The sequence below is a fragment of the Dendropsophus ebraccatus genome, chromosome 10, assembly GCF_027789765.1.
Source record: "Dendropsophus ebraccatus isolate aDenEbr1 chromosome 10, aDenEbr1.pat, whole genome shotgun sequence".
In the NCBI taxonomy this organism is placed as follows: domain Eukaryota; kingdom Metazoa; phylum Chordata; class Amphibia; order Anura; family Hylidae; genus Dendropsophus; species Dendropsophus ebraccatus.
The window spans coordinates 12,501,135-12,635,814 of NC_091463.1; the positions used below are offsets into that span (position 1 = coordinate 12,501,135).

A 134,680-nucleotide genomic window follows, 5' to 3' on the forward strand; every position below is an offset into this window, starting at 1 on the left:
GTAAAATACAGATTTCACACCAGTTGATTAGAAAGAAAAAAAAATGCCAGAGTATCCCTTTAAAGTGAATGGGTGCACTATGGTATACGGCGCCATAACTTTTTGCTGATATCCAAACATAGTCATGCTGGTAAAATGTGGTGTAAACACGGCCCACAACCCATTGTTTCCAGTGTATTTAGACTGTTTACCATAAAGCAATTTCCATAGCGACTTTATTGTCTCACTTACCCAAAACAATCATCAAAATAAACACGAGAATGGGCAGAAACAGGAAAGCAAAGCAAAAAAACTCAGCGAAGAGCAAAAACACCAAAGCAACAAAGTACATGCAGCGACAGCGATGGCGCAGCCTGACCATCCTCTCCAATAACCTCTGTGGATTGCGGATACAGGGAGGGAAAAGGCGGCCGGTGTGGAAGCGTTTGTAGAATCGGTACTCCAGAGATCCGCACAGTCCGTGTCTCCTGACCAGCGGTGGTAGTGCTGGCACACGCTCCTCCTGAACACAGACGCCTCCACTTTCCATCATCTGCTCCTGCATCCTGCGGACCTCCCATTCCAACATGGGGGTTGTCTGCCGGCACATGGGGCACGTTAGCCGGCACACGTTGACCCGATTGGCCGTGTTGATCATGGTTTTGATACAATTGTCACAAAAGATATGGTTGCAGTTGAGTAAGGACTGCTTGTGCCTGGTGGTATCATAGGGCTCAGTGCATATAGGACACTCCTGCTCAGGGTTGTCCTCCTTTAGGAGAGGTTGGGAGGATTCCGCCACCTCCTTACACTCATTTACTTCCATTTTATTCTCATGATCTTCATCCTCTTCAACCTGAGATCCAACAGCCTTGGGTACACCATGAACCAAGTCCACCCCATGATTGTCTATCGTCTGAGAACTTCCATGGTCCACCACAGTTGTATCCTCTTCTATTTCTGTGATGATGACACATGAGTCCACGACATGGTAGGAGATACAAGGGTCAACACTTAGCGTTTCTATATCTACTTTACAAGGGTCGGTTACCAGTTCTTCCAGTGGTCCATCAATAGACGTTATAGTATGGAGCTTTCCCCCCTTAGGAGGGTCTTCTACAAGCTCGGAGCCTTGGTCTTTCACTTTCTTGCCCAGTTTGGCAGCACGGACATCACCGCAGGTCACGATTGGTTTAGTCATGTTAGTAAAGTCCTGAGGAGAAGCTGTAAGTTCCTCTGTTGTTATAGCCTCTTCACATGTAGCTTGTGGCTCATCCATTACTTAGAACAATGAAGCTCCTTCAAGGAACCTTGTCTGGTTCTTCATGATTAGGAACCTACATACATAACAGTGATTAGATAAGACATAGGGGGCATCCAATATGGCTGACCTCAAAGGTGTTATTCAGGATTAGAAAAAGCGCAGCTGTCTAATTGCAACAACAGTGCCACCTCTGTGCTCAGGTTGTGTGTGGTATTACAATTTATCTCCATTCACTTCAATTGTACTGAGCTTCAAAACTATACCCAAAGGACAGGGGTGGTGCTGTTTCTGGAAGAAAGTGAACCACTTTAGGTTGGTCCTCCACATAAGGGCTATGTTCACACTACGTAAAACAATGGCCGTAGTCCTCGCCGCAAAACTACGGCCGTTGTTTTGAAGTTCCCGATTATGAATGCAATGTAACTACGGCCGTTGAATGCACACTACGTATCAGATACTGGCCGTTGTATATACGTCCCCATGAAAAATGAATATGTCAATTATTTCCGGCCGGTAATACTGCAACAACAGCCGCGGATTTCAATGTGGCCGCGAACGTAAAACTTATATCTACCGAATTAAACTTGATTTTGATGTAAAAAATTGGAGTGGTTTCTCGGGCTGGGCGCAGTATTTAAAGTAAATGACCAGTTTCAGCCCGCTTAAAAACATGCTAGGAAGCAAAATTCACGACGAGCCCGTACGCTCGTAATTACACGGCCGTAGTCTCGGTCGCAAAAGTCCGGCCCGTGAAAACAACGGCCGTTATTCTATGTAGTGTGAAAATAGCCTAGATTTGTGTTGGCCAAATCTGTGAACCATCTAATGTTTGGGGCCTCCAGGTTAAGGTATCAGAGGAAAGTATCTGGCCAGTTTTGTTGATTTCATGGAGATAAGCCGATGCCAAAAGGAGTTTGGCAGCAGCTTTCTCGCCTTCACACATGACCCATGGGTATGTTGGGATCGGGAGAAACCGCTGATGTCCAAAAGAGCATTCGGCTGAGAGTATGGCCTGCCTCACAATTATGCAATGATAGGTTCCAGATGGGTGACAACCCCTAGCCATGTTGGCTATTACCTGAAGCTTTGTGACATCTGTTTCAGGATCTAGATTGCCAATCACATTGGTTGCCGCTTGGCTTCCCCAGAAATAGATATCACTATGAAACACACTGAACCTATCCCCCTTCCCCATAGGTGATGCAGGGGATCTGTCTTGTCCTTCCCATAGTTTACCCCAGAATATAAAAAAGCAGGCCGCTTACCCCCCCTATCTGCTCTCACCTCGTATATCCCTGAACTCTCACGTCTCCCCTTGGTCTGTGACTCCAGATCCATGCAGCACCTGTAAGCCCCTCTTCATAGAGAGTAGCTGAGTGCAGACCCAGCTCTGTCCCAGTATTTACAGCAGACTGGAGGAACTGGTCCGTCTGGATTGATCACGTGGGTGCAGCCAATAGCGGCAAGGAACAAAAGCTGAGATAAGAGCCTGATACAGCCAGGGCAGGAAGTAGGGACATGTTCAGACAGTGTAGGATGACCCCGACTGTCAATCACCCCGGAGGGCACAGAAGGCGACGTCTACTGCTGTTCTAGGGTTCATGTGCACCCCCATATAGTCACAATATTCAATTTTTATTGTCTTTATTACTTCCATTAAAAATAATAACAAAAAAAATCCAGTCTTCCAATATTTATCAGCTGCTGTATGTCCTGTAGGAAGTGATGTATTATTTCCAGTGTGACACAGTGTTCTCTGCTGCCACCTCTTTTATTAGAAGTAAATTACAAATTTCTTGCACTTTTAACACCAGTTTATGTGAAAGATTTTTTTTTCTGCTAGAGTACCCCTTTAATGGGGTTCTAAATTTTGGGCAATCCTTACCTGTTAGAAGGGTCTAAGAGCCCATCACAAAGCAATCAGCTGTGGGGAAACTTGGTAAGTGTTTGGTTTTTCTGCAGCGCCACCACAGGAGAAAGGAAGCATTACACAGTGCTCATTCACATCAGTGGGAGGTCTGGGTAACAGAGTAGAGATGGGGAACCTTCGGGCCTCCAGCTGTTGCAAAACTACAACTCCCATCATGCCTGGACAGCTAAAGGTTCCCCATCCCTGTAATAGAGGACAGGGCAGGTCCTCCAGAGAGGGAGATGCTCTTTATAACTCTGACCAAAAGATGAGGATCCTGAAGAGGTTTTCTATCCTAAATTTCTCCCCCAATAGTCGAGGACTAATACTAACCTTCTCTAATCAAGGCCCAGGGGGGCTTTATGTGTCCTGGGTGCCCCCCCTTACATCTCTGAAATGTCCTAGAACCAAAGAATAGGATGCACAGGGGGCTTAATGACTGATCACCCCCATAGGGAGGTAGTGGGGAAACATGTGAGATCTGTCCATTACAATACACACCACCAGAAACTGTGCAGCATTGTAATTCAGCAGGAAATAAAGGTGGGAGCTTCATTACCATATAAAGCCCTATAGATAACTATATGTATCCCACAGTGCGGGGCCGGGACGGTGTTGTCTCCATTGTAATTATTCATCTCTGCACCCTTGTAAATAGGAGGATAGGGGAATGGGAGACTGCCGCGCCCTGCACTCCGGTATCATCATGCACCAACCTGCACATCCACATGTGACTCTGCAAAACCACAACCCTCAGCAAGCCCTGACATTAGCCGACCCTAAGAGCATGCTGGGAGTTGTCGTTTTACAAAAGCTGGATAGGTAAAGGCAATCAGGGCATGCTGGGAGTTGTAGTTTTACAACACGTGCATAGGTAAAGGTTCTCACGGCATGATGGGAGTTGTAGTTTTACAATAGCTGGATAGGCAAAGGCTATCAGGGCATGCTGGGAGTTGTAGTTTTACAATAGCTGAATAGGCAAAGGCTATTAGGGCATGCTGGGAGTTGTAGTTTTACAATAGCTGAATAGGCAAAGGCAATCAGGGCATGCTGGGGGTTGTAGTTTTACAACATGTGCATAGGTAAAGGTTCTCACGGCATGCTGGGAGTTGTAGTTTTTAACCAGCTGGAGAGCCACAGATTGTTAGGGTATGCTGGGAGTTGTAGTTCTCCAACAGATGGAGGGCTACATTATAAAACTGATATCAGTAACTTCAGAAATAAAATGTAAAAGGGAGGGGGGGTAATAACAGGCATGGGCTGCAGGCTCAGTGACCTGGTGGAAACAAGTTTTACCTGCAGTGAGACTGAGCCAGGAGAGTTAGGCCAGAGCCGGTTATCACTTGTAACAAGGGGCGGATTCACCCAGACAAACAGCTGAAATATTTACTGTGGTTGGGGGCGACACAGTCATCAGAACACATGATGATGGGGGAGGAGGGGTGCAGATTGGTTTCCTACTAGACCTCAGCTAAACCTGTGCAGCCAATAAGGTGTTACAAAAAAGAATAAGCACTAGTGTAAGGACCCCGCAAACAGTACCCCATATCTCAGCTTCTAGTTCAATTATGAGCGAATGAGTAGCTGATGAGCAGATGTCAGAACCTTAACTCTGCAGACACAAACTGGCTTTGGTATAATAAAGTAGTTTAATATTGTATAAATAAATAAATATATATATATATATATATATATATATATATATATATATATATATATATATATATATTCACTTGGAGCTTGATGCAATAACAAATACAACCCATGTACAGGTGTGGCACTGTTTTTGGAAGTCATGTTTTTCTAATCCCCTTTAAAGTGAATGTACCCCAGTGCAGGATCAATTGGTTGCAGTCAACCTATTATAGTTGTAGCAGAGATGAAGTATGATGTACAAGGCTCAGAGTCATCAACCTCAGGGGCCACTCCCCGGGGGTCAGTAGTCTATGACCAGGTCTCACTCTGGAAGCGTCCACACTTCTCCAGCACAGCCAGGTACTGCTCGGCCTCTGCAACGGACATCTGACCCTCAGACTGGAAGACGGATTTCAAGGTATCGGTTACCTGGTTTGGCATCGATTTTGCATTTCTATAGATGGGAAACAGGAAAAAGAGATGTCATAACCAATGGAAATGAAGATGACATGTGAATGAACAAAGGATCCATTGTCCTAGCAGTTAGTGGGACCCCCAAATCCAAGCTGCATAGGGAGCTCTACGTCGAGCTCTAGTGTTATGGAGGACTTGCTGGGCCGCAGTATGCAGCCCTCTCCTCCAGCCCCGAGCCCAGTAAGTCATCAGACAAGGAAGGAAGGGGTGGGGGAGGTTGGAGGCATGTATGCACGTCCTCCATGACATCTGAGCTCTGAGCATGACATAGAGCTGACAGATCCCCTTTAAGTAACAGAATGCAATACCCGGCTATGTAGAAGTAAGCTTGTTTATTACACAGCAGCTGCCATAGATACGCCCCGTTCTCCTTTATCCGATGCTGAACGTAAATTTTATCCTCCTGTAAAATAAGAAAAGGCCCATTACTGAGACATCTAATACCAAATGAGGGAGAAGCATCCCCAGGGTGCTACTATCTCCCCCTACTGAGGCATGTATAACCCTATCCTATCATAGTACTGCTCGCTGAGGTATATATATATAACCCCATCCTATCATAGTACTGATCACTGAGGTATATATATATATATATATATATATATATATATATATATATCCCCATCCTATCATAGTACTGATCACTGAGGCATATATATAACCCCATCCTATCATAGTACTGATCACTGAGGCATATATATAACCCCATCCTATCATAGCACTGATCACTGAGGCATATATATAACTCCATCCTATCATAGTACTGCTCACTAAGGTATTATATATATATATATATATATATATATATAAACGCCATCCTATCATAGTACTGCTCACATAGTACTACCACCAATCAAATTATATCATCATCCATGTAACGTGGGGTAGACAGTGTCAACAGCAGCCCAATACTCCATCTCCTGCACTGATAACTGAGGTTGGTAGCAGCAAAAACATGGAGGAGAGCGCCCTCTATTGGGAAATTACAGGTAACTACCTGCATTTTGGTGAAAGAAGAGCAAAGCCCAGGAAACTGCAAGGTATACAGTGCCAGGGATTTTATTGTGGGCATTGTAGGTAGAGAATTAAAAGGGGGTAGCTGGCTAATACTGAGGGGAGTAAGAGCTGGAATTTAAAGGTTGACATCGTAGCTGAAGCTTCTAGGGGAGTGATATGGAAAGAGGCTGCCATGGCAGTACAATGGTTTGGCTGATTTAGATCAAACATGTTTGGACACCTTTAAGTGGAATATCTTAATGGGACAAGCCCTTTATATATATATATATATATATATATATATATATATATATATATATATATATATACACACACACACACACCCCTCAGCACGTGGCTGCACCTTAGGTCCCCCGGACTATTAGATTAGTGCATTACATCTATATCTGAGCCCAATAATACAGGACACATACCTGATCTCTGCTGAACGCGGTGAACACCCTGAGCAGCCCCCTCTTCTCCAGATCCTTCCACTCCTCCTCATAATAGAAATCTTTGCTTTTTCCTCTGCAGCCAAAAAACAAACTGTTCCCTAAAAACAACAAAAGACAAAATGTCATATCAGCTTTCTCCAGAGGGGGCCGCCACTGTGTGATCATATGACATACCAGGTATACCAAGTGCCGCTCTCTCCTCTATGGCTGAATGGAAGGGGGCCACTCCGGTTCCCGGTCCCACCATCACCAGTAGGGTGTCTGGGTCACTGGGGAACTTTAGACTTCCCTTCTTCACCCATATTGGAACCCGCTTACCTGTAGGAGGGAACAATACAATGGATTACAGGGTTATTCTACTTGCAGAGTAAAGGTTAGTAAGATGGCATGAGAATAGTTACCCTCCTCCGAACTGATGGACGCCAGCCATGTGGAGCACAGACCCCGGCGGGGCTCGTGCAGCCTTGTCTTGTACTGCACCACGGCCATCAGGATCTGCAGTCTGTTGGGGTGCGCCTTAAGGCAAAGATGGGGGACAGTGAAACGCAGGTGAACTCCTCACAATACTCACTCACAAGCTGATATGCAAGTGTCTGCAATGATATTACATGTCTGTCACGTTTCTGGGGCTCCTACCTGCATGGCGGAGGCAATAGAGAACGCCCGGGGACGGATACGAGGGATAAGCTCCAGGAGATAATCTGCCGGGACGTTCGAGGTCGTATGAGGAAAATCAATGAGGACCTGGAGACAAAAAAACACCCCAATACTGATGGATACTGAACATCACAGAGGTGCAATATCAATACTGTACAACCTATGGCACACTATGGGGCGCTCTGACTGCACTGTACAACCTATGGCACACTATGGGGCGCTCTGACTGCACTGTACAACCTATGGTACACTAGGGGGCGCTCTGACTGCACTGTACAACCTATGGTACACTAGGGGGCGCTCTGGCTGCACTGTACAACCTATGGCACACTATGGGGCGCTCTGGCTGCACTGTACAACCTATGGCACACTAGGGGGCGCTCTGACTGCACTGTACAACCTATGGTACACTATGGGGCGCTCTGGCTGCACTGTACAACCTATGGTACACTAGAGGGCGCTCTGGCTGCACTGTACAACCTATGGTACACTAGGGGGCGCTCTGTCTGCACTGTACAACCTATGGCAAACTAGGGGGCGCTCTGACTGCACTGTATAACCTATGGTACATTTGAGGGCACTGTACAACCTATGGTACACTAGGGGGTGCTCTGACTGCACTGTACAACCTATGGTACACTAGGGGGCGCTCTGGCTGCACTGTATAACCTATGGAACATTAGAGGGCACTGTACAACCTATGACACTAGGGGGCGCTCTGGCTGCACTGTACAACCTATGGTACACTAGGGGGCGCTCTGGCTGCACTGTACAACCTATGGTACACTAGGGGGCGTCTGACTGCACTGTACAACCTATGACACACTAGGGGGCACTCTGGCTGCACTGTACAACCTATGGCACACTAGGGGGCGCTCTGACTGCACTGTACAACCTATGGCACACTAGGGGGTGCTCTGGCTGCACAGTATAACCTATGGTACACTAGAGGGCACTGTACAACCTATGGCACACTAGGGGGCATTCTGATTGCACTGTACAACCTATGGTACACTAGGGGGCGCTCTGGCTGCACTGTATAACCTATGGAACATTAGAGGGCACTGTACAACCTATGACACTAGGGGGCGCTCTGGCTGCACTGTAAAACCTATGGTACACTAGGGGGCGCTCTGGCTGCACTGTACAACCTATGGTACACTAGGGGGCGCACTGACTGCACTGTACAACCTATGGTACATTAGGGGGCGCCCTGACTGCACATGTGTCTATATTTAAAATGTGGTGCAGGAAGGGGTTAAGTATCACCTCCAGGGTGGTTCGCCGGGGCCGGTTGCAGTATGTATACAGCTCCTCCTGACCAGCGGCTGAGCTGAACTCCTGCAGCTTCTCTCTCTCCTGTTCATCTGGAGAGAAGTAAGAAAGAAGCTGAAAGAAGGAGCGACGAGGAACGGAGCGGATGTCCAGGTATCTCTCCACCAGATGCTGCACCGAGCACGGCTGAGGAAGGTTCGGGGGGATCGGGGTGTCTGGAATAAACGTGACAGGAGACGCATCAGACCCAGAACACGTCACAGCATAAAAAATCCATTTTTGTGCAAATAATATGGCGGCTACAAAATAAGATGTCACCCAACTTTCTAAGACTCCAGAATAGCAGATCTCCAAAACATCCAGCTGGTGAAACTAGTGACAACCTCTTACAGCCATAAATACAGCCATGGAGGTGCCTGAAAAAAGGAAAATCACAGAAAATATCCATAGAAACATCTGCTCACCCGGATCATGGGGCTCCAAGATGAAGACACTGAGGGGGTCAAGGCGGAGAAGAGAACAGAACTGCTGAACGTCCTTAGGGGAATTCTGAGGCTGGATCATCACTACATCACCGGGAGAATATCTGTGATAGATAGATAGATATAGACAGACAGAAGATTAGCTGCTGGTTATAGGACACACATGGCTTCCCTACATCCTCTCTATATAAACTCACTGAATGCCGGACCCGGTGATGTCAAACTCTATAAGCCGCACATCCTGGTAATGCTGCGGTGCGGTCACACGTTGGTTGGTCACCAGTGGAGCGCGGTGCGGCTGCAGTTCGGTCGGGGCGCCTCCGCTGTCTGGTCTCTCCGTGGTGTCACATATAGCCGTCTGTTTATCCAGGAAGCGGAGGGAAAACTTTGGGGGTAACCTGGAAATATGAGGTAACATGGGTTTCCTCATGTACAGCAGCAGGAGATACTGGAGCTGCTCAATCCCTTCTCAGATACATATATCTCTTCTAGGTAACCAGCGGCATGAATTATAACTGGAAAAGTCAGAGCTGTCTCAAAACTTCAACTCCCATCATTCTATGACAGATCTTCAGGGCACAATGGAAGTCGTAGTTCTGCTACAGGTTGGGGAACATCAGTATACAGATCACTAGAAGCCGCATATGAGAACATACAGCAATGATAGAAACACATAAGAACAATGATACTGACATGATGAGGTCACTGATGATGCCGAGACCCGTCGGGAGAGGATATAAGGAGAGGATCTTATCCCACAGGTCTATCAACCATGGATCCACAGCAGCATCAGGGCTACAAGACAAAGAGGACGTTACTGACGTTACAGCACTGGTCTATGACCCCAGGAGATCACTAGTGTATAGTGATGGTGCCTGCTAGTCACCTCCAGGACACCAGAGGGCACCATGAAGCCACCAGACTCACCCCAGATCGTGCTGGTCGTCCCCCAGGGCCGGTGACTGGATCGGATTGGCTCCGAGCTGCAGCAGGCGCTTGTGCAGCTTTTTTGCAATAAAGTTGAACCTGATGCAAGAGAGAAAATAGGATATTGGCTAATGACATCGAATGACAAGCAACCACTCCCAACATGCACCCGACTATGTCACCATGTGTAGCACGTCTGCAGAATTCTGAATGCAGCTCTGGATGTGAGTGGAGTATAGGACAAGATGTAATTCCCCATCCAGTTATCACTTCTATACTATTCATGCATCCATTGTGGGCTGCACCATGTCAGGACAGGAAGGGGAGGGGTTATAGTACACGTCCGTCACTACCTCTGCTGTCTGACATCTTACTTTGGATAAGAAGAATCTCCCAGACCTAGAACGGCGTAATCCATCTGACACAGGGAATTATGGGGCAGGTTCCTGCGGAAGACGAATCTCCAGAAGTTCTGGAAAGAGATGAGAACGAGGTCAGGATTCTATTCTGTACAATATGTCTATCTGACTGTTTGTATCTCTCTCCTGAGAACCCCACCGCATCCAGAGGCTGAGAACCCCACCCCACCTAACACTTCTCACAGCTGAGGGTTTGCTACATCTGGATTTAGTGTAGAATCCTCTTAGGACTCCAGGCTGTTACATTACACCTGCACTGATACATTGTAACAAACGGGACAGAAGAGAACTTTGTGCTGTTGATGGATTTAGCTCACAGAGGACTGTCTAGATATTATCCAATAGTAACAAACCCTCAGCTGTGTACAGTATATGGAAGGCCTCCGCTGTGTACAGTATATGGAAGGCCTCCGCAGTGTACAGTATATGGAAGGCCTCCGCAGTGTACAGTATATGGAAGGCCTCCGCAGTGTACAGTATATGGATGGTCTCCGCAGTGTACAGTATATGGAAGGCCTCCGCAGTGTACAGTATATGGATGGTCTCCGCAGTGTACAGTATATGGAAGGCCTCCGCAGTGTACAGTATATGGAAGGCCTCCGCAGTGTACAGTATATGGAAGGCCTCCGCAGTGTACAGTATATGGAAGGCCTCCGCAGTGTACAGTATATGGAAGGCCTCCGCAGTGTACAGTATATGGAAGGCCTCCGCAGTGTACACTATATGGAAGGCCTCCGCAGTGTACACTATATGGAAGGCCTCCGCAGTGTACACTATATGGAAGGCCTCCGCAGTGTACACTATATGGAAGGCCTCCGCAGTGTACAGTATATGTAAGGTCTCCGCTGTGTACAGTACACGGAAGGTCTCCGCTGTGTACAGTACACGGAAGGTCTCCGCAGTGTATAGTATATGGAAGGTCTGTGCAGTGTACAGTATATGGAAGGTCTCCGCTGTGTACAGTATATGGAAGGCCTCCGCTGTGTACAGTATATGGAAGGCCTCCGCTGTGTACAGTATATGGAAGGCCTCCGCTGTGTACAGTATATGGAAGGCCTCCGCTGTGTACAGTAAATGTAAGGTCTCCGCTGTGTACAGTATATGTAAGGTCTCCGCAGTGTACAGTATATGGAAGGGCTCCGCTGTGTACAGTAAATGTAAGGTCTCCGCTGTGTACAGTATATGTAAGGTCTCCACTATGTACAGTATATGGAAAGTCTCCGCAGTGTATAGTATATGGAACGTCTCAGCTACGTACAGTATATGGAAGGTCTCCACAGTGTACAGTAAATGTAAGGTCTCCGCTGCGTACAGTATATGGAAGGTCTCCGCTGCGTACAGTATATGGAAGGTCTCCGCTGCGTACAGTATATGGAAGGTCTCCGCTGCATACAGTATATGGAAGGTCTCCGCTGTATACAGTATATGAAAGGTCTCCTCTGCGTACAGTATATGGAAGGTCTCCGCTGTATACAGTATATGGAAGGTCTCCGCTGCGTACAGTATATGGAAGGTCTCCGCTGCGTACAGTATATGGAAGGTCACCGCTATATACAGTATATGGAAAGTCTCCGCAGGTGTATAGCTTTTGGATACAGAAGAATAGAACGGAAATATTCCTATTCACAAAGCAATGCCCTCACTAGGGGGCGCCGTTAAACCATCAGATTTACCTTCATGTTGTCCGGGGGGTCACCTTGTCCGGTTGTAGCGCAGACAAATATCACCAGCTGCTCGTGGACAAGATTCGCCTATAGAAGAGGAATAGAAGAACACGTCCTTAAAGCGACTGCTCAGAGGTTTCATTGTCCTCAGTGACGTCTTATAATACAGCTATAATGTAATATAATATATAACTATAATGTAATAGATGTCTGGGGTGGGCTGATATCCCCTTCTCGGGCTGCTCTGTCCCCCATGCTCTACACTACAGCTCTGCTTCATGGGATACTCAGAATCCATCTACAGTCATGTCCTATCAGTGAAGTCGCCCCCAGGAGGCAGCGGAGGCTCACAATGCTGTAGGCGTCTATAGACTCCACCCGGCAGGTGAAGTGTCTGCGTCGGGCCTCCCTGCCCAGCCGCTCCGCCATGTCCTCCGCCGTCCCCGTCTGGCTGCCATACAGGATCAGGATCTTTCTGTCCGCCAACTTTGATTTCTAGAAGAAAACGAGAAAAAAATAAATCATCCAAAAGTATATATCCTGAAACTTCTGTATCCAGGGACCCCCCTTATCCTATAACACCCCAGAGGGCTATGTACCCTCTGACCCCGGAGTGTAACATACCCGCTGACCCCGGAGTGTAACGTACCCGCTGACCCCGGAGTGTAACGTACCCCCTGACCCCGGAGTGTAACGTACCCCCTGACCCCGGAGTGTAACGTACCCCCTGACCCCGGAGTGTAACATACCCGCTGACCCCGGAGTGTAACATACCCGCTGACCCCGGAGTGTAACATACCCGCTGACCCCGGATTGTAACATACCCGCTGACCCCGGAGTGTAACGTACCCGCTGACCCCGGAGTGTAACGTACCCGCTGACCCCGGAGTGTAACGTACCCGCTGACCCCGGAGTGTAACGTACCCGCTGACCCCGGAGTGTAACGTACCCGCTGACCCCGGAGTGTAACGTACCCGCTGACCCCGGAGTGTAACGTACCCGCTGACCCCGGAGTGTAACGTACCCGCTGACCCCGGAGTGTAACGTACCCGCTGACCCCGGAGTGTAACGTACCCGCTGACCCCGGAGTGTAACGTACCCGCTGACCCCGGAGTGTAACGTACCCGCTGACCCCGGAGTGTAACGTACCAGCTGACCCCGGAGTGTAACGTACCCGCTGACCCCGGAGTGTAACGTACCCGCTGACCCCGGAGTGTAACGTACCCGCTGACCCCGGAGTGTAACGTACCCGCTGACCCCAGAGTGTAACGTACCCCCTGACCCCTGAGTGTAACGTACCCCCTGACCCCAGAGTGTAACGTACCCGCTGACCCCAGAGTGTAACATACCCGCTGACCCCGGAGTGTAACATACCCCCTGACCCAAGAGTGTAACATACCCGCTGACCCCAGAGTGTAACATACCCGCTGACCCCAGAGTGTAACATACCCGCTGACCCCAGAGTGTAACATACCCGCTGACCCCAGAGTGTAACATACCCCCTGACCCCAGAGTGTAACATACCCGCTGACCCCAGAGTGTAACATACCCGCTGACCCCGGAGTGTAACATACCCGCTGACCCCGGAGTGTAACATACCCGCTGACCCCGGAGTGTAACATACCCGCTGACCCCGGAGTGTAACGTACCCGCTGACCCCGGAGTGTAACGTACCCCCTGACCCCGGAGTGTAACGTACCCCCTGACCCCAGAGTGTAACATACCCGCTGACCCCAGAGTGTAACGTACCCGCTGACCCCAGAGTGTAACGTACCCGCTGACCCCAGAGTGTAACGTACCCGCTGACCCCGGAGTGTAACATACCCGCTGACCCCGGAGTGTAACATACCCGCTGACCCCGGAGTGTAACATACCCCCTGACCCCAGAGTGTAACATACCCGCTGACCCCAGAGTGTAACATACCCGCTGACCCCAGAGTGTAACGTACCCGCTGACCCCAGAGTGTAACGTACCCGCTGACCCCGGAGTGTAACGTACCCCCTGACCCCGGAGTGTAACGTACCCCCTGACCCCAGAGTGTAACGTACCCCCTGACCCCAGAGTGTAACGTACCCGCTGACCCCGGAGTGTAACGTACCCGCTGACCCCAGAGTGTAACATACCCGCTGACCCCAGAGTGTAACGTACCCGCTGACCCCAGAGTGTAACATACCCGCTGACCCCAGAGTGTAACATACCCGCTGACCCCAGAGTGTAACATACCCCCTGACCCCAGAGTGTAACATACCCGCTGACCCCGGAGTGTAATGTACCCCCTGACCCCAGAGTGTAACGTACCCGCTGACCCCGGAGTGTAACGTACCCCCTGACCCCAGAGTGTAATGTACCCCCTGAGGCTCATTTATACTCTATGGCACCCCTACACTATTATCCAGTGACTCCCCTAATCTAAGGTCCTCCAGATTTTGCACAACTACAATTCCCAGCATGTCCTGGGAACCCAGACCATGCTCTGACAGCCTGGCCTCTCTGCCAGTTGCCCTGACAGCCATGCTGGGGGTTGTAGTTCTGTCACAGGTCTACACTGTATGAAACCCTCAGCTGCAATGTATTCGGTCAGGACACCCCATAACGTGTACTCCACTTTATTCTATGACACCCCAATAACACTGCTCCCTCCTATAAGGCCCATATAATCTACAGAACCTTCTATCCCAGTGATTCTCCATGACGACCCCAGTTACACTCCGTCCCATTCATTCTCTATGGCAGCACATACTATAGAACCTGTAGCGCCCCCTCAGGTGAGGAGCACAGACCACCCCCTTCCCCGCAGTCATTCTCTGTCCCCCCGGTCACCTGCTCGTCCCTCTCCATTCCCAGAACTATTTGCCGGCTATCAGGCCCCGCCCCTTCACCACTGACGTCATCTCAGCGCCGCGCCGACTATTGACGTCACTGGGCAGTGATGGCGGAAGTAAGAGCGGAGGAGGCGGCAGGACCGGAGCCCGGTAAGAACCACAGCGGTAACGTAACAGTAGCGGGCCCGGTACTGCTCCCAGTGGACTACAAGTCCCAGCATTCACGGAGCTCTATGGACAATCAGAGCATCCCGGGACGGGTCATAGTGTAGAGTTAAGCGCAGCCAATCAGATGGCTCATATATATAGACTAATGGCGCCTCCATAGGCCGGTGGGTTGTTATAAGTGACTGCACATTGTGAGATTGGGAACTAGATAGGATGAGACCAAACCCTGAAGTGTCCCCTGGTGACATCTAATATAACACTGCCATAATACCACTATACCGCCATACAGTGCCTGTATAATGCCTCTATATTCCACCATACAGTGCCTGTATAATGCCTCTATATATATACCGCCATACAGTGCCTGTATAATGCCTCTATATACCACCATACAGTGCCTGTATAATGCCTCTATATATACCGCCATACAGCGCCTGTATAATACCTCTATATACCACCATACAGTGCCTGTATAATGCCTCTATATACCACCATACAGGGCCTGTATAATACCTCTATATACCACTGTATAATGCCTTTATATACCGCCATACAGTGCCTGTATAATGCCTCTATATATACCGCCATACAGCGCCTGTATAATACCTCTATATACCACCATACAGTGCCTGTATAATGCCTTTATATATACCACCATACAGTGCCTGTATAATGCCTCTATATATACCACCATACAGTGCCTGTATAATGCCTCTATATTCCACCATACAGTGCCTGTATAATGCCTCTATATATACCGCCATACAGTGCCTGTATAATGCCTCTATATACCACCATACAGTGCCTGTATAATGCCTCTATATACCACCATACAGGGCCTGTATAATACCTCTATATACCACTGTATAATGCCTTTATATACCGCCATACAGTGCCTGTATAATGCCTCTATATATACCGCCATACAGCGCCTGTATAATACCTCTATATACCACCATACAGTGCCTGTATAATGCCTTTATATATACCACCATACAGTGCCTGTATAATGCCTCTATATATACCACCATACAGTGCCTGTATAATGCCTCTATATACCACCATACAGTGCCTGTATAATGCCTCTATATACCGCCATACAGTGCCTGTATAATGCCTCTATATACCACCATACAGTGCCTGTATACTACCTCTATATACCACCATACAGTGCCTGTATAATGCCTCTATATACCACCATACAGTGCCTGTATAATACCTCTATATATACCGCCATACAGCGCCTGTATAATACCTCTATATAAACCGCCATACAGTGCCTGTATAATACCTCTATATACCACCATACACTGCCTGTATAATGCCTCTATATATACCACCATACAGTGCCTGTATAATGCCTCTATATACCACCATACAGTGCCTGTATAATGCCTCTATATACCACCATACAGTGCCTGTATAATACCCCTCTATATACCGCCATACAGTGCCTGTATAATACCTCTATATATACCGCCATACAGCGCCTGTATAATACCTCTATATACCACCATACAGTGCCTGTATAATGCCTCTATATATACCACCATACAGTGCCTGTATAATGCCTCTATATACCACCATACAGTGCCTGTATAATGCCTCTATATACCGCCATACAGTGCCTGTATAATACCTCTATATACCACCATACAGTGCCTGTATAATGCCTCTATATACCACCATACAGCGCCTGTATAATACCTCTATACACCACCATACACTGCCTGTATAATGCCTCTATATACCACCATACAGTGCCTGTATAATACCCCTCTATATACCACCATACAGTGCCTGTATAATACCTCTATACACCACCATACACTGCCTGTATAATACCTCTATACACCACCATACACTGCCTGTATAATACCTCTATATACCACCATACAGTGCCTGTATAATACCTCTATATACCGCCATACAGCGCCTGTATAATACCTCTATACACCACCATACACTGCCTGTATAATGCCTCTATATACCACCATACAGTGCCTGTATAATGCCTCTATATACCACCATACAGTGCCTGTATAATACCCCTCTATATACCGCCATACAGTGCCTGTATAATGCCTCTATATATACCGCCATACAGTGCCTGTATAATGCCTCTATATATACCGCCATACAGCGCCTGTATAATACCCCTATATACCGCCATACACTGGCTGTATAATACCTCTATATACCAACATACAGTGCCTGTATAATACCTCTATATACCACCATACACTGCCTGTATAATGCCTCTATATACCACCATACACTGCCTGTATAATGCCTCTATATACCACCATACAGTGCCTGTATAATGCCTCTATATACCACCATACAGTGCCTGTATAATACCTCTATATACCACCATACAGTGCCTGTATAATGCCTCTATATACCACCATACAGTGCCTGTATAATACCTCTATATATACCGCCATACAGCGCCTGTATAATACCTCTATATAAACCGCCATACACTGCCTGTATAATACCTCTATATACCACCATACACTGCCTGTATAATGCCTCTATATATACCACCATACAGTGCCTGTATAATGCCTCTATATACCACCATACAGTGCCTGTATAATGCCTCTATATACCACCATACAGTGCCTGTATAATACCCCTCTATATACCGCCATACAGTGCCTGTATAATACCTCTATATATACCGCCATACAGCGCCTGTATAATTCCTCTATATACCACCATACAGTGCCTGTATAATGCCTCTATATATACCACCATACAGTGCCTGTATAATGCCTCTATATACCACCATACAGTGCCTGTATAATGCCTCTATATACCGCCATACAGTGCCTGTATAATACCTCTATATACCACCATACAGTGCCTGTATAATGCCTCTATATACCACCATACAGCGCCTGTATAATACCTCTATACACCACCATACACTGCCTGTATAATGCCTCTATATACCACCATACAGTGCCTGTATAATACCCCTCTATATACCACCATACAGTGCCTGTATAATACCTCTATACACCACCATACACTGCCTGTATAATACCTCTATACACCACCATACACTGCCTGTATAATACCTCTATATACCACCATACAGTGCCTGTATAATACCTCTATATACCGCCATACAGCGCCTGTATAATACCTCTATACACCACCATACACTGCCTGTATAATGCCTCTATATACCACCATACAGTGCCTGTATAATGCCTCTATATACCACCATACAGTGCCTGTATAATACCCCTCTATATACCACCATACAGTGCCTGTATAATGCCTCTATATATACCGCCATACAGTGCCTGTATAATGCCTCTATATATACCGCCATACAGTGCCTGTATAATGCCTCTATATATACCGCCATACAGCGCCTGTATAATACCCCTATATACCGCCATACACTGGCTGTATAATACCTCTATATACCAACATACAGTGCCTGTATAATACCTCTATATACCACCATACACTGCCTGTATAATGCCTCTATATACCACCATACAGTGCCTGTATAATGCCTCTATATACCACCATACAGTGCCTGTATAATACCCCTCTATATACCACCATACAGTGCCTGTAAAATGCCTCTATATATACCGCCATACAGTGCCTGTATAATGCCTCTATATATACCGCCATACAGCGCCTGTATAATGACTCTATATACCACCATACAGTGCCTGTATAATGCCTCTATATACCACCATACAGTGCCTGTATAATGCCTCTATATACCACCATACAGTGCCTGTATAATACCTCTATATACCACCATACAGTGCCTGTATAATGCTTCTATATACCACCATACACTGCCTGTATAATGCCTCTATATACCACCATACAGTGCCTGTATAATACCCCTTTATATACCGCCATACAGCGCCTGTATAATACCTCTATATACCACCATACAGTGCCTGTATAATGCCTCTATATACCACCATACAGTGCCTGTATAATACCCCTCTATATACCGCCATACAGTGCCTGTATAATGCCTCTATATACCGCCATACAGTGCCTGTATAATGCCTCTATATACCACCATACAGTGCCTGTATAATACCCCTCTATATACCGCCATACAGCGCCTGTATAATACCTCTATATACCACCATACAGTGCCTGTATATTACCCCTATATACCACCATACAGTGCCTGTATAATACCCCTCTATATACCGCCATACAGCGCCTGTATAATACCTCTATATATACACCGCCATACAGTGCCTGTATAATGCCTTTATATACTGCCATACAGTGCCTGTATAATGCCTCTATATATACCGCCATACAGCGCCTGTATAATACCCCTATATACCGCCATACAGTGCCTGTATAATACCTCTATATAAACCGCCATACAGTGCCTGTATAATACCTCTATATACCACCATACAGTGCCTGTATAATGCCTCTATATACCCCTATATACCGCCATACAGTGCCTGTATAATACCCCTATAGACTGCCATACAATGCCTGTATAATACCTCTATATATACCGCCATACAGCGCCTGTATAATACCCCTATATACCGCCATACAGTGCCTGTATAATACCTCTATATATACCGCCATACAGCGCCTGTATAATACCCCCATATACCACCATACAGTGCCTGTATAATACCCCTATATACTGCCATACAGTGCCTGTATAATACCCCTATATACTGCCATAACTACCTGTATAATACCTCTATACCGTCATACAGTGCCTGTTTAATACCTCTATATACCACCATACAGTGCCTGTATAATACCCCTATATACCAGCATACAGTGCCTGTATAATACCCCTATATACTGCCATACAGTGCCTGTATAATACCCCTATATACCGCCATACAGTGCCTGTATAATACATCCAATACCTCTATATATACCGCTATACAGCGCCTGTATAATACCCCTATATACCGCCATACACTGGCTGTATAATACCTCTATATATACCGCCATACACTGCCTGTATAATACCTCTATATATACCGCCATACAGTGCCTGTATAATACCCCTATATACCACCATACACTGCCTGTATAATACCTCTATATATACCGCCATACAGCGCCTGTATAATACCCCTATATACCACCATACACTGCCTGTATAATACCTCTATATATACCGCCATACAGTGCCTGTATAATACCCCTATATACCACCATACAGTGCCTGTATAATACCCCTATATACCACCATACAGTGCCTGTATAATACCCCTATATACCACCATACAGTGCCTGTATAATACCTCTATATAAACCGCCATACAGTGCCTGTATAATACCCCTATATACTGCCATACAGTGCCTGTATAATACCCCTATATACTGCCATGCACTGCCTGTATAATACCTTTATACACCGCCATACAGTGCCTGTAAAATACCCCCATACAGTGCCTGTATAATACCCCTATATACCGCCATACACTGCCTGTATAATACCCCTATATACCGCCATACACTGCCTGTATAATACCCCTATATACCGCCATACACTGACTGTATAATACCTCTATACCGCCATACAGTGCCTGTATAATACCCCTATATACCGCCATACACTGCCTGTATAATACCTCTATACTGCCATACAGTGCCTGTATAATACCCCTATATACCGCCATACAGCTCCTGTATATTACCTCTATATACTGCTGTACTACACCTGTATAATACATCTATATACTGTTTATATGCAATAACACAGTGGCCGTATAATACCTCCATATACTGTTTGCATAATACTACCACTATATACCGTATACCACTATACTTATTATACTGTAATACAGTGCCCACACTGCCATAGTATAGTCTACCTTCTTATTGTGCTTACCATATAATACCGTCATACACTTATACTACCATACCGTACCATATATTATACATACCATACTGCACCTGCATTATTCTTGTTTCCTGTCTCTGCAGTTACTGATCTCCGTTGCTTCCTGTCTCTGCAGTTACTGATCTCTGTTGCTTCCTGTCTCTGCAGTTACTGATCTCCGTTACTTCCTCTCTGCAGTTACTGATCTCCGTTGCTTCCTGTCTCTGCAGTTACTGATCTCCGTTGCTTCCTGTCTCTGCAGTTACTGATCTCTGTTGCTTCCTGTCTCTGCAGTTACTGATCTCTGTTGCTTCCTGTCTCTGCAGTTACTGATCTCCGTTGCTTCCTGTCTCTGCAGTTACTGATCTCCGTTGCTTCCTGTCTCTGCAGTTACTGATCTCCGTTGCTTCCTGTCTCTGCAGTTACTGATCTCTGTTGCTTCCTGTCTCTGCAGTTACTGATCTCCGTTGCTTCCTGTCTCTGCAGTTACTGATCTCCGTTGCTTCCTGTCTCTGCAGTTACTGATCTCCGTTGCTTTCTGTCTCTGCAGTTACAGATCTCTGTTGCTTCCTGTCTCTGCAGTTACCGATCTCCGTTTCTTCCTGTCTCTGCAGTTACTGATCTCCGTTTCTTCTTGTCTCTGCAGTTACTGATCTCTGTTGCTTCCTGTCTCTGCAGTTACTGATCTCCGTTGCTTCCTGTCTCTGCAGTTACTGATCTCCGTTGCTTCCTGTCTCTGCAGTTACTGATCTCCGTTGCTTCCTGTCTCTGCAGTTACTGATCTCCGTTGCTTCCTGTCTCTGCAGTTACTGATCTCTGTTGCTTCCTGTCTCTGCAGTTACTGATCTCTGTTTCTTCCTGTCTCTGCAGTGTGTCTCCTGATGTGAATCCCACCCCCACCTGATGCTGACCCTGGTGCCCTGACCCCCCGGACCCGCCGCCATGCTGTTCTCCCTGCGGGAGCTGGTGCAGTGGTTGGGCTTCGCCCAGTTTGAGATCTTCATCCACATCTCGGCCCTGCTGGTCTTCACCGTCCTCCTGGCCATCAAGGTGGACGGGCTGGTGCAGGGCCTGGGCTGGTGGAACGTCTTCATCCCGTTCTTTGCGGCAGACGGACTCAGCACCTACTTCACGGCCATTGTGACGGTGCGTCTGTTCCAGGACGGGGAGAAGCGCCAGGCGGTGCTGCGTCTCTTCTGGATCCTCACCATCCTCAGCCTGAAGTTTGTCTTTGAGATGCTGCTGTGCCAGAAGCTGGTGGAGCAGACCAAGGGGCTGTGGTTCGGACTCATCATGTCCCCGCTCTTCATCCTGCTGCAGCTGCTGATGATCAGGGCCTGCCGGGTGAACTAGGCGGCCGCCATGACGGACACTTCTCACCGCACCTGCATGTCTATTTATTAAAGATTTATGTAGAAGGACAATTGTGTCTGTCTGTGTCCGGGAAAGCTGGGTAATAGCCAATATGGCTGCCATCAAAGGAGAACGGGCAGTGGAAACCTGAGGCACTTGTTGTTTTACTCATCTCTTATATGAGCTGCAGCCACAGTTCTGCTGATTGGAAACTGTCAGTAAGTATGTCTCCACACCGATCCCTCATAACTCATTACTGTGCTGGAGCAGCTAGTTCTATATCAGATGATTGTACAGTGTAATCAGGACATGCAGCAGAATAGTGAGTGCAGCTCTGGGGTATAATACAGGATGTAACTCAGGATCAGTAATGTAATGTATGTACACAGTGACCCCACAAGCAGAATAGTGAGTGCAGCTCTGGGGTATAATACAGGATGTAACTCAGGATCAGTAATGTAATGTATGTACACAGTGACCCCACAAGCAGAATAGTGAGTGCAGCTCTGGGGTATAATACAGGATGTAACTCAGGATCAGTAATGTAATGTCTATACACAGTGACCCCACCAGCAGAATAGTGAGTGCAGCTCTGGAGTATAATACAGGATGTAACTCAGGTTCAGTAATGTAATGTATGTACAGAGTGACCCCACCAGCAGAATAGTGAGTACAGCTCTGGGGTATAATAAAGGATGTAACTCAGGATCAGTAATGTATGTACACAGTGACCCCACCAGCAGAATAGTGAGTGCAGCTCTGCAGTATACAGGATGTAACTCAGGATCAGTAATGTAATGTATGTACACAGTGACTCCACCAGTAGAATAGTGAGTGCAGCTCTGGAGTATAATACAGGATGTAACTCAGGATCAGTAATGTAATGTATGTACACAGTGACCCCACCAGTAGAATAGTGAGTGCAGCTCTGGAGAATAATACACGATATAACTCAGGATCAGTAATGTATGTACACAGTGACCTCACCAGCAGAATAGTGAGTGCAGCTCTGCGGTATAATCCAGGATGTAACTCAGGATCAGTAATGTAATGTATGTACACAGTGACCCCACCAGCAGAATAGTGAGTGCAGCTCTGGAGTATAATGCAGGATGTAACTCAGGATCAGTACAGGATCAGTAATGTAATGTATGTACACAGTGACCCCACCAGCAGAATAGTGAGTGCAGCTCTGGGGTATATAATACAGGATGTAACTCAGGATCAGTAATGTAATACTTTATACTTCTGGATGTCTACACTCACCGGCCACTTTATTAGGTACACCATGCTAGTAACGGGTTGGACCCCCTTTTGCCTTCAGAACTGCCTCAATTCTTGGTGGCATAGATTCAACAAAGTGCTGGAAGCTTCCTCAGAGATTTTGGTCCATATTGACATGATGGCATCACACAGTTGCCGCAGATTTGTCGGCCGCACATCCATGATGCCAATCTCCCGTTCCACCACATCCCAAAGATTCTCTATTGGATTGAGATCTGGTGACTGTGGAGGCCATTGGAGTACAGTGATCTCATTGTCATGTTCAAGAAACCAGAGATGATTCTAGCTTTATGACATGGCGCATTATCCTGCTGAAAGTAGCCATCAGATGTTGGGTACATTGTGGTCATAAAGGGATGGACATGGTCAGCAACAATACTCAGGTAGGCTGTGGCGTTGCAACGATGCTCAATTGGTACCAAGGGGCCCAAAGAGTGCCAAGAAAATATTCCCCACACCATGACACCACCACCACCAGCCTGAACCGTTGATACAAGGCAGGATGGATCCATGCTTTCATGTTGTTGATGCCAAATTCTGACCCTACCATCCGAATGTCGCAGCAGAAATCGAGACTCATCAGACCAGGCAACGTTTTTCCAATCTTCTACTGTCCAATTTCGATGAGCTTGTGCAAATTGTAGCCTCAGTTTCCTGTTCTTAGCTGAGCGGAGTGGCACCCGGTGTGGTCTTCTGCTGCTGTAGCCCATCTGCCTCAAAGTTGGCCGTACTGTGCGTTCAGAGATGCTCTTCTGCCTACCTTGGTTGTAACGGTTGGCTATTTGAGTCACTGTTGCCTTTCTATCAGCTCGAACCAGTCTGCCCATTCTCCTCTGACCTCTGGCATCAACAAGGCATTTCCGCCCACAGAACTGCCGCTCACTGGATGGTTTTTCTTTTTCGGACCATTCTCTGTAAACCCTAGAGATGGTTGTGCGTGAAAATCCCAGTAGATCAGCAGTTTCTGAAATACTCAGACCAGCCCTTCTGGCACCAACAACCATGCCACGTTCAAAGGCCTCAAATCACCTTTCTTCCCCATACTGATGCTCGGTTTGAACTGCAGGAGATTGTCTTGACCATGTCTACATGCCTAAATGCACTGAAGTTGCCGCCATGTGATTGGCTGATTAGAAATTAAGTGGTAACGTGCAGTTGGACAGGTGTACCTAATAAAGTGGCCGGTGAGTGTATATATCCAGAGTTTCTCTGAATTTCTGTCCTGCAATGCCTGTGAGTATACAGCAGGGGGTGCTCTGTCCACGCTTCATTGCATCAGGAAATAATAGGAAACAGAATTGTGGGAATTTCCTTCTCTCCTGACTGTATCGTATTCCGGAGGTGACACCTGAGCAGGATGGCGGTGAGGTTTACAGGTCGTAGGTGAATGAATTTATTAGGCCATTACAGTAAAGCGGTTCCCCAGCACAGATGGTTAGGGCATGCTGCTAAATTAAAGGGCTTCTCCGCTTAGAACTGTCCCGGTGTGTTATAAGGGTCTCCAGGTGATAAACTGATCACAAGATGTCCTGGTGTTTAAACCCCCAGTGATCAGCTGTAATCTGAGGGAAAAGTGACAGTAAGTGCTAAGTTTTGCTACAGCGCCACCACAGGGCAAAGTAGGAATTACACCATCTCCTTGTCATTTACTAATCGGTCGGGGCCTCCAGAGACTTCCAAATCTACAATCTTTGCCCTCCAGCTGTTGCAAAACTACAATTCCCATGATGGCTGTCCAGGCATGATGGGAATTGTAGTGTTGCAACAGCCCCATCCCTGCACTATAGGATTTGAGGTGTGTTATCCTGTATGGCCTGTAGGTGTCACTGTTGTCCCCTTGCTGTATACACCGGTGGGATCAGGTTGTGCCGGATTAGGCAGGCGTGACTCAGGCCATGCTTTGTTTATTGCCAGTCAGGGAATTTGGAGCCGCTTTGTGACATCATTGCGGCCCATTGTATGCGGCAAACACTAGCCCAAGGCTAAATATATCCACATATGTGACATTGTATTGTAGGTGGTGTGACAGGGTGGGACATAGGAGCCATTACTCATGAGCAGCATGCATGGCGTGGACTTTTGTACTGAGAGAATTATACTCCACTCACATCCAAAGCTGTTACCGGGTAAGGATACCACCTTCCCCAACCGGTTTCTCTCCAGCCAAAGGCTATTCAGGCATGCTGGGAGTTGTAGTTTTCCAACAGCTGGAGAGCCACAGGTTTAAATGAATCCCAGCAGGATTCTGAGTGCAGCTGTGGATGTGACTGTAGTATAACCACCAGCAGACGTGTATCTACAGCTGCTTATAAACATTTTGGCTCGTTGCCCCCATTATACCAGTATCTCAAGGGTTAAATTCTTGCCATTTGTTTCTCGCACACAAACTATCTTTTCGTACAGGAAATGCTAAAGTTTATTAATGTGGCCACAGGGAAAGTACAGAGAACAGGGAAGTGGCGTCTATAATACCGTGGTGGAGCCCGGCCCTTATAATGTGTTATCACAGGATCAGGGCTGAAGCTCAGGAATAATATATTATATATATGGGGGGGGGGGGGGGGTTGACTGCACTGTGTATAGCGGTATGTGACACCCACAGGTACTTCTCATCCCACATGAAAACCTGAAAATAATCCCCATTATATCATCCCTGCTGCCACCAGTCTATGTAATGGGGAAGATAGGACAAGCCTGACCTCACAGATAAGTAACACCGCCTAGATACAAGAAGATATAAACCCCTATACTGAGGACAACGGAAACAGCAGGGGAGAGGCCACTTCATGAGAATGAGGAACAGAAAGCGTCAACTCCCATCTATATATACAAATGTGCACCCCGAACAAATGTGACAACCACCCACATCATTGTATACATCCAGGAACATACTATATATGCCTGACACAGGGGCAGTATTATAGTAGTTATATTCCTGTATATAGGAGCAGTATTATAGTCGTTATATTCTTGTATATAGGGTCAGTATTATAGTAGTTATATTCCTGTATATAGGAGCAGTATTATAGTAGTTATATTCTTGTATATAGGAGCAGTATTACAGTAGTTCTATTCCTGTATATAGGAGGCAGTATTATAGTAGTTATATTCTTGTATATAGGAGCAGTATTATAGTAGTTATATTCTTGTATATGGGAGCAGTATTATAGTAGTTATATTCCTGTATATAGGAGCAGTATTATAGTAGTTATATTCCTGTATATAGGGGCAGTGTTATAGTAGTTATATCCCTGTACATATGAGACAGTATTATAGCATATTTTAATAAGAGATAGAGTCTTAGTTCCATTTTCCTGCAGTGAAATATTTATTCAATCAGCTCTTCCTGGATCTTGTTACATCAGGTAACGTCCTGCGATGAATCTACAATCATTACAATAAGTAATAACATTATTCATAGTCAGGAATTAAATCCAACTTTACACAAGAAAACTGGACATGGAGACTTTGGCCACGGTGAGCACTTCTGGCTACGACAGGAACATCTGAAGATTATTATATATTAAATTCTATTCATTACATCTTATAAACATTACGAAAATCAAGTGCAAAGACTTTATACATATAATCTCTTATAGACAACACGACGGACTCACACAACAACAAAATGAAGGAGTGGACTGGATACTGGAGTGTCAATGTGCCACAGAACATAGAAAATGGGATAGAGTGAACGACTGTGGTTGAACTACAAGGCTCAGAACACCCTACCACTGGCTCAGCATGCTGGGGCTTGTAGTTTCACCACACCACCACTGGAGGCAGGCTGAGGTTGCGTAGGAAGTCACTAGTGGGGCGTGTGCTGCTTACTGGTTGCTGGATTTGCATAGGGTCACGGACCGAACAAAAACATAATAGGGGGAAATACCTCATGCAAATCGCGCGGGCACTCGGAAGAAAAAGCGTGCACGAATAAAGACAGTATTCTTGCTTCAGTTCAGAGGCCAAAGCCAAAAGGTGTGAAAAAAAAAACCTGCCACCTGCACATAACATAACGCCCCACAGTTTACAAAACATGGAGTGGATAGTTCAAGGAATGTATTTCAAGGGCATGTCCATTTACTCAGGGCAAACAATGGGGCAATAAACTATACCGCCAACCTGCTGGTGAAGAACTGCAACTCTTCTCAGGGAATGCTGGGAGTTGTAGTTTTGCAATAGCTGGAGAGTGCAGGTTGCTGAAGGTTGTCAGTGCATGAGGAGTTACAAGGGTTATCCAAAACTTGGAAAAACATGGCAGCCTTCTTCCAGAAACAGCACTCCTCTTGTCACCAGTTTGTATGTGGTATTGCTGCTCAGTTCCATTGAAGTGAACCTGAGGACAAGGGGTGCCGCTGTTTTTGCAAGATAGTAGCTGTGCTTTTTCTAATCCTGGAGAACTCCTTTAAATGTTCCACCTATAGAAATCAACTAATAGAATGTCCCACACACCTGTAGACCTCGGTTATATCCCTACTTCTTAGAGGAGACAATCGCTTTAAGACTAAATTTTCCAGGTTAGACACCTGGCAAATAGACACAAGGGAGCGGGGTGTAAGTTATTGGAAGGACTGTATAGGAAGCACCTGACCCCGCCCCCTGTGACATCACATTATGCAAATATACATATGATTAGACTATTGCTCAGATAGACAGGTGCTACATGTACACACAAAACAGTCACACCTGTCAGCTCCCCCAGTGGAATGTGACAACTTAATAAATATGATTAACAAGGGGGCGGAGCTTGCCAACTACCGGACTAAATCATGCAACCCTCTAACCAATGAGACAGCTGCGTGTGATGTGAAGCAGAACAAATCACCTGTACATTTCTTAGTTCTATCTGTTTCTGGGAAAGCTGGGTGACAATCGATAGCTCCCATTAAGCTTTGCCAGACCACCCGAATAGCAGAACTCATAGGCAGCGTACGGAGTATCTAACTACGTATCTAAGCAGACTTACCGTTTCATGATTCTGGGTGATAATGAAGCTTTCCCAGGAACAGATAACCAGTAATAGCTCCAGCCCCAAGTGGCGGCCATATTAGCTATCACCCAGCTTTTCCAGAAACAGATATAACTAAGAAATAGCAAGGAGTTTTCTTCCCTTAAAGGGGAAACACATTTTATACCCGATGGATGACGTTTTCGTTAACCTCATGTGAGCCCCAAAAAGAGGACCAGTCATACCCTTATACAATCAAACACGGCCTCAAGTCATAAACTGACCAGCGGATGCAAAACTACAACCCCCAGCATGCCCAGACAGCCGAAGGCTGTCAGGGCATGTTGGGAGTTGTAGTTTTGCAACCAGAGGACAGCCGCCAGTTGGAGGCCACTGCCTTAGAGTGTTTGTCCAGCTTAGAGAAACATGACTGCTTTCTTCCAGAAACAGCGCCTCTCCTGTCGGTATGGGTTTTGCAACTCTGTTCCATTGAAGTGAATGGAGCTTTATTGTAATACCACGCACAATCTGAGGACAGGGAGGGGGCGCTGTTTTTGCAAGAAAGCAGCTGTGTTTTTCTAATCCTTAACCCCCTTTAAGACCAATGTCATGTACACACATAGATAATCAAGACGTCTTGAGGACACAACCCACAATCATCACCCCCCACCACAAGGTGGCAGAACATACCACTAATCTCTCAGAAGGCATATTGATTAATATAATCAACAGTGCCCCCTGCAGGCAGCAAACAAGCTGCTACACTTACTATGGCGTATTTCATATATCAGCCAAATATATGGCCAACATATGGCCACCCGCCCCCAGAGAGACTGAAGTCTTTTCCCAGCTTGCTTTGCAGCACAGGTGTCGGCTATAAGGACGGACGTTAGGGCAGTGACCACAGTCCAGAGATGTTTGACCGTCCTCCCTCCACAGCGCTTAGAAGTAGAGGGCCGGCTCGCTTCGGAAGCCCATATGAGAGTTGCCGTCGGCTGGCGTCAGCTGAAAGAGAGAGAGAGAGATGCAATTGTTACGGATCTACTGCAGTTGCCTGTTAAAAGGGGTAAGCGACCAATTTATTTATTTATTTATTTATTTTTTGTTTCAATCAACTGATGCCAGAGATTTCTAATTTACTTCTATTAAAAAAATCTCCAGTCTTCCAGTACTTAGCAGCTGCTGCATGTCCTGCAGGAAGTGGTGTATTCTTTTCAGTGTGACACGGTGCTCTCTGCTGCCACCTCTGTTCATGTCAGGAACTGTCCAGAGCAGCAGCAAATCCCCATAAAGAAACCTCTCCTGCTCTGGACAGAGGTGGCAGCAGAGAGCACTGTCACACTAGAGAGAATACACCACTTCCTGCAGGTCATACAGCAGCTGATAAGTACTGAAAGACTGGAGATTTTTTAAAAAAAAGTTAATTAGAAATCTCTGGCACTAGCTGGAACTTATTAGGCCCTATGACACCAAGCGATTATAATTCGTACTGCTTTCTTCTAGAAACACCACCACACTACTGGTTGTGCGTGGTACTGCAGGTGTGAACCCCGCCTTATGGGAGATCCTTTCCACAATCAAAAAGGTGAAGCCCATTTTTTATCATCTTACTCCTAGGCCAAGTTATGATCTTTTAAACGTGACAGGCTGAGGCTGCACTACTGACGACATGACGTCCAAATTTGGTTTCTGCCAACTGCTGCATTGTCATGGTAACCTTGTGTGTATCCAAAAGACCGAGTCTCCATGACAACACCGATAAACGGAAAAAAAGAACTCGTTAGAATGTCTCAGTAGTGCAGCCTCAGGCTTTGAACCTGTAACTTCAAACCGTGAAATCTCAGCTTAGAAGCCAGATATTAGAATATGGTTTTCACATTTATGTATATAAAGATTCCTCCTGTGCGTCTGCATGATGATAAGTCTGTACATGGCACTTCCATCCCCCCCGCCGGGCGGCATGGGCTCACCATGTCCTCACTGGGAGAGTTGAGGTCCAGAGTTGTTGATCCTCCGAGAGACGCCTCATCCTGCCATTTGCTGTACTCCATGGAGTGCTTAGGAGTGTAGTTGGAGAGACCTGGAGAGAAGAGACCACAGACAATCAAAAGAAAACCTCTATTAAACAGACCAGAAAGTCTGGAGCAAGATGAGTGCGGGAGGAGACGCCACATATCTGCATAGGATTATATGTACACATGACCCCTGATGCCTGGAGATAAGTGGAATAATAACTCATCCTCCTCGTCACCATCCACCTGCGTCACTAACCTGGACTTTCCACTCATATTAACCTATATATAACTGAGGAGCAATCTATATACAAAGTCTACAGAGATAGCAACACGGGTTACATATACAGCAGTAATGTATGTACACAGCGACCTCACCAGCAGAGTAGTGAGTGCAGCTCTGGAGTATAATACAGGATGTAACTCAGGATCAGTAATGAATGTACAAAGTGACCTCCCCAGCAGAATAGTGAGTGCAGCTCTGGAGTATAATACAGGATCAGTAATGTATGTACAAAGCGACCTCACTAGCAGAGTAGTGAGTGCAGCTCTGGAGTATAATACAGGATGTAACTCAGGATCAGTAATGTATGTACACAGTGACCTCACCAGCAGAATAGTGAGTACAGCTCTGGAGTATAATAAAGAATGTAACTCAGGATCAGTAATGTAATGTATGTACACAGTGACCCCACCAGCAGAATAGTGAGTACAGCTCTGGAGTATAATACAGGATGTAACTCAGGATCAGTAATGTAATGTATGTACACAGTGACCCCACCTGCAGAATAGTGAGTACAGCTCTGGAGTATAAGAGGTGCACAGGAGAGACAACAATACCCATGGTGGGACATCGTATGTACATGTAATGTAATGTATGTACACAGTGACCCCACCAGCAGAATAGTGAGTGCAGCTCTGGAGTATAATACATTATATTACTGATCCTGTGTTACATCTTGTATTATACTCCAGAGCTGCACTCACTATTCTACTGGCGGGGTCCCTGTGGACATACAAGACGTAACACAGGATCAGTAATATAATTTATGTCCACAGGGACCCCACCAGCAGAATATTGAGTGCAGCTCTGGAGTATAATACATGATGTAACTCAGGATCAGGACAGGATATGTACACAGTGACTCCACCAGCAGAATAGTGAGTGTAGCTCTGGAGTATAATACAAGATGTAACACAGGATCAGTAATGTAATTTATGTCCACAGGGACCCCACAAGTAGAATAGTGAGTACAGCTCAGTATGGCGTAGCTGATAACAGGCAGCAATAGATTTAACTTAACTGCAGGGCACATTCATGGAAAATGACTTTGTATTTACTGTCCCTTTAAAAAGTGATTGGTGATGATGACAGGGCCTGATAATCCAGTCCCCGCCACTCCGCTATGAGTCACTGCATTGACAATAATAAATACAATGAGGGATTAAAGGTTTACGAAACACTCATATGAACGTGACCTGTCCACAGTGCTATGGTGGAGAAATGCGACCAAACGTGTCAGAACGTCATAACCAGTTACATAATGTTTCACTTGATAACAACCATAGTGATGCGAGCGCCAACACCCGACACGGAGTGTACTGATCCAGCCAATCCCAGAACTCTGCAGGGGAGGCAGCAGGGCTGGGGACGGTTCCAGAGAACTAAGCTCTAACCTGCAGGTGCATGCTGGGAGTTGTAGTTTTGCCTCCATTTCCAGCCCTGTCTCCTCCTCCACATCGTTACCGGTTATAACCCAGCTTTCCCAGACACAGATAATAAACTAATTATTTACCAAGATCTTTAGACAAATAAGAAAACAAAAAGGTCAGAGGTCACAGTCCCAGCAGCTACCTGAGTTTGCAGAATTTGCCCGTAGGCTATTGCTGGTTGCACTGCCGCTCATAAACGTCGGCCGAGGGAGAAACAGGCCGGAGGGTCTATCATCCTCCTCAGATTCTGAGCCGGAAACCTCCTTCACCTCCTCTTCTGCCATGTCCTCAGCCAGGGAGTTCTCAGACGGGTACTCAAACATGGTGTGGATCCTCTGTTCATTGAAGGAAATCTTCATCTGCAAGAGAAGGAATCCAAAGAGTCAACTACAGTATTATACACAGGAGCAGTAGTATAGAAGTTATATTCTTGTATATAGGAGCAATATTATAGCAGTTATATTCTTGTATATAGGAGCAATATAGTAGTTATATTCCTGTATATAGGGGCAGTATTATAGTAGTAATATTCCTGTATATAGGAGCAGTATTATAGTAGTTATATTCTTGTATATAGGAGCAGTATTATAGTAGTTATATTCCTGTATATAGGGGGCAGTATTATAGTAGATATATTCCTGTATATAGGAAGCAGTATTATAGTAGTTATATCCCTGTATATAGCAGCAGTATTATAGTAGTTATATTCTTGTATATAGGGGCAGTATTATAGTAGTTATATCCCTGTATATAGGAGCAGTATTATAGTAGTTATATTCTTGTATATAGGAGCAGTATTATAGTAGTTATATTCCTGTATATAGGAGCAGTATTATAGTAGTTATATTCTTGTATATAGGGGGCAGTATTATAGTAGTTATATTCCTGTATATAGGGAGCAGTATTATAGTAGTTATATTCCTGTATATAGGAGCAGTATTATAGTATATTCCTGTATATAGGAGCAGTATTATAGTAGTTATATTCATGTATATAGGAGAAGTATTATAGTAGTTATATTCTTGTATATAGGGGCAGTATTATAGTAGTTATATCCCTGTATATAGGGAGCAGTATTATAGTAGTTATATTCCTGTATATAGGAACAGTATTATAGTAGTTATATTCCTGTATATAGGGGCAATATTATAGTAGTTATATCCCTGTATATAGGGAGCAGTATTATAGTAGTTATATTCCTGTATATAGGAACAGTATTATAGTAGTTATATTCCTGTATATAGGGGCAATATTATAGTAGTTATATTCCTGTATATAGGAGCAGTATTATAGTAGTTATATTCTTGTATATAGGGAGCAGTATTATAGTAGTTATATTCTTGTATATAGGTGTCATATATAGATGTGTATTATGGGAAAGATAAAAAGGTATAGGTGTATGTTCTGTATGACAGGCTCATATAACCTGGATCATGAGGGGTTGTGATCCTGCACTCTCCAGTAGCTGTCAGGGCATGCTGGGAGTTGTAGTTTCATCCCTGTTGGTACATCCAATGTTTTATATGCAGATACGGATCTGCGCAGCCTTCACTGTCTGCCCTATAATCACAGCTGGCCTCAGTAACTGTGTATCTCCTGGGTGCAGGGCCGCTCCTGGTACTGTACACAGCAGATAATCTACAGGCCAGGGCCCTTCTTTGCACAGTGTTTTATCAGGCGGCCGCAGAGCTCTTGTTAAAACAAGAAAAAGTCAGACAGATTTATGCCTGCGATGTGGGGGAGGAGACATTGAGCCAAGACCGCGCAACAACAAAGCAGATTACAGATGAACATTGAGTAATGTAGTGAATGCGGCTTTCCATCGATCATTGATGCGCTGACCAAGCTGCAACTATGGCTGTTGCCTGGCAGTGACGTCTCTGGGGAGCACAGCTCCTGAGGGACCGCTGGCGTCAGCATCCAGGGTGTAAAATGGCAGCTGGTGCCTAATGGCATAGCAATATTCAGGGCTGCATCACATTGGAATAGCTGCCCCTTTAAAGGGGGTATCCAGGCTTTGAAAAACATGATGGCTTTGTTCCAGAAACAGCGCCTCTCCTGTCCTCAGGTAGTTTTACAGCTATTAAGTTATTTGTAATTGTGGATAAGCCTTTTAAAAGGTTCCTCTCTGGTTAAAGCGGAGAGAAACTATAAAAGGACAAGTTACACAATTTTGTCTGTCTGCATCCACCACCAGAGGAAGCTCCTTGCATACTGTTTTTACATAGAAATCAATGATAACACTGTATGCAGTGAGCTCCCTCTAGTGGTGGCAGTAGAATATCATTATCTGTCTATGCAGAGGATTTAGAGCTCTGTATCAGATAAAGCTCAGAGCGCTAGAAAAACATTTTGGATTTATATCGATTACACAATAGTTTCTGATCCGAGAATCCTTTAGCACCTAACGCCACTAATAATCTTTTGCAGTCACGTCAGGGTCTGGTTGCAGATTATTCCTCACTTCCAACCTTCACTGTTAGCCTCAATTACTGCTTCATCTGCAAATAGCCGCCATGAGTGGATTATAGGAGCTGTCTATATAAAGCCGCAGCTTAGACTTTAATAGAGCGTGAGCTCTTGAGGATTGGAGGGGAGTTCGGGATGTACCAGATATAGGAGGCTCCACTGGGAAAAGAGGTCAAAAACAGTATCCCTACACCACACTAAAATGGCAGCACACCGGGTGGGGGGGTGCGGTACAATGAGTATCTAAGCGTTTACTCTGTTATCTGATTGATAGAGAATAGATAAGATGCTCGGGATTCTATAGATATCACAGGACGGATACATTGTTGCAAGGCGTTGCTGCTACACAAAAACCAATGTTACTTTGTTCTTTAGCAACCGAAAAAAAAAAAATTACACAATAAAATAATAACAGGGTTGGATTAAAGTGATCACACCCAACCACAGCCCAACCTAAAGCAGAGAAAGCCCGGGAGACTGCTCCATGGGTTATATAAGCAAGTGAGTGGGTGTAGTATCACAGAGGACACTACATCTATATACCACAGCTGTGTACACTGTATACCAGGCTTCTCCAACTGCTGCAAAAATACAATTCCCATCATGCCCTGACAGCCTTCAGCTATCAGGGCATGATAGGAATTGTAATTTTGCACCAGCTGCAGCGCTATATACAATAACAGGCACCTAAAAGAAGTATGAATGTATAACAGTTAATATACAACATATGTGGCTCCATTTCAATAGATCTAAATTGACACTGGAGGCGCTGTTTCATTGGAGTCTATGCAAGAGACAGTGGTGGAAAGCGGTACTGCATGTAGAAGTGTATTCGAGATTGTGTACATCCCTGCTGTACATGATATTCTCTACCTAAGAGGAGCTTCCCCTTGAGATATTATATAATCCCCCCCCCCCCCCCCCCCCCCCAACAGATACAGGGCCGACCATTGTTCCAAGTTTAGCTGCACACCTGGGTGACCTTTGTGAAGGTAAAGGGACAGAAATGAGTCTTTTGTCCAAAGTCACGCCTGTTTGGAGCGCAGTGCATAATGCTACGAGGGCTGTCGTTGACTATATGTAGTGGTGACATCACTCCATACATACAGCTGCACTGTTTAAAGGGGCAGGGACAGGAGGAACAGTTGTTTGTAAAAAGGCCACCTGCTCATGTACACCATCTATAGGGGAATCTGTATACAATAGCAGCTGCTGGCTGTACCTTTCTAGAAGTATCGCCCAGTGTGACACAGTTTCTATATCCCCACCACCAACACCACCACTTAAAGGCGGTTTCCATGTAAACTGACAAGTTTGAAGTCAAGGTTTAGCCATGGACCTGAATTAGGACTATGAGATGGATCTCCGACATAAAGGCTGTAATCCCTATTGGCATTCCTCAGATAGTTCCTCCACGTGGAGCCATAGGTGACAACCATACCACGTTGCTTCGCGCACATCTGCAGGTGTTTTGTTTGGCTCGGCTTTGTTGCTTTAGTGAATACCTCCATAGTATGACGTTAACTCCGAAATAGCCGAGCAAGGTCTGGGGACGGTGTCCTGGTGGTTCCATCCTCCAGAGCTTCTAGAGTGATCACCAAGGCTAGGGGCATCATGGTAGACGATAGAGTCTTTATCTATCAGGCCTGCCAATGTAATGTGAAGGTCCCAAAGTGGAGGGTGTTACTGGAAGACAAAAGGAGTCTACCACACAATGGACAGTGGCATTTGGAGTGGACGCAACAACTGGGTGGCAGAGCAATGTCTACAACTACTGGGTGATGGCGGTACAAGGTCTGTCTACTAGGTAGTAACAGTACGGAGTCCCAATCTACCAGGTGTTATTAGTACGAGGGTTCCCACTACTAGGTGCTAGCTGTATGAGGTCCCCAACTACTGGTTAGTGGCATTATATGGGCTCCAAATAGTGGGTGTTGGCGGTACAATATCTATGTGTAGTAGGTAAGAGCAGTACAAGGGCTCTGACTACCTGGTGGTAGCGGTACAATGTCTGTCTAATATGTAGCAGCTGAGGTCCCCAACAACTGGGTGTTTGCAGTACAAGGTCCCTAACTACCAGGTGGTGGCAGTACACTGGATGGAAGTGGTACGAGGGCTCCTAGATGGTAGTAGTTCTTGTCTTACTCCATTAATCTTGCCCTAGTGCCTTATGGACCTTTACTCTTAATACCGCCAGTCTCTATACAGAATGAGCCAACAAGCTGATAGTCTACAGGTCCCAAACCTAAACTAAGGACATCACCCCTGTCCTGCTTTATTTACTACAGGAAATGAACAATATGGAGACGGGAAAATGACCTGAAATCCCCATTTCCTTTGGCTTCACACAATCTCCCGGCTCCACCTTCAGCAAACTTTCCAGTGGAGATAACGTGTGGGAAGCGAGGGCTGCCGGGTCACCATGTTCCATACACACAGAGGAGATTAAAGGGGTGTTTACCAATTTTTATTTTTTCTTTCAAATCAACTGGTTCTAGCAAGTGTCAGATATTTGCAATTTACATGTATTAAGAATCTCAAGTCTTCCAGTACTTATCAGCTGCTGTATGTCCTGCAGGAAGTGGTGTATTCTATCCAGTCTGACAGTGCTCTCTGCTGCCACCTCTGTTCAGGTCAGGAACTGTCCAGAGCAGGAGAGGTTCTCTATGGGGATTTACTACTGCTCTGGACAGTTCCTGACATGGACAGAGGTGGCAGTAGAGAGCACTGTGTCAGACTGGAGAGAATACACCACTTCCTGCAAGACATACAGCAGCTGAAAAGTACTGTTAGACTTGAGATTTTTTAATAGAAGTACAATACAAATCTCTGGCACTAGCTGGAACCAGTTGATTTGGGGAAAAAAAATAAAAAATAAGGGGGAAAAAAATGGTGAACAACCCCTTTAACATTGACTGCACAGACCAGGACCGGTCTGCTGAATATATAGGACATGGGTCTCCAAACTGCAGCCCTCCAGCTGTTGCACAACTACATTTCCCATCATGCCTGGACAGCCAAATCCAAAGCTTTAGCTGTCCAGGCATGATGGGAGTTGTGGTTTCGCAACAGCCAGAGGGCTGCAGTTTGGAGACCCATGATATAGGAGCTGTAACACTGTTCATCCTGTTCTTCCTGGTTCCCAATCAAAGCACATGGTAATACAATAGTGTATCAATGTCAGTGTATATCACGTCTGTGGTAATGCCGCTGTACTTTATTGAACACCCGAGCATAACGATCCGATCGCAACTTCCCCCAAAGCGCCGATTATTCATTTCCCCGTGTAACAACAAACAATGTAACCATGGTAACGCAGCCACAACCACAGGCAAGACGACTCCGCCGCCAGAATAAACCAGCGGTGACACGTTGTAAAACACAAAGGGATTAGTGTAAAATCCTGTACGATCATGTAGGGGAGGCGGTAAAAAACCCTGCGCAGGGGACAATACGGTACACCCCCCCTAAATTAGCTAATAAAGGGACTCCAACACTCACAGACAGCGAGGGACAAAAATGGACAACCCCTTTAAGGGAATAGTCATCAGGATATTCTTCCTTTACAAAGGGATGTCCCTATGAAAGGTCAACAATGGCCGCTTGAAGGGTCAATAAGGCGGCCAGAAGCAGTGCAGCCCCGCCCTATTGACTTCATACCACTTCCTGATATAGTCATGTGACCTCACAGTTCTGATGAATGGTTAAGAGCACAGGAGTCAAACCTGCGGCCTTCTGGCTTTTGCAAAACTACAACTCCCATCATGCCTGGATGGCCGCAGGTTTTGCACCTCTGGCTTAGAGGGTTTCTCCACAAAAAGGGTCTCATCTTGGTGAGCGATTCCTACCACCATGACCTAACAGCCCTGTCCCATAATGCATTGGGCTTATAAACTATTGACCTGTATGAAGTATGGACAACTGATCCAACTCCATTTTAACTATCGTCTACAGCAGTGATTTTCAACCTTTTTTGAGCCGCGGCACACTTTTTATACTTAAAAAATCCCGGGGCACACCGCCAACCAAAATGGCACAAAATGACACTAAAACAGTACATATTATACATATAGTTAATAATATAGATTCTAAATGTATTTATAGTCACTCAGTGTGAAACCTGGGCCTGTTTTCTTCTCCCCCTGTGCTTCTCTCCACCATACTTCTCCCCCCTGCTTCTCTCCTATGCTTCTCTCCCCCATTCTTCTCTCCTGTGCTTCTCTCCTCCATACACAGCAGCATGGTATCACACAAGTTTAGGTACACCAGCTATCAGCCAACAGTATCACACATAATGGAGCTAAAGACACCAGCACAGCAGACAGTATCACACATGATGGGGTTAAATAAATTAGCTCAACAGACAGTATCACACATAAGCTTAGATACACCAGCTCAGCAGAAAGTATCACAAACCAGATCAGAAAATGGTATCACATAATGGAGTTGGATACACCAGCTTTGCTGGTTGTACCTAACATAATAAGCTTAGATACATCAGCTCAGCAGACAGTATCTCACATGACAGGCTTAGATACATCAGCTCAGCAGTAGACAATCCTTAGAAATGTTTAGATGTTCTTGGACACAGAGTTCCTGGCCGTCCGGTGTGAGATGCGTCATGGCAGAGCGGTTCCTTTTTGGCACAAGAGGTTCAGCGTTACTGAGAAGAACACTGCATGGACTCGGAGCCTGAGGCCTGCCTGGTGCTGCCCCCTATGGGCGCTGTGATGGCGGCCATTTGTGGCTGCTCACTATAGGTGACTATATATTTCTGGGAGGGGGTATTCTCCTCCTCTCCGGCTCCACCTGCTGAATTATTGAGCAGGAATCACATCTCACTGCGGGGCCCGTGTCTGGCACAGTGACCTTTCACCCCGGCTTATCAATTATTGCTGTTCGGTCTGCAAATGAAACCCGCCTGTGCTACACTATCTGACTGCCGCCAGATACTGAAAGTGAGAGCACTCTATCAGCTACTGCTAAACTACAACTCCCAGCAAGCCCTGACAGCGGAAGGCTGTCAGGGCATACTGGGAGTTGTAGTTGTGCACCAACTGGAAAGCCGCAGGCTGGAGATCACAGCTCTGAATGACCCCAAGTGTTAAGGGAGGCAAGCATGTACTTTAATAAAACTGCGGCTAAAGAACGACCCATTCCCAGGATGCTTCTGCCCTCCTCCCGGGTAACAGGGTCCATGGTGGAGACCGAATGTCTGATGTCAGTCCATAGCCCACCACATCTGAACCTCCACCATACAACTACTTCACCCAAAACCAGAACGTTCATTGAAAGTTCTATTCACATCTGTGTCAGAGGATCTGACAGATGAGAGAGACGTCTCAGGCAGCACAACCCAAAGGAGACAGTATAAGTCAATGGAGTGTATTCTGCATCATTACACATTTATCCTGAACTGATCCAGAATTACACCCTGTATTATACTCCAGAGCTGCACTCACTATTCTGCTGGTGGAGTCACTGTGTACATACATTACTGATCCTGAGTTACATCCTGTATTATACTCCAGAGCTGCACTCACTATTCTGCTGGTGGGGGGTCACATACATTACCAATCCTGTACTGTACTCTAGAGTTACACTCACAGTGTACATACATTACTGATCCTGTATTATACTCCAGAGCTGCACTCACTGTGTACATACACTACTACTGATCATCAGCTCTGTAGCTTCCTAGACTGCTGCCCCCTGCAGGCACACATTCTGCGACCATGTTATTAGTCAACGCTGACTCTAAACCCTTCTGTCTTCAACACAATAGGCTCTTTCTTTGGTTCTATGCAGGCAAGTGTGTCTCCTTATTTCCCTATTAGCGGACTGTCACAGCCGACAAGCAGAGCATCGCGTGGAAGCACGCAGCCAAGAACCTGCGGACCCGGACCTCCGTTCAGGATTACAGGAAAGCGCGACTAAGCACTCTAAGACCAGGCACTACTCTAAGATAGTGACAACCACTATAACCCAGCTTTCCTGAGATTAGATACTTGGGATACCTGGGATAGATAAATGGCAACTTTGCTCTTCTAGGGTCTCCTGCAGGAAAGGAGCGCACATGAGGCTAATGGCCAATGAGTATGTACAGGGTAACAGAGCCGAAGCTTTGGCTCTAGGACCCTGTGTACTCATTGTGCATTAGCCTCACGTCCACTTTCCTGACCCATTTAGTGAGAAATCAATGGAATGAGAGGAATGTGTCAGCCGCGCCATGTTCCCATGACCTGGATGCCGGGCAACCATTCCAAGCTTACAGAAACAGGTGGAGGCAAGTGACCGTAAAGAAGGGCAGCGTCCTGAGTCATTTCAGGCTTAGATGCCCCTCAGCTGCTGCAAAACTACAGCTCCCATCATGCCCCAACAGATGGAAGTTGCAGTTTTGCAACAGGGTAGGAGACACTAAGCCTTGTGCTGGGCCGGCTGTCCTGTCGCCCAGCTTTCCCTGAGAAGTGTTAGGCATTCAGCTACTGTAAGGTCAGGCTCTCTTGGCATTAACCTAATGTAAGGTCAGGCTCTCTTGGCATTAACCTAAATCTGCCCCGACATGAGAAGAATTAAGGTCAATTATGGTGCGGGAACATAGCGGCCGGACAGACCCTGCGCCCGGCGGACGCAGTGTACTATATACCAGCATAAATTCCACGACTGGATGGGGCATCAGAACAATCCAGCAGCTTATGTCCCAAGAAAGTTCTTAAAGTGGCTTATCCTGGAATGGGGTCAGGACACTACGGGGTCAGGTGACAACCTATGACTTGTCCTCGGATTTGGGATTCTCGTCTATGGTGTGCCTGCTCCTCCTATGTCTCAACCCACCCTATACACACCACTACATCCCATCTTATAAAAAGGGAATGGGGTCACATTATGAAAGTCTGTCCTGAGTAGATTAAAGGGGTTATCCAGCATTAGAAAAACATGGCCGCTTTTTTCACAGACAGCACCACTAGTCTCCAGTTCAGGTATGGTTTGCTATTAAGCTCCATTCACTTCAATGGAACGGAGTTGCAAAACCCCACAGTGGTGCTGTTTCTGGGAAAAAAGCGGCCATGTTTTTCTAACGCTGCATAACCCCTTTAAGTCAGGCTGTGGTCACTTAAATATTGCGGTGATTACACGTGTATGACCTGTCAACTTTTATAGCCCTAGCCTTAAGTTATCCTGAATTAGAACAACACAGCCGATTTTTGTTTTCTTTCCTCCAACAGCAGCACCATCTCTGTCCTTAGGTTATGGATGGCATTACTGGCTACATTCACTTCACTACTAGAACAAAGCTGCAATACCACACCCAACTTGATAACAAGAGTGGCGCTGTCTGACATGCTATTCAAGAAACAGGAAGCTCAGGATGAAGAGTACAGAAAACTTATCCAGTTGGTCCCAAAAAAGATCCCTCTTTTCCGTCCTTGTAGCTCGGGCCGTGGGATCGGCGGATACGATGACACAGCAGCTGCCAACGCTTCTACCTGATTGTTTCCTGAGTGAGATGGGATTGCAGCCATTGTAAAGGGATTAGGTAATTTGTGGAGACTCCTCCACCTGTGATGATGCAACAAACACCTCAGTGCTTCTCCAGGAATAAGTCACGGCACCCGCGTCATCCTAATACAATCACTATTAATATCACATTGGGGGGGGGGGTGGAGGTTAGTGACAACCACAAAGCATCTTCACAGCTGTGAAAAAGTAGTCACCGACCAGTTCATAGAAGAGCTGGTAACACCTAGAAGAGGTCCCACTGACCTCTTCAACAAGTTGGCGCTCGTTTACAATGTCATATTTTCAGGTGTTATTTTCCAGTAACGTTAGGGACGTTGCCGGTGACTACCCCTTCCCTTTCTATATTTAGACGTGGTAATCTGCCCCGTTTATAAAGGGTCCATAAAAAATAAAAATCCAGGAGCGGCATCACGAGCGTTTACAGCCGGGGATGGACTCTTACCCTACTTGGTACGAGCCGATTAAAGGATTTGTCTTGTTGTCTAAGAAGCTAATTCCAAGAATGTCGCCTGGTGAGTGTGGTGGGGAATGAAAGGTTAAAGGGCAGCGAAAATAAACATCAGGGGAGACATCAAAGATTCAATAGTAGGTCAGGTCGGAGTCAGGATCAGGAACAGTGTCAGGTGAGGAGCCACCTATCCACAGTCCAGGGAGGCATGAGGTGCATAATGTTTGCATCAGTCACTCTCTAGGTCAGGTATGGGAAACCTTCTGTTCTCAATCTGTTGCAAAACTGCAATTCCCAGGCATGATGGGTATTGTAGTTTTGTCACAGTTGGTGGACAGAAGGTTCCCCCATCCCTGCTCTAGGTGGTGCAAAACTACATCTCCCACCATGCCCTCTAGCTTATGCAAAACTACAATACCCATCGTGCCTAGCATGATGGGAATTATAGTTCTGTCATGTGACATCAATTGGTTATTGCAAGCTTATATTTTACAGGGATGACATCACAAGTCTCCTAAACACGCACTTAAGTATGTGGCCCTGTTTATACCCCGCTCTGCAGCAGCACATAACGCCTCCAGCCCGGGGATCCGCTTTCAGCAAGATTCTTATCTGGAGTGAAAATATTGTGCTGCAGGCACTGACAATGGCGGATCTGGTTTCTCTGGTCCCTGCTGAGTGGGTGCAGCCGCTAGTGAAAGCATTACAGGGGAATTCTGCAGGGGGCAGGCGGACGTCACCGCATTACAACGCACAGTAACCTGCAGCCATTGTGCTGCTTTAAACTACAACTCCCAGCATGCTCCACTGGTGACAGGTCACCTCAGGCAGAAGCACGCTCACCAGCTGTCACTGGCTCATACGGGATTGTGCTATCACAATAAATTATATTAAAAGGAGACCACCAGCTGCGTCTTACCCACCATCTTGTTTTCCCTGCTCGTGTCAAATATGGCGGACACACTATGAACGCTAAAGGGGGCATGTGTTCGGTGTTGCAGCTCATGGAAGCATGGTTGCAGCAGTCTACTCCTCTGGCTTCATCCTAAATACAATTAATGCCACAAAATGGCCAAATCCCCCTTTAAGTCGCATATTTCTTCTCATTTTTTAAAACATGGACATTGTTGTCCATAGCAACCAATTAAAAACCTGCTTTAATTTTCCAGGTATCATGTGGCACATAACTGGTTGCTATGGGCAACGAGGCCTAGTTTTCCCTAAAGATCCTAATTTGGTAATTTGCTGCAACCAACCAAAAATTAGCTTTAATTTTTTTTAAAAGCTATACTGTAAATATAAGACATCTGGTAAGTTGCTATAGGCAACCAGCTGCTAGAGCTATCAACAAATCAAAAAGCTGCTTTCACTTTCTAACCTACACCCGACTCGTTGCCATCCAAAGCAGCTGGTTGCCCACAGCAACCAATCATAAACCTGCTTTCATTTTCTAGCCTATATTGAAAATATGTAGCACCTGAAAGGTTGCTATGGGCAACGAGGCCTACTTGTTCCCTAAAAGCCTATATAATATACTGCTAGATATCTTGTCACAGTTCGCAAGCAGAAATCTTTGGTGCCTAAACTTCTACATTGGTTACATCAATGGGATTCTGAGAGTCCCGAATGGGATGTACACTACTTTACATCACATCTCTCCAGAGACAGACTATACAGACTTCAGTTTCTTATATAACACTACAGAGATTTCCTTTTAAGAAGGGCTTTATAACATGCCGTTAATTATAAGAGCAGAGTCTCGTGGTTTCCTCAGTGGTTTCTGTACGACAAAGTCTCTGAGGTTTGCAGCGCCGCTCCCATACAATCTCTGGCTCTGTCTCATGTGAACGGCTATAAATATCCGACCGCGGTTGTAGCCTGGGGTGCGGCCCTTATTTTACCACTTGTTCAAATATTTACAGGTTTCTGTTTAGCAATCTGAGTCTTCGGCTGTGGGGGGGAAACTACAACTCCCAGCATGCCCTGGCAGCCAAAGGCTGCCGGGGCATGCTGGGAGTTGTAGTTTTACTCGCAGCTGGAGAGTCACAGGTTGTAAGCCTTTGTAGACCAGAATAAAATAAAAACAGGTGAACACTGTATAAGAATATGCTTATAATAGACCATTGCCAGGGACTACGCCACCTAATTATGTATCATTATTTGACAGGCATAATAGTGGAAAGACGCCCATTGGGCAATATATCATTTTTGAGTGGACAAACCCTTTAAGAGCCCCTATTAGGCAGCAATTACACTCCCATAATACGAGTGCAAGTCACAAGCTTATCGCAGGTTTAAAGACTTGACAGCATCACAGATCACTACTGTAAGGCCATGTTCACACGGTTTAGCTTGAGCCTTTTAAAATGTATTGTAACTTCCTAGGGCTGGGCGATATTGGCCTAAATCAATATCGCGGTTTATCGCGGTTTATCGCGGTTGTAGCTGTGGTAACGATAATTGAACGATAATTATGACACGCCCCCTTTTTTGCAAACCACACCCACTTGCTATGCCAAACGAGCAATATTTTGATTAAAAAAAGTAAAAAAAAATAAAAGTAATGTCGTCATTATTAGGGGGTCTCAGCAGAGACCTGGACGTGTATCTACAGGGGGTTGCATAGGGAAAGGGGTGTATGACTGTAAAGGGAGGGGCAGATATGGGGTGTATTACTATACAGGGGGGCTGATAGCAGTGTATGTCTATATGGGGGGCTGATAGTGTATGACTATACAGGGGGCACGGACAGGGGTGTATGATATACAGGGGGGTGGATAGGGGTGTATGACTACAGGGGGGATGATAGCAGTGTATGACTATACAGGGGGGATGGACGGGTGTATGATTTACGGGGGGCAGATAGGGGTGTATGTGTATACGGGGGCTGATAGCAGTGTATGACTATACAGGGGGGACGGATGGGTGTATGACTACAGGGGGGCTGATAGTGTATGACCATAGAGGGAGGACGGATAGGGGTGTATGACTATACAGGGAGGACGGATAGGGGTGTATGACTACAGGGGGGCTGATAGTGTATGACTATACAGGGAGGACGGATAGGGGTGTATGACTACAGGGGGGCTGATAGTGTATGACTATACAGGGAGGACGGATAGGGGTGTATGACTATACAGGGAGGACGGATAGTGGTGTATGACTACAGGGGGGCTGATAGTGTATGACTATACAGGGAGGACAGATAGGGGTGTATGACTATACAGGGAGGACAGATAGGGGTGTATGACTACAGGGGGCTGATAGTGTATGACTATACAGGGAGGATGGACAGGGGTGTATGACTATACAGGGAGGACGGATAGGGGTGTATGACTACAGGGGGGGGATAGGGGTGTATGACTATACAGGGAGGACGGACAGGGGTGTATGACTATACAGGGAGGACGGATAGGGGTGTATGACTACAGGGGGGCTGATAGCAGTGTATGTCTATACGGGGGGCTGATAGCAGTGTAAGTCTATATAGGGGGGGCTGATAGCAGTATATGACTAAACGGGGGCTGATAGGGGTGTATTACTATACGGGGGCTGATAGGGGTGTATTACTATACGGGGGGCGGATAGGGGTGTATGACTATATGGGGGCTGATAGAGGTGTATGACTATATAGGGGGCACATAGGGGTGGATAGAGGTGTATGACTATATAGGGGGCACATAGGGGTGAATAGGGGTGTATTACTATATAAGGGGCACATAGGGATGAAGGTATGGGAAGTACAGTGCTGCAGCTTAGGAGGAATGAATGGGCTGCAGCAGGCAGGATGCCACACACATAACTTATAGGAGACATTGCTGTGTGCTGCAGCCCATTCATTCCTCCTAAGCTGCAGCACTGTACTGTTAATGATGCTGATGGAACTACAGTACGGCAGCCTCCCAAATGCTGCTCCACCATATCCTGCCCGTGTCCTCCCTGCACACACAGGACAACAGGTGCAGCGCTTCCCGGTCATGTGTGTGTGGTATGAGATCGCTCGTACGGGACAGGACTGATGGTGGGGGGGCGCTCGGACGGGACTGGGGCGGGGGCGTTCGTACGGTACTGATTCGGGAGGGGATACTGGGACGGGTGCAGGCGCATTGGTAACAGGCGGGGGGCGCTTGTACGGGCCGGGTGCAGGAGGATGGGGCACTCAGACACTCTCACCACTGCTGCTCCTCCTTCACCTCCCGCTCTGATACCGGTGTCCCTGCACATAACGTGCAGCGCTCACGCCGGGCCGCACGTGTGTGTGTGTGTTGGGGGACGCTCTGACAGGGGGAAGGTACTGACAAGCCGGGACTGGAGCGGGGAGGAGGCGCTCCGACAGGTCGGACAGCTCAGACCAGGAGATAAAAATACAAAAATACCGCAGATACCGTCCTGGCCAAGTTGAGGTCGGTTAACCGACGCCAGAGACGGTATCGGTATTTTTGCGGTATACCGCCCAGCCCTATAACTTCCCATTGAATGCAATAGGGGGAAAATGTATGCATTTAGTGCCATAATGGACTTTTATGGCTCAAAATACACTGCAAAAAAAAATAAATATGTGAACACAGAGACTAACACAGGCTATGCAAGATAATGTTGGTATAGTGCACGTGTGAATGTGGCTTTACTGAAAGCACATGAGGTTGTCACAGCTCTGCCCCTATTACTAGCAGATTTTGGGAATTGCTTTCTGCATTGGTATCCCACAGTATCCTATGAATGAATGTCACAGGATTTGCCACCGGGGTCTGGGTGGGAGAAGAGGGGGACCCCCCACAGTCCTGCAGACTCAAGATAACATGATTACTTAATACATTCCACCTGACAGGTCGGTCGATACCGCCACCACCCCCGCACTATTCTAGATAAATCAAAAATTCTGCCTGTCATGAATGTCACGGAGCTGTCACTGCCCGTCCTGCCCTGCGAGGCAGCGAGAGGCGACCAACCCGTCCGACCGGAAAAATTAATTATTTACTTTGAGTAACACCAAAATACTGCAAGACTGTGACATCGCCGGGTTTATAGATGTCACCTGCACCACCTGACAATGGCTGCCAGAGTGGTTCGATAATACTGCACCTCCCAGTATAGGGACAATGCTGGGAGCCATGATCACAGAGCTGGATGTACTCAGCCCAGGACATACCGTGCGGGAATGGACGAACTTACTGTAAACCTCCATAATTCATTACCTCCAAAGCTGTGAATGCTAAAAGCCAGACTAGTGCCAGCAAGCTGTGTGCCAGAACCTGCCAGATCTACGGGCACGGACACTGGCAGGCACGGCCGAGGATTGTTTTCCATGAGATTACTACATTCCTTCACCGTGTCTTTCCTGTCTGGGGGCTCCAAAGATGGCTAAATGCTTCACTAAGGACCCAGCAATCACATGTGACAGCCCTGACCTGTGTTATCACAGCTGAGGACCTAATGGTGCATTATTGTACTGATCCAGAGTTACACCCTGTGTTATACTCACTATTCTGCTGGTGGGGTCACTGCGTACATTACATTACTGATCCTGAGTTACATGCTGTAACATACTCCAGAGCTGCACTCACTATTCTGCTGGTGGGGTCACTGTGTACATACATTACTGATCCTGAGTTACATACTGTATTATACTCCAGAGCTGCACTCACTATTCTGACTGTAAATACAATTTATACATACAATACTTCACCAGCAGAATAGTTAGTGCACCTCTGGAGTATAATACAGTATATAACTTGGAATGAGTACAGCATAAGTAATGTAGTTTATATACACAGTGACCCCACCAGCAGAATAGCGAGTGCAGCTCTGGAGTATAATACAGGATTTAACTCAGGATCAGTACATGTAATATAATGTACACAGTGACTCAGCCTGTTATGTAGATTGTATCTATACCATAAATGTTACCATCCTATAGAATCACCATCCTCCCTAGGTCACGTGTAATGTTGTCCACACAGTTTTCACGAGGATAATTAAATTCAGAATTTACAAGGCCGCAGTAACTTTCCATTTCTCATAACACTTGCGCGGTAATGACAGGCTTATGTCTGCTGGGTAATAACCCTTTACATCTCCATAACCCTGAGAACTGAGAACCTCAGGAGAGATCACTAGGTGTCTAGAAGGAATCCCTAGTCAAACTGCAGCCCAAGCGACATGTCACTAGGGGGTCCTAACTGATGCTAGAGATACCTGCCCATCCAAACTTTACCGTTTCCAATAACCCAGCACACCAGTGGCTCCCCGTGCATGCTGGATTATCGGAGGCTTAATGTGTAGACGCAGTTTTTCACCTTATTGTTACTTTTATGGACTTTGTAACATTCTAGAAGTTAATAGCTAAACTGTGGAATCGCCTTCAGGCTGCGGAGGAAGATCCAGGAATAATCCCAGGAAAAGAAAGATTAATGGATAAAGATCAGGTGATAGGATAAGTCAGCCATTCGAGAAGAGGTATAAGGAAGAGGAGGGAAAAAAAAACAAAAAAAAAAAAAACTTATATGCAGCCGGGACATTTCCCATCTCCACTCTGACAGCATCACATGACCTTTGACATCATTATCTTTTCCATCCCAGGATGTCTCTGGACGTTAGGCTAGCTTATGGGCTAGGCTTTGTGTGGTCAAATCTGTGGCTCTCCAGTCTAAACTACAACTCCCAGCATACTCAAAGTTGTAGTTTTGATACAGCTAGAGAGCTTAAGTGTGGACAACTGTGGGCTAAGGGGTTGTAACTCTAATCCAGTTTACAGGACAACACCAAAGGAAGAGTCTGTGACATCACGGGTCATGTGACACACCACCACACCGTGTAGATAAGTGAGGAGGGAATAAGTATAAAAGTAAAGTTTTGAATTCATAGTGTGACCCCCCCCCCCACCCAATAGGGACTGACATGTGTACAAAGCCACTTGATATGTAAATGGATATAATAAATGAACCAAATAGTAAAAACTAATAAATAAAAACTAAAAAAAAAAACACACACACACACACACACACACACACACACACACACTAGAAATGAGGTGCAAAAATGAAAAGAAAAAAAAATAGAAAAAAAAAATTCACAAATAAAAATGCTTGAATAAAATAAAAACTAAAGAAAAATTACTAAAAATAAAAATGGAAAAAAAAATGTAAAAATGTCATTAACCAATATAGGAAACAAATATAAGAAATAGGAACACAAATGAATGTGACAATAAGAGAAACCAGGTTATGTGGAATCACTATAAATGTGACAAGAATTAGTGGTGGCTCTCTGCTTATAGAGTAGCTATAGCTCAGTGGCCCCTAACCTGCGGCCCTCCAGCATAACCACAACTCCCAGCATGCCCTGACAGGGGAGGTGCAGCTAGAGGTCCTCAGGTCCGGGGTCAGCATCTAATAAGTTGGACAACATTTGACTTCCTGTAATAATCATTGATCGGCCATAATGTGGTTAAACAGATGAGTCAGTAAGTCACGGTTGGCGTTGCGCCATCACCGCACAATCATCAATCATTTACCTTTTTCCTGGTGGAGCCGATCTTGGTGAGACAGGACTTGGACAGGGACTGATAACCTCCGATGACCTGGATCTCATCCGCAGTGGGGTAGCGTTTCTTCAGCAGCGCTCCCAGTTCGGTGTAAGGGGCCTCGGCGCCATCTGAAGATTTCCTCTTAGACCTTGGATCATCCTCTTCCTCATCTTCTACCACGGGGGTCCGGAAAGCCTCCTGCTCCGTCACCGGTTTCCTCTTAGGGACCACTGTGAAGGTATTGCCTCCTTTATTGCGGATGGAGGAGACGGCAGCGTGCGGACGGTAGGAGGACTCCTCTACTTTTACAATGGGTTTGGTCTCCCGGTGGACCTCCTTGTCCTCTATGGTGACTATATCGTCTATGTTGGTGACCGGTATGTCAGCTTTCATTGCATCTTCGGGTATTTTAGTCACCGGCACCCTAATCACTAAGTCAGACCCATCTTCTTGCACACTACTGAAGTATTCAAGCTCGGCCCCTAAGTCTGTAAAGGATTGACCTTCGGTGGCCGAGCGGGCGGGCAAGAGTCCACTTTTCCAGTCAAAATCAGACAAGGAAGGTACAGTGGAGGCCTTCAAGGTCTCCGAAGTGCCAGCCTTACCTAAGCTGGCATCACCATTCACCCTAACCTCTTGGGGCGTTGAGGGCACCCGGACATCATCCCGGACGCCATATTTTCTAGGAGAGTCCATGCTATCAAATTTGGGGCCATTGAGGGTGGAAGCGCTGATTTTCACTTTTGGCTTATTTTCGGCTTGGACCATACCATCTTGTTGGGTTACAGAAGGGACCGGCCTCTTCTTTGGAATAAAAACGAAAGAATTTTTGGACTGCATTCGAATGTTGGCCAGTGCTCTCGCCTGGACGTCATCATCCGGGATGCTACTGAGATCCGGCTTTGGGGCAGGTCTGATCTCGAAGGAGTCATTGCTGCTAGTGGAAGCGGACACTTTCAGCCGCTGGCTAGGAGTGGCACTGGTGAAGGCCTGGTCACAGTGGTTGGTGATCGATGGGTTGTCCGGGTAAGTGGCACTGGGTTTGGAGGGAAAGCTACTAGATTTCGGCGAGACCACCTCAGACTTTGGCCTCCAAGTGTTGGCGCCGTTGGGAATCTCAAGGGGATCATTAGATGGCACTGGACCATTTCCCTCGGGCGCCCTCTGAGCTGTGGTGGTACCCTTGGGCCGCTTGCTCTTAGACAGGAGATCTTGAATACTGACAGAACTACTCTTATTTACACTTTTCTCCAAGTGGTCGACATGTCCATTGGTAAGTGGTGGCCCATCCACCTCCACCCCTCCTTCATCCGTGGTAGGGGACTTCACCTTATTGGTGGGTACAGCTTTAGGGTTCACCAGTATGGTGTTGCTACCAACCTTCTGGGTGACATTGACCAGTTTTGGTAATGGAGGAACATTATTGGTCGAATGTCCGCCTTCAAACCTCTCCCTGACAGCGGCCACAATGGGGGGCATCGATTTGTCACCGGTGGATGTCTCATAACGTGGGGACTGAGGAGAGGAAGGGGACAGAGGGGCAATGGTGACAGGTGAGGTCATGGGACTCGAGGGTCTTTTATAAAACAGGTCAGGGTCTGGAAGAGAAGGGGAGATGGGCACCTTGGAGGGGAGCCAGGAGGGGTTGTTGAGGGGGAAGCGCTTGCTGTCCTCCTCCAAGATGGAGGTTGATGATGGGGAGACAGACCCGGACCGCCTGGGTGGTGACTTGTTCCGGGGGGCTTGGCCTTGACGCTCGAGGAATGGAGGTTTTGGCAATATGATGGGCTTGCTGTCTCGCTCCAGCAGGTTCTCCAAGCTCCGAGTTCTCACTGGTTTACTATGGCCGTGGTCAAACTTCTCCAGCAGGCGGCTCACCCTCCCGGCTTCCTCCAGGACCTCAGAGTGCTCAGGCTCCTCCTGCATGGGGGGCTCTGGAAGTTTCTTGGGGGGCTCCTTGTCGGGGACCTCAGGCTCGTAGATGATGACCTCTGAGGCCCGGATCTCGGCCACCTTACTGCCCCTCTTGGCCAGCAGCTCCTCCACAGGGTCGCCATGGCTGCTGGGGTGGCTGAAGTAGTCGGGGTCGGACTCTATGATGATGATGTTCTCGGCTCGGATGGTCCTCATCCCCGGGACGTGGCTGTACATGTCGAGCAGGTGGCGGATGGGGGAGGCGGCTCTGCCCGGGGAGTGCTGCCGCTGCTGGGGCCGCCGGTGCCGCCGCCGCTCCTTCTCCTGCTTGATGAACGGGTTCTCATGGAGCGGCCCCAGGCTGTCCTGCAGCACCAGGCGCTCCGGGCTGCCCTGCCGGGACGGGGAGCGGGTCCTGCGGCTCGGGGACGAGTCCTTTCCCCGGGACGCGGCAGCGCTCGCCATCTTCGCCCGCTTCCTCTCCAGCACCTCCAGCTTCCATGCCGGGATCTTGTGAGGCTGCGAGTCGAGCCGAGTCCAGCCCTTCGTGCTGCCGCCGCTCACCGCCATGTCCGCCTGAGCCGCCGCGCAGCCCCGCAGCTTGTGACTAACTGGAGCCCGGATCCGGGAGCTGCTCCTGTCACCCTCAGCCCCGCCCCTAATCCCTGACGTCATCACATAGGCCACCAGGTGTTCTGGGGCGGGGACTGTCAGGACCATCTCCGCCCCTTCGACCTACGTCATTCCTCTTGATGAAATGAAGCCCCGCCCTTAAGCAGGCTGCCGCCGGAGGACACGCCCCCTTCCTGACTATCCTTGCGGGAAGCTCGTGTTTACACTCAGTATCGGGACCACGTGACTTCCCCGCCAGGATCCGTGTGCGGGTGATGGGACTGCGGCGGGTCCGCATCTGTGATGTCTACCTGGGCCACGCCCCACAATAAGACGTCACCAAAGCCGACACGCCCACGTTCGGTGTACCTTCCGTTCTGCTCGATGGAACTTGTAGTTCAGAACAGAAGTGACGTCACTGCATCCTGGACCACGAGACAGCGCTCCACATCACGTGACACCCATTCTCCACAACATGTACCGTGCACTGGTAGCTTTAGATACATGAGCTTAGATACAATGGGTTGGCGGACCGAGTGTTTCCCAGCCTGTAGCTCACCAACTGATGCAAAACTACAACTCCCATCATGCTCGGATGGTTCTCAGCTGTCAGGGCATGATGGGGGTTGTAGTTTTGCATCAGCTGGAGAGTAACAGGCTGGGGATCACCTGTGTAGCACACATTAGGCTTAGATACAGCAGCTCTGCAAAGAGTATCACATGTGATAGCTGTAGATACATCAGCTGGGCAGACAGTATCACACATGATGGGCTTAGATACACTGTACTGATGGACTGTACCACCCACTTATATACACAGGCTTAGCAGACAGTATCGCACGTCATAGGCTTAGATAGACCTATTGTTCAGATACTAGAATCTGTAAGGGGCTTGGATACGGTGGTACAGCAGTGTGTATCGCGCACCTGGATGATATTCCTGCCGCCCCCGTCTCCTCTGCTTGGTGGGACATGGAATGGATGGAGGGATCAGTCATACATAACCGTCAGCAGATCATGGAAGTACTATATATAATAATATGCATTATCCATTACAGGGGGTCCGGCTGCCATGAAGGGGGGGGGGACAGTAACATCTACATGACGCCAAGACACAAGGTCTCCAGCAGAACATTGCATCACACTGCCCCCGCCATCTTGTCTTCTTACCATCCTGGTTCCATCTCTAACCCCAGGTGAGTGACACACCCGGCCGCCACATGATGGAGAACGTTACCCATCAGACACTATGGTGGTGGGGGGGGTCCACATGATGGAGCACATTACCCATCAGACACTATGGTGGGGGGGTCCACATGATGGAGAACATTACCCATCAGACACTATGGTGGGGGGGTCCACATGATGGAGAACATTACCCATCAGACACTATGGTGGGGGGGGGGGGGGGGTCCACATGAAGGAGAACGTTACCCATCAGACACTATGGGGGGGGGGGGGGGGAGTCCACATGATGGAGAACATTACCCATCAGACACTATGGTGGGGGGGTCCACATGATGGAGCACATTACCCATCAGACACTATGGTGGGGGGGTCCACATGATGGAGCACATTACCCATCAGACACTATGGGGGGGGGGGGGTCCACATGATGGAGCACATTACCCATCAGACACTATGGTGGGGGGGTCCACATGATGGAGCACATTACCCATCAGACACTATGGTGGGGGGGTCCACATGATGGAGCACGTTACCCATCAGACACTATGGTGGGGGGGGGGGGGTCCACATGATGGAGCACGTTACCCATCAGACACTATGGTGGGGGGGTCCACATGATGGAGAACATTACCCATCAGACACTATGGTGGGGGGGGGGTCCACATTATGGAGAACATTACCCATCAGACACTATGGTGGGGGGGGGTCCACATGATGGAGAACGTTACCCATCAGACACTATGGTGGGAGGGTCCACATGATGGAGAACATTACCCATAAGACACTATGGTGGGGGGGGTCCACATTATGGAGAACATTACCCATCAGACACTATGGTGGGGGGGGGGGGGTCCACATGATGGAGCACGTTACCCATCAGACACTATGGTGGGGGGGTCCACATTATGGAGAACATTACCCATCAGACACTATGGTGGGGGGGTCCACATGATGGAGAACATTACCCATCAGACACTATGGTGGGGGGGTCCACATGATGGAGCACATTACCCATCAGACACTATGGTGGGGGGGTCCACATGATGGAGCACATTACCCATCAGACACTATGGTGGGGGGGGGTCCACATGATGGAGAACGTTACCCATCAGACACTATGGTGGGAGGGTCCACATGATGGAGAACATTACCCATCAGACACTATGGTGGGGGGGTCCACATGATGGAGAACATTACCCATCAGACACTATGGTGGGGGGGTCCACATGATGGAGAACATTACCCATCAGACACTATGGTGGGGGGGGGGTCCACATGATGGAGCACGTTACCCATCAGACACTATGGTGGGGGGGAGACAGGAGGTCACATGGGCTCTGACCAGTCTGCGGGGCCCCATACACATGTCCCCTGCCATGTCCTGTGTGATGTAGCAAGATAGAAGACGGCACTTCGGACAGTGAGTGGCGCTCGTGGTAAGAGATAATCCCAGTCGATATGGTAGATAAATCCCGGCACTCACAATTTAAATAATGCTTCTTTTACTTAGGTGAATAAAGAAGGTACATGGGAGGACGCGTTTTAGCCTATGACCATCTTCAGCTGATGAAGGCCATAGGCCGAAACGCGTCCTCCCATGTACCTGCTTTATTCACCTAAGTAAAAGAAGCATTATTTAAATTGTGAGTGCCGGGATTTATCTACCATGTCCTGTGTGATATCACTCTTTTCTATCATAGACAGCAGGAAGTTTTTCAGCAGTTTGCTTTACAGCAGCTCTTATGAGATCAGACCAGACAGATTAGCCCTCACCCCCCACACATTATCACCCAGTCCTTTGTCCCGGTTCTGGTGTCTAAACCAAGTCCTGGTTTTATGATCCTCAGAGACCATTGATATTGAGTCTCTATGGGGCTCGGCGATATCACATGGTGACCATTATGGTGATATTGTCACTTGTGATTTGTCGCCATGGAGTCCTAAGCCATAAAGTTATGATTGGAATCTCAGTCAGGAACATTACAGATCTCCTGTAGAGATGAGCGAAACTTAAGCATGCGCGAGTCCATCCGAACCCAAACGTTCGGTATTTGATTAGCTGGGGCTGCTGAAGTTAGATAAAGCCCTAAGGTTGTCTGGAAAACATGGATACAGCCAATGACTATATCCATGTTTTCCACATAGCCTTAGAGCCTTATCCAAGTTCAGCAGCCACCGCTAATCCTGTAGGGGTGGGTCCACATGATGGAGCACATTACCCATCAGACACTATGGTGGGGGGGTCCACATGATGGAGAACATTACCCATCAGACACTATGGTGGGGGGTCCACATGATGGAGCACATTACCCATCAGACACTATGGTGGGGGGGTCCACATGATGGAGCACATTACCCATCAGACACTATGGTGGGGGGGGGGTCCACATGATGGAGAACATTACCCATCAGACACAATGGTGGGGGGGGGGGGGGGTCCACATGAAGGAGAACGTTACCCATCAGACACTATGGGGGGGGAGTCCACATGATGGAGAACATTACCCATCAGACACTATGGTGGGGGGGTCCACATGATGGAGCACATTACCCATCAGACACTATGGTGGGGGGGTCCACATGATGGAGCACATTACCCATCAGACACTATGGTGGGGGGTCCACATGATGGAGCACGTTACCCATCAGACACTATGGTGGGGGGGGGGGTCCACATGATGGAGCACGTTACCCATCAGACACTATGGTGGGGGGGTCCACATGATGGAGAACATTACCCATCAGACACTATGGTGGGGGGGGTCCACATTATGGAGAACATTACCCATCAGACACTATGGTGGGGGGGGGGGTCCACATGATGGAGAACGTTACCCATCAGACACTATGGTGGGAGGGTCCACATGATGGAGAACATTACCCATAAGACACTATGGTGGGGGGGGGGTCCACATTATGGAGAACATTACCCATCAGACACTATGGTGGGGGGGGGGGTCCACATGATGGAGCACGTTACCCATCAGACACTATGGTGGGGGAGTCCACATTATGGAGAACATTACCCATCAGACACTATGGTGGGGGGGTTCACATGATGGAGAACATTACCCATCAGACACTATGGTGGGAGGGTCCACATGATGGAGCACATTACCCATAAGACACTATGGTGTGTGTGGGGGGGGGGGGGGTCCACATGATGGAGAACATTACCCATCAGACACTATGGTGGGGGGGTCCACATGATGGAGAACATTACCCATAAGACACTATGGTGGGGGGGTCCACATGATGGAGAACATTACCCATCAGACACTATGGTGGGGGGGTCCACATGATGGAGAACATTACCCATCAGACACTATGGTGGGGGGGTCCACATGATGGAGAACATTACCCATCAGACACTATGGTGGGGGGGTCCACATGATGGAGCACGTTACCCATCAGACACTATGGTGGGGGGGTTCACATGATGGAGAACATTACCCATCAGACACTATGGTGGGAGGGTCCACATGATGGAGCACATTACCCATAAGACACTATGGTGTGTGGGGGGGGGGGGGGGTCCACATGATGGAGAACATTACCCATCAGACACTATGGTGGGGGGGTCCACATGATGGAGAACATTACCCATAAGACACTATGGTGGGGGGGTCCACATGATGGAGAACATTACCCATCAGACACTATGGTGGGGGGGTCCACATGATGGAGAACATTACCCATCAGACACTATGGTGGGGGGGTCCACATGATGGAGAACATTACCCATCAGACACTATGGTGGGGGGGTCCACATGATGGAGCACGTTACCCATCAGACACTATGGTGGGGGGGAGACAGGAGGTCACATGGGCTCTGACCAGTCTGCGGGGCCCCATACACATGTCCCCTGCCATGTCCTGTGTGATGTAGCAAGATAGAAGACGGCACTTCGGACAGTGAGTGGCGCTCGTGGTAAGAGATAATCCCAGTCGATATGGTAGATAAATCCCGGCACTCACAATTTAAATAATGCTTCTTTTACTTAGGTGAATAAAGAAGGTACATGGGAGGACGCGTTTTAGCTTATGACCATCTTCAGCTGATGAAGGCCATAGGCCGAAACGCGTCCTCCCATGTACCTGCTCTATTCACCTAAGTAAAAGAAGCATTATTTAAATTGTGAGTGCCGGGATTTATCTACCATGTCCTGTGTGATATCACTCTTTTCTATCATAGACAGCAGGAAGTTTTTCAGCAGTTTGCTTTACAGCAGCTCTTATGAGATCAGACCAGACAGATTAGCCCTCACCCCCCACACATTATCACCCAGTCCTTTGTCCCGGTTCTGGTGTCTAAACCAAGTCCTGGTTTTATGATCCTCAGAGACCATTGATATTGAGTCTCTATGGGGCTCGGCGATATCACATGGTGACCATTATGGTGATATTGTCACTTGTGATTTGTCGCCATGGAGTCCTAAGCCATAAAGTTATGATTGGAATCTCAGTCAGGAACATTACAGATCTCCTGTAGAGATGAGCGAAACTTAAGCATGCGCGAGTCCATCCGAACCCAAACGTTCGGTATTTGATTAGTTTGGGCTGCTGAAGTTGGATAAAGCCCTAAGGTTGTCTGGAAAACATGGATACAGCCAATGACTATATCCATGTTTTCCACATAGCCTTAGAGCCTTATCCAAGTTCAGCAGCCACCGCTAATCAAATGCCGAACGTTCAGGTTCGGATCGACTCGAGCATGCTCCAGGTTTTCTCATCTCTATTATCCACTAACCAGCAAGGACTTTAGTTTCTTTACCAACAGTGACCCCTAGTGGTGGAACATGTCATCCACAGCCACAATACAGCGCCACCTAGAGGCCAATGTAAGGATTTTAGGTTGATGAATAGTTTGTTAGAGATGAGCGAACCTGGAGCATGCTCGAGTCGATCCGAACTTTTGGCATTTGATTAGCGGGGGCTGCTGAAGTTGGATAAAGCCCTAAGGCTATGTGGAAAACATGGATATAGTCATTGGCTGTATCCATGTTTTCCAGACAACCTTAGAGCTTTATCCAAGTTCAGCAGCCCTCGCTAATCAAATACCGAACGTTCGGGTTCGGATCGACTCGAACCCGAACCCGGTTCGCTCATCTCTAATAATTGTTAATTTTCTTGATATATGAGATTGTCTCCTATACAAGAGCTGTGCTTCCCCTCCTGGACTCTTCACATAGGCCACTACACCATGACAGTGGCCGCTATGACAGGGGCTGTCAGTATCTCAGTGCTCCTATCATTATCCCAGTACCACGCGCCCCTATGTCTACCTCAGCACCAAAGTGTCCCTATTATTACCTCAATACCACACACCCCTAATTTTACCTCAGTACCACAGTGTCCCTATTGTTACCTCAGTACCAGTGTCTCTATCAATACCTCAGAACTTACTAGGCTTCTATCATTACCACAGTGTCCTTATTATTACCTCAGTACTACAGTCTATCATTACCACAGTGCCCTTATTATTACCTCAGTACTACGGTGTCCTTATTATTACCTCAGTACTACAGTCTATCATTACCACAGTGCCCTTATTATTACCTCAGTACTACGGTGTCCTTATTATTACCTCAGTACTACAGTTTATCATTACCACAGTGCCCTTATTATTACCTCAGTACTATGGTGTCCTTATTATTACCTCAGTACTACAGTCTATCATTACCACAGTGCCCTTATTATTACCTCAGTACTACGGTGTCCTTATTATTACCTCAGTACTACAGTCTATCATTACCACAGTGCCCTTATTATTACCTCAGTACTACGGTGTCCTTATTATTACCTCAGTACTACAGTCTATCATTACCACAGTGCCCTTATTATTACCTCAGTACTACGGTGTCCTTATTATTACCTCAGTACTACAGTCTATCATTACCACAGTGCCCTTATTATTACCTCAGTACTACGGTGTCCTTATTATTACCTTAGTAGTACACATACCTCTAATTTTGACGGCCAAAGAGGGACAGTTGTGGTTCATGCTAGGAAAATTTTACTGGCATTTCTTTTTAATTTAAAGGACAAGTGCCATGAAGCACATTACAAAGTTATATAACTCTGTAATGTGCTTCAATCACCTATCTGCCTCCCTTCCCTGTCTTTTCCCCCCTCCACCCCCCACCAGGAAGTGTCCTGACTCACACAGACCTGATTACTGTCGTCACCGTCACCAAGCTCTTCTCTCAGCTCCTTCTCCTGTTACACTAGGACTGGGGAGGGGGAGGCTGGTGTAACAGGACCTAGAGCAGCCCTCCTGCTGATGACTCATCCTCACAAGAAGGAGCTACCTGGTGACGGTGACAGTCATCAGGTCTGTGTGAGTCAGGACACTTCCTGGTGGAGGGGGGAAAGACAGGGAAGGGAGGCAGATAGGTGATTGAAGCACATTACAGAGTTATATAACTTTGTAATGTGCTTCAATTACTGGGAAAAAGTTTTTCATGGCACTTGTCCTTTAAGGATTAGAGATGAGCGAACCTGGAGCATGCTCAAGTCCATCCAAACCCGAACGTTCGGTATTTGATTAGCGGTGGCTGCTGAACTTGGATAAAGCTCTAAGGTTGTCTGGAAAACATGGATACAGCCAATGACTATATTCATGTTTTCCACATAGCCTTAGGGCTTTATCCAACTTCAGCAGCCACCGCTAATCAAATGTCGAAAGATCGGGTTCAGATGGACTCCAGCATGCTCCAGGTTCGCTCATCTCTATTAAAGGGGTAGTGCGGCGGTAAACAATTATTCACAGAATAACACACATTACAAAGTTATACAACTTTGTAATGTATGTTATGTCTGTGAATGGCCCCCTTCCCCGTGTCCCACCACCCCCACCCGTGTACCCGGAAGTGTGGTGCGCTATACTCACCTGTCACGTGCCGACTCGTCTCCGATCTTCAGTCAGCGATGTGGTCTTCGGCCGAATCCCTTTGAGCGTCCTAAATGCCGGCCGCCCTCTGCCGCGTCATCGGCTAGTCTCCGATCTTCAGTCTGCGATGTCGTCTTCGGACGGCCCGGCCGAATTCCTCCGAGCGTCCTGAGTGCCGGCCGCCCTCTTCAGCGTCATCAGATGCCCAGCCGCGATTGGCTGAGCACAGTTATGCTCAGCCAATCGCGGCTGACCAGCCGATGACGCGGCAGAGGGCGGCCGGCATTTAGGACGCTCAAAGGGATTCGGCCGAAGACCACATCGCTGACTGAAGATCGGAGACGAGTCGGCACGTGACAGGTGAGTATAGCGCACCACACTTCCGGGTACACGGGTGGGGGTGGTGGGACACGGGGAAGGGGGCCATTCACAGACATAACATACATTACAAAGTTGTATAACTTTGTAATGTGTGTTATTCTGTGAATAATTGTTTACCGCCGCACTACCCCTTTAAGGCTGCATTTACACATCCAGTATCTGCTGCAGATTGATGCATTTAGTTACATCGATATCTGCAAATCTGCAGATCCTGTATGTGTGACTGTATCCTTAGGTCGCATTCACACATCAGTAACGCTGTCTGTAATTGCAGACCCCAAACTGCAGACAGTACTACAGATGTGTGCCAGTTACTGTCGATATTTGCAGGGACACCCTGTCATATAGGTGACACAGAGGCACAATGGCTTCATCGTTTTGTTGCAGCACGGATCATGTCCCCAAATGGATCAGAAACACCTACAGATGTGTGTATGGGGCCATAGAACTCAATGAGTCTGCATGTGTGACAGTGGCCATAATGTCACATGATTCATGGGAATATAACAATTTTTCTATCTATCTATCTATCTATCTATATCTTGAGCAGCACTACAAAAAAAACCCCGAAAGTTGGTGCCAGCAGGTAGTCTTGACCAGGACTTCTAGTTCAATACTTCAGAAATCGCCCACAGCACTCAGATATTTTCAAAGCAAAACATGAATTTATTTCATTGTGAATACAGCACAGCGAAAAGTAATCTATCTATCTATCTATCTATCTATCTATCTATCTCCTATCTATCTATCTATCTATCTATCTATCTATCTATCTATCTATCTATCTATCTATCTATCCATCTCCTATCTATCTATCTCCTATCTATCTCCTATCTATCTATCTATCTATCTATCTATCTATCTATCTATCTATCTATCTATCTATCTCCTATCTATCTATCTATCTATCTCTAGGGTGACATATACAGGGTGACTCCTCTAGGATGTTATACAGGTGTGGGGACAGAAGAGGGATCTCTGCAGGTGCTCCTCCTTCCTCACCTGCAGGCTCCCCCCTCTTTATTACATATTATAGCTCAATATAAGAATACACAGACGTCTTATAAGCATTCAGCCCAGTCTCCTGGTAACGTGCTGGGGACGTTTCCCCGGATCACATTGGTTCTCAGGATCACCATAATAATTTATAACAATACATTCCAATGATCGATTTTTATATTTATTTGATTTTAGGTAATATTATGCAAAACTTAAACCACATGCTTCAATACAAATATATGCAGAATTGTACAAACAAAAGAAGCACGAAGAGCAGAGAAAAGCAATGAACCTAGCAAGTAAGTAGGTGCTTAGCTTCAGCCCTGAGAAAGCTTCACTGTACATCAACAACCCAAGTTATCCCCCGACATGGGCTATGTAGCCAGATCTGCCCCCAAAAGGCAAAAAGAAGACACATTTAAATATTTTTTTTCATCCTCTTCCACGCAGACGAACACGATGATGTCACTGATGATGTTGATGATGTCACTGACGATGATGTCGTCACTGATCAGTTCCTATGAGCAGGACTGGGTACAAAATCCATTACAGGTTGTAGGTCTTCCAGCTGCCACTAGGGGGAGTTCACTGCATGTGAATTATATTATTGAGCTCAGTGACAGCTATACCTGTGCAGTGAGCGACCCCTGGTGGCAGCTACAGGAATACAGAATTGTATGGCAACCAGTACAGAGCTCTTTCTAAATAAAATTATAAGTAGACCACCTCAACCCCAAACCACCATTAAGCCTTGTAAAGGACCAAAGTCCAGTTATATTAGATATTTACAAATTCAGGTAAATTTCCACATGGTTGCTGCTACTGTAATACATGTCTCACTTGTATACCTAATGTGTGAACATCTATAGGTCTTATAGGCCCAATTACCTGGCCGCATATCGAGAACACATGTCCCAGTGCTTGCAGTGTGACTTTATACTCTATAGTGGCTTTGTATCTAGTGACAGCCTGTGCCTGTGAGTCTATATGTAGTTCATATACAGTTTATAAGTAACATGTTACCTTACCTCATTACTGAAATACTATAAGGGATACATGGCCACATCCATAGTACCTTTCCTGCTAGTGTGCCATGGCAGAGATCAGATGACCCCTTATTTAAAAGCGACCCAGAACTTTACATATCGTGCGCTCTCTTTTGGTTCCTAGTAGGCAGTGGGTGCTGTAGAACGTACTTTAATCTGCTATACGGGGGGCCCAACTGCTAAGTGTGGAAAAAGAGGGGGCCAAACTACTGTGGTGGATCTAACTACTATATGGGGGCAAAGAAAGGCCAAATGATTATATGGCTGGACAGGGATGGGCCTAACTACTCTTTAGGGGCACAGAGAGATCCTCATTACTATTTGATGGCAATGTGGGCCCCCTGTTTAGGGGGAACAAAGGAATCCTAACTACTATTGGAGGACTGTGTGGGGGCCTAACTACTATATATGGGTCCAGTGTTATGCCTTACTACTGGTTACAGGCACAGAGGGGTCATGAATACTTTTTGATTGCTGTGGGGACCTAAATACTATATGGGGGTACATAGGTTGGAGGAGTACTAACTACTATTTGAGGACACAGAAGGAGGCCTAACTGCTGTACGGGGGCACAACAGGGGCACTTATGTAATGTATTGGGCAGTGCACAAGAGGAGTTTGTGTATACTGTAGGTGCTCAGACGTGTGCACAACCTAAGGTGACTGGGAGCTTGGCCTGTGCATTGTGCAGCGGACCAGGCCCTTGTCCCCTCTGTTTTTCACAATGGTTATTATTGCCCAAACCACAGAGTTTTTTTTTTTTTTTTTTTAACCACCGATCCTCTGATCCCTCATATAGTGCACAACACTACTGTCTGGTGTGATGTATCATACGCTGCTCGTACATGTGGCGTCTACACTAGGGTAATCGGGCAGCAAAATGGTTTCATGCCCTTCACTTGTATCTACTATAGAACCTCGGCTATTATCCATAACTAGATCAGGTTTTTGCAAACAGAAGTTTGCAAACCATTGATATTAAGTCTCTATGGGGCTCGGCGACATCACATGGTGACCATTATGGTGATATTGTCACTTGTGATTTGTCGCCATGGAGTCTTAAGCCATAAAGTTATGATTGGAATCTTAGTCAGGAACATTACAGTTCTCCTGCCATAGAGGGGGCACATTACCTTATTCACTAACCAGCAAGGACTTCAGTTTCTTTACCAACAGTGACCCCTAGTGGTAGAACATGTCATCCACAGCCACAATCCAGCGCCACCTTGAGGCCACTGTAAGGATTTTGGATGGATTTTAGTGCTTTTTTTTTATATGTGAGATTGTCTCCTATAGAAGAGCTGTGCTTCCCCTCCTGGACTCTTCACATAGGCCGCTACACTGTGACAGTGGCCGCTATGACAGGGGCTGTGGAATCTCCATATAAAGAATGTAGAGATTCAGAGGTGACACTTCACAGTACCCCATCATTACCTCATTATCACAGTACCCCTCCATCATTACCTCAGTATCACAGTACCCCCTTGTTACCTCAGTATCACAGGACCCCCCACCATTACCTCAGTACCACATTACCCCCATCATTACCTCAGTATTACAACAATCAGCTAGTTATCCCCTAGCCTGCGTAAAGGAGATAACGTTTCATCCTGGGATACCCCTTTAAGTCATTCACGTTGATTTCTACTCACATCCTAGACCTAGACATTATGTAGACCACAGGTGTCACTCGCCGCCCTCCAGCTGTTGCAAAACTAAGGGTCCTATTACAAGGAGCGATTTTTAACGATTAACAGCTAACGATAAACGATCGCAAGCAAGATTGTTTATTGTTAACGACATCGTTCACCACATTACACAGAACGATGGTTGTTCGATACGATCATTACTACAATCGTTATTGTGATCGTTACTATGATCGTTTGTTCCTTCAGATCCCAGCAAAACACTGAACAATGTGCAATTACACTGAACGATTAGTGAACAAATGCAGAACTTGCGTGAATGTATGTGGAATTACAGCAAACGTTTAGCGAACGATTAACAATAATTTTAGGTTCAGCTCTAAATCAACGATCAACGATACACGAATGATTTTTCGATCGTTGTCTGCAATTACACAGAACGATTATCGTTTAAATTTGAACGATATAATGATTTTTCGCACGATAATCGTCCTATGTAATAGGGCTCTAAGATTCTCGTCATTCTAAAGCTTTGGCTGTCCAGACATTATGGCAGTTGTAGTTTTGAAACAGCTGAAAGGCCGCCCTTCTAGCATCTTCTATTACCCTTCCTCTCAAAAAGCCCACCTGACCTAATGCTTCTTATAGCTGAGGGTTTGTTACAGTTGTATCCAGTCCACCCACCTAAACCTATCTGTAGTACTTATTTATACTCTTATTTGTTTCAATCGCCCAGATATACTTTGTAAGCTAGAATTCCTGTGCAATTTGCACCAAAAACTGGTTCACATGACTTGTGCATCACATATACTATAGTTTTACACTTTTTTTTAACACTTTTTTTTGCCAGGTCTGACAAAGAAACGTGGCCTTAGGGAAAGTGAGTGTGGCGTATGATGTACCAAGCAGAAGGTATGAGCCTGAAGAGCGGCGTAAGGCGTCAATTACCTGGAGCAGTAAAATCCCCAGGACACCTGTGTTGCTCAGATACTCTCTCCATGGAACTGAATAGGAAGCGCAAACAAGATAAACCATCTTCAGGTCATCTCAAACTCGTCTTCAAGGACTTAACAAGGACGAGAGAACCTGGAGGCCCTCAGAAGGTATTGTGGGTATAACTATGGGGCTGATTTATCCCTGGTGATCTGGCAGTGCTCTCATGTTATTACTCTAGATTATTTTTATTGTTACTCTGGATATTATTACTCTGAATTCTTTTACCTATTCACAAGGACTATCCTTTTCATGAACCTAGGCGAGAGGTTGTCACTGCTTCACCTCATATTACAACCGGTCTGTTCACAAAATCAGTAGTGTCTGGGCAACCAGCAGGGAATGTGTAAGAGGGTCACACCCCGCTGCAATATCACAGACTCTTTTGGTGCAAAGAAGAATGGTGGTGGTGGTGGGGGGCTTACTAAGGAGTCCAATGTGCGCCACTATTCTAATGTGCGCCACTATTCTAATGTGCGCCACTATTCTAATGTGCGCCACTATTCTAATGTGCGTCACTATTCTAATGTGCGGCACTATTCTAATGTGCGGCACTATTCTAATGTGCGGCACTATTCTAATGTGCGCCCCCATTCTAATGTGCGCCACTATTCTAATGTGCGCCACTATTCTAATGTGCGCCACTATTCTAATGTGCGCCACTATTCTAATGTGTGCCACTATTCGAATGTGTGCCACTATTCGAATGTTCGCGACTGCTCTAATGTGTGCCACTATTCTAATGTGCGCCACTATTCTAATGTGCGCCACTATTCTAATGTGCGTCGCTATTCTAATGTGTGCCACTATTCTAATGTGTGCCACTATTCTAATGTGCGCCACTATTCTAATGTGCGCCACTATTCTAATGTGCGCCACCATTCTAATGTGCGCCACTATTCTAATGTGCGCCACTATTCTAATGTGCGCCACTATTCTAATGTGCGCCACTATTCTAATGTGTGCCACTATTCTAATGTGCGCGACTGCTCTAATGTGTGCCACTATTCTAATGTGCGCCACTATTCTAATGCGCGCCACTATTCTAATGTGTGCCACTATTCTAATGCAGTGTGTATGTGACCCAATGTTTACTTACATGCTGCAACACAAAAAAAGGGTTAACAAGCAGAAGACAAAGATCTTTGCTTCACTGCTCTGATAACCTCTGACCTCTGTTCTCCAGCTGCCAAACAAGTAGGAAAATGTGCAGAGCTCCATGCAGAGGTCAGGGGTTATCAGTGCAGCAGCAGTAAAGCAGATACAGTGGTGCCTTGGATTACGAGCATAATTTGTTCCGAGACGGCGCTTGTAATCCAAATCCACTCTTATACCAAAGCAAATTTTCCCATAAGAAATCATAGAAATGCAGACAATTGGTTCCACACCCCAAAAATAATGATTTATTATTCTGAATAACATGTAAAACTAGTAAAACAAACATTTAGAAACAGCAGAATATGTGATATTATAAGTAACTGTACAGTAATGGAGAGGATGAAAAACGCTAGGACTGTCAAAGACTGCCGTGAGCATGAAGGAATGAGCAGGGTATAGAGTGACCACAGTATAGCAGCATTCTGTCCGGGGAGAGAGGGGTTACAGCTATGGAGAGATTACCTCCACAGTCCTGTCCCCTGATGCAAGCCCCAGCCTGAAGTGGATCTGCTATGATTTGGAAGGTGAGGGAGACTTCCTGGGCAAGAGTACAGGACTGTAGACCCCGCTATACAGACCATGCCCCTCCCCCACTTGCGCTCCCACCCAGTACAGGGAGCTCTTAAACCAGGGGTGGGGAACCTTTTCCATGTCGAGGGCCGGTCGGGCATTAATAAAATCATTTGAGGGCCGCATACCGTGCGCGGCAGTTAGTAGCGGGGGTTTGCAGCACCCAGGACAAGGCATAGTATTGTTCCCCTAGTGCCCCTGCTATTGTAGTTAACTCCTACTGATGCCCCTTGTAGTCTAGTTAACCCCCAAGTCATGTCCCTGGTAGCCTAGTTAACCCCCATCAGGCATGTCCCTGGTAGCCTAGTTATTCCCCCCCCATCAGTCATGTCTCTGGTAGCCTAGTTGTCCCCCCCATCAGTCATGTCCCTGGTAGCCTAGTTGTCCCCCCCCCATCAGTCATGTCCCTGGTAGCCTAGTTATTCCCCCCCCATCAGTCATGTACCTGGTAGCCTAGTTATTCCCCGCCCCCCCCATCAGTCATGTCTCTGGTAGCCTAGTTGTCTCCCCCATCAGTCATGTCCCTGGTGGCCTAGTTATCCCCCATCAGTCATGTCCCCTGGTAGCCTAGTTGTCCCCCCCCATCAGTCATGTCCCTGGTAGCCTAGTTGTCCCCCCCCCCATCAGTCATGTCCCTGGTAGCCTAGTCCTAGTTGTCCGCCCCATCAGTCATGTCCCTGGTGGCCTAGTTTCCCCCCCCTCCCCATCAGGCATGTCCCTGGTAGCCTAGTTATTCCCCCCCCCCATCAGGCATGTCCCTGGTAGCCTAGTTAACCCCCATCAGGCATGTCCCTGGTAGCCTAGTTGCCCCCCCCCCCCATCAGTTATGTCCCTGGTAGCCTAGTTATTCCCCCCCCCCCCCATCAGTCATGTCTCTGGTAGCCTAGTTATTCCCCCCCCATCAGTCATGTCTCTGGTAGCCTAGTTATTCCCCCCCCCATCAGTCATGTCTCTGGTAGCCTAGTTATTCCCCCCCCCCCCCCCCATCAGGCATGTCTCTGGTAGCCTAGTTATTCCCCCCCCCCCCATCAGTCATGTCTCTGGTAGCCTAGTTATTCCCCCCCCCCCCCCCCCATCAGTCATGTCTCTGGTAGCCTAGTTATTCCCCCCCCCCCATCAGTCATGTCTCTGGTAGCCTAGTTATTCCCCCCCCCCCATCAGGCATGTCCCTGGTAGCCTAGTTATTCCCCCCCCCCATCAGTCATGTCTCTGGTAGCCTAGTTATTCCCCCCCCCCATCAGGCATGTCCCTGGTAGCCTAGTTGTTCCCCCCCATCAGTCATGTCCCTGGTAGCCTAGTTGTCCCCCCATCAGTCATGTCCCTGGTAGCCTAGTTTTCCCCATCAGTCATGTCTCTGGTAGCCTAGTTGTCCCCCCCCCCCCATCAGTCATGTCCCTGGTAGCCTAGTTGTCCCCCCCATCAGTCATGTCTCTGGTAGCCTAGTTATCACCCCCATCAGGCATGTCCCTGGTAGCCTAGTTGTCCCCCCCCATCAGTCATGTTCCTGGTAGCCTAGTTGTCCCCCCCCATCAGTCATGTCCCTGGTAGCCTAGTTGTCCCCCCCCCCCCATCAGGCATGTCCCTGGTAGCCTAGTTGTCCCCCCCCCCATCAGTCATGTCCCTGGTAGCCTAGTTGTCCCCCCCCCCATCAGTCATGTCCCTGGTAGCCTAGTTGTCCCCCCCCCATCAGTCATGTCCCTGGTAGCCTAGTTGTCCCCCCCATCAGTCATGTCCCTGGTAGCCTAGTTGTCCCCCCCATCAATCATGTCCCTGGGATCCTAGTTAACCCCCAAATAAAAAAATAAACATCCCACTCACCTTACCTCCGCTCCCACGCAGTCCAGGTCCTCTTCTCTCCCAGGTCCTCTGTGCCGGTCTTCTCCTGCAGGCGGAGCGCGATGAAATGACGTCATCGCGCGCGGCCCGCAGGAGACTGAAGACACGCGCCGCTCTGCTGGGGAAGGAGCCGGCACAGACAGCATCCTCCTGTGTCCGGCAGCTGTCACAGACACCGGAGGATGCGGTGTATGCCGGCTTCTTCCCCAGCAGAGCGGCGAGCATCACAGGGGAGCTGCGGGCCGCATCGGGAGGTCTCAGGGGCCGGATGCGGCCCGCGGGCCGGAGGTTCCCCACCCCTGTCTTAAACCAAAGCAATGCTCTGACAATTTTGAATAACCGAGCTCTTAAACCAAAACGCTCTTAAACCAAGTTACTCTTAAACCAAAGTACCACTATATATATATATATATATATATATATATATATATATATATATATATATATATATATATTAAGGGGGCCCCTTAAAAATGTTTGCTATGGGGCCCCGTGAATCCTAGCTATGCCCCTGTGTGCCACTAATTTAATGTGTGCGACTGCTCTAATGTGGGTTGTTTATTTTGTTTTAATATATTGAGTGTGACTTATGGAAAAATCATAGTAATTGCGTCTAAGTAAAAAGTCGCACCTGGTACGGCCGGCACCAGTTTTTGTGACTTTTTAATAGGTCGCAAATGATAAATTGGGTACAAATCCCAGATTGTGTTATTTTTTGGGTGAATAAAAAAAAAGTCGCCGCTGCCTCTGAGAGTCCTATGGACCACTATATATATATGTTTCCCTATTTAGGTCCCAAAGCTCACAACAGAGTGAGGACCTGAGGGACTACATATCAGGGTGGTTTGGTGCTCTCCCCACTAGGAGGCACCCCGTGGCAATGGGCTTCCTTCTCTGGAGAGAGGGATATCTGGCTATTCCCGTGTTTTGAGACTCGTAACTGAGGCTCCACGGACCCTTTTTTTGCATATTTAAATTTTGTATGGGACAATCAATGGAGACTCGTAAATGAGTACTCCATTGGAATTTTTCACTGTTCTCCCTGAGTTCAGTGATTGTTGTGTTTTGTTAACCACTATATATAACACACACACCACCTATACTTGTGTTCTAAACTAAACTGCAGTCCCTGTCAGTATGTGGTTAGCACAGTACAATATAAGAGTATGGCTTTCACCAGACAGTGCACAGTGATACAATGGAGCATTCGCCTGTCACAGGCAGCAGTATTTATCTCCTCATACGATTGTGGTCACTCTGACCACTTGGCACCAGTCCTTGCACAGTCCTTACCTGCTGGAGGTGGGTTCTGGTTTATGGATCATTCACCTCTATGTGCCATCCCTCCCTCCAGCTCTGGAACATGCTGCACTATTGCTGCATTCTTCTATGGTCTTTTGAGCAGGTTGTCAGGTAACTCGCTACACACATAGGGGGGAATTTATCAAGGGTTTGCATCTATTTTTAGGTGAATAATTGGATTTTTCACCCATTTTTGGTCTAAGTTCTATTTATGAACCAGTATTCGACAGGTGAATATTTTTTAGATACATCTTTTTTTTTATTTATTTTTTTAAATCTGCCTCTTTTGAGCATTCACCCAAAAGTTCCCATAATCCAGGATTAGCGTCCAATTTAGCATTTGCGACTTTTTAAAAAGTCTCAGAAACAGGTGCAGGCCTATGTCTGGTCTGTACCAGGTGAATATGCTTGTGCAATTTTTGAATTTTTTTGAACTTTTTGTGCCATTTTTTACTTAGATGCATTCACTATGGCAGTGTCACAGTTTATTAAATCTGTTACAAAATATTGGATCAAAATATCCACTAATTCTCATTAGAAGAGTCACACAAATTACACTCCTTAGTAAGTGCCCCCCATAGAGTCCTTTTATACGGACTGATCCATTTTTAGTGCCTTTTTTTGGGACCCACTCAATCCTTCCTAACTTAGCTACCTAACTAACTAACTATCCTCTAGCTGACCTGTGGTTCAGCCACCCACTGACTTATTACCTCTCAGCAATGCTTTTTGTACCCTCCACCTCCTATGGTGCTACATCTATTGGCAGCAGTCATTATTGCATGCATACATCCAATGCATTAAAGAAGTTGTTCACCATTTTTTTCTCTTTCAAATCAACTGGCGCCAGAAAGTACTTCTATTAAAAAAATCTCCAGTCTGCTGTATGTTCTGCAGGAAGTGGTCTCTGCTGTTACCTCTGTCCATTTCAGGAGTTGTCCAGAGCAAGAGAGGTGTTCTATGGGTATTCACCACTGCCCTGGACAGTTCCTGACATGGACAGAGGTGGCAGCAGAGAGCACTGTGTCAGACTGGAAAGAATACACCACTTTCTGCAGGACATACAGCAGAAATTTTTAATAGAAATAAATTACAAATCTATGGCACTTTCTGGCACGGGTTACAGAGGTTGGTAAGACCTGACCTCCTTAACAAGGTACCACTGGTGCTGGCTGATATGTTGGCCGGACAGTGTTTTATGTACAATATTGGACTAGGGCAGAAAACTGAAATTTTGCCCCCAAGTAAAGGAAATTTGTAATTCTGCCCCCTGGGGCATCTTGGCTGAAATATCCAAATAGCCAAATGTAAGCAGTGTCACTGACTGCTTGTCGGCCAGGATATTACCTGTCCTAGAGTAGAAGTGAAATGTCCCTGTGCTTCCCTTGGCTTCTGACCCTTTGGCATGCCACTCTGTCCAGCTATTTATACAGGGCTGGAACCAAGCACCAGGGAGAACTGGACCAATGCCACTGTAAGAAATATTATATTTAAGAGTTGTATAAACATATGGAAGTGCAGAAAGATAAGAATTACAGAAATACAATACAAATACAATATGACCAATAAGGAATAACCATTACATTACAGAAAACTAAAATATTTCACTGATTCCAACAACAGAAATTTCAGGCATAGTTACCACACTATGGGCTCTTAACCACACAGGTCTCTATCTTCTTCAGGTTTGGTCTCCACTTCCTGTCACCTCCCCTTCCTGTCCTTCTGTCCTTCCTCTCCAGTTATATAAACCCCCCCCCCCCCGTGCACCCCCCAGTTGTATATATATCCCCAGTAGTATATATCCCCCCTCTGCTCTCCCCCAGTTATATATACCCCCCTGTGCACCCCCCAGTTATATATACCCTCTGTGCACTCCCCCAGTTATATTTATACACCCTGTGCGTTATATTTATACACCCCCCAGTAGTATATAGCCCCCATTTGCGCTTTCCGAGTTATATATACCCCCTGTGCACCCCCCTTTCATATAATTCCCCCTGTGCGCTCCCCCAGTTATATATACCCCCCTGTGACCCCCCCAGTAGTATATAGCCCCCCTGTTCGCTCCCCGAGTTATAAATAACCCCCTGTGCACCCCTCCTTTTATATAATCCCCCCCTGTGCGGTCCCCCAGTTATATATATACCCCCTGTGTGCCCCCCCAGTTATATATACCCCCTGTGCACCCCCCAGTAGTATATAGCCCCCTGTGCACTCCCTAAGTTATATATACCCCCCTGTGCACCCCCCCTTTATATAATCCCCCCTGTGCGCTCCCCCAGTCATATATATACCCCTGTGTGCCCCCCCAGTTATATATACCCCCTGTGCGCCCCATACCCCCCCAAAAAAAAGTATAAAGGCCCCCCTGTGGCACCCCTAGTAGTATAGACATCCGCTGTGTGCTTCCCCCCAGTAGTATATAGGCCCCCCGTGTGCTGCCCCCATTATATAGTGGCCTCTTGTGACTGCAGGCAAAGCACTGCCTGCAGCCACAAGGATGACTGACAGGGAGGGAGCCAATGGCCCTGCAGGGGCCGCCATGGATGGATAAATTGCCCATCCCAATGGCGCCCCCCTGGTAGGCTGGTGGCCAGAGCCCTGTGCGACCGCACTGGTCGCACAGAGCACAGTGGGCCCGGTACACATGTACACATGCAAAATTTTTATTAAAGTATTGTATTGCCCCCCAAAAGTTATACAAATTACCAATATACACTTATTACAGGAAATGCGTATAAAGTGCTTTTTTCCCCTGCAGTTACTACTGCACCAAGGCTTCACCTCCTGGATAAAATGGTGATGTCACTTCCTGGATAACATGGTGATGTCACTTCCTAGATAACATGGTGATGTCACTACCCGACTCCCAGAGCTGTGAGGGCTGCTGGAGAGGATGATGGGAGGGGGATGCTCAGTGTCCCCCCAGTGCCCTGTGTCCCTCAGTGTCCCCCTGCCATCATCCTCTTCAGCAGCCACAGCCCGCACAGCTCTGGGTGTCGTGTCGTGACATCACCATTTTATCCAGGAAGTGAAGCCTTGATGCAGTAGTAAGTGCAGGAAAAAAGGCACTTTATAAGCCTTTCCTGTAATAAGTGTATATTGGGGATTTGTATCACTTTTGGGGGGGCAATACAATACTTTAATAAAATTTTTTGCCGGACTTCTCCTTTAATTGACAAAACAAAGTTCTCTGATACAATTGTTGTGTTAGGGATCAGGTAAACCCTGGCTAAGTCTGTAGTCCTCCATCTTGATTCTAATAAATAGATACTCGTTCTGTGTAATAGGGCCTTAAAGTGACACTGTCACCTCCTTCTTGCATTCTGACATCTCTACACAGGTGTAAAGGGTAAATTTAGCGGTTTTCATACCTTATTTAATATCATACGTCATGGTGCACGAAGGGGGTGACAGTGTCACTTTAAGGTAAGATTAAGGGTAGTATTACACGGCCTGATAATAACTGGGCCTATAACACAGCCCGACAATCGTTTAACAAGGGCTGCAGGGACAACGTTACCGATGTACATTACCTGTCCATCTGCAGGACTCCTCTTGCACTCTGCTTCTTCCTGGGTCCTGTGCGCTCCAGCTCCAGAGCGGCCTATCTCACCCGGCCAGTCATTGGCTAAGCTGCCTGTCAGCTCAGACAGGCCCTCTGAAGCTGGAGCTTGCGGGACCCAGGGAGAAGCAGACTGCAAGAGGAGCCCTGCAGCATGGATAGGTAATGTATGCACTTTGCATATCATCAGCTGCCGGCCGTGCACCGCTATTACCGGTAGCGATGCGCGGTCGGCTCCAGACAATTATAGGTCCAAACCTATATCAACGATCAGCCGATTGTTATGTTTATTACACGGAGCGATAATCGGCCAGATAGGGCCGATTCGGCCGATTATCGTTCCGTGTAATAGCACCCTAACCAACCTCTCAGAATAGTTATAGGCTTCAGTCTTACTGCAAAGCAGTGCAAAAGTCACAGAGTTTTAGTAAGTCATCTGGTTTCAGCAGAGAAGATGTAATTGATACGGTGTACAATATCCGCCATACTGTCAGCTGCAGCACCTGGAGTTCCATACTAGCCGGGTCAACTCTCTAGGACTAGATTAGATTACTACGACTCTCTAGGACTGTGACTCTGTTCAGTGTCTCCTCTGAAGTCTCTGGGTGACCCGTAATGTGAACAGGAAATGCAGACGTTTACCACATAAATTCTGAGGGTTTCGCAACAGACGGCGATCTTGCAAATCCAAACACGCAAAAAAAAAGTTATTTCTTCCTCAGACGTCTCCATCTTACATCACATTATGTAAGCAGATTGCATAACGAATCAACCCTAAACTACAACAGCTTATAATAGTACAGGAGCGTTCTAAGAAGCTGATATCCGTCACATGATATCCGACACAGACATAAGGGTCTCTGGAGATAGGTGACATATAGGGGACACAATGACCTGGTCTTTCTCTCACTTGTCTCATTGAAGAACACCACAGCCAGAGATGGCTGATAACAGGGAACAATAGATTGCATTCAGACTTGGGTTTCTCCTAAGAACTTACCGGATTACTTCTTCTTACAGCATTGTACTCTGATTTCTCTGCTCCTATTTGACACCTCTATTAGATTCCCATACACGCGTCAGCTGCACAACTTGGCACAGGGCTCCTCTAGGAGGAGCGTGGGTAGACCTTAAAAATACTTAAAGGAGGGAACTCTCCTCCCAGAGAGAAACTCATACACAACCTCTATCCTGCACTGAGACCACATCGATCTGCTGCTCAGCGTGACAGAGGGCCGGCTGCAAAGTAAGAACCTGTTACACTCAACCTGTCTCTGTCTCCTCTGTCTCTACCGCCCTGTACTCTGTTCTTAGAGATCTGCACACATAGCAATTCCTCAATGTACTTCTGTGCTTGGTGCTGCCCCCTATATCAGCTGGAGTGACCCCTTAGGACCCTTCATCCTATCTCGTCCTCAAGGAACAGAATCATTCTCATTGCAAAGAAGGACTTAAAGGGATCCTCTGCTCTGGATGGGCCTTATTTGTTAGAAAGGTTCCCCACCGATACCCTGACCATATTATGCCCTGCCGCCAGGACCAGTAGTGATCAGCTGTATTTTATAGATCAGGACATGTTAAGGTTCCCTACAGTGCCACCACAGGAGACACAGAGCATTACACACTGTCTATTGAAATCAATGTTATTTACTACCACTCTTTATAGCCTCCTTCTCTTCTATGGATAATTGATGGGGGTCTCAAATATATCACATAAGCTTTAGGATGCAGGGAAGTCATGCAGGTATATGAACATCAGTTCTGAAGTACTATAATATATAATAATAAGGAACTGTTATTTATGCATTTTTAAAGGGGAAGATGATATAAGATTTCCTTTCATGATTCAATAGAAATGGGTGGGGATAGGGGGGTGACTTTATAGTTTTTCCGGTAATGCAGTAAGAAAGCTTCTCAGGCAATGATAAGGGACATCTCCATGCAGTGATTCATTTACATGACTCTCCGCAGATGAGTTCCCCTCCGAACCTTCCCTTAGGCGTCCTCTCTGACCGGCTCCCAATGTTATAATGGAATCACAGCTCGCCGGAGATTATAGCTCCTATCATTGCCGCATATGAAGAATATTTAGCAGTGCTGCTCAGGCCGGGCCGGGATTTATGTGATCATGCAGATCTGCTCAAAAGAGGCCCTGGAAAGCGATGTTAATCCCCTGCTGCTCTTAAAGGGGACCATGCCAATTACAGAACCCTGGCTTTTCCAGAATCCACAGTGAAGTGATGGGAAACAAGAGAGTTTATCACTAAGGTCTATTGGGGGATGTTAGGAGTTGTAGTTCTGCGGGTTGTATCATCTTCCAATTATACCAAATTCTGAGTGTGATATTATTCCAACAGTGATGGATAAGGGGGAGGAGGAGGACACTGGCCGGGATGTGACTATTGTCCCTGGCACTGACCACAGCACAGAGCCGGATCCAGACACCACAGGATGTATACAGAAGATCCAGCGGATCCCTCTAGACTCGGTCCTCCAGGAGATACAGAAGATCCTCACATTAGCTGGACCAGCGGTAAATACTGTAACTAACTTAGACCCACAACTTATCCGTAATTGGACGAATCGGTCAAATACGGCCGATAATCGCTTTGTGTAGTAGGACCTTTAGTTCCAGTCTTATTTTCACCTGTCTGTAAGCTCACACACAGTTTTTACATGGATTATTTAGCCTTTAGGCAAGCTTCTAACTTAAATGTAGAGTGGAACTTTCCTCTCAACAAGTTTAATAACATTTCCTTTCCTGTGTTCAAACAGGTTTATCCAGACCTCTGTGCAACATGAGGCAATATCTACCTGTACTAGGTAATTGTTTGAATCAGTTTCACATGGTGGTAAAGCAGCCACATTTTATGCTCCCTATGTACAAAAATATAACTACTATAATACTGCTCCTATGTACAAAAGTATAACCACTATAATACTGCTCCTATGTACAAAAGTATAACCACTATAATACTGCTCCTATATACAGGAATATAACTACTATAATACTGCTCCTATGTACAAAAATATAACTACTATAATACTGCTCCTATGTACAAAAGTATAACCACTGTAATACTGCCCCCTATATACAGGAATATAACTACTATAATACTGCTCCTATGTACAAAAGTATAACCACTATAATACTGCTCCTATATACAAGAATATAACTACTATAATACTGCTCCTATATACAAGAATATAACTACTATAATACTGCTCCTATGTACAAAAGTATAACCACTATAATACTGCTCCTATATACAAAAATATAACTACTATAATACTGCTCCTATATACAAGAATATAACTACTATAATACTGCTCCTATATACAAGAATATAACTACTATAATACTGCCCCCTATATACAAGAATATAACTACTATAATACTGCTCCTATATACAAGAATATAACTACTATAATACTGCTCCTATATACAAGAATATAACTACTATAATACTGCTCCTATATACAAGAATATAACTACTATAATACTGCTCCTATATTCAGGAATATAACTACTATAATACTGCCCCCTATATACAAGAATATAACTACTATAATACTGCCCCCTATATACAAGAATAAAACTACTATAATACTGCTCATATATACAAGAATATAACTACTATAATACTGCTCCTATATACAAGAATATAACTACTATAATACTGATCCCTATATACAAGAATATAACTACTATAATACTGCTCCTATATACAAGAATATAGCTACTATAATACTGCTCCTATATACAGGAATATAACTACTATAATACTGCCCCCTATATACAAGAATAAAACTACTATAATACTGCTCCTATATACAGGAATATAACTACTATAATACTGCCCCCTATATACAAGAATATAACTACTATAATACTGCTCCTATATACAAGAATATAACTACTATAATACTGCTCCTATATACAAGAATATAACTACTATAATACTGCCCCCTATATACAGGAATATACCTACTATAATACTGCTCCTATATACAGGGATATAACTACTATAATACTGCTCCTATATACAAGAATATAACTACTATAATACTGCTCCTATATACAGGAATATAACTACTATAATACTTCTCCTATATACAGGAATATAACTACTATAATACTGCTCCTATATACAAGAATATAACTACTATAATACTGCCCCCATATACAAGAATATAACTACTATAATACTGCTCCTATATACAAGAATATAACTACTATAATACTGCTCCTATATACAAGAATATAACTACTATAATACTGCTCCTATATACAAGAATATAACTACTATAATACTGCTCCTATATACAAGAATATAACTACTATAATACTGCCCCCTATATACAGGAATATACCTACTATAATACTGCTCCTATATACAGGAATATAACTACTATAATACTGCCTCCTATATACAAGAATATAACTACTATAATACTGCTCCTATATACAGGAATATAACTACTATAATATGGTCCGCTATATACAGGAATATATCTACTATAATACTGCTCCTATATACAGGAATATAACTACTATATATTGGGGTCACATGGGTCTTATGTTTTTTTATATGCAGCCGAGAGGCATTAGTGTCAGCCATAGGTGTGAGGTGCAGCGCTTCTTTCTCTCCTGGACCGTATTTCTTTCTTTCTTTTCTAAGTGTTTTTGCACTCCTCCTGGTAAGACCCACATGACCGCAATTAGACTTGTGCTGTTTGGGGGCAACCTCCTCCGCCGGTGGTGCCGGCTGGGTGTTTTTGGGGGGCCTTTTTGGGTCTGGTCCTGTGACATGGGGGTTGCAGGGCCGTTCCATGGCCTCCCTTCCCTGCCTGTGCACACCTGGCGGGGGTGGTGGTCACTGACCGGCACAGTGTGGACTTAGTGTAGGGACCCATGTGTATAAGAGACCTGCACGTTGGTACATGGGGCAGTGTGGCTTGATCAATTTACACACAAACTTCTGATGTTTTTTTTATATGCAGCCGAGAGGCATTAGTGTCAGCCATAGGTGTGAGGTGCAGCGCTTCTTTCTCTCCTGGACCGTATAACTACTATAAGGCTATGTGCACACTGCATATATGTCCGGCCGCATATTTTCGCGGCCGGACATATACGCTGTAAACTTGCGGCCGGCTACGTACGGAGCGCGAACTTACGCCCGAAGTCTACTTACGCTTCCCGAGTGCCCTACGCAGCGATCTGACAGCGGTCTTTTACTTGGAAATCTTCGCCTAGCCCCGGACACCCCACAGAACCCCACAGAATGCTAGCCACTCAGAAAGGGGAGAAAAGTAAAATACGAACATGGAGAGAAAGGTAGCACCTGTGCACATATGGTAAGTACCTCCTCTTTCTCCCATTCTACCTGCTGGTGTAGTGGTGAGTAGTAACACCTTGTTCACACTCGTGTTGCTTGGCAGACGCCTTCTCCGCCGGTGGTGCCTGCGGGGTGTGCCCCTCCCTCCCCTGTTGTTGCTCGCTTTGCGGGGTTGGCGGTCGCTTACCAACACAGTGTTAATTTAGTGTGGGGACTCATAGGGGCCAGGGGACTGGCACGTAGTACATGAGGCAATATGGTTTGATCAAATTATATACCAACATCCTCCTTTCTTTTCATGTTCGTATTATAGTAGTTATATTCTTGTATATAGGAGCAGTATTATAGTTGTTATACGAACTGGAGAGAAAGGAACGGCTGCACATCCCATCTATGGCTGATACTAATGCCGCTTGGCCTATATTAAAAATCAACACCAGAGTGTCTGTATATGAATTGATTAAGCCATATTGCCCCGTGTACCACCGCGCAGGTCCTCTGGTCCACACGGGTCCCTACGCTAACTCCACACCGTGTCGGTCAGCGACCGCCACCCCCGCAAAGCGTGCACATGCAGGGAAGGGAGGCCATGGAATGGCCCTGCAACCCCAATGCCACAGGACCAGACCCAAAAAGCCCCACCAAAACCCAGCCAGCACCACCGGCGGGGAAGGCTGCCCCCAAACGACACAAGTCTGGATATGGATTATAGTTGTTATATTCTTGTATATAGGAGCAGTATTATAGTAGTTACATTCTTGTATATAGGAGCAGTATTATAGTCGTTATATTCCTGTATATAGGAGCAGTATTATAGTAGTTATATTACTATATATAGGGGCAGTATTATAGTAGTTATATTCCTGTATATAGGAGCAGTATTATAGTCGTTATATTCTTGTATATAGGAACAGTATTATAGTAGTTATATTCTTGTATATAGGGGGCAGTATTATAGTAGTTATACGAACTGGAGAGAATGGAACCGCTGCACATCCCATCTATGGCTGATACTAATGCCGCTAGGCCTATATTAATAATCAACACCAGAGTGTCTGTATATGAATTGATCAAGCCATATTGCCCCGTGTACCACCGCGCAGGTCCTCTGGTCCACACGGGTCCCTACGCTAACTCCACACCGTGTCGGTCAGCGACCGCCAACCCCGCAAAGCGTGCACGTGCAGGGAAGGGAGACCATGGAACGGCCCTGCAACCCCAATGTCACAGGACCAGACCCAAAAAAGCCCCACCAAAACCCAGCCAGCACCACCGGCGGGGAAGGCTGCCCCCAAACGACACAAGTATGGATATGGTATTACACTTACCATTGCTGCTCTCACAGAATGGGGAAGACATAGGGTCCAGACATGTGAGCACAGGCATATCCTGCTAATTTTGGTCATGTGGGTCTTATAAAGGAGTGCCAGCTGTTCAGAGAGGGAGAATTGCAAAACACGAACTGGAGAGAATGGAACCGCTGCACATCCCATCTATGGCTGATACTAATGCCGCTAGGCCTATATTAATAATCAACACCAGAGTGTCTGTATATGAATTGATCAAGCCATATTGCCCCGTGTACCACCGCGCAGGTCCTCTGGTCCACACGGGTCCCTACGCTAACTCCACACCGTGTCGGTCAGCAACCGCCAACCCCGCAAAGCGTGCACGTGCAGGGAAGGGAGGCCATGGAACGGCCCTGCAACCCCAATGTCACAGGACCAGACCCAAAAAAGCCCCACCAAAACCCAGCCAGCACCACCGGCGGGGAAGGCTGCCCCCAAACGACACAAGTATGGATATGGTATTACACTTACCATTGCTGCTCTCACAGAATGGGGAAGACATAGGGTCCAGACATGTGAGCACAGGCATATCCTGCTAATTTTGGTCATGTGGGTCTGGTTGGTCATGTGGGCCATGTGGTGTGGTGTTTTTGGGTCTGGTCCTGTGGCATGGGGGGTCGCAGGGCCGTCCCATGGCCCCCGTTCCCTGGCTGTGCACGCCTGCGGGGTTGGTGGCCACTGACTGGCACGGTGTGGACTTAGTGTAGGGACCCATGTGTATCAGATACCGGCACGAGGTACATGGGGCAGTATGGCTTGATCAATTCATACACAAAATTCTGATGTGTTTTTTATTTAGCCAAGCGGCACTAGTATCAGCCATAGGTGTGATGTGCAGCACTCTGTTTCTTCCCTGAGCCACATTATAGTAGTTATATTCTTGTATATAGGGGGCAGTATTAGGCTAAGTTCACACTACGTAAAACACCGGCCGTTCTGTGACCCCGGCCGGGTCACGGAACGGCCGGCCTCTGGCCGGATCAGCTCGGCCGGTACTTAAGTACCGTCTGGATGACCTTTCCGGCCGCAGAGCTCTGAGGTGGGCACATCAGCACGCGCCCGCATCAGAGCTTCCTATAGCACACAGTGAAGCAAGCGGCCGGAGCGTGAACTGACAAAGCTTTCTGCGGCTCTGCGAATTCACTGAATTCCGGCCGCAGAAGACTGACATGTCATTTATTTTCGGCCCCGTATTGGATCCCGGCCAGAGCGTATACGATGTGTATACGCTCCGGCCGGGATCCCAATGAAAGTAAGGCATTGTTCCACCGCGCCAAAAGTACGGCCGTTGTTGCCATCGGTGGTCACTGACCGACACAGTGTGGACTTAGTGTAGGGACCCATGTGTATCAGAGACCTGCACGTTGGTACATGGGGCAGTGTGGCTTGATCAATTAACACACAAACTTCTGATGTTTTTTGATATGCAGCCGAGAGGCATTAATGTCAGCCATAGGTGTGAGGTGCAGCGCTTCTTTCTCTCCTGGACCGTTTTTGTTTCTTTCTTTTCTAAGTGTTTTTGCACTCCTCCTGGTGAGACCCACATGACCGCAATCAGCAGGAGACACCTGAGTGCACAGGTTTTAATCCCTCCTGTCTTTCCCATTCTATCTGCAGCAGCTATGGTGAGTGTAATACCTTATCCAGACTTGTGCTGTTTGGGGGCAAACTCCTCCGCCGGTGGTGCTGGCTGGGTGATTTTGTGGGAGGGGTTTTGGGTCTGGTCCTGTGACATGGGGGTTGCAGGGCCATTCCATGGCCTCCCTTCCCTGACTGTGCACGCCTGGCGGGGGTGGTGGTCACTGACCGACACAGTGTGGACTTAGTGTAGGGTCTCATGTGTATCAGAGACCTACACGTTGGTACACAGGGCAGTGTAGCTTGATCAATTTACACACAAACTTCTGATGTTTTTTTTATATTCAGCCGAGAGGCAATAGTGTCAGCCATAGGTGTGAGGTGCAGCGCTTCTTTCTCTCCTGGATCGTCATTATTGTAGTTATATTCTTGTATAAAGGAGCAGTATTATAGTAGTTATATTCTTGTATATAGGAGCAGTATAATAGTAGGTATTGTGGGTGGTGAGATTTAGAGACCTGCACCGCTCCAGATGTGCACTATGTGGATTGGGTCTGTGGAACGGTCTTGAGCCAGACAATGAGTGTGAATGTGGCTGCTGGGTGGGGGTGCAAACTACAGAGGCAAGGTATACCAAAGTTCAAGAAGAGAAACACGTAGTAGCACTCACCCTTTCTTCAGCTTAGCGGCTTTATTACATTCACAAGTTGCAGGGAGGGGAAGGATTCAGGTGTGTGCGCGTCCTGGGACGGCCGTTTCGGGGATACGCCCCCTTTGACACCTGGTCGACAAAGGGGGCGTATCCCCGAAACGGCCGTCCCAGGACGCGCACACACCTGAATCCTTCCCCTCCCCGCAACTTGTGAATGTAATAAAGCCGCTAAGCTGAAGAAAGGGTGAGTGCTACTACGTGTTTCTCTTCTTGAATTATAGTAGTTATATTCTTTAATGTAGGGGGTAGTTTTATGCATGATATATTCTTTCATATGGGGTGCATAATATGTGGCTACACTGTTGCCATGTGAAACTGGCTCCCATAATTATCTTTTATGACATCTTTCAATTGTTTTATATGAGATTTACATATATAATTATATACAGGAGATACCCAAGTTATTTCAGCTATACGTATATATTATATACAGGAGATACCCAGGTTATACCAGCTGTACATATATAATTATCTACAGGAGATTCCCTTGTTATACCAGCTGTACATATATAATTATATACTGGAGATACCCAGGTTATACCAGCTGTACATATATAATTATCTACAGGAGATTCCCTTGTTATACCAGCTGTACATATATAATTATATACTGGAGATACCCAGGTTATACTAGCTGTACATATATAATTATATACAGGAGATACCCAGGTTATACCAGCTGTACATATATAATTATATACAGGAGATTCCCTTGTTATACCAGTTGTACATATATAATCATATACAGGAGATACCTAGGTTATATCAGCTGTACATATATAGTTATATACAGGAGATTCCCTTGTTATACCACCTGTACATATACAATTTTATAAAGGAGATACCCAGGTAATACCATCTGTACACATATATCATTATATACAGGGGATACCCAGGTTATACCAGCATGCTTCATATCACTATATACAGTAGATGTATGGTTTAGGAGTCATTTACCCCATTTTCCCTTCTCTCTTTAGTTCCTGTCGCAGTTGATGATCTTCCTGATAAGTGTGGTTTCCGCCATATTTTGTGGACATCTGGGAAAGGTGCAGCTGGACGCTGTGTCATTGGCCATTGCGGTAACTTGTTCTTTACACTTTTTTATTTTCCACGGCTTATAAGGCGACTGGGCATATAAGACGACCTCTGACTTTCAAAAAGATTGTCAGGGGTCCGCCTTATACGCCGTAAAATGTTAACCCCTGCCTGACCGCAGCCCTGCTGCGGTCAGGCAGTGGTTGACTTCAGCTAATTTTTTAAAAAACTAACAGTTAACTCACCTGGGGCCCGTTCCCGGTCTCTGTGCGCCTCCTGTCCCATTCCCAGCGCAGGTAGTGTGACGTACACTGACTGCGCCAAGGATCCCCGAAGCTTTCCAGAGCAGCCGAGCATTTCATCGGAGAAGCTCAGAGACGCTTGGCTGCTCGGGAAAGCTTCGGGGATCACCGGTGCAGTCAGTCCACGTCACACTGCCTGTGCTGGGAACGGGACAGGAGGCGCGCGGAGACCGGGAACGGGCCCCAGGTGAGTTAACTGTTTTTTTTTTTTGTAGTGGTCGCCCCATACGGTGGGAATGGGGCCATTTTTGAACTCCCCCACCATATGGGGCGACTATATGGCATATAAGACGACCGCCGACTTCTAAAAAGATTTTTCGGGGTTAAAAAGTCGTCTTATATGCCGGAAAATACAGTGCTTTATATGATCTCCAATCACAGCTACAGCCCCCAGCAGAGGGCTCCTGTTCCTTATTGTCATTTACAGTAACCATAGAGTCTATGTATAACCATTCTAGACTATACCCTGCCTCTATGTTACAGATGGTGAATATTACTGGAATAGCAGTGGGGGCAGGCTTGGCCGGAGCGTGTGACACTCTAATGTCCCAGGTAGGTGTGCCCTATAAGTATTTATGTAATACTGTCCTATATCCATTGAGGAATGGCTTGCTGAAAAATTTTGAAAGTACTCTCTGTCTCCTATTTTTACTACCTGACCTCTTCCGCTGGGGTGCCCCCCTAGACCCATCTTAGCTATGGTACTCTATTGCAGGGAACATCATACAATTCAGCCTCCTTTCTTCTTACCACATTTTGGGACGATAACACTCATCATATCTATCCATGCTGTGTATAGGCAGTCAACTCTCAGTCAGCAGCTGGAGGGCAGGGGAGGGGTGTAGCAAGAATCCTATTCTCCTACATATTAGGAGAACAGCTGAACAAAATGATGTAAGTAATTCACCGATCTCTTCAGCATTTCTGTCACTAGTTTATGCTGCCCTCATTCCACTCAGTATTTTCTACCTAATCTAAAGGTGTACAGTTTACAGAAGGGTGTTGATAAAGTTAGTCATAATGTGTGCCTCTTATGTACTGTTTTTGGTAACCCTCTGGTACATGCCACCCTCCCTCCCTGTATTCCAAAAAAAAAAAAAAAAGCAAGACTGAATTCCTGGGGTCTCTAGCAGCTCGTACATCTGACTGACCGACGATTATCTTGTTGCTCCTCCTTTTATCCCTCCCTCTCACATATACCCTTAGCACTGGGCGCTGTTATTTTTGCTGTCTCTGAAGGGTATTGAATATTTAACTAGATCCCCTTTGGGTCATTCACCTATTAGAGTCATGGCTAAACTCTTGGATAATGCTTAGGATAAATTACCTCGGAGCAGGGGTGATTCTAGCCTCTCTGCTGCCCGAGGCGAACTATAGAATGACGCCCCCCCCCCCCCCCCGTCAATCCGCCCACATTATAATCCACTACTGCCCCCCCCCCCCCACTGCTGTCCCCAATAAACATAATGTTTGGTCCCTTGCTGCACAGAGGATGTCAGGAGAGGAGGAGGCTGACTTTATAGGAGAGGTCCCAGCAGCACAGAGGATGTCACGAGAGGAGGGGGCTAATCCTATAGGAGAGGTCCCAGCAGCACAGAGGATGTCAGGAGATGAGGGTGCTAATCCTATAGGAGAGGTCCCAGCAGCACAGAGGATGTCAGGAGAGGAGGGTGCTAATCCTATAGGAGAAGTCCCAGCAGCACAGAGGATGTCAGGAGAGGAGGGTGCTGATCTTTTAGGAGATGGTCCCCCTCTTCCCCCCTTATAGATGGTCCCCCTCTTCCCCCCTTATAGATGGTCCCCCTCTTCCCCCCCTTATAGATGGTCCCCTCTCCCTTATAGATGGTCCCCCTCTCCCCCCCTTATAGATGGTCCCCCTCTCCCCCCTCCCTTATAGATGGTCCCCCTCTCCCCCCTCCCTTATAGATGGTCCCCCTCTTTCCCCTCCCTTATAGATGGTCCCCCTCTTCCCCCCTTATAGATGGTCCCCCTCTTCCCCCCCCCTTATAGTTGGTCCCCCTCTTCCTCTCTCCCCCCCTTATAGATGGTCCCCCTCTCCCCCCCTTATAGATGGTCCCCCTCTTCCCCCCCCTTATAGATGGTCCCCCTCTTCCCTCTCTCCCCCTCCCTTATAGATGGTCCCCTCTCCCTTATAGATGGTCCCCCTCCCTCCCTTATAGATGGTCCCCGTCCCCCCCTTATACATGGTCCCCCTCTCCCCCTCCCTTATAGATGCCCCCTTATAGATGGTCCCCCTCTTTCCCCCTCCCTTATAGATGGTCCCCCTCTCCCCCTTATACATGGTCCCCCTCTTCCCCCCCCCTTATAGACGGTCCCCCTCCCGCCCCTCCCTTATAGATGGTCCCCCCCTTATAGATGGTCCCCCTCTTTCCCCCCTCCCTTATAGATGGCCCCCCCCTTATAGATGGTCCCCCTCTTTCCCCCCTCCCTTATAGATGGCCCCCCCCTATAGATGGTCCCCCTCTTCCCTCTCCCCCTCCCTTATAGATGGTCCCCCCCCTTATAGATCGTCCCCCTCTTTCCCCCCTCCCTTATAGATCGTCCCCCTCTTTCCCCCCTCCCTTATAGATGGCCCCCTTCCCCCCCCTACCTTATAGATGGTCCCCCTCTCCCCCCCCCCTGCACAGCAGATAAAACAAAAACAAAAAACAGCACACAACTCACCTGCCCTCCGTTCCCCCGTCGAGCCTCTCTGGTCTGGTCCCGGCTGATGTGCGGCTGCCCGGGGTGTCCCGTCCTGTCCCCGGCAGCGCGCGCATCACAGAGCTCCCCGTGCGCCTGTGCCTGTGACTTCCGGCGCACGGGGAGCTCTCTGATGCGCGCGCTGCCGGGGACAGGACGGGACACCCCGGGCAGCCGCACATCAGCCGGGGGACTAAGGCTGCATTCCCACTTTCCGTGATCCTGACGGATCACGGACGTGGAATGCATGTACTGGAGCCCCCCCGCCCCCGGGAAGTATCTGTAATGAGATGCTGTGAGCGGGGGAGACTGTATTCATAAGCGCCGCGCTGTAGTATCAGCACCGCGCGGCTGATTTAGTACAGCGCGGCGCTTATGAATACAGTCTCCCCCGCTCACAGCATCTCATTACAGATACTGCCCGGGGGGCGGGGGGGCTCCAGTACATGGTACAGTCAGGGCCGTTTTAATACATTGGTGGGCCCAGTGCACAGCCCTCAAGAGTGGGCCCCCCCTTACCTTTCTGCACATTGTATAATGTACTGAATTTGCCCCCACACTGCATCAAGAGCCCCAATACATACAGTAGTTACCTTATAACACTATTTCCACCATACAGTGATTACATATTACATAAAAACTGCACTAAACAAAACAGAAAGATATCACCATTGATACCATTACATAATACCGCCACACCATGACCCCTATCAGTACAAGCCTATAACAGAGTGAAGTTACATCCAGTGACTCACCGGAGGCGTCTTCTCCGATCAGAGTCTGTCACCTTTTCTTTTTCTCTTCATCCAGCCTGGGCCACCTTGAAGTCTTCTCCTGGCTGTGAATCTTCTCTCCAGAATCTGCCAGACAAATATTTTAGGCTCCAACACATACAGTAGTTAGGTCCCTTGTACCCCTATACAGTAGTTACACCCCTCTGTACTCCTACATAGTTACACCCCTCTGTGCCTCCATAGTTTTAAGGTGTCCCTGTAGTATATAGCCCCTCATGTGCTCCTCCAGTTATATACAGCCCTCCTGTGCGCTCCCCCATTAGTATATAGCCCCCCTGTGCACTCTCCCCAGTAGTATATAGCCCCCTGTGCTCACCCACAATAGTATATAGCCCCCTGTGCTCTCCCCCAATAGTATATAGCCCCCCTGTGCTCTCCCACAATAGTATATAGCCCCCCTGTGCTCTCCCCCAATAGTATATAGCCCCCCTGTGCTCCCCCTCAATAGTATATAGCCCCCCTGTGCTCTCCATAATATATAGCCCCCTGTGCTCTCCCCCATAGTATATAGACCCCTGTGCTCCCCAATAGTATATAGCTCCCCTGTGCTCCCCAATAGTATATAGCCCCTGTGCTCCCCAATAGTATATAGCTAACCTGTGCTCCCCAATAGTATATAACCCCCTGTGCTCCCCCATAGTATATAGCCCCCTGTGCTCCCCCATAGTATATAGCCCCCTGTGCTCCCCAGTAGTATATAGCCCCCTGTGCTCCCCATAGTATATAGCTCCCCTGTGCTCCCCCATAGTATATAGCTCCCCTGTGCTCCCCCATAGTATATAGCCCCCTGTGCTCCCCCAAAGTATATAGCTCCCCTGTGCTCCCCCATAGTATATAGCTCCCCTGTGCTCCCCAATAGTATATAGCCCCCTGTGCTTCCCAATAGTATATAGCTCCCCTGTGCTCCCCAATAGTATATAGCTCCCCTGTGCTCCCCCATAGTGTATAGCCCCCTGTGCTCCCCCATAGTATATAGCTCCCCTGTGCTCCCCCATAGTATATAGCCCCCTGTGCTCCCCCATAGTATATAGCCCCCTGTGCTCCCCAATAGTATATAGCCCCCGTTCTCCCCCATAGTGTATAGCCCCCTGTGCTCCCCCATAGTATATAGCTCCCCTGTGCTCCCCCATAGTATATAGCCCCCTGTGCTCCCCCATAGTATATAGCCCCCTGTGCTCCCCCATAGTATATAGCCCCCTGTGCTCCCCCAAAGTATATAGCTCCCCTGTGCTCCCCCATAGTATATAGCTCCCCTGTGCTCCCCAATAGTATATAGCCCCCTGTGCTTCCCAATAGTATATAGCTCCCCTGTGCTCCCCAATAGTATATAGCTCCCCTGTGCTCCCCCATAGTGTATAGCCCCCTGTGCTCCCCCATAGTATATAGCACCCCTGTGCTCCCCCATAGTATATAGCCCCCTGTGCTCCCCCATAGTATATAGCCCCCTGTGCTCCCCAATAGTATATAGCCCCCGTTCTCCCCCATAGTATATAGCCCCCTGTGCTCCCCAATAGTATATAGCCCCCGTTCTCCCCCATAGTATATAGCCCCCCTGTGCTCCCCAATAGTATATAGCCCCCGTTCTCCCCCATAGTATATAGCCCCCCTGTGCTCCCCAATAGTATATAGCCCCGTTCTCCCCCATAGTATATAGCCCCCTGTTCTCCCCCATAGTATATAGCCCCCTGTGCTCCCCAATAGTATATAGCCCCTGTTCTCCCCCATAGTGTATATAGCCCCCTGTGCCCCCCCATAGTATATAGCCCCCTGTGCTTCCCCATAGTATATAGCTCCCCCTCCCATATAACATTGAAAAAAACAAACACTGTTACTCACCTGGGTCCACGCGTTCCTCTTCTCTTCCCTCCTGTGGCCGCACTTCCTGCGGTCACAAGAGGCTGCACTCCCCTCACCCTCGCGCCGACGCTCCAGTGACGTCGGGCGCTAGAGGGAGAGTGCGGCCTCTTGTGACCGCAGGAAGTGCGGCCACAAGAGTGAGTGACTGACAGGGAGGGAGCCAATGGCTCTCTCTCTGTCAGTGTCGCTGCTGCTGCAGCGCTGAAGCGCCGCAGCAGCAGCGGACGGGGGCAGCGGCGGACGGGGGGGCCCTGCAGGGGGCGCCATGGAGGGGTAAGTAGATTACCCATCCATGGCGCTCCCCCCTGACAGGCTGGTGGCCGGAGCCCTGTGCGACCGCACTGGTCGCACATAGCAACGGCCGGCCTGCTCGGGGGGGGCCCCTTTAACCAGTGGGCCCGGTGCACGTGCACCATGTGCCCTCTGGTTAAAGCGGCCCTGGGTACAGTCAGTGGCGGATTATAATGTGGGCGGCCGCCCGAACCGCTCATATTATAATCTGCCACTGAATGCCGCCCCCATGAAGATAGCTGGTGGCGCCGCCTGAGGCAGACGATTCAGGTCGCCTCATCATTGCGGCGCCCCTGCCTCGGAGGCCCCGTCCTGGTTATCTATTATGAACAATGAAGGCTTTGTAGCGCGAAGACTGATGGAATAGTTTACCCACAATATTGGAGCTGTCCAGTGTCTGTCCTGAAGGGTGCGGACCGAAAGCGTTACTTAAGGCTTAATGAGATGTCGAGATAGTGGACCGTTCTCTAATTTTTAAGGAGTTAGAGAAAACAGTGAGCTCTGTGACCAATGATAAAGCTCCGGGGGTAGACAGGCTCCCTGATGAAATACACAAAAAACTCCTGGAAACTCGTTCCACCACTCTATGGTATTGGAAACAGTCAGCAGGCCTGTTGTCTGAACCTGTAACCAGTAATGTATTGTTACATCAGTTCCTAGTATAAAGACAACACTATGGAGGATGCAGGTCACCAGACCAAGCCCTGTGAAGACACTGAACAAGCAGGAGATGATAGGAAATGTCAGTAAAACCGATTTGTCTTTCAGATCTATGGTGGCAAAAACCTGAAGATGGTTGGTACCGTCCTGCAGAGAGGGATACTGATCCTTCTCCTGTTTTGTTTCCCCTGTTGGGCCCTATTTGTGAATACAGAACCTATTCTACTTCTCCTCTGGCAGGACCCAGAAGTGTCCAGGTGCTGACTCTTATATGATATACCATAAGTTGCCTAGTAAAATGTAAGTTAAACTGAAAGGGGTATTCCACTCAAATATAACTGTTCATACGTTGCTGCCTATGGCGAGACTAACAATTCCTTCCATACTTGTTATTATCTATTCAGTCTCCTCCCCCTAGTTCTGAACTGCTGCTTTCTGCTGAAAACACAAAAAGGCTATGTTCACACACCGTATATTTTTGTAAAACCACGGCCGTTGTACAATGGGCGTGATTTATATGGAAATATACGTCCATTTCTGCCTAGGAATCCCGGCCAGAGCGTATACACATAGTATACACTCCGGCCGGGGTCTCTTGCGGCGCCGCAAGCAACTGACATGTCAGTTTTCTGCAGCCGCTATTCACTGAATAGAGGCCGTAGAAAACCATGTCAGTGCACACTGTGAAGCGAGCGGCTGCGGCCGCTCGCTCCATAGCGTGCAGTGGAGAGTTCTGATGCGGGCACGCACGGATGCGCCCGCATCAGAACCCTGCGGCGGAAAATATCATCTTTTGATGATCTTTTGAGAGACCAGCCGGGTCACGGAACGGCCAGTCTCTTACTGCATGTGAACATAGCCAAAATCTGTATTAAATTTTTCTCTCCATCTCCCCCTTCTCCCCCCTCCCTTCCGGGACAGTTGCTGTAAACAAGTCCCTATCTGCAACTTTTGTTGCAACTTTGTAATGCCGGGAAGGATAATCATTGTGAGTTCATCAGCAACTTGACCTCAGTTTAACCCACCTAGCATTACAAAGAAGCTACAAAGTTGCAGATAAAGCCTGCCAGGGACAGCCATCTCGGAAGGGAGGGGGTAGGAGGGGGAGACAGGAGCAGCTCGGAACTTTGGGAAGGAGAATGAATACATAATAACAAGTATGGGAGAAGTTGTTAGTCTCACCATGGGAAGCAACATATGAAAAGTTATGTTTGAGTAGAATACCCCTTTAAAAGAACACAGTTGGCAAAATGGATGCAATATGCTATGTGTATTGCAGAGCCCAATGGGGCAGAGCATGACATCAGGGACACCAGAGAGAATCCCTCAGTCATATACCCACCCCGTGTGCCCGTCTAGCAAAAACGTGGTTAGGAGGGCCATCTTCTCATGCATTTATGGGATTTCTTGTAGACAACCTTGTTCATCTGCATAGAAGGTTGGATCAATGTCATGAAAAACACACAAGGTATCAAAAAGATTTCACAATAGCAGTCACAGGGTCTACTATTCAGGGCCATGGAAGGACTTACGGTCATGTAAGAGCAAGGACACTAAAGAATGGAGATCACCGTTCCATAGCCTGAAACTGGGGAGGGGGATGTCTGTGTGTATAATGTATAACCTGACCGCCATCACCTATGTAACATCTCTAATGTCTTCTTTATAGATTAACCCAAATTTACGTCTTCATATTCATTCCAGCTTTACCGGTAAGAAGATCAGCGTCACATGCTAAAAGGATATGTTTTCCTTTCATGATGTATCTATTCAATGGATGCTGATATTGGCTATGGGTGATGGATGCATGACCAATAGGCTATAATGTAATCCCTTTAATGGGTATGTCATGAAAAAGCTTGCAAGGCATCTAGTAAATGAATGCCATATTAGTCTATGGGTAATGGGTGAGGCTGTTAGGCAATCATTACAAAAGGACGCTGGTTGACCTCAGGGAGATCAACCAAAACACCGCAGAGACACCATCACGTGTCTCAAAGTCAGTGTATTCTAGAACATTGCCCCCTGGGAAATCAAATATGCAAAAGAACACTGCAGAGACACCATCACATGTCTCGACGTCAGTGAACTAGCCAGACCTTCCCTCCAGATATGAACATATTTGATTTCCCAGGGGGCAATGTTCTAGAATACACTGACGTTGAGACACGCGATGGTGTCTCTGCGGTGTTTTGGTTGATCTCCCTGAGGTCAACCAGCGTCCTTTTGCATGCACTTACTAGTCATTGCTCCCACTAGCCAGAAACCTACTCCACACTGATGAGGGGCAAAACCCCCGAAACAGCTGTCTGTGGATGGATACCTTGCTGAGGTGGTTTCCTTGACTGGAGAACGCCTTTGGCTTGGTTGTTCCTTCCCGGAGGGAAGGTCTGGCTAGTTCACTGACATCGAGACATGTGATGGTGTCTCTGCAGTGTTCTTTTGCATAGGCAACCATTACAGGCTCCTCTTAAAGGGGAACTCTCACTTTTTAAAACTTTTGACAAGCCATAATGGTTGTTGGGGGTCCGGCTACTGAAATCCTCACTGAGCACTAAAACAAATTGGCCACCACACTGACCGCTGAGCCCGTTCATTTCCGTTTGTCATTGTTCAGCTTGTTCAGAAGGTGTGAGATGTAAAAATCACTATGCTGCTCGCTCTGGAGAGCCGTATCATGCCAAGTGGACTTAAATAGGCACAGTGTTCAGCACTTCTGGCAGCTTATGTTAGAAATTTGTGGGAGTTTAAATATCTATATTCCAAGCCCTCTCCTGTACAAGATGTCAGAAAATCTGTAATATTAAGTTACCCTAGTCACATACTTCTCAGGGTGGAGATGCTAAACAGAGGGGGAAGTGTGATGTAAAAAGGGACTAAGAATGTAACACTGACACATGGGGTACAGTATAGTGACACGCTGACACTTGGGGTACAGGGTAATGATGCTGACACTCGGGGTACAGAATAGTGACACGCTGACACTTGGGGTACAGGATAGTGACATGCTAACACTTGGGGTACAGGATAATGATGCTGACACTTGGGGTACAGGATAGTGACACGCTGACACTTAGGGTAAAGAATAATGACAAGCTGACACTTGGGGTACAGGATAGTGACACTTGGGGTACATGATAGTGACACTTGGGGTACAGAATAGTGACACGCTGACACTTGGTGTACAGAATAATGACACGCTAAAAATTGGGGTACATAATAGTGACACGCTGACACTTGGGGTACAGGACAGCTACATGCTGACATTTGGGGTATAGGATAGTGACATGCTGACACTTGGGGTACAGGATAATGACACTTGGGTTACAGGATAATGACACGCTGACACTTAGGGTACAAGATAGTGACACGCTGACACTTAGGGTACAAGATAGTGACACGCTGACACTTGGGGTACAGGACAGCTACATGCTGACATTTGGGGTATAGGATAGTGACATGCTGACACTTGGGGTACAGGATAATGACACTTGGGTTACAGGATAGTGACACGCTGACACTTAGGGTACAAGATAGTGACACGCTGACACTTAGGGTACAAGATAGTGACACGCTGACACTTGGGGTACAGGACAGCTACATGCTGACATTTGGGGTATAGGATAGTGACATGCTGACACTTGGGGTACAGGATAATGACACTTGGGTTACAGGATAGTGACACGCTGACACTTAGGGTACAAGATAGTGACATGCTGACACTTAGGGTACAAGATAGTGACACGCTGACACTTGGGGTATAGGATAGTGACACGCTGACACTTGGGGTACAGGATAATGACACTTGGGTTACAGAATAGTGACATGCTGACACTTAGGGTACAAGATAGTCACACGCTGACACTTGGGGTACAGGATAGTGACACGCTGACACTTGGGGTACAGTATAAAGACACTGACACTTGGGGTACAGATAGCGACACGCTGACACTTGGGGTACAAGATAGTGACACGCTGACACTTGGGGTACAAGATAGTGACACTGACACTTGGGGTACAAGATAGTGACACACTGACACTTGGGGTACAGGTCACTTGACATCATGTTTCCGTGTTAGATCTAATGGCGTCTTTCCTTTCCCTTAGGCCTCGTTTTTATATCAGCTTCAGGCTAAATACCTACAGAACCAGGTACTTTGGGCCCCGCTGCTGTCACTGATCCTGGGATACCAAATATGTCACCTCATGAGTCACGTTGTAGGGGGATTCATATAAACTGATAGAGACACGGAGCAGTTGCCCATAGCAACCAGTCAGGACACTGCTTTAATTTCCCAAATATTGGAATCTGATTGGTTGCTATGGGCAACTGTTCCACTTGTTTTAAAACCTGTGCCCCAATAGCTTATGGGGGTATCAATGTTTTACCTCCACCCCCTATACTCCATTTACTATACCCCCTATGCTTTTTATAAGACAACCATTAGATGTTTAGGCCTTACCCTGAGAAAGCCCCAAACACACCATTTTCCAGTCTGGTTCTTGAATTTATCCCATTAAAACCATCACTGTTGGTCAGTATGATACCCCTCATAACATTAGCGCCCCCTGTTGACAGCCATGTAGGCGGAGCCCCTCCTTATCTTCTTCTTCTTACAGGGAATTATATTTCCTCAAGTCTTAACTGGACTTACAGCAAATATCTTCAATGCATTGATCAACTACATCCTCCTGTACATCCTGGATATGGGGGTGATGTGAGTATCGATCGGGGGAGCTAGGGGTGACGTGAGTATTAATGGGGACTGGGGATTGTCAGTATTTATGGGGGGTGGGGATGGGGGGGAATTATGTGAGTATTTATGGTGGTAATGTGAGTATCAATGGGATCCTTATTGGAGGGCTGGGTTGTCTACCCTTCCCCTCCCTAAAAGTGAATAATACATATAAATCCCTGAACCATGATGCGCTTCTGCAAAGTTGTGTATAGTTTTCTGTGTATATTTCTGGGAAAGCTGGGTAACCAATATGCGGCTGTCACCTCTAGAATTCTGAAAAGTGAATCTGCTTAGATACACAGTGATACTTCCACTCTATTTCTATATTGGTGCAGAGCTTGGTGATGACCAATATGACTGCCGTAAGAGCCCCTATGGAGGTATAGGGGGGAGCCCCTTTTCACATGCTCAAAGAGAAAAATCCCTTTAAATGCATTACAAGGTAATCTTGTCAGATATCATAGAAGATATTGTTCTTTTTCCCCCCTAGGGGCTCGGCCTGCGCCAATACCTTTTCTCAATACATGCAGGCGATCCTCTTATTCATCTACATCGTGTGGAGAAAGCTTTATGTGGACACATGGGGAGGTACTGCCTGTCCTATAATATACATTATTACATATAACGTTAGTGTATTGTTCCCTGTTATCAGCCACTTCATGTTTTGGAGAAGCTGTGAGAGAGCTTCAGAGAGATAGGAATGACCTGTAGGGGGTGACGTCTCAAGATCTCCGGGTCTTAAAGGGATTTTCGAGTTTAACATACTGTACGTTGGGCTTTTACACCATATTCACAGTCATTGCTTGCTGTCAGTAGATGGGAACATTCTTATTTACGTCAAGAGTAACTAAATACCTGTGCAGTGTCCCAGTACCTGCATCCCAATACTGTTATTTTGCTTGTCACATTTTGCTAGTATAACATACACTGAGGGATTATGAATGTGTCAGTCCTAGTGGTCACATGTCAGGGATGTATAGAATTTGGTCACATGACCGCTTTTAAGGTAGCTTTAATCAAAAATGTGGTCTAAGGGTACGTTGGTACTGAGTAAATCAAGCAGAGTTCAGCGGCGGAACTCTCCGCCTGCCTCAGTGTGTTATAGCCTGCCTATGGGAGGGCTTGCACGCCTCCGCTGCCGCCGCTTTCTGCTTAATAAATTGACATGTCAATTCCACAAGCCGAGAGTGGCGACAGCAGAGACCCACGAGCCCTCCCATAGGCAGGCTATAGCACACTGAGGCAGGTGGGATTCCGCGGTGGAACTCCTGCCTGATTTACTCAGTATGAACATACCCTAAGGGTACAAACCCACACACCGTATACGCAGCAAATACGCAACAAATACGCAACAAATACGCAGCAAATACGCAGCAGTTTGATGGTGAAGATTTAATGCTGAGTTCAGTTATTTAGATCTAATCTGCTGCGTTTTTGTTGCGTATTCGCTGCGTATCGCAGCAGTAAATACGCTGTGTATACGGTGTGTGGGTTTATACCCTCCGGGAGGAATCTTCCAGATTCAACCCTTTTCTGGGTGAGAACCAATCACTGCAAACCCAAGTCCAACCTGCTCTGCCCAGAGGGCTGGATCTGCCTACTTAGTCTTGACTAAACCACAGAAGGTGTAGGAAATATGTTAGAGAACTCTTATACTGTGAGAAGCCTTAGGCCCTATTACACAAAGCGGTAAAAGGCAGAATTAAGCTGATTCGGCTGATTATTGCTGTAATAATCAGCCTGTGACAACAATCATCAGCAGATCGTATATTTTGGCCGGCACCTAAAATCATTGGCCACAATTGTGTGAAAAAAACCCCCAAAAACTGGCATACATTACCTCTCCGTGCTTCCGATGTTTTTCTGCACTGTGATCGCTTACCGAAACTGCCACTGCAGCTTTACAGCAGGTCTCTAAACTGACGATTCCGGACAGTGATTGGCTGAGCGGCCTGTCAGCTGAGATCTGCTCTGAAGCTGCAGCGGCACTCCGTAAAAGAATAATTCATATAAGAAACTCGTATTGTCACATATTGAATAAGAGCTATCTGCACTTTCGCCAGGGTGGTCCATTGCCTGCTTTGAGAATTGGGGTTCCTTCACCCGTCTGGCCATTCCCAGCATGCTCATGGTCTGTATAGAGTGGTGGGCCTTTGAGATCGGAATCATATTGTCAGGTAAGGAGCAGCCTTCCTCTCTCTTGTCTGACGGGATGTGACGCTACTTCTGGGCACCTTCCATTATCACTTCTAGGTAGTGTTGAGCACCCTTGCCTCACTGTTCGAGTTCGGCATTGTTCTCTGAACCTGAACGTTCGTCATTCAACTCCCAGTGGCTGGAGAAGTTGAATGCTGTCCTAGGGAGACATCCAACTTCTCCAGCTGCTCTTCGGTTTCAGAGAATGTTGACGAACCTGAATGCCATGGCCCCGGAGTGCTGAGGTGGTGTTATACAGCTGGTGGGCTTTCACAATTCACTTGTCATGGTGGCCAGTGGTGGTGATACAAAATAGTAAGGCAGAAACTTGACAGGTGCAGATGATTGTTGGTGTAAAGTGGTAAGGAAAGTAGAGCTTGTTCAGTCTGGGTGGAGGGACTGTCTAGGGGGTCTTCTCCAATGTAGAACTTTACTCTGCCGGAATTAGTGGAGAGAATAGTGCAGTAGAAAAATACTCATACTCACGTTTAGATATCTATGTATATGACCGGCTTATGCCCAACCAGTTCAGCAAGTGCCAGGTTGGGTAATATGAGCCCGAGGCCTTTACTACTGGGCATAGACTTTCCAAGACCTCCCAGGATAGCGTAACTCAGTAAGATACTTCAGCTTGCTGCTCTTTGTCTTATTGGGGATCAGTTCCTTGCTGAGAATAACGGAGAAGGATCCCTGGTGTGGACGGGGTGCACCCTAGAGGACGGTGACCCTTTTGTGGCTTCAGCATTGCATCTTGCAAAAATCTCTCATAACAGATTAACCTCTTTTGCTTGTATTTTAGTTCCTCCAACTCCCAAAACCAACAACTAAAGACCTCCCAGCAGGAACTAACTGGGCTTAAATAGGGGTGACCAGGTACAACTCCTATTGGTGGGGAAAGTACAGAGAGAAAAGAAAGAAAGAGTGTGGTTTGATGTGTGTGATACCTGCACTAGAACATAGTTGAGCACCTGTACTGGGACACTACATGAACAGTTGGGCAGGTTCGCTTAACATTACTTCCAAAGTTTTTTTTTTTTTTAAATAACAGTGCCCTTTTAATGATTAAGAGTCATGTGATGTGTTCTTTAAAGCTGTCATCAGAATTCTTCTGGATTTCTTCTACCTGACTGTGTTATAATACGTAGTGTACTACAATAACTCTCTGTCCCCCCAGGAGTCCTCGGCGTGGAAGATCTCGGGGCTCAAACGATTATTTATCAGGTGGCTAATATCGTCTTTATGGTAAGAATCAGAGTTTTTTCCGGCCATGGGCTCCCCTCCCGCTGCCTCACCTGCCTCTGAGCCCTCGATTGTATGATGTAGCCCTAGCAGGCTATAAAATATACATTAGGGGCCACAGAGGGAAGGCTATACCAGTGACGAGCTATCATAACGCTGCACTATGTCTGCCTTGCAGGTGCCATTGGGGTTCAGCATTGCAGCCAGCGTACGCGTTGGTCACGCCCTGGGGTCAGGGGACATTGCTCAGGCCAAAAAATCAATGATTGTCGCCATATTACTGACAGGTAACAAAGTCCTCTCTGACAGCCACATGATCAGCACATGTCTATTCTGAAATACTCTGTGCCGCTGGAGGCCCTGCTCTTTCCACAGTCTGTATGTGACCTCTCACATGTCTGCACCTCCCCCCTAATATTGTGATACCGAACCTATCCTTACTAACCTTATCACACAAGTATACAAGTGTCAGAACAGCCCCCTTCTTTTTAAACACTCTGTGCTGCTGTGGCATACTGCTAAAGCTTATAATGATAACCCGGTGTTGTTGTTATTACAGAAGCCTGTACCCTGGTATCCTCTATTCTGCTTTTCAGCCTGAAGAATGTGATTGGTTACGTTTTCACCTCAGATGAGTAAGAGGGGGCGCCGTGCCTTTAAATGCTTGGTAGAATGTGTTTTCCTGATTATTACAGAACAGATATCAGTCCAAGGTTTCGGGTTATCGTCGGCTCTGAGTGTCCTTGGCGAAGTCTGGAGGCCGCCATGTTCTATAGACAGTCACAGCTTCTGCATGTCCCTGGATTCTACAGAAACTGTATCTGTCTATAATTCAAAGAAATTAAAGAGCCCCTGACGCCCCCTCAACAAGTGATGTAAGGACAAGTAGTGTCAGTCTTGCTGGATTTCAACAGTGGACATCTCTCTAGAGCAAAAAACGTAATAAGCAGTAAACAATAGGGGATTTAAGGGCCCTATTCCACGGAATGATTGTCGTCCGTATTCGTCCCATGGAATAGAAGGCAACGGTCAGCCGACATCATTCATGTCGGCAGATCGTTGTGTTGTTTGTCTTTCAAACGTGTTGAAAGACAAACGACTGGGATAGCAGCGATCTGCTGCCATCGCTCCGTGGAATAGAAGCAGGGGCAGCAGACCGCCTTTATCCTCTATGGGCTGCCTGGACGATCTAGCAATCACCCGGGCAGCTCCCCACGCCCCTCCCGACTCACCTGCTCACTGCTGCCGGGTGGAATAGCGGCGGCAGCAAGCGGGGGACGAGGAGCAAACGAGCCCTGATAGCGCTCATTTGCTCCTCTCGTCGGCCCATGGAATAGGGGCTTAAGTTCTGAAGCATGCAGAATAGTGAGTGCAGCTCTGGAGTATAATACAGGCTGTAACTCTGGATCAGTACAGGATCAGTAATGTAATGTATGTACACAGTGACCTCACCAGCAGAATAGTGAGTGCAGCTCTGGGGTATAATACAAGATGTAACTCCGGATCAGTAATGTAATGTATGTACACTGTGACCCCACCAGCAGAATAGTGAGTGCAGCTCTGGGGTATAATACAAGATGTAACTCCGGATCAGTAATGTAATGTATGTACACTGTGACCCCACCAGCAGAATAGTGAGTGCAGCTCTGGAGTAAGGCTTATACATTTTATACATATTTATTCTACATATAAAGGTGGACGTTCATTTAAAGAGACAGTGTAGTTACATTGTATATACAGAGGATGTGTAGTGTAGATTATACTGAGTAGTCATGTGATTCTAACATGTTCTCTGTTCTGTTCTATAGGGGCGTAGTGAACCTTGTCAGCTACGTTCTTCCTGTGTATGCTGGGAGTCATCTCTTTGACGGATGTGTGGTGAGAATAAAATATGTTTCTTTTTTAGCCTGAATCGATTGGTTCACATGACAGCACTTCTGCATAGACTCTGCCCTTGTTCATCCTCGGTATTAGAAGCTTTCCTGCCATTACTATAGTCAGCACACATTAATATGAATGGTGATATAAAATCAATCAGGAAAGGAAGTGTTGTCATAAGGTCATATACCAAATGAATTTTTTGGGATTGGACTTTGATGGTTGTTCTTTCTATACATGCTCCTTCCTTGCAGGCCACGTGTGGCGGTGTGCTGCGCGGTACTGGCAAGCAGAAGATCGGAGCCATCTTTCATGCCGTTGGCTATTATGTCATTGGTCTTCCTGTGGGGATCTCCCTGATGTTTGCGGCTAAGATGGGAATAATAGGTGATTGTTTTTTATTTTGGTCTAATGATGCTACTTTCCTATGAGCTTGAGAACAGGAAATTAGCAGAATTCTGAATGCAGCTCTGGAAGTGGTCAGAACATCAATATTTTATGTAGATTGCAGCTATAAATGGTTAATGTGGAGTTGCCCTTTAAGTAGATCACACTGTAGAATACTGATGTTGTAGATGGGGAATGTGTGACGATAACCAGGAATGTGGTAAACACAAGCTGATATATTGCTATGGCTGCCAATGATATCACTGCCTCCTCCAGATAACCGCGGCCTTGTTTTGTCTCAGGGTTCTGGCTCGGGGTCCTCCTCTGCGCTCTGCTCCAGGTCATCACTTTCTTAGCCTTCGTCTTTAAGATTGACTGGGACAAGGCATCACAAGAGGTGGGTGCCCACTGGTTCCTGTACATTCTGATAGGCTTATGGTGGAGCCAGTGATTCCATCCCTTATCCTATTACAGGCACAGGCCAGGGCCAAGCAGAGGGTCCGGATGACTCGAGACTTACACAACAAGGCGGCCATTTACCAGGGGGCAGCCCTGACCGGTATGTCAACCAGCAGCAAAAATCTATCTATCTATCTATCTATCTATCTATCTATCTATCTATCTATCTATCTATCTATCTATCTATCCAGGGGCGTAACTAGAAATTGCTGGGCCCCATAGCAAACTTTTGATTGGGCCCCCCCCCCCCCCGCCCGCCCCCTCTTGATCGACCACTACGCCATCAACACACTCAGCTCTACACAGGTCCTGTACACCATATAAATTACAGTACAGTTATATCAGGTGACTTACAGGGGACGTCTTCTCTGATCGGAGTTCTTCCCTTTTCATTTTTTTCCCCATCTCCTTCTCCGAGCCACAAATCCACAGAATCTGCCAGAAAAACATATTAGTCTCCTCACAATGGCACCATCCTCATCTCTCTATACTGCACATCTGCATTGGCCCCTTTACACCCTCATTTAGTGGGAAGGCTGACTCTATGTGATCCCATTTTAGTATATGGCCCTCCTCTCTGTCGCCCCTCCTTATAAATAGCCCCCTTATGTTGCCCCCCTTATAGAAGCCCCCCATGTTGTCCCCTAATAGATGGTCCCCTATGTTGCCCCCCCTATAGATGGCCCCTCCTATGTTGTCCTCTTATAGATGGCCCCCTCTCCCCCTATACTGTCCCTTTATAGATGTTCCCCTCTCCCCCAATGTTGTCCCTTTATAATATCCCTCTCCCCTATGTTGTGCTCCTCTCCCCTATGTTGTCCCCTTATAGATGGCCCCCTCTCCCCCTATGTTGCCCCCCCCTTATAGATGTCCCTCTACCCCCCTTCCTTATAGATGTCCCCCTCTCCCCCCTCCCTTATAGATGCCCTCCTCTCCCCCCTCCCTTATAGATGCCCCCTTCTCCCTCCCTTATAGATGTCCCCCTCTCCCCCCTCCCTTATAGATGCCCTCCTCTCCCCCCTCCCTTATAGATGCCCCCTTCTCCCTCCCTTATAGATGTCCCCCTCTCCCCCCTCCCTTATAGATGCCCTCCTCTCCCCCCTCCCTTATAGATGCCCCCTTCTCCCTCCCTTATAGATGTCCCCCTCTCCCCCCCCTTCCTTATAGATGTCCCTCTCCCCCCTCCCTTATAGATGCCCTCCTCTCCCCCCTCCCTTATAGATGTCCCCCTCTCCCCCCTTCCTTATAGATGTCTCCCTCTCCCCCCTTCCTTATAGATGGCCCTCTCTCCCCCCTCCCTTATAGATGCCCCCTTCTCCCTCCCTTATAGATGCCCCCTTCTCCCTCCCTTATAGATGCCCCCCTCTCCCCCCTCCCTTATAGATGCCCCCTTCTCTCTCCCCCCTCCCTTATAGATGTCTCCCTCTCCCCCTTTCCTTATAGATGTCCCCCTCTCCCCCCTTCCTTATAGATGGTCCCCCTCTCCCCCCTTCCTTATAGATGCCCTCCTCTCCCCCCCTTCCTTATAGATGGCCCTCTCTCCCCCTCCCTTATAGATGTCTCCCTCTCCCCCCCCTTCCTTATAGATGGCCCTTTCTCCCCCCTCCCTTATAGATGTCTCCCTCTCCCCCCCTTCCTTATAGATGTCTCCTTCTCCCTCCCTTATAGATGTCTCCCTCTCCCCCCCTTCCTTATAGATGTCCCCCTCTCCCCCCTCCCTTATAGATGCCCCCTTCTCCCTCCCTTATAGATGTCCCCCTCTCCCCCCTTCCTTATAGATGGCCCTTTCTCCCCCCTCCCTTATAGATGTCTCCCTCTCCCCCCCCCTTCCTTATAGATGGCCCTTTCTCCCCCCTCCCTTATAGATGTCTCCCTCTCCCCCCCTTCCTTATAGATGTCCCCCTCTCCCCCCTCCCTTATAGATGCCCCCTTCTCCCTCCCTTATAGATGTCCCCCTCTCCCCCCTTCCTTATAGATGTCTCCCTCTCCCCCCTTCCTTATAGATGTCTCCCTATCCCCCCCTTCCTTATAGATGTGCCCCTCTCCCCCCATCCTTATAGATGCCCTCTTCTCCCCATCCCCCTTATAGATGCCCCCTTCTCTCTCCCCCTCCCTTATAGATGCCCCCCTCTCCCCCCCTTATAGATGCCCCCCTCCCCCCCCCCTTCCTTATAGATGTCTCCCTCTCCCCCCCTCCCTTATAGATGCCCCCTTCTCCCTCCCTTATAGATGTCCCCCTCTCCCCCCCTTCCTTATAGATGTCACCCTCTCCCCCCCCCTTCCTTATAGATGTCTCCCTCTCCCCCCCTTCCTTATAGATAGCCCTCTCTCCCCCCTCCCTTATAGATGTCTCCCTCTCCCCCCTCCCTTATAGATGCCCCCTTCTCCCTCCCTTATAGATGTCCCCCTCTCCCCCCTTCCTTATAGATGTCTCCCTCTCCCCCCCTTCCTTATAGATGCCCCCCCTTCCTTATAGATGTGCCCCTCTCCCCCCCTTCCTTATAGATGCCCTCTTCTCCCCATCCCCCTTATAGATGCCCCCTTCTCTGTCCCCCCTCCCTTATAGATGCCCCCTTCTCCCTCCCTTATAGATGTCCCCCTCTCCCCCCCCCCTCCCTTATAGATGCCCCCCTCTCTCCCCTCCCTTATAGATGTCCCCCTCTCCCCCCTTCCTTATAGATGTCTCCCTCTCCCCCCCTTCCTTATAGATGTCCCCCTCTCCCCCCCTTCCTTATAGATGGTCCCCCTCTCCCCCCTTCCTTATAGATGCCCTCCTCTCCCCCCCTTCCTTATAGATGTCTCCCTCTCCCCCCCTTCCTTATAGATGGCCCTCTCTCCCCCCTCCCTTATAGATGTCTCCCTCTCCCCCCCTTTCTTATAGATGGCCCTTTCTCCCCCCTCCCTTATAGATGTCTCCCTCTCCCCCCCTTCCTTATAGATGTCTCCCTCTCCCCCCTCCCTTATAGATGCCCCCTTCTCCCTCCCTTATAGATGTCCCCCTCTCCCCCCTCCCTTATAGATGCCCCCCTTCTCCCTCCCTTATAGATGTCCCCCTCTCCCCCCTCCCTTATAGATGCCCCCTTCTCCCTCCCTTATAGATGTCTCCCTCCCCCCCTTTCTTATAGATGTCCTCTCCCCCCTCCCTTATAGATGCCCCCTTCTCCCTCCCTTATAGATGTCCCCCCCCCTTCCTTATAGATGCCCCCTTCTCCCCCCTTCCTTATAGATGTCCTCCTCTCCCCCCCTTCCTTATAGATGCCCCCTTCTCCCTCCCTTATAGATGTCTCCCTCTCCCCCTCCCTTATAGATGTCCTCCTCTCACCCCCTTCCTTATAGATTTCCCCCTCCCCCCCCCTTCCTTATAGATGTCTCCCTCTCCCCCCCTTCCTTATAGATGTCCCCTTCTCCCCCCCTTCCTTATAGATGCCCTCTTCTCCCACCCTTATAGATGTCTCCATCTCCCCCCCTTCCTTATAGATGTCTCCCTCTCCCGCCCTTCCTTATAGATATCCCCGTCTCCCCCCCTTCCTTATAGATGCCCCCTTCTCCCTCCCTTATAGATGTCCCCTTCTCCCCCCCTTCCTTATAGATGCCCCCTTCTCCCTCCCTTATAGATGTCTCCCTCTCCCCCTCCCTTATAGATGCCCCCTTCTCCCTCCCTTATAGATGCCCCCTCTCCCCCCCTTCCTTATAGATGTCCCCCTCTCCCCCCCCTTCCTTATAGATGCCCCCTCTCCCCCCCCTTCCTTATAGATGCCCCCTCTCCCCCACTTCCTTATAGATGCCCTCTTCTCCCCATCCCCCTTATAGATGCCCTCTTCTCCCCATCCCCCTTATAGATGCCCTCTTCTCCCCATCCCCCTTATAGATGCCCTCTTCTCCCCATCCCCCTTATAGATGCCCTCTTCTCCCCATCCCCCTTATAGATGCCCTCTTCTCCCCATCCCCCTTATAGATGCCCCCTTCTCTCTCCCCCCCCCTTCCCCGGGGAGCAGGTTTTAAAAAAAAAAAACACACTCACCTTACAACGCGCTCCCCCGTCGAGCCTTTTTCCTGTCAGTCCCCCGTCTGATGCGCGGCTGCCGGGGGTGTCGCGTCCTATCCCCGACAGCGCGCGTATCATAGAGCTCTCTGTGGGCTTGTGCTGCGGCCGCGACTTCCGGTACACAGAGAGCTCTATGATACGCGCGCTGCCGGGGATAGGACGCGACAACCCTGGCAGCCGCGCATCAGACGGGGGACTGACAAGAGCGCTGTCGGTCGGTCCCGTGCTCCTCCTGGCCCAGTGACTCCTTTTCCCTATGGTTGGGGAAAGGAGTCGCCGGGTCAGGAGGAGCACGGGACCCTCGTCACGGGCCCCCTGATGCGGCGGGGCCCCGTAGCAGCCGCTATGGCTGCTACGGCGGTAGTTCCGCCAGTGTATCTATCTATCTATCTATCTATCTATCTATCTATCTATTTATTTATCATATGTTTATCTCTGTCTTTTATAGAGGTCACAGAGGAGCCCAGACCTTTGACCCCCACAGACACAGAGGGCGATCATAAAGGGGGCCCCTTACAGCCCGACTCCTCTCAGACTGACGTCTCCTATAAACCTCTATCCAGGAAGCGGCTGTTCCTCCACAGATCTTTGGTTCTCATCGCCTCGGTCACTATACTGATGATCGGCATATTAATAAGACTATGCATCTGAGTTCAGCTCCGGTGGACTGAATGCAGCCATCTATGAAGTACACAACAAGAGACAGTGTCCTTGAGGCAGTCACCTACCTCACTAATGACACTGGCAAAGTGTTGACCGATCCAGGCGGAATCACAGCAGGCAGTAAAGCAGCACAGTGCCAGCCAAACACAGGGCGGTATTATTATATGTTCCATTTACAGGGAGATTTATTTTTCATGAAAATACATCAAGCGCCAAGTAAATTGTTTGTGTGATGGAAGAATCATAGAAATATAGCCCGGGCTGGAGCCGCGTAGTGTCTGCTCTCATATCGATAAAGCTTTATGGCCGTATAATGAGAAGCTCTGCAGCTTTCTTGTGTCTCTGTCCTGCACCATTTCCTAGATCCCTGCTTGCTGTCAGTAAATGGAATCATTCGGGATCCTTCTCACAGCAGAGGGTCTGTTACAGTTGTATGTGGTCTAGGACAGTCATTAGCCTGGATACAGTCCACCTGCACCGATACATTGTAGCACAGATGACTTTATCACTCCAGAGACTTGTGTAGCATTATAACAGGTGTTCAGTATTAGGTCTGCACAGGTTTTCTGGATGTGAACAAGGATCTTTTAGTCACTGACAGCCAGCAGAGATCTTGGACATGAAGAAACTGAAACACAAGCCGGCTACACAACCATATCAGAACTTTTCATTATACAGTGATTATATTTTATTTATACAAAACTTTATACCAGCGGTCTGCAAATGGCGGAACTGATGGGGAACTACAACTCCCAGTATGCCCTGGCAGCCTGTGAACAGACAGACAGTATATATCACATGAATAAACAGACATGTACCTCCCTCTGTGTAATGGCCTTTATACCAGGGTGACTCCCTACCTGAGAGAACATCAGGGGGACCAGGGAAAGGTAAGTATGCATTATTTTCCTATATACCTTCAACAGCAGACAGTCCATTAGACAAGTTGTTTTGTATGTGTCAGTAAAAACAAAAACTGGGAAAGGCTTAGATATGCCATCGGTGTTTGCATCAATGTACTGAGAAACCAGCACTGAAGTAGTCTTAAAGCAAGAGGGTTTTTTATGCTTGGATACTTTCCCCTGCACAGTTCCAGAAAAAACATCCAGATAAAGGTTGTAGGTCTTGTAGCCACCACTAGGGGGAACTGGCTGCAGGTGAATTCCTTATTGAGTTTAGTCACAGCTGTAAAAATCTGCACAGTGAGCGCCCCCTGGTGGAAAACAGCATTGCCTGCACCACCCCAAACATTATCATCATCATTCATCAATACTCAAAATAATAAAATGACATTAAATAGTCCCCACTAGAGATGAGCGAACTTAAAGGGCAACTCCAGTTTAAATCAACTGGTGTAAGAAAGTGCCAGAGATTTGTAATTTACTTCTATTAAAAAAATCTCAAGTCTTCCAGTACTTATCAGCTGCAGCATGTCCCACATATCTATGCCTGTGTCTATGACATACAGCAGCTGATAAGTACTGGAAGACCTGAGATTTTTTTTAATAGAAGTAAATTACAAATCTCTGGCACTTTTGGACACTAGTTGATTTGAAAAAAAAAAAAAAAATCACTTGAGTTGCCCTTGATATTTACGAGCTGAGATTCATTCCGAACTTATTGCAGAGTTCAAAACAACTTTTTAATAATGGCAGTTGCGCATCTTAAAAAAAAAAAAATTAAAAAAAAATTGTACGCGCACCTGTCTGTGCTCCCCCAGTGTATCCAGTCACCTGCAGCCCGTTCAGCCAATCACTGACTGAGATGGGATAGGACCATGACCAGTGATTGGCTAAGCGGCCTGTCACTCTAGTGACTGCAGTGCATCTCCATGACAGTGAGTACCGGTGTGAACAGTCTCCTGGCAGGTAGGACGTGTTCACTGTGAAGGGGTCTCTAAGAATCATGGAGCAACAATAGGAGCCAGAAATACAGTGGGCGCTGAAGGGTTAACAGTGCTGTATATGACTTCTCTATTACACGGCCATTATTACAGCATCTCAATAAGATAAAAGAACTTTCTGCATATTACTTATATATAACTACTAAGTCTATACAGAGATATAGAGCTCTGCATGAGAAGAGGGAACTCCGACCACTATAAATATAACTTACAATGATCTAGAACCCAGTATGACAATCATAGGCAGCCTGATGGTGAGTTACCTGATGACGTTATCCTGTAAATATTCTCATTCCCCAGCCAGAAATCAGATAGACGGCTGCCAAATTCCATCTTGTAACCGGACCACGGGTGCCTAGTGGTAAATACAGCCCTGCCTCTCACTATTCCACCATGTCGACTCTCTGTCCATCCCTGCACTGTATGGAGTGGGGTCAGTAGCCAAGTCTGCTCCATACATGGTGGCGCAGTGTATTACAGCTGACAACTGCCCGTGGTTACTGGAGAACGTTAGACCCAGATGCTGAACCTGCTTAGTGATTAGCAATTGTGGCAACTGGGGAGCATCTAGTTAAACAAGTTTTTTTTTGCCCCACAGGGATTAAGAATATGATGGTGTAAAAAAAAAGGATTTTTTTTTCCCTAGTAAAACATACACATGTTAGCGGAAGTGATAGATCTAAGGGCCAGTTCACACAGAGTAAAACTGGCGGAATTCTGCGGCAGAACTCTTTGCCTGTATGACAGAGGCTGGCGGGATTCTGCAGCAGTCTATGGGAGGCTCGCACACCTCCTCTTCCCACGCCTCTCTGCTCGGAAGAATTGACACGTCAATTCTTCCGTGGGAGAGAGAGGAGGCACACGAGCCAGTATGACACAGAGACTGGTTGGATTCCGGGGCGGAGAGTTCTGCGGCAAAATCTGCCAGTTTTACTCTGTGTGAACTGGCCCTTTTAGAGATGAGGAAGAAAAAAAGAAACTATGTTATGAAATATAAAATCTATGGAAAGGAGGTAATTGGGTAATTGCCTTCTCCTTCCCCAGGGTTAGGGGTAAATAAGACATCACCTCTCTGCCCTACTGCCCCTCAGTGATTCTCATTTATTGGTTAGTTCCCTTTGCGTCTTCTTATGATACATCTAACCAGGAGAGACAACAAAATGATCTTACAAGTAAAAGGAAGGAGGCCTGAAGATGTCACTCACTGTTCCGGAGAGCCTAGATCCCCCGTATCGCCTATACACATGAAGAAAGACAATCACTCAGAGGGGTCTCATAGTTTATTACTGGTTACATCATACATGGAGTCCAATAAACTGGATAGGATGGAGAATCTTTGCTTTCAAATTCAATGACTTTACCTTTTGGTCCTTGCGGCCCTGGAAGACCCGGATCTCCTGCAGGAAAGTAGAAATGACAAATTATATCTGTATAGAACTAGGTCACAGAGTAGGAAGGACTGGAGAAGTATGGTGGAGTAATGAGGAAGAATACAGACAAGATACAACCATCAGACGGATAGAGGGGTGGAGGATATTATGGAGGTCTTTCCAAGGGTTGGCAGGTGTTCTGTCTATAGAGTTCCCAGAGGACCTAGATAAAACACATTGTATAGACATATAATGTGCACTAGCAGTGTCCCAGAGTGGGTTTCCACTGCTTTAATGCAGCATATGTAGGTCAGTACATGAATGCTAGAATGATCTGGGGCTGAATGATGTAGTTTGCACTCCCACCACCAGATGTCAGAATGTATTTTCACTCTCTAGAATGGCTTAAGGAAATTCACTAGAATGGTTAACTGCGAAGCTGGATTGCCTTATGCATTTTCTATAATTATGGCCACTATCTGATGTTTTACTGTGCACCAGTCTCTGAGCTGGGTATTCTAGAGTCTTCCCTAATATGTCTTATAACCTATTACAGTATAGATTATTTGCTCTCTGCCCTATCATGTCAACCCTTGGGGATAGAAGTGCTGAGGCATCTGTAATTTGGGGTAGTTATTCAGAGAGAGGCACACAAGATAAAAGAGAGCCTTCCGAGAAGCTTCTTCCAGGGCCTGGCCTGGTGGCCAGGACCCACCTCCTTAGGGGTCACCCCAACGCCTAACTTTTCCCACTAGGTGGGCCTACGTTGTAGTGCTGACTGGTCTAGTGTCACTTGGTGCCCACAAGACAGCATTAAGCGGATGTGCATTCCCATGGGCGTAGGTGCTCCTTCTAAAAGGAGTACCTTAGGGTTTGTGTTTGTGTTTCTCCGACAGTCCACTGCCACCACCACCGATTAACAAGCAGCGTTACAAGTCTAGTCAAGCACCAAGTATATTCAGAGACTGTAGATTCTATTCTTCCACCAGTGAGAGGCTGTGATATTGTCAAGTATTGTACTACAAACAATAAGCTGTGAAGTATATCCAAGTCTATATTATATCCAAAGTTACCCAACTCAACTCAAGAGGTGACCGGTAATATACGGGAAAGGGTGTACATCTGCAAGCCTGGATGAGATGGTGAAGTCCAGGCAAAGTTGTGTGGGTTCAGTAGAGCTATTCTGCTGGACTATATATTCGTATAACTGGCCCTGGATTTTATAGGTGCGTAGTAGAGTGTGGAGGCAATGGAAGGTCCCATTACCAATCCCACCTGCCGTTCCCTCCCCAATCTATTCCGCACCTTGTGCTCAGGTGTAGTCAGGGTCAAATTGCTCCAACATAAAAGGCGGCACAGAGGGAAAAGAAATGCTGAGAGCTTGTGGCCTGTTCACACACTGCTCTGTAGAGCTGCTATTGAGTTAGAGCCCAGCTGGTCAGGTGTGTATTTTGTATCCTCCTAGTAACCAGGGAGCTACTAGCACTTGGTATCGTCTCAGTAAATAGGGACAAGAAATAGCATAGGAAAACTCAACACGTTCTACCTGGAGATGTCTATAAGTTGGCAGACGTTGCAGTAGATTATACCTCAGTAAGCATTACATGGGAGAGGTCTCCAGGTGTTCTCTAATAAGACATCTCAGTAGACACTACCTGGAAAGCTATTACAGTATTGGTTTTTATCCCTGTATAAGAACTGTTGTTAGTGCATCTAGTATATAAGATCCAATCTTGTTCTTTTGGTGGTCCACATTCTTCTTTGTCTCCTGGAGGCAGGTCCGTTTTAATACATTGGTGGGCCCAGTGCACAGCCCTCAAGAGTGCCCCCCTTACCTTTCTGCACATTGTATAATGTACTGAATTTGCCCCCACACTGCATCAAGAGCCCCAATACATACAGTAGTTACCTTATAACACTATTTCCACCATACAGTGATTACATATTACATAAAAACTGCACTAAAACAAAACAGAAAGATATCACCAATGATACCATTACATAATACCGCCACACCATGACCCCTATCAGTACAAGCCTATAACAGAGTGAAGTTACATCCAGTGACTCACCGGGGGTGTCTTCTCCGATCAGAGTCTGTCACCTTTTCTTTTTCTCTCCATCCAGCCTGGGCCACCTTGAAGTCTTCTCCTGGCTGTGAATCTTCTCTCCAGAATCTGCCAGACAATATTTTAGGCTCCAACACATACAGTAGTTAGGTCCCTTGTACCCCTATACAGTAGTTACACCCCTCTGTACTCCTACATAGTTACACCCCCTCTGTGCCTCCATAGTTTTAAGGTGTCCCTGTAGTATATAGACCCTCATGTGCTCCTCCAGTTATATACAGCCCTCCTGTGCGCTCCCCCATTAGTATATAGCCCCCCTGTGCACTCTCCCCAGTAGTATATAGCCCCCCTGTGCTCTCCCACAATAGTATATAGCCCCCCTGTGCTCTCCCACAATAGTATATAGCCCCCCTGTGCTCTCCCACAATAGTATATAGCCCCCCTGTGCTCTCCATAGTATATAGACCCCTATGCTCTCCCACAATAGTATATAGCCCCCCTGTGCTCTCCCACAATAGTATATAGCCCCCCTGTGCTCTCCCACAATAGTATATAGCCCCCTGTGCTCTCCCACAATAGTATATAGCCCCCCTGTGCTCTCCCCAATAGTATATAGCCCCCCTGTGCTCCTCCTCAATAGTATATAGCCCCCCTGTGCTCTCCTCAATAGTAAATAGCCCCCCTGTGCTCTCCATAATATATAGCCCCCTGTGCTCTCCCCCATAGTATATAGACCCCTGTGCTCCCCAATAGTATATAGCCCCCCTGTGCTCTCCCCAATAGTAAATAGCCCCCCTGTGCTCTCCATAATATATAGCCCCCTGTGCTCTCCCCCATAGTATATAGACCCCTGTGCTCTCCAATAGTATATAGCTCCCCTGTGTTCCCCAATAGTATATAGCCCCCTGTGCTCCCCAATAGTATATAGCTAACCTGTGTTCCCCAATAGTATATAACCCCTGTGCTCCCCCATAGTATATAGCCCCCTGTGCTCCCCCATAGTATATAGCCCCCTGTGCTCCCCAGTAGTATATAGCCCCCTGTGCTCCCCATAGTATATAGCTCCCCTGTGCTCCCCCATAGTATATAGCCCCCTGTGCTCCCCCATAGTATATAGCTCCCCTGTGCTCCCCCATAGTATATAGCTCCCCTGTGCTCCCCCATTGTATATAGCCCCCTGTGCTCCCCCATTGTATATAGCTCCCCTGTGCTCCCCAATAGTATATAGCCCCGTTCTCCCCCATAGTATATAGCCCCCTGTTCTCCCCATAGTATATAGCCCCCTGTTCTCCCCCATAGTATATAGCCCCCTGTGCTCCCCAATAGTATATAGCTGCTATATAACATTGAAAAAAACAAACACTTACTCACCTAGGTCCACGCGTTCCTCTTCTCTTCCCTCTTGTGGCCGCACTTCCTGCAGTCACAAGAGGCTGCACTCCCCTTACCCTCGCGCCGACGCTCCAGTGACGTCGGGCGCTAGAGGGAGAGTGCGGCCTCTTGTGACCGCAGGAAGTGCGGCCACAAGAGTGACTGACAGGGAGGGAGCCAATGGCTCTCTCTCTGTCAGTGTCGCTGCTGCTGCAGCGCTGAAGCGCCGCAGCAGCAGCGGACGGGGGAAGCGGCGGACTGGGGGGGCCCTGCAGGGGGCGCCATGGAGGGGTAAGTAGATTACCCATCCATGGCGCTCCCCCCCTGACAGGCTGGTGGCCGGAGCCCTGTGCGACCGCATTGGTCGCACATAGCAACTGCCGGCCTACTCGGGGGGGGGCCCTTTAACCAGTGGGCCCGGTGCACGTGCACCATGTGCCCTCTGGTTAAAGCGGCCCTGCCTGGAGGTACCCCAACATCCTCGAAGGACAGTTATCTGCCCTCTATTTATGTGTTGATAAGAATTTGTTCTACTTTGATGACCCGTGACAATTCAGATTATTTGCGAAACATGGTGGTCGCACATGTTTTCAGGTATTTTAGTGAGTTGGCGGGTACAAGGGACTATCCATAATTGGCTGTAACCCTGCCCCAGCATGTCCATGCTATAGACACATAGCAGGAGCTCTATACAGGAGGACTAGAAGTACCAACATGTCCATGCTTTAAAACACAAAGCAGTGCTCCTAATGGTCTCACCTGACCATGGAGCACACAACAAACTGCACCGGAACAGCGCCAGGAAGGAAGGTAAAAGACAAACCTTCCTTCTTGGCTTCTCCTGTGCAATGGGGACATATCAGCATGTTAGATTAAAAGGGTTAAAGGGCTTATATGAGCTCCATAGCAGGCACACAGCTGCAGGATCCCGGCAGACAAGAGTAATAGTGCAGAGAGATTTATCTAACAGATTTTTGAAGCCAAAACCAGGAACAGACTATAAAGAGAGAACAGGTCATAAAGGAAAGAGTGAGATTACTTCTCTTCAAAAATCCATTCCTGGCTTTGGCTTCCAAAATCTTTTAGATAAATCTGTCTGTATAAACGTACCCTTAGGCTATGTTCACACTACGTAAGTCTCCGAACGTATAGCGTTCCGTGAATAAGCGGCCGGAGACTTACGTAGTTTGCGTAAGTATGGAAAGTATACGATGTACGGCTGCACAGTTCACACTACGTAAGAACTTACGCCCGGATCGTACGCTGCGCCGTAAAAAAGGAACCAGACCATTGTTTGAGGACGAAAATGCCGTAACTTACGCCCGTAGCGTAACATGCGGTCCCGTACGTAGTGGCGATTTCTTCATTTTTGCACTTTTCTTTGCCGATCCAAAAGGTTCTGTGAGGTGTCCGGGGCTAGCCGAAGATATCCCAGTAAAAGACCGCTGTCGGATCGCAACGTAGGGCGCTCGGGAAGCGTAAGTAGACTACGGGCGTAAGTTCGCGGACCGTACGTAGCCGGCCGCAACTTACGTAAATCCCCGGCCGGAGTTTAACACGTATATGTCCGGCCGCGAAGATATGCGGCCGGACATATACGTAGTGTGAACATAAACGAGCGCCGTTCTGCTAGATCAGCGCTCGTTTACTGGGCCAATTCCACGGCCTGGTTATCGTTAAACAAGGGCTGCAGGGACCTTGTTACTGATGTCCTTGCAGTCCTAGCTTAACTAGTATACATTACCTATGCAGGGTGCAGGGCTCCTCTTCTCCCGGGTCCTGCGCGCTCCTCCAGCGTCAGGGCAGCCTGTCTCGGCTGACAGGCCACTCAGCCAATCACTGGGTGGGACCGCTGTGGCCAGTGATTGGCTGAGTGGAGACAGGCCGCCCTGACGCTGGAGCGCGCGGGATCCGGGACCCGGGGAGAAGCAGGAGAAGAGGAGCCCTGCACCCTGCATAGGTAATGTAAATCGTTAGTCGCCGGCCTCGCACCGCTATTCCACGCAGCAGTGTGCGGTCGGCGCCCGACAAATATAGGTCCTAACCTATATCAACGATCAGCCGATGACAAAGCTGATCGTTGTCTCTATTCCGATTCGGCCAATCATCGCTCCGTGGAACAGGGCCCTTAGGGAGTTATGTGACAGGCAGAGATGTGCCAACCAGTCCCTGTGTACCAGGCTTATACATCTAGGGGTAGATTAGATGGTCAGAAATCCCTTCCCCCGCTAGTTAAGCTCAGATATGTGGCAGCTTCTCTAGTCTTATTATGTCAGTGTGGTCAGATCCAGGGATGAGCTGTGGTTTGTAATCACCCATAGAGGCCGGGCCTCCCCTTCCCTCTAACTGGCTGGGTGCGGGATTTCAGCTCAGGATGGAACCGTCCAATGTGAATATGCCAAAGTCCGTGCCTGGTAAACTATGTGGGCACTGAACAGTTCTCTATAGTGACCACACGGTGGCGCTATTGTACTACTTATTATCCCCACAGCCTGTATCATTGTGTCGTATCTACAGACGGACAATAAATGACATTGTAACAAGGAAGGAGAGAATGGATACAATGTATCTCATCTACAGAGGGGAAGGTTAGACGTTACATTGTACTTTGGGGTCCAGAGATACATTGTAGCTTCACTCGCTGAGATTTCCCATCAACTCCACAACGTCCCCATAGCCAGGACAGCGCCCCCGCCCGCAGCTCCTCCAGCACTGCAGCCAATGTTAGACTAGGATAAGTATATAGGAGAATAGGGGGGAAGCGGCGCTGACAATGCCGGAGCCGGGCACAGGGAGGAGGTCACAGCTCAGTGCTGCCTCCTGGCGGATTGTCCCGGTAACCAGCGGCTATATTGTGCTATATGTGACCTCCGGCCGCTAATGTAATGTCCAGCTCCGGCCACGTCCATGCAGCAGCGCTGAGTGTGAGCACCGAGCACCTCGCCAGAAATCTGCCCTAACCCCTGCATGTCCGGAGCGGCGACCCAGAAAGCGGCAAGTACTGTCACTAATAGTCATCGCACCCCAGTATCCCCCATCCCAGAAACCACCGCCCGGGAGCGGGGAGGCCGCGCTGCATCATAGGAGAACACCGGCCACCAGGGGGCGCCACACCGGGAGATCACGGCGGCTGCTGAAGCATCACAGAGCCCGGAGGGAGATACACGGGGAACCCACTGATCTGTACAAGGGAACAAAACAAGCATCAGCCCCAGAAATCCTAAAACCTATCTGAACCCCACCCGGCCATAGCGGCCTGACCCCCCTAATAACGGACATAATAGCATCAGAAGAGGGAAATGGCGGCGACAGTAATAGAATAGGCGGGAAAGAGAATATCAACATTACATCTGTGTTCAGCCAATCAACGGAGAGTAGGCGGGGCTGAAAGCTCAGTGCAAAAAAAAAAAAAAAAGAAAGACACGCCCCCAGTGTGGATCATATTACTCAGTTCTCTGTCAGGTCCGCCTATTTCCTATATAAGCAAGGACTCTAAGCGCGTTCTCTTACAGTTGTTTCTTTACAGCTCAGAGAATGTCTGGACGCGGCAAAGGAGGAAAAGGTCTCGGTAAGGGCGGCGCCAAGAGGCACAGGAAGGTGCTCCGGGATAACATTCAGGGCATCACTAAGCCCGCTATCCGCCGTCTTGCTCGCAGGGGAGTGCGTCAAGAGAATCTCCGGCCTCATCTATGAGGAGACGCGCGGTGTCCTGAAAGTCTTCTTGGAGAATGTGATCCGCGACGCCGTCACCTACACCGAGCACGCCAAGAGGAAGACCGTCACCGCCATGGACGTGGTGTACGCCCTCAAGCGCCAGGGCCGCACTCTCTACGGCTTCGGAGGTTAATTCCGCTCCCATTCGGCTCCATCTCCACAACCCAAAGGCTCTTTTCAGAGCCGCCCACGTCTTCTATATGGAGGCTACAATTCCTGGGAACCATTGCTGTGGTTGGCAGTGTGCAGTCTCGGAGGGGCAGCAATATGGGGTTTTGTGAACAAATCAAGATTAAACATTATACATATATAACCGAGTGAAAAGACCACCACTAAAATCAGTCACCTGTAGATGGCGCTAAAACTTGAGCTTTGAATTTCAAAATTCCCGCCCGTCGCACACACCGTTCTTTGTTTGGTCGCAGTCGGTCTGACTCCCATACATAATAGAGATGTCGGAGCTCTATACTGACTGCTCTCCTCCTGCTTATCTTTACTGTCAGCACTCAATATAACCCGGCAAGGGGGGATAATTGTTTTGGGGGGGAAAGCTTATATAATACAAAAAACGCACAAGACCGCCCCCAAGGACAGAGTTCTCATATTCCCGGTTTTGTCATTGGGATAGTGGAGCAGAAAAACACGTATATGGAATGTACTGTAGTTATGTAAGCTCCGGTCTCCTGAAATAAAAGGCACTGCAAGAATAGCGGGCGGGCTCCTCAACATGCTGTTGCCGGGCTATAGGGTATAATACTGCTCAGCGATGTAATACACCACAGCAGCAGGTGGCAGCGTCACTGTGCAGTATAGTAAGCTAAGCACTATGCAGGCATGTCATCGGTGTACGTTGTAACGGGGGAAACAATGAGAGAAGTCAGCACGATCTGCGCTGATGAATGGGCGGCGGCTCGTTACATTTATTAGGCGGAAATCGGGGATGAGAACCTTCACCTAATTGTATAGAGACAAAGTAAAAAATGGAAATAACCGCATTGTGTGTAACCGAACAGGAGTGACGTAAGAACTTCCCATTCATAAATACTATGCAGTAATAACTCAGCAGTGACAGTAGGTGTCGCTGTTCTCCCATATATCACACCGCTACATAGTAAAGGAAATCTTACTATATATAGGACATATTGTTTCATCAACATCTTGAACACGTAGATCAGTTAAGAAAAACAGAAAAAGGAAAACGAACTAGCTGAATTAGATACGACTACGGGAGAAGCTCCAGCTCCGTTCTAGACAACGTGGGTGGCTCTTAGAAGAGCCTTTGGGGTGATAAGAGAAGAGGCAGGAGGCGAGCCGCTCACTTGGCGCTGGTGTACTTGGTGACGGCCCTTGGTGCCCTCGGACACGGCGTGCTTGGCCAGCTCTCCCGGCAGCAGCAGGCGCACGGCGGTCTGGATCTCCCGGGAGGTGATGGTAGAGCGCTTGTTGTAGTGAGCCAGGCGAGAGGCTTCCCCTGCGATGCGCTCGAAGATGTCGTTGACGAAGGAGTTCATGATGCCCATGGCCTTGGAGGAGATACCGGTGTCAGGGTGGACCTGCTTGAGCACCTTGTACACGTAGATGGCGTAGCTTTCCTTCCTGCTCTTCCTTCGCTTCTTGCCGTCCTTCTTCTGGGTCTTGGTCACGGCTTTCTTGGAGCCCTTCTTGGGCGCTGGGGCAGACTTGGCAGGATCAGGCATGATGATCACTCACAATCCTCCTTCACTGGGACAGAGAAGATGCTGCTCTCCCCTCCCGCCGCAGCCCTATTTATCCCCAGCCCATGCAAATGAGGGCTGCCGCTTGCTCGACCCTCTACTGGAGGAGAGAGTCACCTGACCGGGGAGCGCGTCATACATCCCCGCCCACAGCCGGCTATTGGCGTACCTACAAGCAGGCCTGCCCGTTGGCCGGATTCAAATCTACCCAATGACAGGAGGCGGAGGGCGGAGCAAGGAAGTATAAAAAGCCGCAGACGCCGGGCGAGGGAATCTGATCGTGAAAGCGCACGAGCTCGACAATGTCCTGGACGCGGCAAACAAGGAGGCAAGGTCCGTGCTAAGGCCAAGACCCGCTCCTCCCGGGCAGGACTGCAGTTTCCCCGTCGGTCGTGTGCACAGGCTTCTCCGCAAGGGAAACTACGCTGAGAGGTTGGCGCCGGCGCTCCGGTCTACCTGGCCGCCGTGCTGGAGTATCTGACCGCTGAGATCCTGGAGTTGGCCGGCAATGCCGCCCGGGACAACAAGAAGACCCGCATCATCCCCCGTCACCTGCAGCTGGCCGTCCGCAACGACGAGGAGCTCAACAAGCGCTGGGTGGGGTGACCATCGCCCAGGGAGGCGTCCTTCCCAACATCCAGGCCGTGCTGCTGCCCAAGAAGACCGAGAGCAGCAAAGCGGCCAAGAGCAAGTGAGCTCCGCTCATCCATCCGGTACCGTCCGCAACCCAAAGGCTCTTCTAAGAGCCACCCACCTCCTCCTCATACAGAGCTGTCACCGCTATTATTACTACATATAACACATGACTGGTAGAGGCTGCAGGGTATCGGCGCTGCCGCATACAGACGGGGGCGCTGTTACTAGTAAATGACACTGACCTCTAGTGACGGCTCCTCCCGGCCCCTCTCATCTCTACCTACAGCCCCCCCCCCCCCCCCCCCAGGACTGACTGCAGAAGGGAGTGTCCCCCTCGATGTATCTGCTGCGGAGCATCATAACCCCCATCCTCCTCCTACATGGGTGGTGGAAGGCATCGGCCTCACTGCTCGGGATCCCCCTGACCGGTTACTAGAAGTCTCGTCTTCCCCGGGGATCAGCCAATCAGCGCGCAGTAATCCGGGCTGTTGGAGACGGTTTGTATTTCCCGCTCATTGTACGGCTATTCAGCAGCACAAAGCTCCCCGCAGTGTTAACCCTTCAGTCCCCCGCTGTATTTCTGGCTCCTATTGTTGCTCAGATACCAACTCCTCCTCCGATCACATGACCACGTTCCTAGCTGCCAGGGAGACTGATGACACCGGGGGGGATACACTGCAGGTCACCGAGCACAGCACCGCGCACATCACCAGCCACCCATGTAGTCCTGGGCGATCTCTTACACGCAGACACTTAGGGGTTAATCCCGGCACTTACACTCTCTCTCCGCCAGGGGGCGGCCTGTATCCGCATACTGGTGCTGGGGAATGGGCGGCGGCTGTTACATTTATCAGGCGGGAATCGGAACTTTCACCTAATTGTATAGACGCAAAGTAATAATGGAAATAACCGCATTGTGTGTAACCGAGCGGCAGGAGTGACGTAACAACTTCCCATTCATAATAGAAGGCAGTAATAGCTCAGCAGTCCAGTAGAGAAATCCTGATCCCCCAACAGCCCCCAATAACCCCGGACCATCACTTCTATGTCTCCTATATACCTGCTGAGACCCTCACATCCCCCATGTCCGGTACACACACCTGCCTATAATTCATTGTTTCGCCACATCTCATCTCATAATAATTACTAATAAACATAAATCGATAGAGAACAGCAGTGTTGATTTTGTTGTTTGTGCCAGTGTTATAGTTGAGCTGAGGATTCGTTACTTTGTGCTGTTACCGGGAGCAGAGTTGTCTTTTCCTCCCATTACTCATACTGCACAGGGCTCCTTGTACTTCTATTACCTACCTTTAGTTGTTGTACCTTCTATTCACTATGTATCTCATTACTTTGTATCACTATATAATGCTGCTATTACTGAGCTGAGGGTTCGTTGCAGTGTGTTCTGCTGTATTTCCCTGCGCACAGATGGCTGCTACATGATGTGTTGTACACGATGTTATGTACATGCATATAGCCACACTTGCATTGGTGATTCATTACTATATGTTGCTGTGTGTTGATGCTATTGTTGAGCTGAGGATTTGTTAGAGTGCGTCTCTCTCTCTCTCTCTCTCTCTCTCTCTCCTTTCTCTCTCCCAGCACAGTGACTGCACAGTAAGTGCTCAGACTGAGGTGATCTCCATAGTGGCAGGGAAGGACCTACCTTGTTCTGTAATGTTATTATGTTTTGTTTCTGCCATCTTGTGGTACATAGAGGTAACACATGGTAGAAAGCGCTGACGGGCTTCCTGCTCTGTTTCTGACCACTTGTTGTAGTTCTGATGAGTAGTCAGACTGTTCTATTTCTAGCCACTGTGCTCGGCCTATTCCCTGGTTATATTATTCTCCATGTGATGGGATTTCTTGTTGGATTTAGATAAAGTTATTGTGGATTTTGGTGTCTTTATTGGTGTTTCTTTCGTGTTCTTTATAGTATTAATGGTTTTCCTGCCGATTCATAGAAAGGTGGAATAGTTTCAAATAAGCATTAAGGTCATATACGGAGAAGGGGAGTGGGGGTTGGTATAAAAGTTCTCCTAGTGTCAAATCCTGATTATTGTACAGTATAACGGCTGTCTTTATTATTATTATTAATAATAATAATAATATAGTAATAATAATAATAGGTGTATACGGGGGTAACAATTCTCCTCATACTTTTTCCTGCTTTACTATGCTCCAGGGTCTCTTACAATCCGTTTTAGTTGGTTACTATTTTATATTGTATGTCGTTCTGATCGGGATATTCAGATTATTTATTCTATTCGTTTTTCTCCCTTTTATTTCTTCTCCAATAATGATTCCCTCCTTGTGGTTTCCTCCTCTCCTTCACTATCGTCCTTATTGCTGAACTTGTTTGTTGTTGATTCTCTCGAAACCCACATGAACCAAATGTATCAGTCCTATCACCTAAAGGTTTCTTCCATTGCAGGAATATTAATATCAATACACTGTATAGGGATATATATACTCCTTTGTAAGAGCAAAGTAGTTTTATTATTTATATAGTGAGGGCAGGAAGAGAGAACATCAGTATAATATACGGGAAACACAGGGGCCGCCCTATGTCCCGGATTATACAGAAACACCCAGAGTCATTTGAGGGATCAATGCTGATTTATAACTATTCACCTTTCTATGATCGGCAGGAAAAACCATTAAACTAATAAATAAACACGAAAGAAACCACCAATAAGACACCAAAATCCACAATAACTTTATCTAAATCCAACAAGAAATCCATCACATGGAGATAATGACATATATGCCTGTAATGCCTCAAAAGCTACCAACCATCAGGGCGTTTGGACATCAGGTTTAACTTATAGAAGGGGCGATCTATAACAACAGCCATAACCCTGAGGAAGGCCGACGTGTGAGCTGCAGCAACGGGTAGATACTTATTGCCTATAAAAGATCGGTACAGTGACGTCACTAACTCATATACACTTACATTGCAGAGACGTCCCTATAGCCATGGGGTTCTGCAGAACCTATGGCAGAAGTGAAGTGGCGCATGCGCTAAATACAATTCTCCTGATATTTCGCACTGTAACCATTTTATTGGAATTCCGGGGTCCCCTCCTCTTGTAGTAGCAGCAGCAGCAGCAAGTGCTTAGTGCTGGGGAAGTTTCTTTAGTCTTACTAGTTACGGCAGGAATCCTCCGTATTATACACTATATTTATACATGACCGGGCAGGGAGCGAAGCCGCCGCCTGTGTTACCCTCCCGGGCTCTCCCTAGCTCCAGGCCGTCCCGCATCGTCCATTCAGCTTCCAGGACGGTGGGAATTGTAGAAAAGATCCTGTGTACGGTGACCGGTGCCGGGAATAGAAGGAAGGAGCCGCCGCAGCGGATTTATCCTCCCGGATACACAGAGATGTGCAGTCCGGCAAGACTTATGGCGGAGATCCCGGGGGTCTCCTCCCGGCTCCTGCCCAGAACCTCCGCCCGTGACGGGCATAATCGGTCAGGGAGGATGTCCGGGAAGAGGGAATCAGGGAGAAAGCGAGATCACCTGTCCGGTTCTAACCGAGAAAGGCTCTTCTCCCGGGCAGGGAAACACAAGGGGTGAGCGGAGAAGAGCTGAGACTTGGACGGGATGGGGGCGGGACCTGTTTTCTGTGTCAGCCAATAGCAGCTCAGGCCGATGGCAGTTTAGCAGCCAATCACAGGCGGCCGCTGTACATATAAGAAGCGCTGCCGGCTGCGGCCTCAGCATTTATCTTCCAGGATAACTTTTTCCTGTAACCGATCACACGATGGCAGAAACCGCGCCAGCCGCTGCTCCTCCTCGCCGAACCGCCGCTAAAACCAAGAAGCAGCCGAAGAAGTCTCCTGCGGGGGGCGCCAAGAAGAGCAAGAAACCTTCCGGTCCCAGCGTGTCCGAGCTGCTCGTCAAAGCCGTTTCTGCCTCCAAGGAGCGCAGCGGGTGTCCCTTGCGGCCTGAAGAAGGCTCTGGCTGCCGGAGGCTACGATGTAGACAAGAACAACAGCCGCCTGAAGCTGGCCATCAAGGGGCTGGTGACCAAGGGGACCCTGCTCCGGTGAACAGGCAGCGGCGCCTCCGGCTCCTTCAAGCTGAACAAGAAGCAGCAGCAGGAGACCAAGGATAAGGCGGCCAAGCTCAAGAAGCCTGCCTGCCGCAGCCAAGAAAGTGGCCAAATCTCCTAAGAAGCCGAAGAAGGCTCCGAGCGCGGCCAGAGCCCGAAAAAGGCCAGAGAAAGCCTGCAGCGGCCGCCGCCAAGAAAGCGGCAAAGAAGCCGAAGGCTGCTCCCAAGCCCAAGAAAGTCACCAGAGAGCCCGGCTAAGAAGGCGGCCAAAACCAAGGCTGCCAAGAGCCCGGCTAAGAAGGTCGCCAAACCCAAGGCTGCCAAGAAGATCCCGGCTAAGAAAAGGTCGCCAAACCCAAGGCTGCCAAGAAGAGCGCAGCTAAGAAATAATCGGGAGCCTCGCCCTGTACTTTACCCCCACAAAGGCTCTTCTCAGAGCCACCACCTCCTCCCGCAGAGCTTTATGACCTCCCCCCACATAAACTAGTGTGTCTACACTCCCTCCCCGTCTGTAGGACGTCACAATATCCAGTCAAACGCGGTCCATAGGGTCTAGCTCCCCTTCTGGCAGATAAGAGAGCCACTTCCATAACATCAGTCAGTAACCAACCGCGCGCACTTGTATCTATTTGTGCGCTATAACACTTTGTAGTGTCAGTATTTGGGATAAGAGAAAATAGCACTTGTTACAGTGTGGTGGTAACCTGCAGCCATTAGAACTCGAAGCTCTCGCCACAACGGTGTCGCTGTTATACTGTAACACAATGTAGCTGTCATGTGAGTACACCACGATTGTAGCCTGCTGTAATAAACAGACGGGATGTGAGGAGACTACTGATTCGGGCCGCTGTGAGCATGCACTATATATTGTAGAGGCATTCGGTTAATCAGTGTGAACGCCGAGACGCGTCACCGATTCATGGATGAGGGAACACGTGGGAGGGCGCTGTTACGCGGGAGTTCCTTCCTTCCACCCGCTGAGAGGGCCGGATGGGTCCGCCTCTCCTGAATAGATATTACCGACCCAAAGCAGCAGCTATGTTCTGGCGGGCTCGTGGATGTATAAATTAGCCAATGGATTCAGGGGGTGTGGTTTACAGCAGCCATGAGCAGGACACCACACTATAAATGCTCTGCCTTTTCCTCCGCTCCCATCACATCTCAGTTGTGCCCGTCTACAGAGCATAATGGCCAGAACCAAGCAGACAGCCCGTAAGTCCACCGGAGGGGAAGCTCCCCGCAAGCAGCTGGCCACCAAGGCGCCAGGAAGAGCGCTCCCGCTACCAGTGGAGTGAAGAAGCCGCATCGTTACCGTCCCGGTACAGTGGCCCTCCGTGAGATCCGCCGCTACCCAGAAGTCCACCGAGCTGCTGATCCGCAGCTTCCCTTCCAGCGCCTGGTGAGAGAGACAATTAGGTGAAAGTTCCGATTCCCGCCTGATAAATGTAACAGCCGCCGCCCATTCCCCAGCACAGTATGCGGATACAGGCCGCCCCCGGGCGGAGAGAGAGTGTAAGTGCCGGGATTAACCCCTAAGTGTCTGCTGTGTAAGAGATCGCCCAGGACTACATGTGGTGGCTGTGTGATGTGCGCGGTGCTGTGCTCCGGTGACTGCAGTGTATCCCCCCCGGTGTCATCAGTCTCCTGGCAGCTAGGACGTGGTCACTGTGATCGGAGGAGGGTGGTATCTGAGCAACAATAGGGGCCAGAAATACAGCGGGGACTGGAAGGGTTAACACTGCGGGGAGCTTTGTGCTGCTGATAGCCGTACAATGAGCGGGAAATACAAACCGTCCAACAGCCCGGATACTGCGCGCTGATTGGCTGATCCCCGGGAAGACGAGATTTCTAGTAACAGGGAGGAGCCGCACTAGAGGTCAGTGTCATTTACTAGTAACAGCGCCCCCGTCTGTATGCGGCAGCGCCGATACCTGCAGCCTCTACCAGTCATGTGTTTATATGTAGTAATAATAGCGGTGACAGCTCTGTATGAGGAGGAGGTGGGTGGCTCTTAGAAGAGCCTTTGGGGTTGCGGACGTTACCGGAGGATGGATGCGGAGCTCACTTGCTCTTGGCCGCTTTGCTGGTCTCTCGGTCTTCTGGGCAGCAGCACGGCCTGGATGTTGGGAAGGACGCCTTCCTGGGCGATGTTCACCCCACCCAGCAGCTTGTTGAGCTCCTCGTCGTTGCGGACGGCCAGCTGCAGGTGACGGGGGATGATGCGGGTCTTCTTGTTGTCCCGGGCGCATTGCCGGCCAACTCCAGGATCTCAGCGGTCAGATACTCAGCACGGCGCCAGGTAGAACCGGAGCGCCGGCGCCAACCCTCTCAGCAGCGTAGTTTCCCTTGCGGAGAAGCCTGTGCACACGACCGACCGGGGAACTGCAGTCCTGCCCGGGAGGAGCGGGTCTTGGCCTTAGCACGGACCTTGCCTCCTTGTTTGCCGCGTCCAGAACATTGTCGAGCTCGTGCGCTTTCACGATCAGATCAGATTCCTTCGCCCGGCGTCTGCGGCTTTTTATACTTCCCTTGCTCCGCCCTCCGCCTCCTGTCATTGGGTAGATTTGAATCCGGCCAACGGGCAGCCTGCTTGTAGGTACGCCAATAGCCGGCTGTGGGCGGGGATTATGACGCGCTCCCGGTCAGGTGACTCTCTCCTCCAGTAGAGGGTCGAGCAAGCGGCAGCCCTCATTTGCATGGGCTGGGTATAAATAGGGCTGCGGCGGGAGGGGAGAGCAGCATTCTTCTCTGTCCCAGTGAAGGAGGATTGTGAGTGATCAGCATGCCTGATCCGCGCCAAGTCTGCCCCATCGCCCAAGAAGGGCTCCAAGAAAGCCGTGACCAAGACCCAGAAGAAGGACGGACGCAAGAAGCGAAGGAAGAGCAGGAAGGAAGCTACGCCATCTACGTGTACAAGGTGCTCAAGCAGGTCCACCCTGACACGGTATCTCCTCCAAGGCCATGGGCATCATGAACTCGTTCGTCAACGACATCTTCGAGCGCATCGCAGGGTAAGCCTCTCGCCTGGCTCACTACAACAAGCGCTCTACCATCACCTCCCGGGAGATCCAGACCGCCGTGCGCCTGCTGCTGCCGGGAGAGCTGGCGCAAGCACGCCGTGTCCGAGGGCACCAAGGCCGTCACCAAGTACACCAGCGCCAAGTGAGCGTGCTCGCCTCCTGCCTCTTCTCTTATCACCCCAAGGCTCTTCTAAGAGCCACCCACGTTGTCTAGAACGGAGCTGGAGCTTCTCCCGTAGTCGTATCTAATTCAGCTAGTTCGTTTCCTTTTTCTGTTTTTCTTAACTGATCTACCGTGTTCAAGATGTTGATGAAAAATATGTCCTATATATAGTAAGATTTCCTTTACTATGTAGCGGTGTGATATATGGGAGAACAGCGACACCTACTGTCACTGCTGAGTTATTACTGCATAGTATTATGAATGGGAAGTTCTTACGTCACTCCTGTTCGTTACACACAATGCGGTTATTTCCATTTTTTTACTTTGTCTCTATACAATTAGGTGAAGTTCTCATCCCCGATTTCCGCCTAATAAATGTAACAGCCGCCGCCCATTCATCATCACGCAGATCGTGCTGACTTCTCTCATTGTTTCCCCCGTTACAACGGACACCGATGACATGCCTGCATAGTGCTTAGCTTACTATACTGCACAGTGACGCTGCCACCTGCTGGCTGTGGTGGTATTACATCGCTGAGCAGTATTATACCCTATAGGCCCCGGCACAGTGCATGTTGAGGAGCCCGCCCGCTATTCTTGCAGTGCCTTTTATTTCAGGAGACCGGGAGCTACATAACTACAGTACATTCCATATACGTGTTTTTCATGCTCCACTATCCCAATGACAAAACCGGAATATGAGAACTCTGTCCTTGGGGGCGGTCTTGTGCTTTTTGTATTATATAATCTTTCCCCCCAAAACAATTATCCCCCTTGCCGGGTTATATTGAGTGCTGACAGTAAAGATAAGCAGGAGGAGAGCAGTCAGTCAGTATAGAGCTCCGACATCTCTATTATGTATGGGATCAGACCGACTGGCGACCAAACAAAGAACGGGTGTGCGACGGGGGGGGCTGGGAATTTTGAAATTCAAAAGCAAAGCTCAGTTTTAGCGCCATCTACAGGTGACTGATTTTAGTGGTGGATCTTTTCACTCGTTATATATGTATAATGTTTAATCTTGATTTGTTCACAAACCCCATATTGCTGCCCCTCCGTAGACTGCACACTGCCACTGCAACACAGCAATGGTTCCCAGGAATTGTAGCCTCTTATAGAAGACGTGGGCGGCTCTGAAAAGAGCCTTTGGGTTGTGGAGATGGAGCCGAATGGGAGGCGGAATTAACCTCCAAAGCCGTAGAGAGTGCGGCCCTGGCGCTTGAGGGCGTACACCACGTCCCATGGCGGTGACGGTCTTCCTCTTGGCGTGCTCGGTGTAGGTGGACGGCGTCGCGGATCACATTCTCCAAGAAGACTTTCAGGACACCGCGAGTCTCCTCATAGATGAGGCGGCGGATATTCTCTTGACGCCTCCCCTGCGAGCAAGACGGCGGATAGCGGGGCTTAGTGATGCCCTGAATGTTATCGCCGGAGCACCTTCCTGTGCCTCTTGGCGCCGCCCTTACCGAGACCTTTTCCTCCTTTGCCGCGTCCAGACATTCTCTGAGCTGTAAAGAAACAACTGTAAGAGACCGCGCTTAGAGTCCTTGCTTATATAGGAAATAGGCGGACCTGACAGAGAACTGAGTATATGATCCACACTGGGGGCGTGTCTTTTTTTTTTTTTGCACTGAGCTTTCAGTCCCCGCCTACTCTCCGTTGATTGGCTGAACACAGATGTAATGTTGATATTCTCTTTCCCGCCTATTCTATTACTGTCGCCGCCATTTCCCTCTTCTGATGCTATTATGTCCGTTATTAGTGGGGTCAGGGCCAGCTATGGCGCGGGTGGGGTTCATATAGGTTTTAGGATTTCTGGGGCTGATGCTTGTTTGTTCCCTTGTACAGATCAGTGGGGTTCCGTGTATCTCCCTCCGGGCTCTGTGATGCTTCAGCAGCCGCCGTGATCTCCCGGTGTGGCGCCCCCTGGTGGCCGGTGTTCTCCTATGATGCAGCGCGGCCTCCCGCTCCCGGGCGGTGGTTTCTGGATTGGGGATACTGGGGTGCGATGACTATTAGTGACAGTACTTGCCGCTTTCTGGGTCACCGCTCGGGACATGCAGGGGTTAGGGCAGATTTCTGGCGAGGTGCGCTCGGTGCTCACACTCAGCGCTGCTGCATGGACGTGCCGGAGCTGGACATACATTACATTAGCGCCGAGGTCACATATAGCACAATATAGCCGCTGGTTACCGGGACAATCCGCCAGGAGGCAGCACTGAGCTGTGACCTCCTCCCTGTGCCCGCTCCGGCATTGTCAGCGCTCCGCTTCTCCCCTATTCTCCTATATACTTATCCTAGTCTAACACTGGCTGCAGTGCTGGAGGAGCTTGCGGGCGGGGGCGCTGTCCTGGCTATGGGGACGTTGTGGAGTTGATGGGAAAATCTCAGCGAGTGAAGCTACAATGTATCTCTGGACCCCAAAGTACAATGTCTTCTAACCTTCCCCTCTGTAGATGAGATACATTGTATCCATTCTCTCCTTCCTTGTTACAATGTCATTTATTGTCCGTCTGTAGATACGACACAATGATACAGGCTGTGGGGATAATAAGTAGTACAATAGCGCCACCGTGTGGTCACTATAGAGAACTGTTTCAGTGCCCACATAGTTTACAGGCACGGACTTTGGCATATTCACATTGGACGGTTCCATCCTGAGCTGAAAATCCGCCCCGCACGCCAGCCAGTTAGAGGAGGGGAGGCCGGCCTCTATGGGTGATTACAAACACAGCTCATCCCTGGATCTGACCACACTGACATAATAAGACTAGAGAAGCTGCCACATATCTGAGCTTAACTAGCGGGGGAAGGGATTTCTGACCATCTAATCTACCCCTAGATGTATAAGCCTGGTACACAGGGACTGGTTGGCAACATAACTCCCTAAGGGCCCCTGTTCCACGGAGCGATGATTGGCCGAATCGGAATAGAGACAACGATCAGCTTTGTCATCGTCTGATCGTTGATATAGGTTAGGACCTATATTTGTCGGGCGCCGACCGCACACTGCTGCGTGGAATAGCGGTGCGAGGCCGGCGACTAACGATTTACATTACTATGCAGGTGCAGGGCTCCTCTCTCCTGCTTCTCCCCGGGGTCGGAGATCCCGGGCGCGCTCCAGCGTCAGGGCGGCCTGTCTCCACTGCAGCCAATCACTGGCCACAGCGGTCCCACCCAGTGATTGGCTGAGTGGCCTGTCAGCCGAGACAGGCTGCCCTGACGCTGGAGAGAGCGCGCAGGACCCCGGGAGAAGAGGATCCCTGCACCTGGCATAGGTAATGTATACTAGTTAAGCTAGGACTGCAAGGACATCAGTACACAAGTCCCTGCAGGCCCTTGTTTAACGATAACCAGGCCGTGGAATTGGCCCCAGTAAACAGCGCTGATCTAGCAGAACGGCGCTCGTTTATGTTCACACTACGTATATGTCGCGCCGCATATCTTCGCGGCCGGGACATATAAGTTCTCCGGCCGGAGGATTTACGTAATTGTGCGGTCCGGCCGGCGGATTTACGTAAGTTTGCGGCCCGAGCTACGGTCGCGACTACTGCCCGTAGCTTACGCTTCACTATGCAGCCCCTTCAGAGCGCCCTAGCGTTGCGGCGATCCGACAGCAGGTCTTTTACGCGGTCTGGTTTTATAGGCTATCGGCGGTAGCCCGGACGACCCACACAGACCTTTGATGTATTGGACAAAGAAAAAGTGTGCAAAATAGAAATCCGTACGGCGCGTATTTTGACCGCATAGCGTTACGGCTAGCGACTAGCGGCGTGGAAGTTTACGGCATTTGAATCGTCGCTTCAACGGGAACATGTACGCTCGGGCGTATACGTCTTTTTTCAACGGCTGGTTCCCTTTTTTAGCGTACAGCGTACATCCGGGCGTAAGTTCTTACGTAGTGTGTGAACTGTGCAGCCGTACATCGTATACTTTCCATACTTACGCAAACTAACGTAAGTCTCCGGCCGCTTATTCACGGAACGCTATAAACGTTCGGAGACTTACGTAGTGTGAACATAGCCTAAGGGTACGTTATACAGACAGATTTATCTAAAAGATTTTGGAAGCCAAAGCCAGGAATGGATTTTGTGAAGAGAAGTGAACTCACTCTTTCCTTTATGACCTGTTTCTCTATCTTTATAGTTCTGTTCCTGGTTTTGGCTTCAAAATCTGTTAGATAAATCTCTCTGCACTATTACTCTTGTCTGCCGGGATCTGCAGCTGTGTGCCTGCTATGGAGCTCATATAAGCCCTTTAACCCCTTTTAATCTAACATGCTGATATGTCCCCCTTGCACATGAGAAGCGACAAGAAGGAAGGTTTGTCTTTTACCTTCCTTCCTGGCGCTGTTCCGGTGCAGTTTTGTTGTGTGCTCCATGGTCAGGTGTGACCATTAGGAGCATTGCTTTGTGTTTTAAAAGCATGGACATGTTGGTACTTCTAGTCCTCCTGTATAGAGCTCCTGCTATGTGTCTATAGCATGGACATGCTGGGGCAGGGTTACAGCCAATTATGGATAGTCCCTTGTACCCGCCAACTCACTAAAATACCTGAAAACATGTGCGACCACGCATGTTCGCAAATAATCTGAATTGTCACGGGTCATCAAAGTAGAACAAATTCTTATCAACACATAAATAGAGGGCAGATAACTGTCCTTCGAGGATGTTGGGGTACCTCCAGCAGGGCCGCTTTAACCAGAGGCACATGGTGCACGTGGCACCGGGCCCCACTGGTTAAAGGGCCCCCCCCGAGTTAGCCGGCAGTTGCTATGTGCGACCAATGCGGTCGCACAGGGCTCCGGCCACCAGCCTGTCAGGGGGGAAGCGCCATGGATGGGTAATCTACTTACCCCTCCATGGCGCCCCCTGCAGGGCCCCCCAGTCCGCCGCTTCCCCCGTCCGCTGCTGCTGGCATGCGCTTCCACAGCGCTGGGCAGCAGCAGCGACACTGACAGAGAGAGAGCCATTGGCTCCCTCCCTGTCAGTCACTCTTGTGGCCGGCCCACTTTCCTGCGGTCACAAGAGGCCGCACTCTCCCTCTAGCGCCCGACGTCACTGGAGCGTCGGCGCGGAGGGTAAGGGATGTGCAGCCTCTTGTGACTGCAGAAGTGCGGCACAAGAGGGAAAGAGAAGAGGAACGCGTGGACCTAGGTGAGTAAGTGTTTGTTTTTTCAATGTTATATAGCAGCTATATACTATTGGGGAGCACAGGGGCTATATACTATGGGGGAGAACAGGGGGCTATATACTATGGGGGAGAACGGGGGCTATATACTATTGGGGAGCACAGGGGAGCTATATACAATGGGGGAGCACAGGGGCTATATACAATGGGGAAGCACAGGGGAGCTATATACTATGGGGGAGCACAGGGGAGCTATATACTATGGGGGAGCCACAGGGCTATATACTATGGGGGAGCACAGGGGAGCTATATACTATGGGGAGCCCCGGGGGCTATATACTACTGGGGAGCACAGGGGGCTATATACTATGGGGATCACAGGGGGCTATATACTATGGGGGAGCACCAGGGGTTATATACTATTGGGGAACACAGGTTAGCTATATACTATTGGGGAGCACAGGGGGCTATATACTATTGGGACACAGGGGAGCTATATACTATTGGGGAGACAGGGGTCTATATACTATGGGGCGGAGCACAGGGGGCTATATATTATGGAGAGCACAGGGGGGCTATTTACTATTGGGGAGAGCACACAGGGGGGCTATATACTATTGGGGAGCACAAGGGGTCTATATACTATGGGGGAGAGCACAGGGGGCTATATATTATGGAGAGCACAGGGGGGCTATTTACTATTGAGAGAGAGCACAGGGGGGCTTTTATACTATTGAGGAGGAGCACAGGGGGGGCTATATACTATTGGGGGAGAGCACAGGGGGGCTATATACTATTGTGGGAGAGCAAAGGGGGTATATACTATTGTGGGGGAGCACAGGGGGCTATATACTATTGTGGAGAGCACAGGGGGGCTATATACTATTGTGGGAGAGCATAGGGGTCTATATACTATTGGAGCACAGGGGGGCTATATACTATTGTGGGAGAGCACAGGGGGGCTATATATACTATTGTGGGAGAGCACAGGGGGGCTATATACTATTGTGGGAGAGCACAGGGGGGCTATATACTATTGTGGGAGAGCACAGGGGGGCTATATACTATTGTGGGAGAGCACAGGGGGGCTATATACTATTGTGGGAGAGCACAGGGGGCTATATACTACTACTGGAGAGTGCACAGGGGGGCTCTATATACTAATGGGGGAGCGGCACAGGAGGCTGTATATAACTGGAGGAGCCCATCGTATGTCGGTCTATATACTAACAGGGACACCTTAAAACTATGGAGGCACAGAGGGGTGTAACTATGTAGGAGTACAGAGGGGTGTAACTACTGTATAGGGTACAAGGGACCTAACTACTGTATGTGTTGGAGCCTAAATATTTGTCTGGCAGATTCTGGAGAGAAAGATTCACAGCCAGGGAAGACTTCAAGGTGGCCCAGGCTGGATGGAGAGTAAAAAGAAAAGGTGACAGTACTCTGATCGAGAAGACACACACACCCCCGGTGAGTCACTGGATGTAACTTCACTCTGTTATATGGCTTGTACTGATAGGGGTCATGGTGTGGCTGTATTATGTAATGGTATCATTGGTGATATCTTTCTGTTTTGTTTTAGTGCATTTTTATGTAATATGTATCACTGTATGGTGGTAAATAGTGTATTATAAGGTAACTACTGTATGTATTTGGGCTCTGATGCATTGTAGGGGCAAATTTAGTACATATATACAATGTGCAGAAAGGTAAGGGGGGGACACTCTTAGAGGGCTGTGCACTGGGCCCACCAATGTATTAAAACGGACCCTGCCTCCAGGATGCAAAGAAGAATGTGGACGCACCAAAAAGAACAAGATTGGATCTTATATACTAGATGCACTAACACAGTTCTTATACAGGGATAAAACCAATACTGTAATAGCTTTCCAGGTAGTGTCTACTGAGATGTCTTATTAGAGAACACCTGGAGACCTCTCCCTCATGTAATCTTACTGAGGTATAATCTACTGCAACGTCTGCAACTTATAGACATCTCCAGGTAGAACGTGTTGAGTTTTCCTATGCTATTTCTTGTCCCTATTTACTGAGACCGTTACCAATTGCTAGTAGCTCCCTGGTTACTAGGGGGATACAAAATACACACCTGACCAGCTGGGCTCTAACTCAATAGCAGCTCTACAGAGCAGTGGGTGTGAACGGTCGCAAGCTCTCAGCATTTCTTTTCCTCTTGTGCCGCCCTTTTGATGTTGGAGTTCAATTTGACCTCTGACTACACCTGAGCACAAGGTGCGGAGTAATAGATTGGGGAGGGAACGGCAGGTGGGATTGTGAATGGGACCTTCCATTGCCTCCACCTCTACTACGCACCTATAAAATCCAGGGCCAGTTATATCGAATATATAGTCCTAGCAGAATACTCTACTGAACCACACAACTTTGTCCTGGACTTCACCATCTCATTCCAGGCTTGCAGATGTACCCTTTTCCCGTATATTACCGGTCACGCTCTTGATTGAGTGTGAGGGGGTAACTTTGGATATAATATAGACTTTGGATATACTTCACAGGCTTATTGTTTGTAGTACAATACTTGACAATATCACAGCCTCTCACTGGTGGAAGATAGAATCTACAGTCCTCTGAATATACTTGGTGCTTGACTAGACTTGTAACGCTGCTTGTTAATCTGTGGTGGTGGCAGTGGACTGTTCGAGAAAACACAACACAAACCCTAAGGTACTCCTTTTAGAAGGAGCACCTACGCCCATGGGAATGCCCATCCGCTTAATGCTGTCTTGTGGGCACCAAGCGAAAAAAGAGGGAGGGGGGGAGGGTAGAGAGGCGCTTCCTAGTGCAATATTGTGAGGGTTATATAAATATAGCAGTGCAGAGGTCAATCTCCAATGGGCACTCACCTTGTTGTGGGAAATGTGAAAAAAACAATGTAAATGCTGTTT

The 134,680-nt window shown here is 47.9% G+C and overlaps 6 protein-coding genes and 6 pseudogenes across 10 annotated transcripts; 6 read left to right on the plus strand and 6 right to left on the minus strand.

Moving 5' to 3' along the window:
* Positions 1-214: 214 nt before the first annotated feature.
* On the minus strand, positions 215-2,644 carry LOC138802775 (ring finger protein-like). Its single transcript, XM_069986411.1, has 2 exons — positions 2,528-2,644; positions 215-1,316 (listed from the first exon to the last, which is right to left on the minus strand). Exon 2 carries the CDS (start codon positions 1,256-1,258, stop codon positions 224-226), a length of 1,035 nt encoding a protein of 344 aa, XP_069842512.1. The 5' UTR covers positions 1,259-1,316; positions 2,528-2,644; the 3' UTR covers positions 215-223.
* A 2,168-nt stretch (positions 2,645-4,812) lies between these two features.
* Positions 4,813-15,037, minus strand: NDOR1 (NADPH dependent diflavin oxidoreductase 1). Of its 2 annotated transcripts, none has more exons than XM_069986409.1 (15): positions 14,958-15,037; positions 12,488-12,631; positions 12,146-12,223; positions 10,428-10,525; positions 10,054-10,152; positions 9,820-9,921; positions 9,324-9,524; positions 9,109-9,230; positions 8,639-8,859; positions 7,349-7,456; positions 7,114-7,228; positions 6,887-7,030; positions 6,692-6,810; positions 5,570-5,664; positions 4,813-5,241 (listed from the first exon to the last, which is right to left on the minus strand). In XM_069986409.1, exons 1-15 carry the CDS (start codon positions 14,973-14,975, stop codon positions 5,097-5,099), a joined length of 1,809 nt encoding a protein of 602 aa, XP_069842510.1. In that variant the 5' UTR covers positions 14,976-15,037; the 3' UTR covers positions 4,813-5,096. The 2 variants fall into 2 exon arrangements, with proteins under 2 accessions (XP_069842510.1, XP_069842511.1); XM_069986410.1 differs by lacking the exon at positions 14,958-15,037 and adding an exon at positions 14,805-14,848.
* Positions 15,029-22,423, plus strand: TMEM203 (transmembrane protein 203). The gene is made up of 2 exons (XM_069986413.1): positions 15,029-15,109; positions 21,870-22,423. The coding sequence occupies exon 2, from the start codon at positions 21,942-21,944 to the stop codon at positions 22,350-22,352; it is 411 nt and encodes a 136-aa protein (XP_069842514.1). The 5' UTR covers positions 15,029-15,109; positions 21,870-21,941; the 3' UTR covers positions 22,353-22,423.
* Positions 22,424-26,940: 4,517 nt separating this feature from the next.
* Positions 26,941-52,921, minus strand: TPRN (taperin). The gene is made up of 4 exons (XM_069986799.1): positions 50,261-52,921; positions 32,452-32,668; positions 30,555-30,664; positions 26,941-29,589 (listed from the first exon to the last, which is right to left on the minus strand). Exons 1-4 carry the CDS (start codon positions 52,904-52,906, stop codon positions 29,527-29,529), a joined length of 3,036 nt encoding a protein of 1,011 aa, XP_069842900.1. The 5' UTR covers positions 52,907-52,921; the 3' UTR covers positions 26,941-29,526.
* Positions 52,922-53,080: 159 nt separating this feature from the next.
* On the plus strand, positions 53,081-107,428 carry LOC138802993 (multidrug and toxin extrusion protein 1-like). Of its 4 annotated transcripts, XM_069986801.1 has the most exons (21): positions 53,081-53,275; positions 53,857-53,994; positions 62,454-62,557; positions 65,801-66,053; positions 76,735-76,910; positions 84,336-84,437; positions 85,179-85,247; positions 91,109-91,257; positions 92,670-92,712; positions 95,108-95,152; positions 95,621-95,718; positions 96,230-96,327; positions 97,803-97,916; positions 99,110-99,177; positions 99,353-99,461; positions 99,734-99,809; positions 100,983-101,052; positions 101,307-101,439; positions 101,742-101,836; positions 101,914-101,998; positions 106,392-107,428. In XM_069986801.1, exons 5-21 carry the CDS (start codon positions 76,737-76,739, stop codon positions 106,592-106,594), a joined length of 1,731 nt encoding a protein of 576 aa, XP_069842902.1. In that variant the 5' UTR covers positions 53,081-53,275; positions 53,857-53,994; positions 62,454-62,557; positions 65,801-66,053; positions 76,735-76,736; the 3' UTR covers positions 106,595-107,428. The 4 variants fall into 4 exon arrangements, with proteins under 4 accessions (XP_069842902.1, XP_069842903.1, XP_069842901.1 ...); XM_069986802.1 differs by lacking the exon at positions 53,081-53,275 and having other exon boundaries at positions 53,713-53,994; XM_069986800.1 differs by lacking the exons at positions 53,081-53,275; positions 53,857-53,994; positions 62,454-62,557; positions 65,801-66,053 and adding an exon at positions 75,525-75,623.
* A 9,423-nt stretch (positions 107,429-116,851) lies between these two features.
* LOC138802331 (histone H4-like) lies at positions 116,852-117,191 on the plus strand (annotated as a pseudogene).
* A 1,157-nt stretch (positions 117,192-118,348) lies between these two features.
* On the minus strand, positions 118,349-118,744 carry LOC138802550 (histone H2B 1.1-like). Its single transcript, XM_069985979.1, is given in 2 exon segments — positions 118,349-118,378; positions 118,380-118,744. Coding segments are annotated over 2 exon segments (381 nt in total). The 5' UTR covers positions 118,731-118,744.
* Positions 118,729-119,462, plus strand: LOC138766368 (histone H2A type 1-like; annotated as a pseudogene).
* A 3,690-nt stretch (positions 119,463-123,152) lies between these two features.
* LOC138766216 (histone H1B-like) lies at positions 123,153-123,873 on the plus strand (annotated as a pseudogene).
* A 1,631-nt stretch (positions 123,874-125,504) lies between these two features.
* LOC138766369 (histone H2A type 1-like) lies at positions 125,505-126,135 on the minus strand (annotated as a pseudogene).
* A 90-nt stretch (positions 126,136-126,225) lies between these two features.
* Positions 126,226-126,609, plus strand: LOC138802726 (histone H2B 1.1-like; annotated as a pseudogene).
* Positions 126,610-127,808: 1,199 nt separating this feature from the next.
* Positions 127,809-128,126, minus strand: LOC138803050 (histone H4-like; annotated as a pseudogene).
* Positions 128,127-134,680: the final 6,554 nt, after the last annotated feature.

Bases quoted from the DNA above. Each gene is read 5' to 3' on its own strand.
- LOC138802775 (XM_069986411.1), bottom strand. From the start codon at position 1,258: ATGGATGAGCCACAAGCTACATGTGAAGAGGCTATAACAACAGAGGAA.
- LOC138802993 (XM_069986800.1), top strand. The intron at 99,462-99,733 runs GTAACAAAGTCC...TTGTTATTACAG, and splicing joins TGTCGCCATATTACTGACAG to AAGCCTGTACCCTGGTATCC. The intron at 101,053-101,306 runs GTGAGAATAAAA...CCTTCCTTGCAG, and splicing joins ATCTCTTTGACGGATGTGTG to GCCACGTGTGGCGGTGTGCT.
- NDOR1 (XM_069986409.1), bottom strand. The intron at 12,224-12,487 runs GTGAGCCTCCGC...CCTCTTCTATAG, and splicing joins CTATAGACGCCTACAGCATT to GCGAATCTTGTCCACGAGCA. The intron at 5,242-5,569 runs GTATTGCATTCT...TCCCATCTATAG, and splicing joins GCTTACTTCTACATAGCCGG to AAATGCAAAATCGATGCCAA.
- TPRN (XM_069986799.1), bottom strand. From the start codon at position 52,906: ATGGTCCTGACAGTCCCCGCCCCAGAACACCTGGTGGCCTATGTGATG. The intron at 30,665-32,451 runs GTAGCTGCTGGG...TCTTCTCTCCAG, and splicing joins GGCAAATTCTGCAAACTCAG to GTCTCTCCAACTACACTCCT. The intron at 29,590-30,554 runs GTGAGCCCATGC...TCTCTCTTTCAG, and splicing joins ACTCTCCCAGTGAGGACATG to CTGACGCCAGCCGACGGCAA.
- TMEM203 (XM_069986413.1), top strand. From the start codon at position 21,942: ATGCTGTTCTCCCTGCGGGAGCTGGTGCAGTGGTTGGGCTTCGCCCAG.